Source organism: Corvus moneduloides, chromosome 24, assembly GCF_009650955.1.
Source record: "Corvus moneduloides isolate bCorMon1 chromosome 24, bCorMon1.pri, whole genome shotgun sequence".
Taxonomy (NCBI): Eukaryota; Metazoa; Chordata; class Aves; order Passeriformes; family Corvidae; genus Corvus; species Corvus moneduloides.
The window spans coordinates 4,703,402-4,819,999 of NC_045499.1; the positions used below are offsets into that span (position 1 = coordinate 4,703,402).

At 57.1% G+C, this 116,598-nt stretch overlaps 7 protein-coding genes and 2 long non-coding RNA genes across 14 annotated transcripts in view; 6 read left to right on the plus strand and 3 right to left on the minus strand.

Annotated features, from left to right (window-relative positions):
- Positions 1-214: 214 nt before the first annotated feature.
- LOC116455521 lies at positions 215-12,420 on the minus strand. Its single transcript, XR_004244414.1, has 2 exons — positions 12,332-12,420; positions 215-4,138 (listed from the first exon to the last, which is right to left on the minus strand). It is a non-coding gene; the product is annotated as an uncharacterized LOC116455521 (long non-coding RNA).
- An 828-nt stretch (positions 12,421-13,248) lies between these two features.
- TAF8 (TATA-box binding protein associated factor 8) lies at positions 13,249-21,637 on the plus strand. Of its 2 annotated transcripts, XM_032133466.1 has the most exons (9): positions 13,264-13,323; positions 16,018-16,174; positions 16,743-16,841; positions 17,058-17,120; positions 17,447-17,571; positions 18,152-18,299; positions 18,967-19,109; positions 20,224-20,415; positions 20,464-21,637. In XM_032133466.1, exons 1-8 carry the CDS (start codon positions 13,264-13,266, stop codon positions 20,365-20,367), a joined length of 939 nt encoding a protein of 312 aa, XP_031989357.1. In that variant the 3' UTR covers positions 20,368-20,415; positions 20,464-21,637. The 2 variants fall into 2 exon arrangements, with proteins under 2 accessions (XP_031989356.1, XP_031989357.1); XM_032133465.1 differs by having other exon boundaries at positions 13,249-13,323; positions 20,224-21,637.
- A 3,895-nt stretch (positions 21,638-25,532) lies between these two features.
- Positions 25,533-38,674, minus strand: LOC116455514 (acidic mammalian chitinase-like). Of its 3 annotated transcripts, XM_032133463.1 has the most exons (12): positions 29,553-29,776; positions 29,075-29,104; positions 28,512-28,713; positions 28,248-28,304; positions 27,978-28,143; positions 27,763-27,887; positions 27,481-27,583; positions 27,209-27,394; positions 26,944-27,063; positions 26,707-26,848; positions 25,997-26,562; positions 25,533-25,675 (listed from the first exon to the last, which is right to left on the minus strand). In XM_032133463.1, exons 1-10 carry the CDS (start codon positions 29,575-29,577, stop codon positions 26,714-26,716), a joined length of 1,149 nt encoding a protein of 382 aa, XP_031989354.1. In that variant the 5' UTR covers positions 29,578-29,776; the 3' UTR covers positions 25,533-25,675; positions 25,997-26,562; positions 26,707-26,713. The 3 variants fall into 3 exon arrangements, with proteins under 3 accessions (XP_031989354.1, XP_031989353.1, XP_031989355.1); XM_032133462.1 differs by lacking the exons at positions 29,075-29,104; positions 29,553-29,776 and adding an exon at positions 38,158-38,674; XM_032133464.1 differs by lacking the exon at positions 29,075-29,104 and having other exon boundaries at positions 29,553-29,777.
- On the plus strand, positions 32,833-36,504 carry LOC116455513 (acidic mammalian chitinase-like). 2 transcript variants are annotated; one of them, XM_032133460.1, is made up of 11 exons: positions 32,866-32,920; positions 33,369-33,398; positions 33,760-33,961; positions 34,188-34,244; positions 34,349-34,514; positions 34,605-34,729; positions 34,909-35,032; positions 35,151-35,336; positions 35,561-35,680; positions 35,770-35,911; positions 36,171-36,504. In XM_032133460.1, the coding sequence occupies exons 1-11, from the start codon at positions 32,896-32,898 to the stop codon at positions 36,425-36,427; spliced, it is 1,434 nt and encodes a 477-aa protein (XP_031989351.1). In that variant the 5' UTR covers positions 32,866-32,895; the 3' UTR covers positions 36,428-36,504. The 2 variants fall into 2 exon arrangements, with proteins under 2 accessions (XP_031989352.1, XP_031989351.1); XM_032133461.1 differs by lacking the exon at positions 33,369-33,398 and having other exon boundaries at positions 32,833-32,920.
- A 9,892-nt stretch (positions 38,675-48,566) lies between the features above and the next one.
- Positions 48,567-52,766, plus strand: LOC116455533. Its single transcript, XR_004244417.1, has 3 exons — positions 48,567-49,554; positions 51,321-51,500; positions 52,506-52,766. It is a non-coding gene; the product is annotated as an uncharacterized LOC116455533 (long non-coding RNA).
- A 2,353-nt stretch (positions 52,767-55,119) lies between these two features.
- BTG2 (BTG anti-proliferation factor 2) lies at positions 55,120-59,999 on the plus strand. The gene is made up of 2 exons (XM_032133219.1): positions 55,120-55,331; positions 56,943-59,999. Exons 1-2 carry the CDS (start codon positions 55,172-55,174, stop codon positions 57,281-57,283), a joined length of 501 nt encoding a protein of 166 aa, XP_031989110.1. The 5' UTR covers positions 55,120-55,171; the 3' UTR covers positions 57,284-59,999.
- Positions 60,000-69,472: 9,473 nt separating this feature from the next.
- FMOD (fibromodulin) lies at positions 69,473-77,954 on the minus strand. Its single transcript, XM_032133404.1, has 3 exons — positions 77,650-77,954; positions 73,283-74,293; positions 69,473-70,607 (listed from the first exon to the last, which is right to left on the minus strand). Exons 2-3 carry the CDS (start codon positions 74,277-74,279, stop codon positions 70,456-70,458), a joined length of 1,149 nt encoding a protein of 382 aa, XP_031989295.1. The 5' UTR covers positions 74,280-74,293; positions 77,650-77,954; the 3' UTR covers positions 69,473-70,455.
- A 24,128-nt stretch (positions 77,955-102,082) lies between these two features.
- On the plus strand, positions 102,083-112,575 carry PRELP (proline and arginine rich end leucine rich repeat protein). Its single transcript, XM_032133134.1, has 3 exons — positions 102,083-102,177; positions 108,281-109,232; positions 110,746-112,575. The coding sequence occupies exons 2-3, from the start codon at positions 108,296-108,298 to the stop codon at positions 110,922-110,924; spliced, it is 1,116 nt and encodes a 371-aa protein (XP_031989025.1). The 5' UTR covers positions 102,083-102,177; positions 108,281-108,295; the 3' UTR covers positions 110,925-112,575.
- A 2,596-nt stretch (positions 112,576-115,171) lies between these two features.
- OPTC (opticin) overlaps positions 115,172-116,598 on the plus strand; it is a 5,599-nt gene continuing 4,172 nt past the window's right edge. Inside the window, exons 1-2 of one of the 2 annotated variants that reach the window (XM_032133482.1) lie at positions 115,172-115,253; positions 115,975-116,254. In XM_032133482.1, coding sequence (XP_031989373.1) covers positions 116,033-116,254 — 222 coding nt within the window. In that variant the 5' untranslated portion in view covers positions 115,172-115,253; positions 115,975-116,032. The remainder of the gene's footprint in view (positions 115,254-115,974; positions 116,255-116,598) is intronic. The other variant, XM_032133483.1, reaches the window with a different exon arrangement.

Sequence of the window (116,598 nt, forward strand, 5' to 3'; positions counted from 1 at the left end):
AACAAAGGATCGAATTCCCCCTGAAAATGACATTGTGCAGTGGAATGGCTGGATCAGCCCCTTGGAAAGGCACCTGGTAATTAACTCGGTGTAAATTAATCAGCTTCAGACAGGATTTAGGGACTTTCATAGCCGAGCGCTGCCTTTTGTAGTGACAACTCCCAGGAGGACTTTGAAGTCCTGCCTGCTCCAAGGGGTGGCACAGGCTCCGGGATTTGGGAATATTTTTGCTTTACAAGGGGGATAAAAGCATCCCCAGCCCAAAATCTGAGGGGTTTTTTTTTTTGGGCTCTGTCACACACAGGAGGTGCCAAACTTGAGATAAGGCGGACAAAGGAGCTGCCTGAGAAGCCAGGGAAGCGGGGGGAATGTGGGATCCGATTTCCTGGGAGAAGCTGCCAAAGGGTTTGTCCTGCTTTGTGCTGCCTGCCCTGGCCTGGCTGAGGGAGCTGTGCCAGGGCAGGGACAAGGACAGGACCTGGCTGGCTCTGGAGCGTGGGCACAGGCGACAGGAAAAGGGATTTCGGGAGAATTTGTCTCAAAATCAGGTGGCTCCAGGCAGATGAGAGCTTTGCTGCTTCCACCACCCAGCAAAGGATGTTGTGGTGGTGAAACCATTTCGGTGTGACTGTATTTAAATCAGGAGAAATGTAAAAGAAACGGGGTTGATGTAAAGTGGGACTGGATTTGGGTAAAAGCATCTCGGTGGTAAATAAAGCTCCCCAGCTCAGCAACAGGAGATTCCTGAGCTCCAGAGGTTCCCACACACGGAATAATAACAGGAATAAGGAAATGCTCCTTATTAGAAGAAACACACAAAGTGAGACTCCTGCAATTCATTAAAAACCAGATCAGAGCTGCCTAAATATTGGGTGAGCTAAAAAAAACAAACCGGTGGGGGAAAAAACAAAAGAAGAAGAATCTCCAAAGATAACTATCAGAGACTCCACCCCAGCTGCCCCCGAGGCACCCCAGGACGTGGCACTGGGCAGGGTGGGGCTGCCAGCATCCGTGCTGGGGATCTGTCCTTCGACAGGGAGAGAGGCCTCAGAGAAACCCCAGAGTTCACAGGATGTTTGTCTCCCAAAAGGCTGGGAAAGGGCTTGGTTTTTCTACCTGAAAAGAAATCTGTGATTTTGTGTCTGTGAATCCCTCTCTCCTTGTTTTTCTTCGTGCTTTGTGCAGGAGCAGGGCTGGGCTGTGATGCCATAAAGGGGAATTTGGGGTGAGGCTGCAGGATGTGGAGCCTCCCTGTGGGGCACTGCCTGTGGGTTCCCCACGCTGGAGCTGGGCAGGGAAAATTCCTCCATCCCACAAAAATCTTCCTTGCTGGCCATCAGGATGGACCCAAGGCTTTGCAGAACTTCTGGCCTCGTTTCCTAAAGAAACAATCCAGCTGCCTGGCCTCCCTTTCCCATAAATTCCTCATCCTTTGGCTGATTTCTGCCCAGCCTGACCTGACCACTGAAGGCACCACGGTGGCACAGTCCCACAAGTGTCACACCAACAGGGCACTCAGGAGACACTCAGATCCCACTGAGGAACGGCTGCAGCCCTTCCAGACACGGATAATCCGCTCAGGGGCTGGGGTTTTGTGGGAAAGCAGCTGGGGAGCAGTGCTGGAGAGCTGTGCCACATCTGGTTGTCACCAGAACCCTCGCAGGTGGCACCTCGGTGTCTAATCCTGCCACCCCAGCCCCGGCGTTATCAGGGCCCTGTGACCACCCCTGAGACCAGAAAGGGTCAGAGATAAAGCAAAAAGGCCTTTTTTTTTTCTTTTCTTTTTTGTGCTCCTGCAAGCTCCAAGCCTGGGTTTCTCAGAATCCAGCTGCCCTCAAAGGAGAAATGAGACAAACAAATGTGTGGGGGACAAGGACAGGGAGGCGATAGCGCTGCCAGGAGCCCCTGGCACTGTCCCTGTCCCCAGGGGTGCCCTGAGGTATCACCACCCTGCACATGGAGCAGCTTAAAGGGGGAGGAAGAGCTGCCTGCACCTCCAGAGGCAGCTGTGCAGGGTTTGGAATGGAAATCCCACGGTTTTCCTCCAGGAAATCCATCCTGCTGCAGTCTCTTGCGTGTGAGAGACTGGAAATAACCTCAGATATTGATACTTGCACTTTTCTTGCTCAGGCCCCTGCCAGGGCAAGCTCCTGAGCTGTTGGGAAGTGATGCCAAGTGCTGGAATTGTTTTCAGGACATGGCTTGGGATCTGTCTGAAGGAGGGGGACACATCCAAGTGGCAGCTCTGGCTGGGAACACCCCAAGCAGAGACCCAGAACGTGCCCTGGGAAGGGGTCAGGAGCTGTGCTCAGCTCAATCTGACATCCAGAAAAACTGGAGATCCCTCTTTTTCAGGGATACACTGCTCGAGATTAATCTTATCCTAATTAATAAACTGGAAACAAGAAATAAACTGCATTCTAAGTAATAAAACTATATCCTATTAACTATAAACAGGGACCGTGCATTCGGCCTGAAACCCCCACAGGGCTCTGCTGTGAAATGGGGCTGGGAAATGCTGCAAGACACCCTGAATTCCCAATTTTTGCAGCTCTAACCACCAAAATCCTGGATAATTCCTTCCCTGATGGAGCCAGGAGAGCCCTCAGTGCCTGCCACACCCAGCATGGTGCCCCTGTCACTGATGGTGGCAGGGAGACAACAAGAAATAAAAGGTTTAAAGACAAGGCTGCCTTTGCCCCCACAGATTTCAAGGGGTCCCCACAAAGCTTTCTCAGCCCGTTGAGCCCCACAAATTTATTTTTTACTGCCAAACACATTCAGAGCATTCAAAAGGTGTTTATTTACTTCCTGCCCAGTGAAAGTGGAGCGGGAGAAAATAGATGCTGAGCAACGATCTCTGCTCACCTGCAGGGCCCTGCTGGTTGGGTGCACAGCTGAGAACTCCAGGGGGTGCCCCCAGAGCAGTTTTTGCACCCCCCCCCCCCAAATCTCTGGCAACCCCACACCTGCAGCCCTGGCTGAGGTGCTGAGGATGTGTCTGGGAGGAGCTTTGAGCTCAGCCTGCAAAGCCACGGCGGCTCAGGGAGCAGAGATTCTGCTGAGGGGGGGGAGGGTCCTGAGCTGCCTGTGAGCTCTGGGCTCAACCCCGAGCTTGCAAAGCTCGGCTTCACAGGGTTTAAAGGGTTGCACCAGGTTTGAAAAGCAGCTGCAAGAGAGGCTTGAAAGATGTGGCACAGGATGTTTGAGGAGTGTCACATCCCAGAGCTGGCAGGAGTTTGCTGCCACATTTTCCCAGTCCTGGTGCTGCTCTGAGACTCCTGCAGCTCTTGCACTCGGGGTTTGGAGCATCCCAAATATTGGTATTGCATCTTTCCCTGCCTTGATAAAGCCACGAGGGAGCCACACGTGTCCCTCACCAAATTCAGGCTGGCTCTCTCCTCTGCAGCATATAGGAAACTGCAGAGATAAAGAGAAGATGGAGAATTTGGGGAAATCTCTTCAAAATCTGAGACTTTTTGGGGTATTTCCAATGGTGAGGCTGATCCAGGCTCTGCTTGTCGATGTAATTGAAGCCACCAGACATCAAAAAAAAAGGGCAAAGCTCCCGTTTTTATTGATTTGTTTTCTGGATCAGGCTAGAAATCCAAGCAGGGCTGGTTTGGAAGGTGCTTTCCGTGAGCCTGGAGCCCATCTGAGCCCTGCTCCCACCCAAAACCTGCCACAGAAACCTGAGCTGGGCTGGGGAGCACCAGCCCCTGAACACCTGAGCTTGGAACAGCCTTTTTCCAAGGGAAAAACCCTTGGAAGAGGAAAAAGAAAGACAAAACTGCACAAAAGTGCTGGGTTAGAGCCTGCAGATCCCCATCCACGAAGCAGGGATCTGCTTGAGCCAGGAATGCTTCCCAGGAGAAGGAGAAATGCAGGATGGAACCACTTCCAAGGGATTGTTGCTCCTCACTCTCCTGATGCTGATCCAGGTGGTCTTGGCTCCAAGCCCACAACATTTGGGCCTGATTTTTGGAGTTCTCACCCCCCTGGACATTCCAGGCAGAGGCACAAAGTGTTGTTTTGTTGCTTTCCAGCAGGAATTTGGCACAAGGAATTCAGGCCACGGACACTTTGAGATGAGCCCAGTGAAGCTGCACAAGCAGCAGGGCTGGTTTGGGGGCTGATGCTAAAAAAATAGAACAAAACACTTGACATATTTGAATTTTGAGGTTTTTCCCTCAAAAAGATCCCATTTTTCCAAGCTGTGGCTCCTGCACTGCCACACTCAACCAGCTGCAAGGAGGAGGGAAGGCAGCACCAGGCTCCCTGCACCCATCCAACTTCTGCTCTCGCATAGGAAGTTGATAAAAACCTCACTGGGTTGCAAAAAAGAAAATCAGATTTCAAAACCGCTGCTCAAAGGGCTCCAGAGGCTCTCAGCAGCCCTGGATTAACCCTTTCCACCCTTTCCAGAGGGTCCCTTCCAGCTGGGGATGCCAACAAATCCTTTGGTGTCTTTGCTCAGCTCTTTGGGGGCTTTTTTTGGCCCTTTGTGTTCTATTTTGATGTGGATTTTATCTCGGGGCTTATCATCTGTCCAACCTGCTCTTATCAACGAGCAGGCTGGGGAGAGGAGGGGATGGAGGGAAGGTTTGGAAAAGCTCTGTTAAAATGCTCACCTGCTGCAAAGGGTGAGCAGACAATGGGGAAAAACCAGTGGAAGTTTGGCTGGAAAAAGCCATCAGCCTGTCAGAAAACACTTGATCCAGCTCCTGCTGGGAAGATCCAGCTCCTTGGGGATTCCCAATTCTGGATTCCAACCCCAAAATCCTCATTCTCACGGAAGAACCAAGTTCCCACTCTTTTGTGTATTTTCCACCCGTTCTGGGAATCGTTCCTGCAGCGGTGACGCAAAGATCTGTGTCCTGCCAGCCTGGAATGCACTGATCCACGGGATCCAGCTCCCCAGGGATCCCAGAGGAACGACAGCTGCGGATGGATCAGCATCCCAGAGGATGGATCAGCATCCCAGAGGATGGATCAGCACCGCCGTGGCTCTTGGTGAACAAAGCAAAGACAGATTTGGCCTCACTTCACTTCGGGAAGTCCCAATTTTAGCATCCTTCTCACCAGGCAGGAAAAATGCCACTAAAGAGGGCCATTTTGGGGATTTTTTTCCCCATTTCCTGCACCTTCCCTGCCGTTTTCCCTGGAGCAGAGCCCTAACACCAGCACCACCAGCTCAGCCACCTTTTTTCCATGCCTGCTGCTCCTGGAAGATCTGCTCCCAGCCTGCTGCAACCTGCCAGGCACTTGGGGAACAACCTGGGGGAGGAGATTCCCTGGATTCTGGGATCTGAAATACGGGATTTGTCCCACTTCCCATTCCATGGGCCTGCACCAGCCCTGCCACGTCCCTGTCACAGCAGGACAGCTTTGCACAGCTCCCAGCCGTCGGATTTTCCTGCCAGGAGGCAGCTGGGCACTTCCCTTCCCGCTGCTTTGTGGTTTTCCTGGGATGGAGAGCAGGTGGCCTGGGCTTGTCACCCCCTGCCTGTCACCCCCTGCCTGTCACCCCCTCCTTGTCACCCCCTGCATGTCACCCCATGCCTGTCACCCCATGCCTGTCACCCCCTGCCTGTCACCCCCTCCTTGTCACCCTGCCTGTCACCCCCTGCCTGTCACCCCCTCCTTGTCACCCCCTCCCTGTCACCCCCTGCCTGTCACCCCCTGTGTGTCACCCCCTGCCTGTCACCCCCTCCTTGTCACCCCCTGCCTGTCACCCCTGCCTGTCACCCCCTCCTTGTCACCCCCTGCCTGTCACCCCCTGCGTGTCACCCCCTCCCTGTCACCCCCTGCGTGTCACCCCCTCCCTGTCACCCCCTGCCACCCCCTCCTTGTCACCCTGTCACCCCCATCACCCCCTGCTGATCACCCCCTGCCTGTCACTCCATGCCTGTCACCCCCTCCTTGCCAACCCGTCACCCCCTCCTTGTCACCCCCTGCGTGTCACCCCCTGCTTGTCACCCCATGCCTGTCACCCCCTGTTTGTCACCGTCTCCTTGTCACCCCATCACCCTCTGCCTGTCACCCCTGTCTGTCACCCCTGTCTGTCACCCCCTGTCACCCTCTGCCTGCCCCCCCGTCACCCCCTGCCTGTCACCCCCTGCCTGTCACCCCCTGCCTGTCACCCTCTGCCTGTCACCCCATCTGTCACCCCCTGTCACCCCCTGTCACCCCCTGCCTGTCACCCCTGCCTGTCATCCCGTCTGTCACCCCTGTCTGTCACCCCCTGCCTGTCACCCCTGTCACCCTATGCCTGTCACCCCATCTGTCACCCCCATCACCCCTGTCACCCCCTGCCTGTCACCCCCTGTCAGTCACCCTGCCTGTCACCCTGTCAGTCACCCTGCCTGTCACCCTGCCTGTCACCCTGCCTGTCACCCCCTGCCATCCCCCCTGTCCCCCCGTGCCCTGCTCGCTGTGTGGCTGTGATTAAATCGGGCCTGTTCAACCGCCGCCGCCGCCAGATGTGGGGACCTGCTCTGTCACAGAGGAGAGGCAAACAGCCCCAAGTGACACGGGGTGACAGAGGTGACAGTTGTGTGCACGTGAAGCGTGGCCTGGCCCCCCCCCGGGTGCCCCCAAGCCGCAGGATCTTTGCTGGGCCCGTGGGAAATGATTTTATCAATCTTTAAATATTTCCCCCCAAAACAGACCCTGCTCTGGTGGTGAGGCTGAGGAAGGGCCTGCTCTGTCCCTCAGCCAACTTTCCCTTCTGGAATCTGGGAAAAGCTCAGTATTCCTGAGCTTTTTCCAGCTAAAAACCCCCTGCTCTTCCCCGAATCCATGGGGATATCAGACCTCTTCCCTTTCCTGCCCAGCTGGAGGGTTCCAGAGCATGGAAAACCTGCTCGGATCCGTTTTTGGGGTGCCACCAGCGTCTCCTTGGCCTGATGGAATTCCTCACCTCCAAATCTCACACCAAATGGAATTCCTCACACCAAGGGACACGGCCTGAGGGAAATGTTGTTCAGGGATGTGATCCAGGATCAAGATTTTATCCATAAATATTTTCTCCGCTTACTTTTCCCTCTTCAAAATTGCATTTCCTGGGATAAAGGGATCCTTAGGATGGGGATCCAGGGAGCTGCACAAGAGAGGGACAACGAGTGGAGCCAAGCCAGAAACTTCCAGAGGAAATGATGGAGAATTACAGAGAAATCTGCAGCTGAGAGAGGAAGAGCTGGAGCCGGGAGGGAGGGAGGGACACAATCTCTGTCCCCATGGCCAGGGCAGGGAGGTGACAGCACAGGACCTATCGTGGCCTCCCAGCTGGTGCAGCTCCAGCCTGTGGCTCTCAGGGCTGCCATCCATGGGGACTTTATCGGGGCTGTCCCTCCTCTCCTCCTGTCCCGCTCCTGCCCCTCGATTTCCAAAAAGGGCGGGAGAAGTCCCGGAATCAGCGGCACATCCTGAACAGCTGCTGCCACCCTCTATCTGTGCCCCAGCCCTGGTGTCTCCTTGTGGCTTCTGAAGCCCCCAGAGACACCAAACTGCCCTGCCAGGCTGGTGGGGAGGGGTGACGACCCCAAAAAGGCTGCAGGGGTTTGTGGGTTCAGGTGGGAAGGGGTGAGAGGGACCCCCAAAAAGGCTGCAGAGCTTTGTGGGCTCAGTTCTGGGCGGGAAGAGGTGAGAGGATGATTTTTAGGGACATGGCTCCTTCTGAAGTCAAGAAAAGCCATTAAAAAGCCAATTTTTTTGAGGGAGGAGGGGATTAAAAAGGTCCTTGAAAGAAAACCAACATCATCCAAGTGATTTAACAAACCTCCCTCTCCCCACAGCCTTTTGCAGGATTTCTTCCTGAGAAGCCTTCCCTTTCCCTGAAGATCCTGGGTTTTTTTTTTTTTTTGGAGCACAGATGAATAAACTCCAGGCTTTGTTCTTAGCAAGGATCTTTTATCAGCTCCTTACCCTCATTTCATCTGCAAATGGGGACGGGGAACTGATCTGATCAAACAAGAACCAGTCCTAACCCAAGCTCTAAACTCAGCTTGAGCTGTTGAGAGGGTCCAATGAGTTCACACAACTTCCTGCATTTCATCCATCCCGATTCCTTCTGTACTTCCAGGATCCCACTGGGAAGAAAAAAGGGACTTTTCATCAGCCTCCCAGCTCGGATTTAGGGATTTTCTCAAAGTGCTTTGCTAAGAAGCGACGGCAGCTTAAAATGACAGATTTAATGAGCAAGAGAAGGTGACAACAGTCGCTGTTACCCCCGTTATTGTCACCCATCCTGTCACACCGAGGAGCTGCTCAACTCTGCCACGCAAACCCTGCTGCTGCTTCAGCTCTTTCCCCTCAAACCCTTCCAAAAACCAGCTCATTTTAGGTCCAAAGATCCCCCGAGGCTCCTATTCTGGTCAGGGAATCCCAACAGCAGAGTTTGCCCCATATCCCACTGTGGGAAGCATCTCCAAACCCCCTCGGTCCATCCTGGGAGGATTTTTGCATGGATGAGACTCAGAACCATCTGGATAAGTCCCCTTGTCCGTCAGAAATTGGGAATTGCTCATGAAAGGACCCCAAACCCAGCTGGGATCAGCAAACCCTGGCACACAACCACGGCTCAGAAGAGTTTCCCAAACTTTCCCAGAGTTTCCCAAACTTTCCCGTTGCCCTGCTCTGAAGCAGAGCCAGCCTGGGATCTACTGCAGGAATGGCTCTGAATGCTCCATTCCAGGAGGGAATTTGGGCACAGCTGCCCAGAGCCCATCCCAGCCCCAAGGAGCAGCAGGATTCCTTCCCCCACCCCTGCCCTGAGGAGGCACCACCCTGCCTGTGGTTTCCTGTGGTGACAGTGGGGTTTTGTCACTCAAATGTGGCTGCTCCGGGGCCAGGATGTCACCCCGTGGGGCCACCAACGCCTCGCTCTGCGAGGCACCGAAGGGATGGGTGACACTGCTGTCCCCTGTGAGCTGAGGTGGCTTCCCCTGCCGGCTCCCACCTCTGATCCCTGGAAAAATCCAGGCAGGCACCTGGGATGGGCTCCTGGCCCTGGGCAGAACGGCCAAATGTGGATAAAACCAGGGATAATTCTGGGATTGCTGCAGTTGAATGTGGTATTTGCACCTGCCTGGTCAAGGATGAGTGGGAAGAGGAGGATTCCGGGAGGTTCTGGTGAGGAATCCATGCCAGGAATGAGGCAGAGCTCTCTGTCCCTGCTCCCAGAGTCTCTCCAGGCAGTTTTTTTAGGATCCCTTAAGGGAATCCATGCCAGGAATGAGGCAGAGCTCTCTATCCCTGCTCCCAGAGTCTCTCCAAGCAGTTTTTTTAGGATCCCTTAAGGGACCAGCTCATCACCATCCCCGAATAAAGCAGGAGAGGCTGGGCCAGACAAGGCCTGGCTCTGCTGAACGTGGGGATCTGATGATTCCCAGCATCCCTGATCCCAAGGGATTGCCTTGGGCTGTCCCATCCAGCCTCTGGCACGTCCAAAGTGGCTGCACTTAGCCCAAAGTGACAATGACAATCTGCAGGTGGCATTGGGCAGAGAACTTGTCACCCTCTGCACTTCAGGAAGCAGGTGGGGAGCATTCCCATTGGAAAAATCCAAGGGATTGAGGGGATTGGGGAATGCAGAGAGCTAAACCTGCAGAGCTCCTCTGTTCCCTCAGCAACCCCAAATCTGCTTTTCCACAGAAAATAAAGTTCCCATCTGAGCCACACAAAAATAAAAAAGCAGCTTGGATCCATCTCCTCATCCCTTTGGATCCCAGAACTCCAGGCAGGGGGACAGGAGGGAGCAGAACATTCCCTGAGCCACCAGTGGGGCTGGAGATGGCTGGGGGGAGGTGGGGGTGAAATTCCTGCTGGATTAGAGGTGGCCCTGACTCAGGAGCTGAGGGAATGGGAAGGAACAGATTTGACATAAATAAAAAATAAAAAGCCCAAAGCAAATATCCATCAAATCCTGGAAAAAAAGCAGGAAAGATCTCTGATATTCCAATCTGGCCAGAGACAGCTCCTGGGATCTGCTGCAGGCTCATCCTCATGGAGCAGGACTTCCAGAAGGGGTGTCCACGCCACACAGGATTCCCTGGGAATACCTGGGAAGGGTCTCCTGCCTGCCAGGGGTGGCTGTGAACCCCCCAGCTCATCCTGGGGATGAATTCCAACACTCTCCAAAGAGTTTTGTGGTGGAGCTGGATATCTGGGAGAACGCTGCAGCCCTGAGGAGCCCAGTTCCCTGTTTACTTCCTGCTGCCCTGCATTCCCAGCAGCTGGAATTTTTGGGATCAAAGAGCCCCCAGCGCAGGCAGCTTCTCCCCCATGGTTATTTAGAGGTTTGGATAAACCTCTCCAAGTTTTCCTCTGGAAAAATTCCCCCCTGGAATATCCCAACTCCCACCCTGAGAGGTGTTTGGTATCCTGGAAGCTTTTCCCCACTCTCTGTGCCTGTGGCATCTTTGGAAGAAGTCTCAATTCCAGCTGGGACTACTCAGAGCTCATCCACCTCCCCACACCTCGCTGGGAATTCCTTTCTGGATCAGATTTTCCTCTTCCAAATAACAAATCCAGGGAGAAAACTCCAAGACTTTCACTTCCAGAGTCTTTAATATCCACCAACTGCCAAGAATAACACTTTAGCAAACAAATAAGATTGCTCAAGTACCAAAAAAATGGCTCAAAACTCCAAATAAAATATAAAAACCAACAGTCCCATGGCTTTAAACTCTCCATGTTGGAGTTCTCATTCCTGCAAGGCACAACCCAATGTCCACATGGGGAAAAAAACCCAGACATTCCAGAAATTCCGTTTATTCCCTCCTAGCCCAGCAGCAGCTTCTGGAGCACATCAAGTGTTGTCACTGTCAAACTGCACCCCAAAACCCCTCCGATCTGGTTATCCAAGGAATCTGGGGGGGCTCAGAGGAGTTTTCAGTATCAAGAGGGAGCAGGGTGGGTTTGGGTGGATTTTTTGGGGGATCCTCACAGCTGAGGGGTGAAAATCGGCATTAATTCAGCGCTGGTGATTTGGGTTCTGAAGGAAGCGGCTCAAAAATCAGAATCTCGCGGTCCCAACGTGCCCTCTGCTGGCAGCGGGGCTGGCGCAGCCAGGAAATCCTGGGAAAGAGGGAGGGAACCAACCACAAAAGATCCTTTTCTCCAACCCCATCCAAAGCACATCTCTGGGAAGCCACAGTGGGATTTCAGGGACAGGAGATTAAAACGGCTTTCCTCTGGAAAATTCCCCACTGGAATTTGCACCCTGAGAGGTGTTTGGCATCCTGGAAACTCCTCCCCACTCTCTGTGCCTGTGGGAAAATGGAATCTAAATCCCAGATGGGAGCACTCATGGAACAGGGATGGACACAAGGTGCTAGCAGGGTTTTGCTTCCAAATTCTGTCCCTTTCAAATTGGATTCGTAGAATCATAAAATCATGGCATTGTTGAGGTTGGAAAATCCCTCCGGGATCATCGAGTCCGAGCTGTGCCCGATCCCCACCCTGAGCACTCAGTGCCACGTCCAGGTGGCACCTCCAGGGATGGGCACTCCAAACCTCCCTGGGCAGCCCTTTCCAACCCTTTCCATGAGGAAATTCCTGCTGAAATTCCAACCTGAGCCTCCCCTGGCCCAGCCTGAGGCCGTTCCCTCTCCTCCTGTCCCTGTTCCCTGGGAGAAGATCCCAAATCCCCCTCGGCTGCCCCCTCCTGCCAGGGACCTCTGCAGAGCCAGGAATTCCCCTGGAGCCTCCTTTTCTCCAGGCTGAGCCCCCCTCAGCTCCCTCAGGATTCTCCAAACCCTTCCCCATCTCCCTCTCCTTCCCTGGACATTCTCCAGCCCCTCCATGTCCCTCTTGCCATGAGGGCCCAGAACTGGACACAGCATTCCAGGTGCCTCAGCAGCTCCCAGTGACATTCCTGGACATTCAGCCAAGGCTCCTTTGTGCTGGTCCCCTCTGTCCCAGCTGCTCTCAAAGCCACTGCAGAGCCCCTGGATCCCTGGAAGTGTCCCAGGCCAGGTTGGATGGGGCTTGGAGCCATCTGGGATAGGGGAAGGTGTCCCTGCCCATGGCAGGGGGTGGAATGGGATGAGCTTTAAGTTCCTTTCCCACCCAAACCAGTCTAGGATTGGTTGTTTCCATCTCTCCATGTCCTGAGCCCACTCTGGGGTGACCCTCGTGTCCCCCAGCCCTGGCACGAACAACGCCCACGGGGAATTCCCGCAGGGAATTCCCGCAGGGAAACCACAGCCAGATCCCCAGAAATCCATCCCAAGGGACATTCAACATCCTTGGCACAATCCAGAGCACAAAAGGCAGGAGATTGCCCTCAACAGCACCTTGTCAGCCCACACACCGCTTCTCCTCCTACCTTTGCTGCTCCAGAAGTTTCCTTCGCTTCAGCTTGGAACAATCCAGCTCCACCTCCCCGTGCCTCCTCATTTCCCTGCTTTTTCATGGATTTTGCTGCTCCTGCAGGGGAAACCCAGCAGCGTGAGGGAGCCGTGTTTCCATCCAGCCCCAGGACCTTTAATTCCCGGCGTGGCAGCTGTTGTTTACATCGCTTTTCGCCCCTCTCTGACGCTCAGCAATTGGCTCTCAGAGCGTTCTGGCTGTCCCACACGTGTGCTAGAACAGGAAGCGACGGGTGGGAGCTGCAGCCTGGTGGTTTCCTGTTCTGGCCTCCCCAAACACTTCGGGGACAGCAGAGCTTTGATCTCGGGTACACCGAGGTGCAGCTCAGGGTACACAGGGCTTTCAACAGGAAACCCTCGCTGTTCCCATGGTTACGGGGCTTTCAGAGGGGTTTTAGTGAATCATTTCCAAGTGGGAATGTGGTGCTGTGACAGGAGGTTTGTGGTCCTTGTTGCAAAATAAATCATGGTTATCTCAAGGCAGGATGTTCTTTGAGGTCGGGTCTTTGTGCGCTTTCGAGCCTAATCAGTGAGAAAGGAGAGTTACTCAGTGGAGCAGGCACAGGTACATCCCTGGCTCAAGGACATCCCGGAATTAACGAGCTCTAAGGATGTCATAAATCAGGATGTCCACGGACACTTCGCCGACTTGGCAAAATCCCCGCGGTCCCTGTGCCCTGTGGAACCCCGGAACGGTTTGGGATGGACGGGACCATAAATCTCATCTCGTCCCACCCCCTCGGCATCCACATGTGAGGGGCGGGAGGATCCAGATGTTGCCCCGCCTCCGCACTACAACTCCCACAACGCCCCGCGTTCCGCTCCACCTGCACTACAGCTCCCACAATGCCGCGCGCTCCCGCCTCCCCCGCCCCGCCGCACCTGACGCATGCGCACAGCTCCATATGGCTCCAAGATGGCTGACACAGCGTCCGGAGGCTCCGGCACGGTAACGGCGGCTCATCCCCGGGGCGTGGGGCCGCGGTGGCGAATCCCCGGGCGGGGCCGGGCGGGGCGGCAGCGCCCGATTCCTCCGGGGCTCGGAGGAGCTCTCGGCCCGGCCGCGGAGCGCGGAGGCGGCGGGTGGAGAAAGGGAGGCGCTGATTGGCCGGAGGGCCTGAGGGGAGGCGGGCTTTGATTGGCTGAGGATGGTGCGCTCGGATTGGCTGGCGGGGGCGGGGCGGGGAGTGCAGGGGTGAGTCCTTAAAGGGGCCGCGTCCCAAAAGTGTCTGAGGAGGTTCTATAAGGACATGTGTGTAAAAATATATATATGTGTGTATATCTATATGTGTGTGTGTATATATATGTACAAACATGCCCATGTGTGTGTGTGAATGTACAGGAGTGTGCTCCTGCTCCATTCCCATTATTTGCTCCCAGACCCTTCCCATTACCTGCTCCCAAACCTTTTCCAGTCCCTGCTCCCAGACCCTTCCCAGCATCTGCTTCCCTGACCCTTCCCATGTTCCTTCCCAGTCCCTTCTCCCAGTCCTGTCCCATTACCTTCTCCCAGACCCTTCCCACTCCCTGCTCCATGTCCCTTCCAGCTACTCCTGGACCCTTCCCAGTCCCTTCTTTAGACCCTTCCCAGTCCCTTCTCCCAGCCCCTTCCCAGTCTCTGCTCCATGTCCCTTCCAGCTGCTCCTGGACCCTTCCCAGTCCCTTCTCCCAGTCCTGTCCCATTACCTACTCCCAGACCTTTCCCAGTCTCTGCTCCATGTCCCTTCCAGCTACTCCTGGACCATTCCCAGTCCCTTCTTCAGACCCTTCCCAGTCCCTTCTCCCAGCCCCTTCCCAGTCTCTGCTCCATGTCCCTTCCAGCTGCTCCTGGACCCTTCCCAGTCCCTTCTCCCAGACCCTTCCCACTCCTTGCTCCATGTCCCTTCCAGCTGCTCCTGGACCTTTCCCAGCCCCTTCTCCCAGCCTCTTCCCACTCCTTGCTCCATGTCCCTTCCAGCTGCTCCTGGACCTTTCCCAGCCCCTTCTCCCAGCCTCTTCCCACTCCCTGCTCCATGTCCCTTTCCATTACCTACTCCCAGACCCTTCCCAGGAGCTGCTCTTCCCTGGCCCATCCCAATCCCTGCTCCATGCCCCTTCCCCCTGCTCCCAGACCTTTCCTTTTATCTTCTCCCAGCCCGATCCCATTATTTGCTCCCAGCCCCTTCCCAGCCCCTGCTCCATGTTCCTTCCCCCTGCACTGTGACCCTTCCCAGTCCCTGCTCCCAAGCCCTTCCATTACCTGGAAATGGAACCGTGCCATAAATCAAGTCCCTCCTGATGGGAGAGAATTTGCTGAAAGTCCTTGCAAGGAGTTTCAAAGATAAACCCAGACTTTTCCTTGAGTTTCAATGCTTCCAGATAGTTGTTTATGAAGTCTTATCAGAGGAACAGAGCCACCAGCGTGACCCAGGTACAGCACAGAGCACAGAAAAGCAGGAGTGAGGCCTCCCTATCAAGATTTACCCAGCCTTTTAAAGATATTTTAACCGATAGTTACTAAAAACGTACATTATTTTCACTTTCCTTCCAATTCTTCAGTAACACGGGCAGGAACTGTGGAATTCTCTATCCAATCATCCCAAACTACTTTTACTGCAGAATATGGAGTAGTAGAAGAAGGAGAATTTTGATATTTTTTTGATATTTTTTACTCTTATCTATTTACTACAAAGAGAAGCCCAAAACCTCTAAATTTTTCACCCTGTGCCAATCTCACATCGTAGTCTATCACCTAATTCACACCACTGCATTTTCTAGTTCTTGTCTGACCATTGGTAACTTCTTCCAAGGTTGGAGATTAAAACAGTGTTGTTCGGGGGGGTAAGAACCCTTAAAAACAGGCAGAGAAATATTCTTGGCACTCTGAGTTCCTACACCATCCCATGGATCCCATCACATCCATCCCATCCCATGGATCCCATCCCATCCCATCCCATCCCATCCCATCCATCCCATCCCATGGATCCCATCCCATCCCATCCCATGGATCCCATCCCATCCATCCCATCCCATGGATCCCATCCCATCCCATCCCATTCCATCCCATCCCATCCCCATCCCAATTCCCATGCCATCCCATCCCATCCCATCCCATCCCATCCCATCCCATGTATCTCATCCACTCCAATCCCATCCCATGGATCCCATCCGATCCCATGGATCCCATCCCATCCCATCCCATCCCATCCCATGCATCTCATCCAATCCAATCCCATCCCATGGATCCCATCCCATCCCATGGATCCCATCCCATCCCATGGATCCCATCCCATCCCATCCCCATCCCCATCCCATGGATCCAATCCCATCCCATGGATCCCATCCCATCCCATGGATCCCATCCCATCCCATCCCATCCCCATCCCCATCCCATGGATCCAATCCCATCCCGTGGATCCCATCCCATCCCATCCCATCCCCATCCCCATCCCGTGGATCCCATCCCATCCCGTGGATCCCATCCCATCCCAGTGGATCCCATCCCATCCCATGGATCCCATCCCATCCCATCCCATCCCATCCCATCCCATCCCATCCCATGTCCCTTCCAGCCGCTCTGGGGCCAGCCCTGCTTGCTCGCTTCTCCTGGCGGGTTCCAAGATGCCTTTCCCCATCTCCTAACGCACCATTCCCGAAATTCCAGCGGGCAGGCAGCAAGCAGGCGGGCACCCCTGCGGACAATTACCACCTGGCACGGCGCCGGACGCTGCAGGTGGTGGTCAGCTCGCTGCTCACCGAGGCCGGCTTCGAGAGCGCCGAGAAAGCCGCGGTGGAGACTCTCACCGAGATGATCCAGAGCTGTGAGTGCCCCCAATGGCTCATCCAAGGATTCCCCTGGGATTCCAGAGGGGTTTGATCCCGGTTTTATCGTTGCTGAGGGCGTTGTGAAAAGGAGGAGGTTGGGTTGGTGGCTGGAGCACAGCGCTGGAGGTGCAGATTTCTGTGGATTTCTGTTTATCCCAGCTCAGAAATCTGTATTTTTTTTACTGAGTGGTTGCTCATTAGATACTCCCAGGAGCTCCATGTTGCTGGAATAAACAAAATTCCAGATATTTGGTTCATGAAGGCTCTCGTGGAGCAGCTCTGCTCCTTCCCGTGTGGGTGTTGTTGAAAGCCTCACCTACAGATTGTTCTGAAATCGAGAAATGATCCAATTCTGGGGGTTTTTTTCATCTTTTAGATGCAGACTTGCATTTTGCCCTTGTGGCAAACAGTGATTTTTTCATCTTTAAACACCCAGCCTGCAAAGTGCTCCATTCCAGGGGTTCTTTTTCATTCCTTGCTAAATTTGTTGCAAATTCCCATCCCTGGAGCTGCCACAGATGTGTGATCACTGCAAATTAAACGGGTGGTGGTTTTATCCCGCAGATATTTCGGAAATTGGGAGGAGTGCCAAGTCCTACTGCGAGCACACAGCCAGGACCCAGCCCACACTCTCGGATATCGTGGTGACCCTCGTGGAAATGGGTGAGCAGCTCCCTCTTCCCACTCTTCCCACCTTTTGCATCGGGAAATCTGCCCCTGAATCTGGGATATGGGTGGTGCCCGCTGCTGTGGACACCCACAGCTCGTGGTTTTCCTTCTTGTTTAATTTGGAGCTGTTGGAAAAATTCTGGAGAGAGGGGAATTTGGACAGGAGAAAAACTCCTGGAGTGATTCCTGTTTCTCTCTTCTGTGTTCCAGGGTTCAATGTGGAAACTCTTCCCGCCTATGCCAAGCGTTCCCAGAGGATGGTGATCACTGCCCGTACGTGGGGAGCTGGGAATAGTTTGGAATTCCTCTCTGCTGCCTTCCAGAGAGCTCCTGATGAGCTTTCTGAGGGATGATGCCAGGAATTCAGGGCTCCTGTGGTGACACTGCAGGAGGTGAAGGGACCTCAGTCACTCGGGGGAGCCTTCAGGGTGGTTTTGCTGCAGGACAGAGGGGCCAAGGGATCCTTTTGCCTTCTGGGATGCCAATCCCAAGCTCGTGGGATGTGCTCCATCCCTTGGATGGAGTCTGGGATGGGCTCACAGTGCTTTGGGGTGAGCCTGGGCGGGAGGAACTCCCTGATTCCCTGTTTCCCACTGCAGCTCCAGTGACAAACCAGCCCGTGACTCCCAAGGCCCTGACAGCTGGGCAGAACAAGCCTCATCCGCCCCACATTCCCGGCCATTTCCCGGAATTCCCAGATCCTCACACTTACATCAAGACACCGGTGAGTGAAAACAACATTTCTGTGCTGTTTGAGGTCTGTGTGAAGTCCAGGAGTGGGGTGGTTTTACTGCAGTGCCATTTATCCAAAATATTGCTTTTCCTGGCTTAAAATAGTCCTTCTTTGTGGGTTGTGGGCATCCCTTGGCATTCAGACATCAGGCAGAATCCCAGGATTTCTGCCTGATTTTTGTGCTGGTTGGGATCTGTTTGAAGTCCAGAACTCCAGGAGTGGTGCTTTTTTACTGCAGTGCTGGTGCCATTTATCCAAAATACTGCTTTTCCTGGCTTAGAATATTCCTTGCTTGTGGGTTGTGAACATCCCTTGGGATGGGATCTTTCCCATTACCTGCTCCCAGACCCTTCCCAGTTCAGAATCCCTGGCCCATCCCATTATCCACTCCCTGGTCCATCCCATTACCTTCCCCCAGACCCTTCCCAGTACAAAATCCCTGGATTCCTGTCTGCTGGACCTCTGTAACTCTCCAAAAACCCGTGGATACTGAAGAGCAGAGCCTGCAGCTCCTCCATCCATGTGATATTTGGAAGTGGAGCTGCTCCATCCCTTTCTTTCCCTGCTCCAGACCTACCGGGAGCCGGTGTCTGACTACCAGGTGCTGCGGGAAAAGGCGGCTTCCCAACGGAGGGATGTGGAAAGGGCCCTCACACGGTTCATGGCCAAGACTGGAGAGACCCAGAGCCTCTTCAAGGATGATGTCAGCACATTCCCACGTCAGTGATTCCATCATTTTGCATCCCTGCTTCCCCTCCCCTGTAGGGTTTGGGAATTGTCCTGTGGTGTTTGCCCTGCTGAGGTGCTGGAAGGTCAGGAAAGGAGGGATTTGGGGGTTCAAATGGGGAGGAAAACCAGAAAGCTGCTCCTAAACTCCTCAAAGCTCCCTTTTATCTCCTGGTGAAGGCTGAGAGGGGCTGAATCCAAAGCTCATCCCAATCCTGGCTCCACCTCCTGTAACCTGAACAAGGAATTTCTTCTCTCTGCCATTTTCCTGCTGCTGGAAATTTTCCTGTCTCTCTGCCTGCAGAGCAGTGGTGAGAATTCCCACTTTGCCAAGGCTCTCTGACAGCTTCCCTTAAGGGGAACCCAACTTCCCAGATAATTGGGATTTTATGGTGGAGCTCAGGAAGGAATTTTTGTGTTGGAACACTGCTGTGTCCTTGGCTGGAAACATAAAGAGGCTGCAGAAAATTGGGAAGTAGAGACTGCCATCTTTTAGGGATCAGGATTTCCTTCCTGATCCTTGGGAACAGCAGGAAAAGGAAGCGTGTCCAAACCCAGAAGCAGCGAAATGTTCGATCTCTATAACTTTGTGCTTCATTTTTGAGGGGAGGAATTTTCTCCCAGCTTCCTGACTGTGTGTCCTCTTCTCCCAAATCCCAGTGATTGCTGCCAGGCCTTTCACTGTGCCCTACCTGACAGCTCTGCTCCCCTCCGAGCTGGAAATGCAGCAGATGGAGGAGACGGATTCCTCGGAGCAGGACGAGCAGACGGACACCGAGAACCTCCCGCTGCACATGAGCACGGTAGGGCCACCCTGGGGGGGCTCCTGGGGGCCATTCCTGCAGCTGGGAAACCTGGATGTGCCTCCTGGGAAACGGGAAGTGGAGCTGAACATTGTCAGGGGTCTTGAGCTTGGAATTCTGGCTTTGATTCCTGGGAAATGGGAAGTGGAGCTGAACATTGTCAGGGGTCTTGAGCTTGGAATTCTGGCTCTGATTCCTGGGAAATGGGAAGTGGAGCTGAACATTGTCCTGGTTCTTCGGCTTGGAATTCTGGCTCTGATTCCTGGGAAATGGAGCTGAACATTGTCAGGGGTCTTGAGCTTGGAATTCTGGCTTTGATTCCTGGGAAATGGGAAATGGAGCTGAACATTGTCCTGGTTCTTCAGCTTGGAATTCTGGCTCTGATTCCTGGGAAATGGGAAGTGGAGCTGAACACTGTCAGGGGTCTTGAGCTTGGAATTCTGGCTCTGATTCCTGGGAAATGGGAAGTGGAGCTGAACATTGTCCTGGTTCTTCAGCTTGGAATTCTGGCTCTGATTCCTGGGAAATGGGCAGAGTGGGTGGGAAATGGCAACTAAAATCATTGTGGTTCTTCAGCCTGGAAAACCTGGCTCTGTTTCCTGGGAAATGGGAAATGGATCTAAACACTGTCAGGGTTCTTGAGCTTAGGAAAACCTGGCTTTGTCTCTTGGGAAATGGGAACTGGATCTAAACATTGTCCTGGCTCTTCAGCTCCCTGCAGAGTTCAGTGCAGAACGAGGCTGGAGCAGGAGCTTTCAGTACATCCCAAATTTCAGTGTCAGGGAAGAGGGCTCTCCCTGGATCCCAGCTTCCCAAGGGATTTTCTTGTGTTAGAAACCAGGAGGCCTGGCCTTTAATGCAGCTCCTTGTGTGCTTGGCTGTTGATTATCCCTCCTGCCCACAGGTTCTGGGGCTCGAACTTGGAATCCTGGAATGCTTTGGGATGAGAGGGACCATAAAAATCTTATCCCATGGGCAGGGACACCTTCCCCTATCCCAGGGTGCTCCAGCCTGGCCTCAGACACTTCCAGGGATGGGGCAGCCACAGTTTCTGTGGGCAGAAGGATTTCTAAGCCTGACTTTGGTTTTTTATTCTTGTTTTTGACTGTGCCAGGATGATTCCGGACCCGAGAAGGAGAACACCTCAGTGCTGCAGCAGAACAGCTCCCTGGCAGGCAGCAGGAACGGGGAGGAGAACGTCATCGACAATCCCTACCTGCGGCCCGTGAAGAAACCCAAAATCCGCAGGAAGAAGTGAGGGGGGAGCTGGAATTCCTGTGGCTGCTCAGAGAACCACAGAGGAGGGGTGGGGAGCTGGAATTCCTGTGGCTGCTCAGAGAACCACAGAGGAGGGGTGGGGAGCTGGAATTCCTGTGGTTGCTCAGAGAACCACAGAGGAGGGGTCAGGAGAGGCAATGCAGCTGAGGAGGGATCTCTCTGCATGGTCAGCTCCACTCCCATCCTGCTTCCCAGGGCTCCCTCTTCCCTCTGCTCGCTGGGATGGTCCAGGAAAGCCACCTGGGAATTGTCTGGGGGACTTTGGTTTCCACGGTGGGGAGGATTCATTTTCTGAAGAGCTGGAGGACACAGGGCTTGGATTTGGAGCTGTGGGACACAGGGAATTTTCCTGCTCCCACTTCCCAGCAGAACACAAAGGCATCGTTGGTGTGTCAGTGCCTGGCAGGCTGGAAGAGGAACTTCCATCAACCCTTAAATCCAAGGAATGTGTATTAACAAAGAGAAAACTCCCAGGGAGGTTCTTCCTTTTGCATTCTTGGCCGGTGAAAGCAAACAAATCTTTTCTTTTGTTACCTGAAGGTGTTGGTAAAGGAGTGAAGTGTAAATACAGAGAGCTCCAAGGACATTTTATTCCCACCTTGCAGCTGCCCTGGGGACTGGAAACCTCTCAAGTGTGGTGGTGTTTACCCTGCCCTGCTCTGAGAGCATTTTCCTGTCACAGCTGCTTCGGGCTCCTTTGCAGTTCATTGTTGTTTTCCACACAGCTCAAATCCTTGGAGAGTTCCTGCCTTTCCCCCCTGTTTCTTTGGAAGCTGGAAAATGGAACAAAGCTGCACTGATGGCAGCAGTGATCACACTTCTTGCATTTTGTCAGCTCTCAAATACGTGTTTTTATCAGCAGAAGTTGGGGTTTTTTCCCCCCTGCTTTATTTCACCCTTTTATTTCCTTTATTTTTATGGGAGTGTTGTCATTATTGGCTGGTTCTGGAGGGGTTTGCTTTCATTTTCCTTCAGCATTTTTTTTGGCAAAATATGGGTTAAATATCCTTGAGAAAAGACTCCTGTGGTTTGGTCCAACCTTCCAAGAATCCCAAGTTCACCTCCATGCAGTTAAAAGGATCCTCCCTCTTCCCCCATCACCAAGGGAGGAGGAAAATAAAAAGAAGCTCTTCATTTTCAATGAAAATGGAGATGTTCCTGCCAAAAAATCTGAAATTAAATCTCAGAAAACCCCCTCTGTGTGTGCCATTGTCACTTCTGCTGGTGCCTTGCTTGTACAGAATGACAAATGTACAGACACACCCTGTATATGTTTGTATATATCCAAAAGTTTTATCTTTTTTTAACTTTTTTTTGTTTCTTCAAGGAGAAAAATCCCTCGCTGGGTAGGGGAGGAAAAAAAAAAAAGTGGAATGAAAATTGTAATTTTTATGTTCATAATAAAAGAAATTTTATCTCCTACGAGCAAGGCTGAGTCCTTCATGTTTCAGGAGTGGGAAAGTGCCTCACACATCATTTTTTTTCTGGTTAGAAAGAATTAAGTGGAGATGAACCACGGTGTCCACCAGGAATACAGAAGTGAAGCCTTCAACAGCCTAAAACCCCCAGTTTTTAGGACAAGAAAAATTCCAGGGAGCCTAATGTTGCTTCAAAATCTTGCACCAAAAAGGGACAGCTGTGACTCCAAAAGTCAGGCTGGGAGCAGCTGCGAGAGCTCCTGAAAGTGAGAATTGGAAGAAAAAATGTTGGGTTTATGGCTAAAATTGGGCTGCAGGTGAAATTTGCTACAGAAACAATAAATAAATAGAGGAAATTGGAAGAAGAGTGGAGCTGGAATTACACCCAGAGGGATTTTGCCTCTCCAGGGTCTCTGTGGGATTGGGATCGGACACATCCGTGGGAGGGTTTGGAAACAGAGAATTCTCAAAGGTCTGAGGGGGAAACAGCTGCCCCAACACCAGGAACTTTCTGTTTCAGGCCACATTTATTTTTGTGGCCAGATTCTCAGTTCAAGCATCTTTCTTGTTGGCTTGAGAATATTTTTGTGTCATCAGGGAGGGAACCAAAATGCAAAAATCCACCTGGTGAGGCCTGGTGGGGCCCGTCCCAACGCAGCCTCTTTCCCTCAGAAGTTTTCAGGGTGTTATTTTGGGCACAAAGACATTAAACACCCTCTGAGCGTACCAAAACCACCTCAATATTCCTGATTTTTCCTCAGGTTGTGGGGAAACCCCTTGGGCTGGCCTGGATATGATGAGAAAGTTGGTGGGGGGGAAACAGCAGGAAAAGCTGAGGGGAAGATGGGGATGTTCATTCCTGGCGCTGAGAAAATGGAGCAGCTGCCCTTTGGCTGTGGTTATTTGGCTCCTTTCCTGCCTCAGGAAAAGCTGGATTTTGAGGGAAAAGTGAGGAAATCCATGGAAGGAGGGGGATGAGCTGAGGGGGGGACTTGGGGTCATGGTTTCCAAGCCCCTCGCAGCCGCTCGCTCCCTCTCCAGAGGGATCATGGAGAGGGTTTTTATTTATTTCCAGCAGGATTTGGGAGAGACTTGTGAGGGGAAAAGCTGGAAAACTCGCAGGTTGAGACAAAGGTGATTTAATAGGGCAAGCAAAGGAAAACAAAGAGTTGATTCCCTGCTTCCCACAGGCACCTCCAGGAGAGCAAGGCCTCATCCAAGGCGGTCATGGAATGACTGGAAAAATCATGGAATGGTTTGGAGCCTGTGACTTGTGCAAATATCCCCCAATTCCTCCCCTTTCCCCCCCATTTCATATCCTGAGCAGGATGGAATATCCCTTCATTTGTGTCTCCCTCAAAACTTCCCAACTTCTCCCTCAGGAAAAGCAGGAAAGGCCCCAGTGCTGTGGAAGCAATGACCAAAAAATCCCAATATTAACCAAAATATCCCAATATTATTGACCCTGTGTTCAGCACAAATGCAAACTACAGCCTTATTCCAGACACAAGGAACGAAATCCCTCTGTTTGAAAAGATTTTATTTGGATTTTATTTTATTATTTTACTTTTGTTTATTTGGATTTTATTTCAGTTGATTATTTTCAATTTTTTAAAAAAATCTCTTCAATATATTTAAACCATATTAAAATATTTTAAGACCTCTTTAAACTATTTTAAAACAAATTCTGGAGTTAACTTCCTTCCCAAGTGGCTGGAATGGGGCTGGTTTTGCACTTGTGCTGAGCACGGGGTTGAAAATATTGAGATGTTTTTGTTACAGCTGAGCAGAGCTATTTTAAAACATTTAAAATATTTAAAATATTTGATTTATTAAGCTTGGTGGTGCAGGTGAGAGTTTCCAAAGGAAGGAGGTTGTGGCACAGTTGGAATCCTCAGCTGTGGTACAGCTTCAGGTAAGCTTGTCTGGCCTGATTTTTCCAGAATTTTTTATCCAGGGTCATCTAAAAAACACCAACTTTTCATTAATAACAATGAAAATGTTCCAGAAAAGGAAGGGATGAGACCTCGACCTGTGCTTTAAATAAGATTTTCTTTCCAGCAGAGCCACACGAGGCAGTGGAGGCCTCGCTTTGCTCCCTTCGGGAGTGGAAACTTCCAGAGGAAATTTCTGAATAAAAGGGATTTTTTTGGAAGGATTTTGCAAACAGGCATTTTCTGAGAGAAAATCACTTTGTCTCCTGTGGCCCAGGCAGGAAAGGATAACAAAGAACAGTGAAAATACAAACTGAAAAGGAAATTTCCTCTCTCAGAAGCAGGAGAGGATAACAAAACATGGCGAAAACGGGAAGTGAAAAGGAAATTTCCTTTTTCAGAAGCTTTGAGGCAGGAATATCAGCCCCTTATCCCCATCCTCACCTTCTGGATTTGCAGTTTCACCATCCTCTGGGGTAGTGCTGCCACTGTGGCCCAGTCTGGAGCCCCAAATTTCATCGGCCAAGTGACCCTTCTGGTTAAAGGCTGTTCTATGTTGTAAGTTCCAGGCCTAAAGCAAACAGGCACCAGATATCTCAGTTTTGGAGCTGGTTTTTGCTGGTTTGTAATTCCTGAATTTACCTCCGTGGTCAGCTAAAATACAATTATTCATTCACAGCAACAATAATGCCTCAGAAAAGGAAGATGTGAGGCAGCATCGAGAACCCTGACCTGGGTTTTGAAGCGATTTTTTGTTTTCAGCAGAGCCCCACGGGGCAGATCCATGGGAATTCCATGCTGTGGTGTCCCAGTCATCGTCCTAAGCTAAAGCCTAAAGCAGAGACAGCTTTTTGGAGACAAAAAGCCTTTTTTTGCAGCTAAAAAGCTTTGTTTGGAGATCAAAAGCTTTACTGAGAACTCCATCCCCACCTCCCATTTGTGCATTTCTCCCTGCTAGGATTCCTGCTTATTGTGAGAAAACGAGTTAAATTACCCAGGGTAAAATTCCTGATCTGGAATCCTGGCTGGGAATCGTGGTGTGCTGGAGAAAAAGGGAACACGGGCAGGCTGGCACCTCCTCTCATCCCTCGGGAAGGGCCGGTACGCACCAGGGCCGGGGGTCACCGTCTGCAGGGAAAAAAAAACCCCTCAGGATGGAGGATTTTGTGCCAAACATTCCCAGAGCAGCAGCCAGGTGGATGTCACAGCCTTGCCGGAGAATATTTTGGCTGCTTTCTCCTCCTTTTTTGGCCCTCTCCTTACCCGGGCACTCAGCTGGAAGCGCGGGGCTGTCCTGGCTCCCATCACGTATCCCCGGCTGCTCATGGGTCGGGTGCTCATGGAGGATTTGAGGATGTTCTTCTGCAATTGGAAACCCAAAATAATTTATTGATGTTTTAAAGACACTCTTTGCAGGGCAGAATTACCTCGGCAGCAAATGTTATTCCTATTAAAGTTATTCCTAATAATTCCACTAATTTCTCACTGCTGCAGAGCCTCAAGGACTGGTTGGGAAGAGAGATAATTCCTTTTTCCAGGTGGATGTGGGGACATCCTGCAGTGGGTTTGCAGGGCAGGAGTGCATGAGCAGCAGATGTTATTCCTACTACAATTATTCCTATTAATTCCCCTAATTTCTCATTCCTGCAGAGCCTCAAGGACTGGTTGGGAAGAGAGATAATTCCTTTTTCCAGGTGGATGTGGGGACATCCTGCAGTGGGTTTGCGGGGCAGCTGTGGCCCCCTTGCTCCTGTGCCTTCTGGGAAGGAGCCCAGAATGGAAGAACAACTCACCTCTGGCCCCAGGTAACAGCCCGGCCCCAGGAGAGGGTTTCCCCGCACCGCTGCCACCTCGATTCCCAGCCTGTCTGGGGCGTAGTAGTAGGGGAACATTTTCCGTTCTTGGGTTGTCCCGAAGGAGATGCTCTTCTGCACGGCTGGGGGACGAGCAGAGGAAAATGCCACCAGCGGGATGAACAAAACAGAGAGAGGAAAGAGAGAAAACAGTGACCACTTGCTGCTCCCTGCCTTCATCTCCCACGTGGGAACCTCCCTTGACCCTGGGTATTTGGGAGGGATCTGCCCTTCGGCTCTGCTTGATCCCTCCTGCCACAAGGGGCTGGTTTTCCCCAGCCTGAGCAAGGAATTGGGATCAGCCCCGTGGTGGGGAGGTCGCTGGGGAAGCCGATGCATCCGGGGAGGTGAAGGAGAAGAAAACACAGCCCCCTCTGGGTGCCCCCAGCTCGCCCAGCTCTCACCTTTTGGGTCCTGCCCCGCTGCCATCCTGCCGTGCCTGATCTTTCCGGGATGGGCTCTGCGTGCTCCAGTTGTTATAGCCATGGAGCAGGGGGATGGCAGCCCATGGAGGGAGCAGGAGAAAGCTGAGGATTCACATTTCCCTGTGGAATGTGCTGGGCTGGCTCAGGAGAGCAGCCTGGGATTGTGATGTCACAGCCTTGGGGATGGGACAACAGTTCCTCTCCCGGTTTCCAAGTGGCTGCCAGGGTAGGGCAGAAAAAAACCCCGGGGAAAATGCCAGGCTGGGATTAAATCCAAGCCCTTCCCCAAGCACAAGTGTGAACGTCCTGATAGAATCAGGAAGAACCGAAATATAAAGGATTGAATGAGTTGAAGCGGGAAGTGGTTGCTTTTGCAGAAAGCTTTATTTAATCATTCTTATTGTGTGCAGTTGGATCAGAGGATCAATGGGCTGGAACAACATCGGGATCTCCATGGCCGGTCCCCACCATCGGCACTGCAGCTCCTCCCACACCCTGAGCAGCTGCAGGGCCGTGAGGACAGCGCTGTGCAGAGCTCTTGCAGCCTGAAAAGAAAGCAGGATTTTCCCTGGGGAAGGGATGGTGTTTAAATGCCCCCCCCCTCCCACGGTCCCATGGCGTTCCCAGCCCCGCGGCCTCTGGAGCCGGCAGAAGGGGCACGAGGCCCGGCTCCCTCCCGGCTCACTCACGGTGCGGTCACAGCCCCAGGCCCTTCTTCAGCGTGGAGATCAGGGGGTATTTGCCCTCGTGGCAGAAGGTGCCGGTGAAGTCATCCAGGTCGATGGTCCAGACCATGGCCCCGCCAAAGTTGTTCTTCTTCAGCCAATCCACCTGTGGGATGCCGAGGAGAAATCCCAGTGAGCCCCAGCAACTGATCCCACAGAAGGCTCCGGCCCTGTTCCAGCACAGCCCCGCTGCCCCCAGACCTTGAGGCCGAAGCTCTTGACGTTGTCGTAGCCGATCCATTCGCTGCCCTTGTAGGCGTAGGGCACGTCCTGGGGTTCATCCCAAGCCTGGGTGGCTCCAGAGTTCAGGAAGGTGCAGATCTGGGAAAAAGGGCAGAGCAGGACAATCAGCGAGGGGCTGCGGAAAGGGCAGTGGGAACGTGGGCCGGGTTAGGAGTTCCGTGCTGGGAAGTCCCAGCAGTGTCCGTGCTGCCCTTGCAGCGCCGGGGGCGAGTCCCACACGCACCTCGTAGTAAGCCAAGAGCCCGGCCTCCTTGGTGTAGGGTCCCGCAGGACCAGGGCCGGAGGTTGGGGCCTCGATGCCGGTGTTGGATGGGTTCTGCAGGGTGAAGGTTTTCCCGTAGGTTGGGAATCCCACCAGGAGCTTCTGAGCTGGGGCGCCGTTGTTCTTCCAGTAGTTCATGGCGTATTCCTGCAGAAGCCAGCACGGGTCAGGGCCGGGCCGGGATGGGCTGGCAGGAAGAGGAGCCCTGGGCCAGAGGCCCCAAAGGCACTCACAACACTGAGGGTGCCGCTACTGAACAGGGGGCTGTTCTCGCCCGTGGAGCCGTCCCAGGGCCCGTGGAAGTCATAGGTCATCACGTGGATGTAATCCAGGTACCTGTGGGGAGCAGGGGCTGTGTCCTGACCCGAGGCACCAGAGCTCTGGGTGCCCGGTCACCCCCCAGCCCCGGCCACAGCCCCTCCTGCTGCACACGGGGCTCCCTCAGGGGCTCTCTGGAGCTTTCCCTTGCAGGAACCTACCTCAGTCCCACCCATGAGCCCAGGTTTGCCACTCACTTGCCCAACTCAGCAATCTCGTAGCCAGCTTGGATGGTGGAAAGTCCTCCGGCCACAGCGGCGGTGACCATGAGCCGGGGCCGGTTGGTCTGTTTGGCTTCCTGCTCGAAGGCTGCCAGCAGTTCCTGAGGGATCCCAGGGACAGGAATCACCTGGGGGCTCTGGGATGGGGCTTTGCAGCTGCCCAGGGCTCACAGGGCTGGAGCCAAGCCCACCTTAACCAGGACGGTGAAGAGACCCTTGTCCTGGGCTGGGCTGCCCCTGGAGCCGGGGTATTCCCAGTCCAGGTCCAGCCCATCGAATCCGTACTGGCGCAGGAACCTGACCACGGAGTTGATGAAGGTCTGGCGGTTCTGGGGTGTGGAAACCATGGTGGTGAACCTGGGCAAGCAGAGCGGGACAGAGATGGGGTTGGGTTGGAGCCCCTTCCTCCTCTCCCTCCCTTTCCTGGGAGTCATTATTGGAAAGAGCTGGATTGAACTCACTTCTCTGTGCCGAAATTCCATCCTCCAATGGCCAGCAGGGTCTTCAGGTTCCTGTTCCTGCAAGGAGAGGACAGGAACCGGAGTCACCCCAAGGCTTTGGTGTCACTGTGGCCTTTGCAGGCCGGGTCCTTTTGGTGGGAAAGGCCAAGGGCCAACAGGCAGCGCCCGGAGCCACTGTCCCCGAGCTCAGGGGACGGGTCTGTCCCCCTGCCCTGCCCAGCACCAGAGGGAGCAGCAGCCCTGCCCGAGGCTGCCAGCACTCACTGGTTCTTGAGGCCGTTGAAGGACTTGTACAGGGTCTCATCGTTCCACTCGTAGGTGGTGATCTCGTTGTTGTTCATGCCGGCGAAGGCGTAGATCAGGTGGTTGCACAGGCAGGGGTCGACATTTTCGGGGGTGTACTTGCCCAGGCCAGGCCTGTACTGGGCCCAGTTGGTGAAGTAACAGGTCAGCACATAGGCAGTGCCTGCGGGGAGACACAGGGCATGGAGGGGCCTGCAGCGCCCTGGGCACAGCCCGGCCCCTGCGGGCACAGCGGCCGCACGGAGCCGCGGGCAAGCAGCGGGCACAGGCTCCCTGTGCGGGCCAGGGGCTCAGGGAAAGGGCAGCAGGGCTGGCGATCCCTCGGACGCTGCCGGGCTCCCCGGGACAGCCCCGCAGCGGGCGCCTTCCTCCCCTGGCCCTGGGGACGGCTCGGTCCCGCAGCCTCTGGTGCCCTTCAGCTCCCGGCTCGGGGTCTGTGCCCCCGACGGGCCCTTCCTGCCCGGGAGGCAGCCGGGAGGCAGCCGGGAGCTCCGGGGCAGCTGCTGCAGGGAAGAAGCACCTACCGACGTGGGCGTTCAGCAGCAGGGCCAGGCCTGGCGGGGCACAAGGAAACAACAAAGAGGTCACTGCTTGCTCTTAGAAATGCAAAGGTCTTGTGCAAGACTCTGCTCCCAAGCTGAGGCAGAGGAGGTTTTCTACAGAAGAGGCTAAAATCTGTCAAATCATTTCAGGTAAAAGCAGAGCAAAGGACCCAAACAGGTGCCAAAGCAGCCATTTGACTTTCAGATTTATATTTCAAAGCCCATTTCAGTCCTGGCCTGCGATGGACTCTGCCCATGTTCAAAGCAGAACAGATCCCCAACAGCAGCAGCACTAAAGAACGGAAGTCTCCCTCCCAAAAGAAAATTGTGAAACCTTTGACAGAAAAGAGAGAGCAGCATTTTTATCCCTCCAACCCCCTGTACAGCAGCAGAGTGCCAGTGGCAGAGCCAGCAGCCCTGGGCAGGAAGGCAGAGAGCTGCAGTTTGCAGCGGCACTCACCGGTGAGCAGAGTGAGCTTGGCCATCTTGGACCAGGACTGATGTGCTCGGGCTCTCTCCCACTTTTATACCCTGCTCCTTCCTCTGCCAGTCTTACATCAACAGCGACGGACAAACATGACGAAACTTGGCAAAGATCCCCATCGCCAAATCGGACCCCAGGACAATGGGCCTGAGCACCCCAGCTGGAGGGGTCACTGGTGTGGGGCTGTGCCATGTCCTGGTGCTGCAAGGGCAGATAAAGAGTGGGATTAGATTTCTGTGACTGTCCAAATGCTGTTCTTAACAACAGCTTTGTGTCCCCGCTGGCGACTGCGCAGGGAGCGATGGCTGAAGTGTGAGACCTTGCGCTGTCCTGGAGCCCTTCCAGAGATGGTGGCACTGCCAAAACAAAGGATTTGCGCAAGGGTTGGGTCTCCTTGTGTTGATGGAAACAAAGTGAATCAGAATCAGGCTCTGCTGCGTTGTCCTCCCACTTGTTCTTGTGACCATGGGTGTCAGGAGACTGGAGAAAGAAGATGACAAAACCAATGTTTCTTACAGAAGAACTTTTCTTTATCAGGTGGAGAATGACTCAGTAAAAACTGTTCTGGTTTTCCTTTAGTGATGGGATTCCTCCTGTCTGCTTCCATGATGTGACCCCACCTCAGCTGGGTGGGCAAGAGACAGCTCAGACCACCAAGGTCCCTCTGTCCCAACGCTGCCCACAGCAAGAGAGCCCAGATCCCAGAGCCTCCAGCATTCCCAGTGCTGGGAGCCAGAGCCCCGCTCAGCCCTGCCTTGGGACGGTCCCACCAAGGACGCCCAGCCCTGGCAAAGCCCAGAGCGTGGGTTTGGCACTGCCACCATCTCTGGAAGGGCTCCAGGACAGCGCAAGGTCTCACACTTCAGCCATCGCTCCCTGCGCTGGGATTTGAAGGGTTTCCTGGACGTGCTGAAGTGAAAGAGTTCCCTGAGGGAGCCCCGTGTGCAGCAGGAGGGGCCGTGGCCGGGGCTGGGGGGTGACCGGGCACCCAGAGCTCTGGTGCCTCGGGTCAGGACACAGCCCCTGCTCCCCACAGGTACCTGGATTACATCCACGTGATGACATTTTTGGGATAATTCCCCCCAGGAAAATTCCCAAGAACGCCATTCCACACTAAAAAACTAAATCCATCCTGGGAACAGATTGTCCCTGGGACGGTTGTCACTCCTCTGCCTGCACTGAGGAGCACCAGACCAGCAGCCCAAAGCAGGCCTGGCTTTCCCAAAGTTTTCCTTGGAAAACTCATCCAGCTCCTCACATCCAGACCCAATGGTGCCTTTGCTCCATGTGGGAATCCCAAGCTGGATCTCGGCTACCCCAAGGACCTCCCTGCCATCGGCACAAATCCCTCTGGGAGCTGCCAGCTCCAGTGTCCCTGTTCCAGGAGGCCAGACCTGCATCCCTGCATCCCGATAAGGATCCCAATGATGTCCAAAGGACACAGCGCCATTCCAGGGACCTTCCCGCTTGTCCCTGTGGAGCTTTCCACAGTGACATTCCAAGTGTCTCCAGCAAGGGCAGGGAGAGCCAAACAAACTCCCTGAAGGAATGGCTGAGGCACAGCGAGGTCAGCTGGGCTGGGGTGCCCAAGGTTTTGGGGGAAAACAGCAGATTTTGGGGATTTTTCCTGACAGACACATCTCTGGCTGTGCCGGTGCCATCCCTAAATCTGCCAAACCTCCAGGACAAGAAGGAGGAGAAGGTTTAAGGAATCATCCTGGAAGGAGCACCTGGGCACTGCTGAGCTTGGATACCAGGAAACATCAGGGTCTGCTCTCCGTGAGCTGTCGGGAAAGAGCGGAAGGACAGACGGACTCAATCCCAACAGCCACGGAATCACTGGGATGGCAGTTTCAGAGGGAAGATGCAGCAGGAACAGCCCGGAGTGGTGGAATCTCTCTGCAATCCAGCACTGGGACAGCTGGAAGGTCCCCGTCTGCTCTTTTTAATTGGAATTCTTTCAGCAAGGACCAATTCTTGTGCCCACAGCTAAGCAGCTTTGTCAGAACAGAAAAAAGCAGGAAAAGTCCTGAAGGAAAACTCCAGAATTTGCCTGACTCACATTTGTTACCCCCCCTGTGAGGACAAGAGCCCTTGAGCCTGTCCCAAACGCTCTCCTTTCCACACCAAAACACCTTCCATGGATAACAGCTGAAAAGGCTCCAGAGGTTGCTGAGGGTGGGATTTTCCAGATCTATTCCAGTTGAATTTGTACCTTGTGACTTTATCAAGCAAGAAAAACACTGGAAAAATACCCCTCGAGGATGTTGTCCTGTTATCAGCCGTATCCCACCCCGTGCCTGCACGAAATCCCGAAGGCTCAGGCTGGCACATTTTAATCTGCAGGTTGGCCAGCATCTGATACCAGGCTGTGACCTCCAGGAAAGTCACCTTGGTGTCACCCCAGCAGGAATTAAACAACGTCCCAGTGCAGGGACACGGCCGTGTCCCCGCTGTGTCCCACTCCTGAGTGGGGGAAAGGGAAGAAATTCCCAGTCTCCTCGCACAGGGTGAGAGTGTGGAGTCTCCACCTGGGCAGAAGCTGAAATAAAAATGTGGAAAGGAGATTTTGAGGCATTCAGCTGTCGGAGCTGCACTTAAGGAGAAACAGGAATGAATGGCAACATGGGGGTTTCTCAGATTGGGAAAGAGCTGAGCAGGAAGAGGAGGGGATAAATGTGAGAGGAAAATGAACCTGCCCCATCTTGAGGGGCCTCCTTTGTAGAGTTTGACCCCCAAGAAATAAAGAAACTTCCTCTGCTTCCCTGAGAGACACCACCTCAGTTGGGTGGGCAAGAGACAGCTCAGACCACCAAGGTCCCTCTGTCCCACAGCGAGCGAGCCCAGATCCCAGAGCCTCCAGCATTCCCAGTGCTGGGAGCCAGAGCCCCGCTCAGCCCTGCCTTGGGACGGTCCCACCAAGGACACCCAGCCCTGGCAAAGCCCAGAGCGTGGGTTTGGCACTGCCACCATCTCTGGAAGGGCTCCAGGACAGCGCAAGGTCTCACACTTCAGCCATCGCTCCCTGCGCAGTCGCCAGCGGGGACACAAAGCTGTTGTTAAGAACAGCATTTGGACAGTCACAGAAATCTAATCCCACTCTTTATCTGCCCTTGCAGCACCAGGACATGGCACAGCCCCACACCAGTGACCCCTCCAGCTGGGGTGCTCAGGCCCATTGTCCTGGGGTCCGATTTGGCGATGGGGATCTTTGCCAAGTTTCGTCATGTTTGTCCGTCGCTGTTGATGTAAGACTGGCAGAGGAAGGAGCAGGGTATAAAAGTGGGAGAGAGCCCGAGCACATCAGTCCTGGTCCAAGATGGCCAAGCTCACTCTGCTCACCGGTGAGTGCCGCTGCAAACTGCAGCTCTCTGCCTTCCTGCCCAGGGCTGCTGGCTCTGCCACTGGCACTCTGCTGCTGTACAGGGGGTTGGAGGGATAAAAATGCTGCTCTCTCTTTTCTGTCAAAGGTTTCACAATTTTCTTTTGGGAGGGAGACTTCCGTTCTTTAGTGCTGCTGCTGTTGGGGATCTGTTCTGCTTTGAACATGGGCAGAGTCCATCGCAGGCCAGGACTGAAATGGGCTTTGAAATATAAATCTGAAAGTCAAATGGCTGCTTTGGCACCTGTTTGGGTCCTTTGCTATGCTTTTACCTGAAATGATTTGACAGATTTTAGCCTCTTCTGTAGAAAACCTCCTCTGCCTCAGCTTGGGAGCAGAGTCTTGCACAAGACCTTTGCATTTCTAAGAGCAAGCAGTGACCTCTTTGTTGTTTCCTTGTGCCCCGCCAGGCCTGGCCCTGCTGCTGAACGCCCACGTCGGTAGGTGCTTCTTCCCTGCAGCAGCTGCCCCGGAGCTCCCGGCTGCCTCCCGGCTGCCTCCCGGGCAGGAAGGGCCCGTCGGGGGCACAGACCCCGAGCCGGGAGCTGAAGGGCACCAGAGGCTGCGGGACCGAGCCGTCCCCAGGGCCAGGGGAGGAAGGCGCCCGCTGCGGGGCTGTCCCGGGGAGCCCGGCAGCGTCCGAGGGATCGCCAGCCCTGCTGCCCTTTCCCTGAGCCCCTGGCCCGCACAGGGAGCCTGTGCCCGCTGCTTGCCCGCGGCTCCGTGCGGCCGCTGTGCCCGCAGGGGCCGGGCTGTGCCCAGGGCGCTGCAGGCCCCTCCATGCCCTGTGTCTCCCCGCAGGCACTGCCTATGTGCTGACCTGTTACTTCACCAACTGGGCCCAGTACAGGCCTGGCCTGGGCAAGTACACCCCCGAAAATGTCGACCCCTGCCTGTGCAACCACCTGATCTACGCCTTCGCCGGCATGAACAACAACGAGATCACCACCTACGAGTGGAACGATGAGACCCTGTACAAGTCCTTCAACGGCCTCAAGAACCAGTGAGTGCTGGCAGCCTCGGGCAGGGCTGCTGCTCCCTCCCAGTCCTAACCTGTGCTTCAGGCTCTGCACGGTGGCAGCGGTTCTGGGTGAGGGATGCTGAGAGAAGAGGGACGGAGACACGGACAGGGCGGGGCAGGGTGACAGCCCGGTCCCCTGAGCTCAGGGACAGCAGTTCTGAGCGCTGTGGACTTGCAAGGACTCCTGTTCCTGCCTCTTCCCTTTCAGGAACAAAGACCTGAAGACCCTGCTGGCCATTGGAGGATGGAATTTTGGCACAGCCAAGTGAGTGCAAACCATGTCCTGCCCTAAAAAGCAGCGTGGAAAAGAAAGGAGAGGAGGAAGGGGCTCCAACCCAACCCCATCTCTGTCCCGCTCTGCTTGCCCAGGTTCACCACCATGGTTTCCACACCCCAGAACCGCCAGACCTTCATCAACTCCGTGGTCAGGTTCCTGCGCCAGTACGGATTCGATGGGCTGGACCTGGACTGGGAATACCCCGGCTCCAGGGGCAGCCCAGCCCAGGACAAGGGTCTCTTCACCGTCCTGGTTAAGGTGGGCTTGGCTCCAGCCCTGTGAGCCCTGGGCGGCTGCAAAGCCCCATCCCAGAGCCCCCAGGTGATTCCTGTCCCTGGGATCCCTCAGGAACTGCTGGCAGCCTTCGAGCAGGAAGCCAAACAGACCAACCGGCCCCGGCTCATGGTCACCGCCGCTGTGGCTGCCGGACTTTCCACCATCCAGGCTGGCTACGAGATTGCTGAGATTGGCAAGTAAGTGGCAAACCTGGGCTCACTGGTGGGATTTGAAGGGTTTCCTGAAGTGCTGAAGTGAAAGAGTTCCCTGAGGGAGCCCCATGTGCAGCAGGAGGGGCTGTGGCCGGGGCTGGGGGGTGACCGGGCACCCAGAGCTCTGGTGCCTCGGGTCAGGACACAGCCCCTGCTCCCCACAGGTACCTGGATTACATCCACGTGATGACCTACGACTTCCACGGCTCCTGGGAGAGGAACACTGGTGAGAACAGCCCCCTGTTTGCTGGCCCTGCTGACACTGGGGACTACAAATACTTCAACGTTGTGAGTGTTTTTGTGGGACGCTCACAACTCTCAGACCCTCGTGGCTCCCCCGAGGAGGTTTTGAGGAATTCATCCTCCAAATCCCGGCAAAGACTTGAGCAGGACTGGTTTCTTGCAGGAATATGCCATGAATTATTGGAAGAGCAACGGTGCCCCAGCTGAGAAGCTCCTGGTGGGATTCCCAACCTATGGAAAGAGTTTCACCCTGCAGAACCCATCTGACACCTCCGTTGGAGCTCCAGCGTCCGGCCCTGGCCCAGCTGGGCCCTACACCAGGGAGGCCGGAACCCTGGCTTACTACGAGGTATGGATGTTCCCATCACATTCCTTTCCCAAATCATTTGAAGGAATTTATCAGGAAGTTCCCATGGAGTTTTCAGACACCAAGCTGTCCATAGAATCGCTAGGAAAAAGTTAAATACTCAGGGGCCAGAGAAACGGCACAAAACCAGAGGATAAATCCAAGACAACGGGCAAGCCTGGGCTTTTCCCTTTCTGTGGATAACATTCCTGCTTCCTTCTCCCCAGATCTGCACCTTCCTGAGCTCCGGAGCCACCCAGGCTTGGGATGAACCCCAGGACGTGCCCTACGCCTACAAGGACAGCGAATGGGTCGGCTACGACAACGTCAAGAGCTTCGGCCTCAAGGTCTGGGGGCAGCGGGGCTGTGCTGGGACGGGGCCGGAGCCTTCTGTGGGATCAGTTGCTGGGGCTCACTGGGATTTTCCTCCCCACAGGTGGATTGGCTGAAGAAGAACAACTTTGGCGGGGCCATGGTCTGGGCCCTGGACATGGATGACTTCACCGGCACCTTCTGCCACGAGGGCAAATACCCCCTGATCTCCACGCTGAAGAAGGGCCTGGGGCTGGAGAGCGGCGGTGAGTGGCTCTGGGAGAGCAGGAGCAGCTCCTTGACGGAGACTTCCAAACTCCCTGTGAAGGGATGGGGAGGAATGAAACACTTCCAACCCTTTCCTGCCTGAATTCCAGACTCTGTTCCCCCTTCCTCCCATTTGAGGCTCCCACCACCACCAGCGGGAGCAGCTCCCTCATGGAGATTCCCAAGCTTCCTATGGGAGGGACGAAACACCGGGAGCACGAAAATAAACCTTCTCCTGCTTGAATTCTTGAATTCCAGACTGTGTTCCCCCCGCTGAGCCCCTGCCTCCCATCACCGAGGCTCCCACCACCACCACCACCACCAGCGGTGGCTCCGGCGGCTCCGGCGGCTCCGGCGGCAGCGGCTTCTGCGCCGGGAAACCCAACGGGATCTACGCAGACCCCGACAACAAGAGGAACTTCTACAGCTGCGTGAACGGGCAGACCTTCGTGCAGAGCTGTGAGCAGGGGCTGGTCTTCGACCCCGTCTGCTCCTGCTGCAACTGGCCCCAGTGATCCCAACCCTTTTCCAGCCATCCCTCAGATCCAATTGTTGGCACCGCTGGTGATGAAATAAAGCTTTCTGTAAACAATCCTCCGTGGTTCGACTTCTTTTTTTCTGGCTGGTTTTCACCAGCTCTTGGCTCTCCGGGAATCCTGGAGTGAGTGGCTATTAGAATTCCCGACGGCAGGTGTCAATGTTGCCTGCTCTTCTTCCCAGCCCTGTGGGGCTGGAGGGATTTTCCAGGAGTCTTCCGGCAACATTTGGAGGAGCAAAGTGGTTGCAGGCCAGAAAGCTGAGTTGTTGTTCCTCTTTGTTCAGATCGAGATCTGTGGTGAAGAGGAATTTTTTTTGCAGTTTTGTATAGAAATGGAGCACTTTGGCCTTGCCATAGGTAAAAAAAACCCACGATAAAGGCAGTTGGTTTCTCCAGGGTTTTAAAGCCTGTGTAAGACATGGAATCATGGAATCCAGCCTGGTTTGGGTTAGAAGGGACCTTAAAGTTCATCCCATTCCATCCCCTGCCATGGGCAGGGACACCTTCCACCATCCCAGGTTGCTCCAACCTGGCCTTGGACACTTCCAGGGATCCAGGGGCAGCCACAGCTTCTCTGGGAAATCCATTCCAGGGCCTCCCCACCCTCACAGGGAAGAATTCCTTCCCAATATCCCATCTAACCCTGCCCTCCTTCACCCTAAGGCCATTCCCCCTTTTCCTGTCACTCCAGGCCCTTGTCCAAAGTCCCTCTCCAAGCCATGACTGATTCAGGGTTAATGAGAAATTATTCAACATTTCCATCCCAAACCTCACCCAACCCTGCCAGGACGCCTGCTAAGGCATCCATCCATTTATTTACCCGCCCAGGAATCCCATCCCCTACGGCAGAGCACCCCAGAGCCTTGGCAGAGATAAATCCATCCCTTCTGCCCCTCTCAAATGTCCCATCACGTCATCCCTGCGCGTGTCCGTCCTTCCCTGGGCGCACACGGAGCTGCTGGAAGAGGGGCGAGGAGCTGGCTGGAATGCTGGCAGGGCTGGCATCTGCTCAGCTGCCTCGGTAGAGGGATTTGGGAGCTGGCCTGGTCCAAATTTCTTCCTGTTCTTCCAAGCAGAACATTTGGGGTCGCCGCAGGATGGAGGTCGCAGCTGCCGTGAGATCCATCCTGTGGGAAGCCCTGGATGAAGGCCCAGCATCGTTACCGGAGGTGCAGCACAGAATCCCAGAATCCCTGAGGCTGGAACAGCCTCCCAGGACCATCGAGTCCAAGCTGTGCCTGATCCCCACCTTGTCACCAGCCCAGGAGTGCCTTGGACACCTCCGGGAGTTCCTTGGACACCTCCAGGGATGGGGATTCCACACAGTCTCTCCAGGAGCACAGCAAATATCTGGCAGCTGCTTTGGGTCAGATTCATGGCAAGAAAACTCCTCAAATTCCCTCCTCCCAAAGGTCTTGGTCAGGAGATCCACGAAGTTCCGGGCATTCCTCCTGTTCGGGCCAGCCAGGAACGCTCCTCTCTCCCCGAGTCCCATGAGCTCCGTGGAAAGGGCTCCATTTTCCAGCTCTTTCCCCCAATCCCGACTCCTCATTCCTCTGTTCCCACCTTCCCCTGGCGTTTGATTTCCCTTCTCTCCACAGCTCATGCAAGAGGCGCTGATGTTCAGACACCAGCCCTCCCCTGCTCCCGAGGAGGATTCCTGCCTCCCTTCCTCCCTCATTCCCAGAAATGCCAGCTCTGACTCACCCTGCTTACGAAATCCTGCAGCCATTCCCCCCCGCTGCCGCTTCTCCAGCGTGCTCTGCTCACCTCTCGTCCCCAGGGATGTTTCGGGAGGACTCAGAAGAGTTTTTCCACGAGGATTCCATGCGGCGCTGCCGTCTCCCATTGTCCATCCCTCCCTTCCAGCGCATCTTCCATCGTTCCTCGTCCCCCCCCCGGCGCTCAGCTGCTGCCATCAGGCTCTGTAAACAAATCTCGAGCCTCTGCGATGTTGCGAATCGCCTCCCACTCGATTTCTGACCGTCCTGTTCCCCAAATAACCCTGACTCTGCTCTGCTGGCATCTCCCTGACGTTCCCTGGAGCTCAGCATCGTCTTCCCCTGTGCTGGTGAGCTCCGGGCAGCTCCGTGCGCCTGGGAATGGGCTGCAGATCCTTCCACCTATCCCAAAATCAATCCCGACGTTATTTCCTGCTTTTCCAAGCCTTCAGACACATTCCCAAATCCCTTCCCTGCACATAAACGTATCCACGCTCAGCACAGGTGGGAAAAAGAACTCCAGAAATGCTGGATCCACAGGAACGAGCGGGCTCACGGGTGTTGTTTTGGCTCAGGAAATATCTCATGGATAATTGGAGCTTTGTTTCAGCCACTCTGGATTTTCCTTGATTTTTTTTTTTTTTTAATGGGCCTTATGTGGCATGAATTTGTATTTATTTGTTTATTTGTTTGTTTACTATAGCCTGATCTTTTAAAGATTGGATTTATTAAAGCGTGTAATCTCCCCAAATCCATTTAGGATTGGTAACACATCTCCCGGCCTGAGCTGATATCAGCTGTTATTTAGGGAAAAAAAATATCAGCACCGGGCAGGTCCTGAACTCCTCCCAGCCAGGATTCCAAGTGGCAGCTCCCAGCGTGGAGCAGGACCCGTTTTCCTCATCCATCCCCATCACCAGGGAAGCACCAGATGTTCTGAACTGGGAGCTGAGACAAACTGGGAGAGCTGAGGGTTAATCCATCCCCCAACGCAGGGATGTGGGGACAGCATCCTGCATTTCATCCTGGGGTGTTTTTTTTTGGAGCTTTAGACCTCTCCAGGACCTCAGGAAGCGCCTCCCTTGTCCCCCTGAACCCTTCTGAGGATGCTCTGCCCCCACAGCCCCATCCCAGCTCATCTAATTACGGCCTAAGCCCTCCTGGTGAGGCAACATCTGCCCATTCCCGATTAATCCGTGTTCCCGAGCTCCACAACCGGAGCCATCTGGGCAGGGAAGGCGGATGAGCTTCCCATGAAACATTTACAGCAACATCGAGGCAACTGTTGCTGAGACAACCCAGCCCATCCCGTGTTTCCGACATCCAGGCTGCCAAAAAAAACCCCCCGGGAAAATAAAACAGAGGGGTCTAAAAAATAAAGGGATCATCACATCTCCCCTTCCCGGGGTATGAACTCCTCCCGTTCCCATCCACAAATTCCTGCTGCATTGAAAGAAAGGATTTGGAATCATTTAATGACATTTTGGGCTCTGCCTGAGCAACCAAATAGCCTTTAAATAAAACATTCCCTGCTGGAGCTGGTGCCCTTCAACCTGCTCGGGCTTAAAATAGCTCTGGAGTCAGGCTGAGCCCCCAGTTCAGCTTTCCTGAGCGGGGTTTAATGTGACCTTAATTCTGGGCTGGGGCGTTATCTCCGTCCCCACGCTGCAGCAGCCGCTCGGCCTTGTTTGGAAACAGCAAATTTCCCTTCCGAATCTTGCGGGATGGGGTTTATCTCCCATCCCTTTTTTCCCCACTCAAGGTTTATTTGGGATGGAATATCCCGTTCCCTCCCCAGTGGTGAGGTCAGCAGAGGGGGGAGAGCCTAAAAATCTGAATGAAAATTAAGGAATGAAGCCAGAAATTGGGAATATTTCCAGGAGGAGGGTTGGAGATTATGGCTTTTGAGGGTGTGAGGAGTTTATGGGGCCACGAAATTCCACAGCTGTGCTCAGTGTTGGGCTCCTCAAGACTTTGGGGAGAATGGAGCTGGAGAAGGATCTGGAAAGGATCCAAAGGCTCTTTTGGAAGAGCCTTTCCTCATGGATACAGGAGCTTCCTGTGCCAGGACCTTTGAGTCCCTTCCAACCCAGCCCTGTCTGGGATTCCTGGTGTCACCTGGAGCAGAGTCAGCAAAAAAAAACCTCTGGAATATTGCAGCCAGGAGAGAAAACCCCGGCAGGCCGAGGACTTGAAAGGAATAAAAGCAAAATTCCTCAAAGAAGCTGCCAATTACCCCGGCACTGCGGGCTGTGCTGGGAGCAGCGGGATCGGGGTGTGAATCCGGCTGGGATCAGGGGTTGTGGGAGTGGGGAAGCCGGGGAGAGGGAATTGCCCTGGGTTTTGTCTGTAATTCCTGGTTTTCACTGCTGGGCCTCTCCTGGAGCGTCCAGGGAGGCTCCAAGGGTTTGTAGGGGAGAGGAGGAAGTGGGAGTGGAAATTTTTGTATAATAATTTCTTGGATCAGCCAACATTTTCCCTCATGGATCACACTCAGGGAAGGGGCTTCCTTTCTGTTTCCTGCTCCTTTATTTCACCCACAGGGCAGCGAACTCCCCGTGGTCCCACCCATAACGGGGACACGGAACAGGCCCTGTTTTCCCACCCACAATTCCCATTATCTGCCAGGGAAGACCCAGACTCCCCAGATTGGATCTTTCCCATTCCTTCCTCACTTCCAGGCTGCATTCAGCCCCTTGTTTTCCCTATCCCCCCTTTCCCACCCTGGAATATTGAATGCACAGGCACACATGGGTGTTGTTTTGCAGAACCCCCGGCATTCCCGGGGCTCCACAGGCTCTCCCAGTGCCGGAATCTCGGCGGGATCTCCATCTTTGGAAGCGTGGCTGTGCTCCGGAGCCCCTGGTCCCATCCATAACCGGGATATGGAACAGGCCTTGTGTTCCTACTGACAATTCCCATTATCTGCCAGGGAAGTCCCAGACACCTGGGATTGGATCTCTCCCATTCCTTCCTCACTTCCAGGCTGGATTCAGCTCCCTCTTCCAGGCATCCCTGATGTTCCTGTCCTTTATTTCCTGCTCCTTTATTTCACCCACAGAGCAGCGAACCCCTCCTGGTCCCACCCATGACCAGGACACGGAACAGGCCCTGTGTTCCCACCCACAATTCCCATTATCTGCCAGGAAAATCCCAAACACCTGGCATGGGATCTCTCCCACTCCTTCCTCACTTCCAGGCTGCATTCAGCCCCTTGTTTTCCCTATCCCCCCTTTCCCACCCTGGAATATTGAATGCACAGGCACACATGGGTGTTGTTTTGCAGAACCCCCGGCATTCCCGGGGCTCCAGAGGCTCTCCCAGTGCCGGAATCTCGGCGGGATCTCCATCTTTGGAAGCGTGGCTGTGCTCCAGAGCCCTCGGTGGCAGGGTTTGGCTCCACGTCACTTGTTTTGGAGCGGGCCCTGGCAGCTTCCTGCTGCTCCTCTGACGTCCGTGGGGCCACGTCAGGCAGCGCGAGGGAAGCGCGGCCCTTTTTTGGGAGCAGAGGCTGTGGGATTCGGGATTCGGGAACAGCTGGGCTCTGTCAGTAATTCAGCACTCAGAGCTCCAGGGATAAACACTCCAGGCGTGCCAGAGCTGCCTCTTTTTTTCCCTCTGCTCAGCACAATATTTTCCTTTCTCTTTGGGAAGTGTTTCGCTGCCGAGAGTTAATTTGGGTGGAATTCTTCGCCAGAGTCGCTTTTAAATTTGCTTTTTGCCCCCATTCCAGCCTCTCCAAGGCAGCTGTGGCCCCTTTGGAAATGGGGAAGGATCCTTTGGCTCCTGTAGAATTTGGGAGTTTCGTGTCCTGAGGCAGAACTGGGGCACTTTTAGGGGGTTTTAGGAGGAAAAGAGGTGGAGGAAGGAAGGAGAATTGGGGATTTCAAATGCCTGGGAAAGGGGGATAAAAAAGGAGGGGATTAAAAAAAAGGAGGAGTAAAAAAAAAGGGGGGAAAAGGGGGGATAAAAAAGGGGATAAAAAATGAAGGGGGATTAAAAAAAGGGGAAATAAAGGGGAATAAAAAAGTAAGCAGGATAGAAATAAAGGGGGATAAAAATAAAGGGGGGATAATAAAGGGGGGATAAAAATAAAGGGGAATAAAAATAAAGGGGGAATAAAAATAAAGGGGGAATAAAAATAAAGGGGGAATAAAAATAGAAGGGGATAAAAAATAGAAGGGGATAAAAAATAGAAGGGGATAAAAAATAGAGGGGGATAAAAAGCGGGGATAGAAAAAGAGGATAAAAAGGGGTGTAAAAAAAGGGGGGTAAAAAAGAACAGGGGATTAAAAAAGGGGAATAAAAAAAGGGGAATAAAAAAGAGGGGGACAAAAAAGTGGGATAAAAAATAAAGGGGAGTAAAAATAAAGGGGGATTAAAAAGGAGGGATAAAAAAAGGGGGGATAGAAATAAAAAGGGGGATAGAAATAAAAAGGGGGATAAAATCAGAGCACACTGACAGTGGCGCGTTATCCCAAACAAATCTGGTACAAATGCAGAAATATTTGGAAATCTGAGCAGTTTACAACAAACCTTTCAGGCAGGCTGAAGTAAAATCCTCACCTGACTCCTCCTCAGCTCCCGGGAAAACCCCAAATCCATGACAAAGAAAGGAATCAGTGGGAAAGAAAGAACTCCGTGGGGGAAAAAATCAGATTACAGAGCCACGAGGAGGAGTTGGCTCACCTGGGACAGCCCCAGCTGGGGCACAGTGACACTGGGAGATGCTGCCTGCCTGGAAAATCCCTTTATCCCAACCTGCAGAGATCCAAAAGTGAGGATCACACCCAGGGCTTTCATCTTATCTGGGAGCTGGGAACCTGCTGGGCAGGGGAGGAGCAGGAGTTGGTCCAGCAGGAGCTTCTCACATTGGGCCAGATGTGGTCAGAGCCCGAGTGTCATTAGGGGTAATTAAGGCAATTATGGTGAATTTTAGCAGCCCACAGAGTAATTGGGGGCAATTTTTAGCATCCCCAGGGGCATTTAGGGAGCCCAAGGTGGCCCTGCTGATGATTTTCCTGCTTGAGCCGGGCTCAGGTGACACCTTTGAAGTGGACGTTGTTGTGTGCTGCTGCTGCTGCTGCTGCTGGGATAGGGCTGGAGAAGAAAAATTTCGATTTCTCCCTTCCTTCTTGTTAAAAAAAAAAGGGAATTTTGTCTCTTGTTTCAGCTCTGAAGCAAATGAAACCTGAGGCTCCGGGTGGGAGCGATCCCGGTTCAGGTGGGAGACAACGGAAAAGGGATGGCCTTGGAGCTGTCACCCCCCAGGGCACAATGTGAGGCTCATTTTGTCCTCCCTCCCTCGCTTTGGATGAGAAATTCCAGCCTGGCTCCAAGAAACCTCCCCCAAAAAACCCCAAAAAATGGGAAAAACCTCCTTGAAGTGTTTGGTTTGCAGCGGGAGGATCTGCCCGGTTGTGCAGATCCCTCCCTTAGATCCTGCTCTTGGCAGACAAAAGGCAGCTCCCTGCTTTTTCCCAGCCTTTTCCAGGTTCCTCCAAGGAATTTTATCCCTTCCCTGCCTGAGGAGTGACCTCTGCGACCTTCCTGGGGCCACTCAGATCCTCATCCCAGCTCCAAATCCGGCTCTGGCCTCATCCAGAGAAATCTGAGCCCCTCTCTGGTCGTCAGCACCTGATCCGGAGTCACCTGAGCACCGGGAAGGGCAAAATCCCGAGGGTGGGTTGGGAAAAATTGCATCAGGAGGGAGGAAAAGCCCTCCTGGCTGTGCTTGGAGCAGGGGGAAAAAAAGGGGACCCAGCTCCGGGGTGAGGAAATCCTGAGCATCTCCCTCTGCTCCCCATCCAGGTATCCACAGGGAAAAATCAGGGATTTAATGGCTTCTAAAAATCCTTAAAATCCCAATGGTTTTACTCTGGCTGTGCTTGGAGCAGGAGGAGCAGAAGGAGATGAAATTCTGGAAATTCTGGTGTGAGGAAATTCTGAGAATCACCTGTTCCCTCTGCTCCCCATCCAGGTATCCACAGGGAAAAATCAGGGATTTAATGGCTTCTAAAAATCCTTAAAATCCCAATGGTTTTACTCTGGCTGGGCTTGGAGCAGGGGGAAAAAAAGGGGACCCAGCTCTGGGGTGAGGAAATTCTGAGCAACTCCGTCTGCTCCCCATCCAGGTATCCACAGGGAAAAATCAGGGAATTTAACAGCTTCTAAAATCCCTAAAATCCCGGGGCTTTTTCTCTACCCTCTCCCCACCCCGAAACACCACCAGCCCAAAGGGAACTTCGGGGTTATTCCTCATTCCCTGCTTCCCTCAGCTGACTCCTGTGGATCAGCAGGACCAGTTCCCATTCCCAGCTTTTTCCTCAGCCATAACCATCCCTTAAATTATTAAATTAAAGCCTCACCCCTCACGGGGAGGGCGGGCAAGAAAAGCCTCAAACGGGGCAACGTTTGAGGAGCTCGGCGCTGGAATTCCTGATGCTGGAGCAGAGCCCTTGGAGCACAAGGCGGCCTTGCTGGAAAAAGGGGGGGGAAAATCCCCATTTATGGCTGACAAACGTGGCCAGGGGCCAAGGAAAACCCTCCTGGGCTCTGGATCCGGCAGGGAGAGGGGGTGGGGGTTATTTTTAGCTGGATTTTTTCTGCTCCAGAGGCCTTTCGCTGTTGCCTTGAGCCCTGCGAGAGCTGCTGGGCTCAGTTCTCCTGAGGAGGAGGAGGAGGAGGGAGTGGAAAAGCTGGAATTTGAGACCCTTTTAAGGTCTGTTTACTCTTCCAGCCTCCGCAGGTTCCAAGGGCACGGCCCTGAGGGATCCGGAGCGGGTTAATCTCGGGAAGGGCTGCGGGCACAGGAGGGAAGGGAGAGCCTCGGAGCAATCCTGGGGGATTTTTCCCTGCTCCACCAGGCCATTCCCATCCCAAATGTCCCTGATCCCGGCTGGGAACGGCCCCTCTGGAAGGACCACAGGGAATAAAAAAGCCTGGGATGTGTTTTTCCCACGGTTTGCTGCTCCAAGGAAAATGGATTTTCCCCCTCCCTTCCCCTCTTGTGCAAGGTTTGGCCTTCCCAGGCTCAGCCTCTTTCCAGGCCTTGCCTCACATTCCCAGCGCCTTCTCCTCCTTTGGAAATGCACTTTTCCAGCTTCTCAAATCCCCAGGTGCTTCCAGAGTGGGAAGTGAACCTCCAAGTGCCTCAGGAAATGGAGGATCGCTGAGTTTTAGCAGCCACGGAGCTGGATCAGCCCCGTGGAGCGAGTTTTCCAAGGGAAACGGGAGGAATGGCATTGGGATAAGGGATTTCAGCCTGGCTGCACGCCTTGGGATGGGCAGCAAGGATCCAGGTGGCTTTTGAGGCTCCACAGGGTGGAAAACCTGGATGGATATCCCCAAAATCCTGTGCTGGGAGCTGTAATTCCTGATTTATCCTGTCCCTGGGAGCTGTAATTCCTGGTTTATCCCGCCACAGTATCCCCAGTGCTGAGATCCAGGTTTCCCAAATGCTGCTGGTCCAAGACGCTGCAGTTTAACCCCAAACAGTGACTTCCCAAATCATGGATTATCCGAGATTCCACATCCAGGCCCGAACCTGCCCAGGGGGAGCAGACCCAGGGGCTCTGGATTTACTGGGAATGCGTGAGCTGGTGGTTGGGAATCTGAATTTTGGGGGAATATCTCACTCCAACCCCTGGCTCCTCCCCTGGGACTCAGTTCACGTCCTGGGAAACGGGGACAAGTAATTCCCTAATTTTCAGGCTGATTTTTGGGGGGGAGCTGGGTCACAGACACTGCAGGTTTCCCGGGAATTCGGGGTGAGCAGAATGGGGCTGGAACGGAGGGAAGCAGCAGGACCCATCCTGCTGGGACAGAGGGGCTCCATCGCCGCCTCCGCCCCCGTTCCCTGCCCTGCTGGGGGAAGGTTTTTCCAGAGTGCAATTCCCTCAGCCCAGGGAACAGCGATTTCTTGTTGGGCGCTGGTTTTCCAAACCTCCCTTTGTTTCCTAAGGAATGTGGCTGTAAATCCTGGCTGCCAGAGCCTCTGGAGGGTCCTGCTCTGACTCCAGGGGCTGCTGTGTCCAACAGGGATCCGTGTGAGTCGTTTTTCTGACACCCAGGGAGCTTTTCCCCTCGGGAGAATCCCACCCCTCCAAGTTTTCCCACATTTCCTCCTCACAGCTTTTCCTCTGCCCATGCTCTGGATCTCCAGTTGTCCTTGGCCTGCCTGAGCCACCTCGTTTGTTTCCTGGTGCCTGCTCAAATTCCAGAGGTGCCAGGAGATCCCAGGCTTTGGGAGACAGGGACAGAGCTGGAATGGGACTCTCCCTGCCATTCCTGGTGGCTGGGGGGCAACTGGGGGACAACTGGGGGACAACTGGAGGACAACTGGGGGACAACTGGGCTCCCCAAAATGTCAATTATTGCGTGAGCTGATGGTGGGGGATGATCACTCCCAGGAAATTTTGGTGGATGAAGCATCCTGGGATGGTCCCTCAGGGTCACCTCTGTCCTGGTAGTGTCCAGGTTTTTGGCCAGCACATCCCTGGAGGAGGCTATTCCCACGATATTGAGGCTGTTCCCAGGATATTGAAGCTATTCCCAGGATATTGAGGCTATTCCCGGGATATCGAGGCCGTTCCCAAGATATTGAAGCTATTCCCGGGATATAGAGGCCTTTCCCAGGATATCAAAGCTATTCCCAGAATATTGAGGCTATTCCCAGGATATCAAGGCTGTTCCCAGGATATCGAGGCTGTTCCCAGGATATCGAGGCTATTCCCGGGATATCGAGGCCGTTCCCAAGATATTGAAGCTATTCCCGGGATATCGAGGCCTTTCCCAGGATATCGAAGCTATTCCCAGAATATTGAGGCTATTCCCAGGATATCAAGGCTGTTCCCAGGATATCGAGGCCTTTCCCAGGATATCGAGGCCGTTCCCAGGATATTGAGGCCTTTCCCAGGATATGAAAGCTGTTCCCGGGATATCGAGGCCTTTCCCAGGATATTGAGGCTCTTCCCAGGATATCAAAGCTGTTCCCAGGATATCAAGGTTCTGTTTAGCTCCAGCAGGTTTAGGTGTTCCTGGTTCATTCCCACCCCGCTCCCACACGGCCTTTTGGGTTTTCATGGAGCGAGACTCAAGCTCGGAGCAGAAGTTGAGCGATGGATCCAAACCTGGAACAGGCCCCAAGGCCTGACCCGAAAGCGGCTCAGGAATCCGGCCCCACCTCCCTCCCCAGCTGCACACTGATAAAAATCACGACTCCCTGAATTTCCTGAGTGGAAAAAATGCCCCCGGAGCCTCTGCCAAAGCCTTGGAAACGCTGAAATTCGAACAGGGAGCGGCTCCTGGGAGGGATCCCTGTGGCTCTGACCTGAAATTTGGGCTCCAAACCCAGAGGATTGCGTGTGATCCAACCCCAGATCTGTGAGGAGATGGCCCCTTCTTTAACAACTCCACAACTCCCTCCCTGGCCGCTCACACCCAGCTCCAGCTCCCGTTCCTGCTCCGGCCTCCCGGATTTTCTGGAGTGACAGAACTTTTCTGTGGGATTTTGGGGCCAAAAGCACATTTGCTTCCTCCTCGGAGCCTTCAAGAGAGACAGAAACACTTGGAGGGTGATGCTCAGCCCGTCCTTGCTCCGGTGCTCATCCAGCTCTCGGAATTCCCTGCGGAGCAGATTTGGGCGAACGTGGTGGAGCTGCGGATTTTTCCAAGGAGTTTTCCAAAGCTCTGGAGGGCGAACCCATGTGGTTCACCCTGCCCATGCATCACTCCAACAAACCCAACCCTCCCCCTTTGCCAGGGAAGGGCGAGGACTTCTTGGGAACAGCCCGGAGCCATCCCACAGAGTCCCCCTGTACCACCCAGGAGGGATCTCCCCGAGCAAGGATCAGCTTGGGAAGAAGCACCACCCGGATTTAAGCCCGGCCTGGGTGTTGCCCGGCTTTATCTGGGCCTCCTTTGTGCCCTAATTGCTGCTTGCAGGGCCTGGGAGCCCGGCTGGGCCCTGGGAAGCCGAGGCCTCTTTCATATTTTGTGGGTGTAGCCTGAGAAGAACCCCCAGGACCTTCTCCCGGTGTCCCTTCCCTCCCACGCTGTCCCCCCAGGACAAAAGTCCACCATGGATTTGGAGGCTTGGGCAGAGGGGATGGACTGGGCAGAGCTTTATTATTCAGATAATTCAGATTATTCAGATTTATTAAATCAGATTAATCCAGGCTGTGGAGGAAGAAGGGGCTGGTGAGCAGGGAGAGGAGGGGAAGGTGGATCCGTCTGGGAGCCTGTGGAGGGAATGAGGTCTGGAATCAGCCCTGGATGGGTCAGTTTGCCATGAACTGGCCCAAATCTGCAGTCTGGAGCCTTCTCTTCTTCTTATCAGCACCTGGGACTGATTTGATCCCTTCAGCCTTGTGGGAAAGCACAGAACATCCCAGAAAAATCCCATCCGGACACCGTGCATCCCACAAAACCCCGCAGCACAGCACAGGCCTGTGGCGGCAGCTCAGGCCTGAGCTGCTCAATAAAAATCCCTTTAACCTGTGACCGTCTCCCCCTCCAAAATGGGCAGAATAAACTGCTTTTCACAGCCTTTTAAAAACCACATTCAAGCCCAGCCGAGGCTGCAGGCAGCTCTGAGCAGGGTCAGGAAATTCCCTTCCCAGCTGCTCCAGCCACGGAGGCTTTGGTGCTCTTGGCCTTGTTTTTGTGCTGGTGATTGGGGTTACCATGGAGCTGCACCACACGTTCCCCTCTCTTGGTGCTCCCCGAGCAAAGAAACGAGCAAAAAAACGCAGATTTCAGGCAATGTGCTGCCTTGGCAGCTCCTCCCAGCCTGGTTGAGCTGCACTTTGGCAGCCCGGTCACATTCTCAGTGTCTTTAAAAAAAAAAAAATATCAAAAATTCCTGTCTTGTGGTTTCAGCCAAAGAGGTTTTGGGGTTTTTTTTGTATAAACTTCTCGTTTCTAAGAAAAGCAAAATCCCTTTTTCGTAGCTGCGTGTCAGCAGGGAAGGGGGAAATCCTTAAATCCATCCCTGCAGCCTGCCTGCCTTAGAAGGAAAGGTGTGGATAGACTCGAGGAGGAGGGAGGGAAGTTTGGCCTGAAAAATTCAGGGAGATGGGAGGAATTTGGCCTCTTATCCCACCGGTGCCATGTCCTGCCTGTGTTTTGTGGCTTGGGACAGGACGTGGCATCTCCCAGGCTCCGTTTTCTCCATTCTGAGCCCACGTTGGCCCCGAATTCCTCTGCCAAAGCCTTGGAAACGCTGAAATCCAAACAGGGAGCTGCTCCTGGGAGGGATCCCTGTGGCTCTGACCCGAAATTTGGGGCTCCAAACCCAGAGGATTGCGTGCGATCCTGTCCGCGGGTGTGAGGATTTTGTGCCATCCCCAGCGGAGTCGGCGGTGGCTTCACCTGTCCCCAGGTGTGTGGGGGAGGGAGCGGCTGTTTTGACTGGAGCTCGTGTTTATCCTGGGAGTTTCCAGAGGGGAAAGAGCAAGGCCTGGCTCGGCAGCCACACCCCGATAAAGGGGAATTACCGAGGGGCAATTTGCTTGTGCCCAGCTGTGCCCCCACGTGCTGTTTACCCTGGGCTGGGGGAGATTTTATCACCGAGGCCACAGGGTTTGGGGTGGGGCAGCACCCAGGGCACGTCTCACCTCCGTCCCTTCCCCCTGCTCCGTTTCCAGGGCTCTGGAGTCCCTTTTATCTCCTGGTTTCCCAGCTGCCAGCTTTCCCTGGAGCTGCCTGTGCAAACACCTCCGTCCCCAGCGCTGCTCGCTGGCCCCTCTGTCCCCCCGTGACAAGGACACGGGTGGGTGGAGGCGGTGGCGTCGTGCAGAGAGGATGTGGAAAATGAACAATGAACCGAGCGCAAAGAACAGGAAACCATCTCTGAGCTCATCTCCACACCTTCCCCGCCGAGGCGGCTTCAGGAGGAACCCAAGGCTGAGGCTTCCTCTCCGAAAATGCCGAGCTCTCAAACAAATTCTTCTTGCCCAACACGACGTCAGCAGGGCCTCAGCAGGAAGCTGAGACTGAGGAGAAACCCTCCCATAGCGCCCTGGGAGCTCGGCAGCGGCGGAAAACCAGGTCCAAAGTCCTCGGGAGGGTGAAAAAAAGAGTGATATTTACTTCCCAAAACACTCCAGAGCCGATGGGATGTTGGCAGTGGGGCAGACAGGTTGTTTTCCATAAGGGAATGGGGCACGGAGGAGGAAAAGCGGAGCAGAGGTCGTTGTGTGAGAGGTGGCTCTGAGGGACTGCTGCCGTCCCTGCCATGGGCTCCAGAAGCTCCTGGCTGTGTGGAAATCCAGCTCCCAGCCACACAAATCCACCCAGGAGCCCAGGGGAATATTTAAAGCTCCTTTATAGGACGAGGGAAGCTGCCTGGACATGCCCCGAGTGTGTCCTGGCATGTCCCGTCCGCACATCCCAAAGTCCCCAGGGCTCCTCTTACAGGCGACAAACAAAGGACGGAGCTGACAAAAGCCTCCAAAATCGGCCTGGAGGAGCAGAACTGGGGGCTGAGAAGTTCCTGGAATTGCCTGGAGTGCTGGGAATCCAGACGTGCTGCGGGCCACGGAGCAGCCCCGGGTTTGGTCGGGTTGGGTTGGGTTTGGTGGCCCTGTCGTGCCTTCTTCCCCCCGTTTCACACGGTTCCCTCATTTCACAACCCTGTTTGCAAAGGCCTCATGAGCCCTAAGTGTAGGCTGGGCTTGAAGCCCTGCCTTATTGTTTACTCTGCCTGCCAGGCCCGTTCCTGGGGTCAGAGCCGGGTTACCAATTACAGCCGCGATTAAACATCTTAAGCCCGGCTTACCCCTGGGCTTCTTTCCCCTCAAATTCCCACTGACTGTGCTCAACTGGTGTCACCGACCAGGTGGCTGCTGGCACTGCTGGCACTGTTGTCTGTCCCTCCTCCGGCACAGCCACATAATGAGATTTAAACCGGGCCAATACATCCATTATTTTTATAGTTCTGGACCGTTCCCAGCGATTTCCACTCCCCAAACTTAAAGAAAAGCAGCCCTTGGCTGCTCCAATCGACAGAGAGAACCTTCAAACCCTTCCCAAAGGTTGGGGTGGCTGCAGGGGAGGTGGCAGCTGATTTAGCAAGTGGGGCACGGCTGATGAGCAGGATTTGAACGTTAATTCTTCATTCTGGGGCTGTTTTCCTGCCGGTGACAGGCGGTGCAGAGTCCCCGTGTGGCCCCGTGACAGGCAGCTGGCTCTGCTGGGATTCCAGGACAGCTGGGAATTGGGGTTTTGTGCCTCATGCCCTATAAACTTCAGACTCAAGGGTGTCGTCACCCCAAAAAAAACCCCCACAACGAGTCCGAGTGCGGCGTGGGAACTGCTGCCTTTTAGGTGAGCATGAAACACCCCGAGCTGCTGACTTGCAAAGCCTCAGTCCCTGCGAGCAGCTCGGGTTTTAACCCTTGATTGAAAGCCAAATATTCCCCCTTTTTTTTTTTTTTTAATTGTAAAATTTCCAGCTCAACTGGTTTGCAGCCTCATTTGGATAAGCAGGAGTGTTTGGGAGCCTATCTGAACTCCTGGTTCCTGTCAGACCAGTTCCAGCCCCAGCCTGGCCAATCCCTGGGCAGAAATTTATTGAGTTTGGGTCGTTCTTTTGGTTTGGTTTTTTTTTTTTTTCCAAATTGAAATCGAAATGCTCTCAGCGAAACGCAGAGTGGAAAACTCGCCCAGCCAGAACTGCCTCAAACTCAGCTCTCTTTTTTAAACCGAATTTTATTTTCTGATGGTTTGTTTGCTCTGTAACTCCTCCGAGCGCTTTCTGAGGGTGCATTAAGCCTCATGCTCTGCCTGAAAAACCCCAGCCTTGTAACAGGGCCAGAAATTAGGGGCACATAACCCGCTTAGAGGGCCTTGAGCTCCACAGGAAATCTCCTATTGGAAGGACTTAACGGGGCCAAGCTGATTTGGGAGCGCTGTGTCCCACCGGGAATCCGGAGCGAAGGGGGCGACTGGGAATAAATGGAAGCTGAGAATTTGGGGAATGGTGCCACCATTTCCCTCCCCATCCTGGGGAGACCAGGGGAACCCGCTGGGTCAGGTTGGCTCATCCTAAACGAGCACAGTTAGCCCCTAATGGCCAATTAATAGCCCTGGCTATTAGAGCTATTCCGGGCAGGCTGCAAGAGACCTCCTGCTCCAATCCAGTGACTCAGGGCTGCAGGATTCCATCCCAATATTCCTTCGGCTGGCAGAAGCCAGCTCTTCTCCTGGCTGCCAGCTTGGATGAAAAAAACCCACCCAAGCTCAGCTCAGTGAAAAAAAACCCAAAAAAACTCGAGGAATTTTTAATTTTTTATATTTTTAATTTTGGTTTTTCCGGCTGTTTTCACACAGGGATGTCTCCCACCTTTGCTGGATTCCCACTTTTCCCGCTGATCCACGCGCCCTGAGCGTGGCTGCCCGGCAGCACAGGTGTGTTCAAAGCTCTGGAGCCGTGCATGGACACGCTGGATGTTTATCCAGCCTCTTCCAGGGGCCTCTGGAATAACCAACCCCACTCCGGCTCTCCCAGGCCTCTTTCATGTGCGGTGCTGACTTTAAAAGAAAAAAAAAGAGGAAAAAAAAAAACAACCTCCTTAGACTTTAATCTTTGGGTTTATTTCAAAGCTTACAAAGGCAAATCTGGTTTATGGCAAGAGATTTGCTCGATTTCTTCTGCTCTGGGGATGAATGGGGTGGCAGATGGAGCGGGGAGGGGAGGATTTGGGGGCCCCTCGGCGCTGTCTCCTCGCAAACCTGACCCTACCCAGGGCCTGCTGCACTTTGGGGCTGCCCAGGGCACGAAATGGGGTCAGTGCAGAGCCCTGCTTGGGCAGGAGATGTTCTATCCCGCTCTTCCACGGCTTCCAAAGCCGTTTTCCCTTCCCCTGATTCCCGTCTCATTCCTGATTCCTGTTCCAGTCGCTGCACAGCCCTCGGCTCGTGCTTGGGGTGGGAAATCCCGTGTGCAGAGTGGGAATAAAACCAGCTGCAGACTGGAGGGAAAAGGCCTCAAAAGATCCTATTACACCCCAGAATCCTGGGAAATAATCGGGAATTTGAGAGCTGCAAAAAGGAGGTGCTGGAGAACCTCGATGCCATCCCCACTTTTGGGGTGGGCACGGGTGGGGGGGATGCTCTCAGCGAGTCCATAACAATTTTCCAGTGGGACAGGACCCCGAGGGGCTTGGGAAGAGCCCTGGAGAAGTGGGATGTGCTGGCAAACCCCATGCCAGCAGCCACAGCTCCTCCTGCTCCGGGAATGCTGCGCCAGCGCCGGGAACGGCACTGTGGGAACAGCCACGGGGCAGCTCCGCGGGCACGGCGAAGCCTCCGGAGCTCCTTCCCTGCCCCAGCTCATTCCAGCTGCTCCCAGCGCTTGTGGAGATGCCAAATGAGGCCCCAGCCGCGGGAGGAGAGGGCGTTTTCCTGGGGATCACAGCAGAGCTGTGGCTTCAGGTCCTCCCCCGGTGCAGGAGGAGGATGCCAGACATCGGCTTGGAACAATCCCGGTTCTCGGGCAGGGAATATTCATCCAGGATCCCGTCCTGCGTTGATAGGAACTCTCTCATGGTTGATCAAAGCAAAGAGCTCGGCCTCCCACTGCTCTTTAGCTCGGGGCCAGTTTCAGCAGGAGCTCTCTGGGCAGCGTGGCTGGGCCAGCTGGGCCAGCTCCCGGGCTTGTGGTGGCTTCCAGGTGCTCCTTCATCTCCCACAGGATCAGAGCTTCTCCTCTCCCTCCTGCTGGGCTGGATGGAAGCACCTGGAGACTCCGTGTCCTGCTCCAGCCGTGCCTGCCTTGGCTTGTCCTCCCTGATTCCCCGGGATGGGACACGTCCTCGGCGCTGCAGCCGCCTCCTCCTGCATCCCGCTCTTCCTCCAGCCTGGATTGGGGCTGGAAGCTCTCAGCCCTCACTTCAGGCGCTCCTCAGGCAGGGAGATGAGGGTGGTTGTGGCAGTGTCACCCCTCATCTCCTCCGTGGGACACTTGGAAAGTTCTCCCTTCTTCAGGCATCTCTGGGAAGGGGTTGGCCTTGTCCAAGGGACACAGATCCATGGACGTGTCTCGAGGAGGGAAATTTGGTGGTGGAAACACAGCTGGGAAGGGACTCCCCGCTGTGCAGGGGGGTTTCAGTGGGGTGGCAAAGGGCAGCTGGGCTGATCGGGCATCTGCAGGAGGTTTCTGGATGGGAGAGCTTGGAGCCTCTTCCAGGGGGCATTGAGGTTTTCCAGCACCTCCTTTTCCCGGTCTCAAACTCCCAATTATTTCCCAGGATTCTGGGGTCTGACAGGAGTTGGAGAGGGACCTGGTACACAGGATGGAGTGACAGGACAAGGGGGAACGGCTTCAGACTGGAAGAGGGAAGGTTTAGGTTGGATATTGGGAGGGAATTGTTCCCTGTGAGGGTGGGGAGGCCCTGGCACAGGGTGATCCCTAGAAGTGCCCAAGGCCAGCTTGGAGCACCCTGGGACGGTGAAAGATGTCCCTGGCACGGACAGGGGGTGGCACTGGATCAGCTTTAAGGTCCCTTCCCCACCTCCGCCATGACTCGATGGTTCCATGCCCAGCACGGCTCTGCCCCCGCCCGCCCCCGGAGGGGACTTTGAGTACCGGCAGCTGCCCAGGAGCCCCAACCCCTCCGCAGGGGCCTTGCCGAGGGGCCCTGACGGGCTGTGTCCCTGTGTCCCTGTGTCCCTGTCCTGTCCCTGTGTCCCTGTCCCGGTGTCCCTGTGTCCGTGTCCCCGTCCCCGTCCCGGTCACCCCCAACCTCCCCCGGTAACCCCCCCCCCCCCCCCCCCCGCCGCCGCTGTGACGTCACCGCGCTGAGCTCAGGCGCTATTAGCATACCGCGATTTGCATTCCCTCATTTGCATGCGGCGCGGCGGCCAATGGAACGCCGCGGCCGCGCCGTGACGTCACATAGCCGCCCTATATAAGGCGTGCGCGCAGCCGGCGGCTCACACCGAGCGCCGTGGAGCCGCCGAGAGGTCGCGGGTGTTTCCCCCCCGTCCCCGCCGGGATGAGCCATCGCCACAGCCACCGCCGCGGCCCCCGGGCCGACATGGTGCCCGAGATCGCCGCCGCCGTGGGCTTCGTGTCCGGCCTGCTGCGGACGCGGGGCTGCGTCAGCGAGCAGCAGCTACAGGTCTTCAGCGGGGCGCTGCGGGAGGCGCTCACAGGTGAGGTTTGGGGAAGGAGAAGCGCGGCGACGGAAGCCCCGCTCGTGGCAGGGCTCTTCCCGGAGCCCTCGGGACCAGGCGCCCACTGGGGTCCCTCTCGAGTGCCCCCCGTGTGGCTTCCAGGACCTGGTGTCCCTTGGAGTGCCCCCCGTGTTGCTCCGAGGACCTGGTGTCCCTTCGAGTGTCCTCTGTGTTCCTTCCAGGACCTGGTGTCCCTCCCGAGTGCCCCCCATGTTTCTCTCAGGACCTGATATCCCTCCTGAGTGCCCCCCGTGTGTCTTCCAGGACCTGGTGTCCCCTCTCGTGTCTCTCCCGGGACCTGGTGTCCCTCCCGAGTGCACACTGTGTTCCTTCCGGGACCTGGTGTCCCCTCCCGGGGTGCTCCTCAGTGTCCCCTCGCCTCGGGCACCCACGGGGCTGGCCGCTGCCACCCGGCTGTGCCACTCCCGGTGCCGGCTCCCTTTCTGTGCCTTTGCTTGCCCGGGTGCCCACCCGAGTGCCCCTGAGGACCCCCCCGGTGTCCCAGTGGGGTCCTGGATGAAGCTGCCTCACTATGGGACCACGCAGACCCCACAGATGATCCCAATGATGACACCGATGATCCCAAGTCCCTCCTGTGGGCACCGGAGCCTGGCACTCCCTCCCCACGGGCACGGCAGGATCTGGGTGGTTCAGGGGCTCCTCCCAGCCCGGCACAGCCCGGGGCTGTTATCAGCTCCAGGGAGGGATGGCTGGTTTGTGATAAGGGGTAGCAAAGTGCTCCTGAGCTCGGGGAAGGGCCTGGCTGGCGCTGTGGGATGGGGGTGCTTTGGGGTGGGCGATACCGTATCTGCCCCGGCCACCCCAGTCCGGTCCCCGCAGCCCCTGGCATTGTCCTGCCGGGGAATTTTGGGATTAACGAGCTGCACTTTGGGACAGGCAGCGGCTGAACATGGAGCACTCGGCTTGGGAGCGGGCCGTGGGATGGCAGCGGGCTGTGAGCGCCGCAGCACTTCCCTGCCCCCCTTGGGAAAGGGATTTGGGTCCCACCTCTTTGGTACAAAACTTTTTGCACAATTCAATTCCTGCTCCTGCCCGTTTCCTTGGGCACTCCCAGCGTTCAGGGAGGCTCTGCCAAGGCGTTGTTTGGGATTTGCCCTTTAAACCCCAAACTTGGTGGGAGCTGAAGGCCCTAAACTCCACCTGCCAGCTGGGAAGGAGCCTTTTTCTGGGCTATTCCTGGGATATTCCTGCTCGCCGCTCTTCCCTGTCCCCTCGCAGAGCGCTACAAACACCACTGGTTCCCCGAGAAACCCTTCCAAGGGTGAATCAAGCCCTCCTGAATTCCATAAAAAGGGAGTTTTGACCCTAAAATCATCCCAGGCTGATTGAGCCACGGTCCTTGAAGGAGATCTGGTGGCAAAAGGGGGGTGCCCAGCCTGGGGAGGGGTCAGAGCTCCGAGTTCTTCACCCCCACCAAACAGGAGCTGCCGTGACTCGGCCCCGGCTGATGATTTACCCTTTAAACCCCAAACTCAGTGAGAGCTGAAGGCCCTAAACTCCACCTGCCAGCTGGGAAGGAGCCTTTCTTTGGGATATTGCTGCTCACCGCTCTTCCCCTTCCCCTCGCAGAGCACTACAAGCACCACTGGTTCCCCGAGAAACCCTTCAAAGGCTCCGGGTACCGCTGCATCCGCATCAACCACAAAATGGACCCCATAATCAGCAAGGCCGCGAGCCAGATCGGACTGAGCCTCCCACAGCTCTACCAGCTCCTGCCCAGCGAGCTCACGCTCTGGGTGGATCCCTACGAGGTCTCCTACCGCATCGGAGAGGACGGATCCATCTGCGTCTTGTACGAGGCGGCGGCCGCCAAACCCCCCAGCTCCTACGGGATGCTCACCTGCAAGAACCAGATGATGCTGGGCCGTACCAGCCCTTCCAAAAACTACATCATGACTGTCTCCAGCTAAAGAAAAAAACCACAAAAAAAAAAACCAAACCCAAAACAACAACAAAAAAGCCAACAAAAAAACCAACAAAACAAAAAACCACCAAAAAAAAAAACCAAACCAAAACCAACAAAGAAATCTCCTCTTTGTCCTTACACTGCCAAGACACAGGCTACTGTAATACCTCCAGCTGAGGATCTATTTTTAAGATGAAGAGCTATTTATATATTTTTAAAAAAAAGAAACAAAACAAAAAACCTCCAGAAAATCCAAAATTAAAATACCAGGCGCCGCTCTGAGCTGAGGTGGTGCCCCAGGTGCCTTTTCTAAAGCTGTTGCAAGCTTGTGAGTTCGTTTTTATTTTACTTTTTTTGTTGTTGCTTTTCCTTTTTTATCGTGAAGCCGAGATCTACCTAATTTAGTGTCGGATGGCAATTTTGGGGCTGGCTTTGCTCCCCTGAGCGCCTCGGAATGGGGGGTGAGGGGGCAAAGCCAGGCTGGGCAGCGTGGCTGAGGTGTCACCTGGTGCTGCTGTTGCTGCATCTCCAGGTGTTGCAGCAGTGCTGGAGAAAGGAGGGGAGGTGCTGCTTTTCCCCTCCCCAGCTGCTCTGACCTCGCTGGGGCCTGGATTTGGTGCTGCCTCGGGGCTGGGTGATTGTGGGGACGCTGTGATCCCTCTCCTGGAGCCACTCTGGGAGCGCTGCAGCTCTGCCCCGCTCCCAGCCTGTCCCCAACCCCTGGCATTGTTGGGGAAGGGATGTGGAGCACGGCAGGGATGCGCTGGGAATGCCCCCAGGGTGACTCGTGGTGGCACTGGAGGGGTGTTCCTGGTGCTGCCAGTCCCCTGCTGTCACCCACCCGGAGCAGGGTGCTCCAGACCCCGGACCAGCTGTGAATTCCAAAGCTTTTCTGCTCCGTGGGGCTCAGACACCAGCCCTGGTGCCCTGGTGGCCTCTCCCCAGGGGCTGCTGCCGCCTCCTCTCCGTGTCCCTTCTCCCGAAGATCCGAAGCCACTCCTTGTCCTGCCGAGGTTGGTGTGTGACACCCCCTTTTTGCTGCCCTTTCTCCTCAAATTGGGGATTTTTTTCGGGAGGAGGGGGATTTTCTGTGTGGGATTTTCAGATGTTTTGGTGCCCTGATGTTGCTTTTGAAGCCGCAGCACTTCCCTGTCCCCCTCCCCTGCCCCCTTGGGAAAGGGATTTGGGTCCCACCTCTTTGGTACAAAACTTTTTGCACAATTCAATTCCTGCTCCTGCCCGTTTCCTTGGGCACTCCCAGCGTTCAGGGAGGCTCTGCCCAGGCGTTGTTTGGGATTTACCCTTTAAACCCCAAACTTGGTGGGAGCTGAAGGCCTTAAACTCCACCTGCCAGCTGGGAAGGAGCCTTTTTCTGGGATATTGCCTTTTTCCCAATCCCCTGGTGCTCCCCCAGGATCCTGGGAGAAGACTGGGGCACGGACGTGCTCGGTTGTAGCAAAACTTCCCGGATTTTTCTCTCAGCGCGCTTTGAACCTTCCCCTTTTCCTGACCTGGCAAAACCGGAGTTGTTCTCACCCAGCCCACGATGATTCAAGTTCTCAGACATTTGTGCAATAGATTTCCAAATCCTGGGTGCTCTGGGAGAGGAAGGAAGCTCCCATTATTTAATAAATTAAAGAATCCAGCCCCACAACCCAGCCCTGACTTCGAAAATTCAGATTTTTTTTTTTTTTTCCCCTCTGCAAGCTCCAAACCCTCAAGTCCAGAACTGGAAAATCAGCTTCAATCCTCAAATCCTTTTTTTTCCCCTAAACATCAGGCTGTTGTTTGTGCCAGAGGAGATCAGAGCAGAGTCTGGAGTTGCATCACTTCCTCCTTCACTCGAGTTTCTCACGTCAGCAAAGCAGAAACGAAGCACTGGGGGCTTTTCCCGGGGTGAACTTGTGCAATAAAGGTGACCTCACCCACAGGGCAGCGCCTGGCAACGGCCAGAAAAGCAAATTCATTCCCTTTTCCAGGAAAAGACACCTCAGTGCTGCTTTTTTTGCTTTTTTTTTTTTTTTTTTTTCTTTTTTTGGTTTGTTTTTGGCTGGGGGGAATCCTCCCTTTGCCTGCCTGACGTGGAGAAGCTCGGGACGGAGGAGCTTTGGGCTGGCACTTCCCTGGCTCGGAATTTGGGCAGGATCAAAGCAGCCCTGAAGATTGCCATCCCCCCCCCCCTCCTCTTTATTCCTCCCCTCTTCCCAAACTTTTCCAGGACTTTCCCACCAAAGGAACATCCCAGAACCAAAACAGCCTCATTTCTCCTCAAGGTGTCCTTTTTTTCTTTTTTTTTTTTAAGCCTCAAAACCAACCAAATTTGGGTAGAATCCACTTCTCTCTCGTAGCTGGTGACACAAAAAGCTGTGAATTCCTGTGCTCTGTTGCCTTTTGCCTCCAAGCCTGATGCGATGTGGACTTTGAGACAGCGTCTTTTTCAAGGGGGTTTCTGTCATTATTATTATTATTATTATTTTATTTGAATTTTTTTTTCAACCAAGCTGGACTGTTGAACGGGACCTGCTTTTTTTTTTGAGGGAGGGGGGGGTTTTCCTTTCCTTTTTTTTTTTTGTTTTTGTCGTTTATTTGGTGAAAATGGTCGGAATTCTGCGAGGGATCGCAGCAGGGAGTGGCTGGTTCCTGATGTACAGTAGTGTTTTATACCCACCGTGTACAGATCCGGATGCTTTTTGTTACTTTAATAAAAATGTAGCGTTGGAGCCCGGCCTGCCTCGTTCCTGGGAGCTGCTCCGGGCTCACAGAGAAAGTTTGGGATTTGGGATTTCAGCCCAAACCCCCCCCGTGGTGGGGGTGACAGCGAATTTCCGGCTGCGTCAGCGAGGAGGGGCAGCAAAAAGCTGCTGACTCAGCGTGCTGACTCTGAGCCTGGCCTCCTGAACTCCAGGAATTCCAGCTGGGAATGACTCAGGGAAGGCTGTGGGTCTCCTTCCCGGGACTCTGGGTGGTTCCGTGTGGAAATCCTGTGTCCTGCCAGGCTGTGAGGGCGTTAAAAACCTTGCTGGAACTCCCCGTCCCAATCCCGGGAATAGCTGAAGGGAATGTTGGAAAGCGGGAATTGAGGACAGGGCCTGGTGAAGCCTCCCTGCCCTCTGTGTCCTTCCAGGGGTGAGGGAGGTGGGGCACGGGGGGGAGGATGCTGGGCTCTGTCACCACCTGAGTCACGGCAGCTCCTGTTTGGTGGGGGGTGAAGAACTCGGAGCTCTGACCCCTCCCCAGGCTGGGCACCCCCCTTTTGCCACCAGATCTCCTTCAAGGACCGTGGCTCAATCAGCCTGGGATGATTTTGGGGCCGAAACTCCCGTTTTATGGAATTCGGGAGGGCTTGATTCACCCTTGGAAGGGTTTCTTAGGGAACCAGTGGTGTTTGTAGCGCTCTGCGAGGGGAAGGGGAAGAGCGGCGAGCAGGAATATCCCAGGAATAGCCCAGGAAAGGCTCCTTCCCAGCTGGCAGGTGGAGTTTAGGGCCTTCAGCTCTCACTGAGTTTGGGGTTTAAAGGGTAAATCATCAGCCGGGGCCGAGTCACGGCAGCTCCTGTTTGGTGGGGGGTGAAGAACTCGGAGCTCTGACCCCTCCCCAGGCTGGGCACCCCCCTTTGCCACCAGACCTCCTTCGAGGACCGTGGCTCAATCAGCCTGGGATGATTTGAGGGTCCAAACTCCCTTTTTTATGGAATCCAGGAGGCTTTAATCCCCCTGCCAGGCTCCCTGCGGTGAGTGGCGATGCCCGAGGGGGGCCCAGCCCTGCTCCCCCTTTTTCCCTGGAAGCCACCAAGCAGCTCCGACCCTGACACCACCTCCGAGGCCAGGAAAACAAATCCGTGGGCGGATTCGGGTGCTGGCTCAGAGCCGCTCCTCTTTTTCGAGCTCAGCCCTTCATTAGCTCCCGTAACCACACCCCAATTATCGCTGCTGGGGCCCGACCAGGCGCTTCAGGAGCCCATTACCTGCCGAGTCACCCGGCTTCAAAGGCTCCGCCGCTCAGGTGATGGAGCCTTTTCCTCCTTCTGCCTTCCCAGCTCCAGCCCGGACCTGCATTCCGGGCTCCCAGCCCATTCCCAGGCTGCCGTGGCCAGCCCGGCGTGTCCTGAGCCGTGGCTGGCATTTGGGGCATCTGAATTCCGAAATTTGGGGTTGTTGCCAGCGCAGATAAAAATATGGCTCTGACAGCAGGGGCAGGGTGAGGAGTCAGCAGAGCCCGAGCCCTCCCCGCCTCTGGAGCGCTGACGGAGCTGCTATTTTTAATTTCTCCGTCATTTTTGTCCTGGTAGGATCGCGATACCTGCGCTGGCAGCTGGGTGAGCTGAGGGCTCCATCTCTTTTAGCCCCCCCCAATCCCTTTCCAGGCTGGCTGAGATCCACAGGATTCCCCCCCTCAGGGAATGTGGGGGACGTAGATACCCCTGGAGCTCTTGGAGCGGCTCTGGAAAAGACCGAAAGCAGCAAAATCCTCATCCCCAGTCGCTCCCGGTGTTCCCATCCCCACCTCAAAACGCTTTCCCTGGAGCTGGGAACAGATCCCGGCCCCTTCCAAGTGGCTCGGAAGGGAGGAAAATGAGTGGGGACGGCGATGCACCTGCTGAAATCTGGGATTGTTCCCCGCTGCTGGGTTCCTGTTGGGATTTTTTTTCCCAATCCAGGCGGGGCAGGGAAGTGTCTGGTTCCAGGAGCTGGGGCAGGGCTGGGATCGGAGATCCGGGAGTTGCATCAAGGAGCCTTTGCCTTTGATGTGTCCTTGCTGAGAGCTCGGCCCTGAGCTGCCTGGGTTTCCAGCTCCTTCCCGGGATCCCTCTGGAGACAGGAACCCAGGGAATCCAGGATTTCTATCCAGAGTTAATCCCTCTCTGTGTGAATCCTGCCTAAAACCGGGATCCCCTGGCTCTGGGAGGGGGTGTTTTCCTCAATTCATGACACATTTCTTTGATTTTGGAGGTTTTTCCTCCATTCATGCCACATTTCTTTGATTTTGGGGTGTTTTCCTCGATTCATGCCACATTTCTTTGATTTTTGGGGTTTTTTTCCTCGATTCATGCCACATTTCTTTGATTTTTTGGGTGTTTTCCTCCATTCATGCCACATTTCTTTGATTTTTGGGGAGGTTTTCCTCGATTCATGCCACATTTCTTTGATTTTTGGGGAGGTTTTCCTCGATTCATGCCACATTTCTTTGATTTTTGGGGGGTTTTCCTCGATTCATGCCACATTTCTTTGATTTTTGGGGGTTTGTGCCCCCCTTTTGGGGTCCCCCGCACAGAAATTGGGCGTGCCTCCCTTCTGAGCTCCCCCAGCAGCAGCAGCAGCAGCGCTCAGGATGTGAAAGCGATTTCGTTTGGGCTGATTCCTGCCCTTCCCACCCCAATCCGTCCCGGTGTCCCCATCCCCGCCTCAAAACGCTTTCCCTGGAGCTGCGAACAGATCCCGGTCCCTTCCAAGCGGCTCAGGAGGGAGGAAAATGAGTGGGGACAGCGATGGCACCGCGCTTTTGGGGCTCCCCTCGCTGCAGCTGGAGAAGCGAAACCGGGCACCCTGAGCCTCCTCCCCGCAGCCCCGGGCTCGGGGCTCCTCCAGGTGCTTCCTGCCCTCGTTTTTTGCCCGCGGGGCCGTGGGAAGTGACGGCGTTTTGGGGCCAATCCGGCCGTGCCGGGGGTGCGGCCGCAGCTCCTGTATCTGGGGAGAGCAGCCCAGCCCCATCCCCGGGGTGCTCCAGAGCCGGGAGGAGAATCCCAGGATCTGCCAGAGCTTCGGGAACTCTGTAAACCCTTCAGGAACTCTGCAAAAAAAAAACCCCAAACCACGTGGCCCGGCAACGGGGAGGTGGTTTGTGGGTTTTGGACCCTCTTGGGGCCGTACCGAGCCCGCGGCGCTTGGGGCTGGAGCTCTCCGGCATCGCTGCTGCTGGGCTGCAAAAATTCCAGAGTTCCCAGTTTGCTGCCGGTGTGGAGCCCACAGGGATGAGTCGAGCCCTTCCCGAGCCCCGCCAAGGCTGAGCCGAGCTCTTCCCGAGCTCCCCGGGCACCGGGATGGGCTCTGGGTTGGCACCTGGGCTCCTGTTGGACGTGTCCTGGGATGGCGGAGCGATTCCCGGCTTCCGCTGGACATTCCTCTCCCTCCTCGTTCCCGATCCAGCTCTCTGCCCTCCATCTGCACCTGGACAAAGGGCCTGGCCACACCTTGACCCCTCCCCTCTCCCACCTCCCAGCGCACCCCAACCTCCTCACACCCCCCCCGCCCCCAGCACCCCCAAAAACCCACACCGAGGGGAAAGCACCGCCGCGCCTTCCCCATCCTCGCTAAAAACCGAGCCACCTGATGGAAAAAAAAAAAAACCCTTTTTCCTCCCCAAAAGGTCACGGGCAGAGACAGCCGCAGCCGCCGCTCGCCCACTCGCCTCCCCCGCAGGGACCGGCGCGGCGGCGGCGCTTGGAGAGGCTCCAGCGGCAGATGGGGCAGCGGCTGTGCCCAGCGCCGGCTGGAAAGGGGAAAAATTCCCCCTTCGGATCATCCCAGGAGCCGCCGGCAGCTCCAGATCCAGCCCCGGCTCGGGGCTCGGGCGGGAGCAGCCGCGGGGTGGGCGCTGTGTGGGGTTACGGGTGTTTAAAATGGAATAGAGAGGGGGAAAGGGTCACCAAGGGGTCCCCAGAGGGGAGTGGGGGTCCTCAAAGGGGAGTGAGGGTCCCCAAAGGACAGTGGAGGTCCCCAAAGGGGAGTGAGGGTCCCCAAAGGGGAATGGGGGTCCTCAAAGGGGAGTGGGGGTCCCCAAAGGACACTGGGGGTCCCCAAAGGACACCGGGGGTCGGCTGCTGCTGCCTCCCAGCCCTGGGCGCGGTTGGGATCGGGGGCACCCTGGGAGAGGTCATCCCCCAGCTCGAACGGGACAAATTGGGGTCCGGACAGGGACACCCCACCCTGGCCCTGCGGTGAGCCCCACATCTCCCCACTCCTGCGGTGTCACCTCAGGGGTTGTCCCCATCACCGCCCTGCCACGATGGGCGGGGGGACAGGAGCTGCTTCAGCTGCGGGTTTGTGTCCCACTGAGCGTCCCATGGGAACAGCCGGCCCCATCCCGGCCCCATCCCAGCCCCATCCCCACCCCGGCTGCTCCCGGGCTGGGGCCGGCTCCAGCAGCTCCCATTTATGACCCGGAGGGGATAAAAGGGGTTTGTTGGCGACAGCGAGCAACTGGTGTGCGGGGACAACTGTTGCCATCTGTCTGCTGGGGCGGGGGGAGCGCGGCGGGGCCGGGGCCGCGGTTTTGTTTCTCCTTTCATGCACCACTAAACTTTGCACCTTTTGTTTCCCCGGGGAAGGGCCGGGAGCCGGGGGAAAGAGGCCTCAGCGCCGCACGGGTCAGGGCAGAGCCCGCCCGGCCCCCCGGGGGGGGTTTGGAGGGGTTTTATTCTTTATTAAAATGGGAATTTTGTTGGTGTTTGAAGGGGGCTCTGGATGCTGAGCCCCTCATCCCACCCAGCTCACCCGCAGGGAGGTGCCCGGACGTGTCCCTGTCACAGCTGCCCGTGCTGTGTCCCTTGGAGGGACAGCGGTGCCCTGCCAGCCCTGAGGGTGCTGTGCCCTTGTCCCCAAGGGACATTGGGGCTCTGTCCCCAAGGGATGCTGTGCCCCAGTCTCCAGGAGACATCATGTCCCTTGTCCCCAGGGGATGCTGTTTTTCCATTTCCAAGGACATCGTGTCCCCCGTGTCCCAGGGATGCTGTGCTCTTGTCCCCAAGCGAGACTCTGCCCCCGTCCCCAAGGGACATCCTGTCCCCAAGGGATGCTGTGTCCCCATCCCCAAGGAATTCTCTGCCCCCATCCCCAAGGAACCTCCTGTCCCCATCCCCAAGGAATTCTCTGCCCCCATCCCCAAGGAACCTCCTGTCCCCATCCCCAAGGAATTCTCTGCCCCCATTCCCAAGGGACATCCTGTCCCTGTCCCCAAGGGATGCTGTGTCCCCATCCCCAAGGGACATCCTGTCCCTGTCCCCAAGGAATTCTCTGCCCCCATCCCCAAGGAATTCTCTGCCCCCATCCCCAAGGAACCTCCTGTCCCCATCCCCAAGGAATTCTCTGCCCCCATCCCCAAGGAACCTCCTGTCCCCATCCCCAAGGAATTCTCTGCCCCCATCCCCAAGGAACCTCCTGTCCCCATCCCCAAGGAATTCTCTGCCTCCATCCCCAAGGAACCTCCTGTCCCCATCCCCAAGGAATTCTCTGCCCCCATTCCCAAGGGACATCCTGTCCCTGTCCCCAAGGGATGCTGTGTCCCCATCCCCAAGGAATTCTCTGCCCCCATCCCCAAGGAACCTCCTGTCCCCATCCCCAAGGAATTCTCTGCCCCCATTCCCAAGGGACATCCTGTCCCTGTCCCAAGGGATGCTGTGTCCCCATCCCCAAGGGACATCCTGTCCCTGTCCCCAAGGAATTCTCTGCCCCCATCCCCAAGGAATTCTCTGCCCCCATCCCCAAGGAACCTCCTGTCCCCATCCCCAAGGAATTCTCTGGCCCCATCCCCAAGGGACCTCCTGTCCCCATCCCCAAGGGATTCCGTGCCTGGAACAGCAGGAATGGGGCAGCTCCCGGTGTCGCTGCTGCGGGGACACAGTGTCACTGCCACACCCGCTCCTGTTGGGGACATCCAGGAAATGTCACCGGGAATGGGCTGAAGGGAACAATATCCCTGAGCCCGCGGTGTTCCCAGCTGCCAGACGGAGGGCGAGGCTCCTTTCCCCTCGGACAATGCCCTTGGAGCGGGGAGTTTGTTCCCATTATGGCACGGGATAAAACAGGGAAGGGCAAGGCCGCGGCTGGAGCGGAGCAGCTGCCCCACCTGGCTCGGCCGCTGCTTTGTTGGGATTAAAAAAGGCTGGATTGGGATGAGGCGCGCCTGTGGGGCTCCCTCAAAACTCATCCCCCCTTCCCAGAGATTGTCCCTCTGGGTGCCAATCCTGCTTAAAAACCGGGATGCCCTGGCTCTGGGAGGGCGTTTTCCTCGATTTATGGTGCATTTCTTTGATTTTTAGGGGGTTGTACCCCACAAATTCCCCTCTGAGTGCTCAGCACAGATTTTGAGGTGCAACCACGGAGCTCCGCCCCAACGTTCCGGCTAAAAATTCCCATTTCTCCCTTTTTTTTCCCACTTGGTGACGGGGTTCAGCCCCATCCCAAGGCCTTGCTCATGGATCCCATGGATGGTTGTGGCGTCAGAGCAATTCCCCTCTCAGCACCACCCCAAAACCTCCTGGGGCAGCAGGAGAGGGCAGAAGGGCGATGCTGAGCCCGTGTCCCCCAAACCAGAGACCCCTCAGTGCCCCGTGGCCGTGCCAGCCCCCAGCAGCTTTAGGGGGGCCTTTAGGGGCCTTTTGGGGCAGAGACAAAGCCCGGCTTGATATTTATGGCACGCGCAGAGGGAGCGTGGGGCGAGCGGGGCCGCGGGACAGATGGCCGGGGAACAAAAGGGGCGGCAAGAATGGGAGCTGAACGGATCGGGAATTTCCTGCCCAAACCTCCCCCTCCCCGATGCCCAAAACGCTGCTGGCGGGGGGGTTTGGGGAGCAGGATATTCCCCATGGACCCCACAAAGTGTTGGGGATGTCAGAGGGGGCAGCGTCTTCCCAAGGTGGATGGAGACACCCGGAATCCCAGCTCGGTTTTACTCCTGATGTGGAGCTGCACAGATCGGGAATTTCCTGCCTAAATCTCCCTCCTCCCAAACCCAAAACGCTGCTGGAAGGGGTTGTGGGGAGCACGACACTCCCAATGGTCCCGACAAAGTGTTCGGGATCTCAGAGGGGGGAACTACGCATCTTCCTAGACTGGAGACCCCCCCAAATCCCAAAATCCCGCCCCAATTTTGGAGCTGTGGGAGCAGGACCCACCCCCCCCATCCCTTCAATCCTCAGCCTCTTCCAGGAGTGGGGTCCCCCCTCCCGGGATCCTTATCACCTCCCAGCTGCCGCGGCCGGATCCCGGCAGTTGATAATTAATTATCAACTTTAATTACCGTCCCCACCCACCCCCGGCCCAGAGGCGGCGGCGGGACCTGCCCCACCCCGTGTCCCTTTGTCCCCGGCCAGGAGAGGTTTTGGGTTCAATCCGGGAAGAATCGAGCAAAGGGGGCAACAGAGGATGCGACAGCGGTGACACTTCCCTGCCTGCCAGCACCGCTTTGGGGCACGTCCTGAGCTCCTGTCCCCATTCCTGGGGGGGTTTTCCATCCTGGATCCCCCTGGAAGCGCTGAGATGATCCCATATCCCGCTGCCTCGCTGCCTGGGTTTTTTTTGGGTTTTGGTTTTTTTGTGCTTCTCCAAAAAGGAAATATTTGGAGGGGTTGTTTTCCAACAGAAATTGGCGCTTCCTGAGGAAACATCCTCCAGGGAATGTTTACAAACAGTCTGGGAAGTGTCGGAGCTGAGGGAGGGAGGCTGCAAAGGGGAGGGGGAAAAAAAAGCGAGGGGAGGAGGAGAATTGGGGGGGGGGGAAGGTGGAAAGGAGTAGAGGTGGAATTTGTGGGTTTTAGGGAAAAATCTGGGGGGTTTTAGGGAAAAATCGGGGGGGTTCTGGAGAAATCCTGCTGGTCCCCATGGGTTGCTGGGTTTTGACATCCCCCACCCCAGGAGGGTCCTTGGCAGAACCCCACAGCCCAGATGGGATTTCGGGGGGGCTGCAGCTGCCGGTCCCCGCAGCAGCGCCCCAAAACCCCCTCCAGGGGGGTTGTTTGGGTTGGTTTGGGGATTTTTTTCCTGCTCTGTGGGTCTGGACAAAGCCCTGAACTCCCCCCTCCTCCTCCTCCTTCCCGGTGGGATCCAGGGGCCCCCCGGACCCCGCAGCTCCTCCCGGCAACAGGAGGAGGAGGAAGGGGATGAGGAGGGGGATCCAAGCCCCCGTTCCCTGCTGTTCCCACCACAACAAGGCACAGATTGGGCGCCCGTGGGACCAATGGGGGCTGTCCCTGGATTTTGGGGCGGGGGTGGGGGGGGAAGCAGGGCAGGGGGGGGTCCTGATCCTCTGCCCCCTCCCCTTCCCCCCAGCTGGTGGGAATCAGGAATTCCCAGCCCTGCCTGGATCCAGCGGCTGCTGGAGGAGCTTTGGAGCTCCTGGGTTTTGTTCGTTCCCTTCCCAGATCCCCCTGAAATGATCGGGGCTCCCTAAAACTTCCCCAACCCCTTTGGGTCCTGCAGGCCGGCATTTGGGAAGGAGTTGCTGGATTTCTGGGGCACAAACCTGAGTCGGGAATGAGGGGAGATGGGATCCCCAGATGTTCCCCCGAAAACCCCAAATTTCACCTCTACTTCTTTCCACGTTTTTCCACCCCATAATTCTCCTGACTGTACTGGGCACCCCTGGGAGCAGATCCCAAACCTTGGCGCTGCTCCCTTGGGGCAGGGACACCCAGGGCCACCCTTCCAGCCGGGAGAGGAGCCTCTGTGACATTCCCGGGGTCCTGGGGTGTGGCGGGATCCCAAATGAGGGCTCCTGGTGCCTCCAGGAGGGTTTGGATCTCTCTTTGGGATGGGGTTTGGGAGGTTGGGATGAGGATGCGAATGTCCTTGTGGCACCCTGGGATGGGGAAGGGGTGTCCCAAAGGATTTGGAGCAGGATCTTCCTGCCTCTCCTGCCTGGCTTCCCAAGGAGTCTTGGGGCGAGTTTTGGGGCTGCTCCCATCCAGGGATTTGGGGTTTTTGGAAGTCCAGCTCCTGCATCCCACAGAATCCTGCGGGCTCTGCCTCCCTGGCTGCTCCCATCCAGGGATTTGGGGTTTTTGGAAGTCCAGCTCCTGCATCCCACAGAATCCTGCGGGCTCTGCCTCCCTGGCTGCTCCCAGCCTGGGCAATGGCACTTTTTGCTCCCGTCCATGTGAAATTCCTAATTTTTCCCCCCTATTTTTTAAACATCCCCCAGCTCAGCTGTTAAAAATCCTCAGGCACGAATCCTGAGGGACCAGGAAAACACCTGGAAAAAGCCCCCCTCGGTGGTGCCTCCCTCCCTCCCTGCCTCCCTGTCCCCGCTGACCCTTTCCCGGGGTATTTTCCCCGGAATTTCACCGGGATGCGGGTGCTCCTCGGGAATGCTCCTTGCCATGCCCGGGACAGCCGCTAGACGGCAATTCCAGCCTGGATTTATGCCTGGAAAACCCTCTGGAGCAGAGGAGAGGCTGCAGAGCTCCCGGGACGCGCTGGGTGCAGGTGCGGGAAGGGTTTTATTGATGGGTTTGGGGTTTACGGTTCATGCTGGTGAAATTATAGGATTTTGGGGGGTTTTTTATTTTTAATGCTCTTTGCATGCAGGAACAACGCGGAGGGGCCACCTGGGCAGGTCACCCCCAAAGCTCAGCTGCCCCTTCGGTCCTCAAACTCAGCCGGCCGAGGGTCCGAGTTGGGGAATTCGGGGTTTTTAGGGAATTCCAACGTGGATCTGTGATTATTTGGGGGGTTTTAATTGGGATATCCCGGGGGCCTGGGCAGGGAGGGAGCTCAGGGAGGGGTGCCCAGGCAGCCGGGGGTGACAGCACCAGGAATTTCCCCATCCTGCCCTGATCCAGGGGTTTGGGAGGAAGATTTGGGACCCCTTCCATGGCCAGGCTGTTCCTCAGGGGGTTTCCCTCTGACCCCAGGGAAGGTTTCTCTCTTTTAGGGTTTCTCTCCATTAATTCCGGAGCAGGAGGCTGATGGAAAAGGGGGAAAAAGGAAGAGAAGGGGTGGATTTGCCCCTCCTCGTCCCACTCTGAGGGATCCTCCAGCCTGGAGATCTTTAACCCTTCACTCCTGCAGCTCCCAACCCCTTGGATGCTCCTTCCAGGGATTGCTGGCCCAGGGGGTTCAGATCCGGTTTTGGGGTCGGGATTGGGATCAGATGCTCAGGGCTGGATTCCCAAGGTGGGACGAGCCCCATCCCTGCTGTGCCCCACCCCGATCTGGGGGAGGAGGTGACAGTGGGCACGGGGCTTTGTGGGGTGGCTGTGGCGGGGTCAGAGAGGGCTCAGAGCCGGGATCTGCCCCACCCTGCATGGGAAGAGGGAGAATTTAGGGCAAATTGGGCGCAGATCGGAGCACCCTGTGATTGCACTGCTGCGAAGCCGAGTCGGATGGGAAATGAGGGATTCCCTGGGAATGAGGGATTCCCTGGGAATGAGGGACACAAGTCCTGAGGGCGGCGGGGCCGGCTCAGATCTCGATGACGGTGGCCCGGCGCAGGCACAGCGGCGCGTCCGGGGGCACCGCGTTGCGCTTGATCTCGTTCCCGTCGAGCCGCAGCACCTGGAGCCGGGAGTAGTTCATGACATCCACCACGGAGCAGAAGCTGCTGATGGAGAACTCTGGGAAGGAGAGGAGATGGAGCTGAACTCCCTACAACCTTCCCCACAGGGCTGATTTTAGGGGATCAGCGTGGGAAATGCTCTGTCTGCGGGATCGACCTCCGAGAGCTGCTTTGGGTGGAGGCAGGCAGGGGAAAAAAAAAATGGGAGCAGCCCAAATTCACTGATTTTTCCCATGGATTTGGACTCAGCGCCTCAAACTCCAAGGGCTCCTGGTGCTCCTGGCCGCAGCCAGAAGGAGCAGGAGGGTTTGTGCCTATCCAAGGCTTTGGAAGCAGCGCCCTTGGCTCCCCTGGATGGAGCGCTCGGAGGGTGGAGTCGGATGGAAAACGTCGCTTTCCATCAGGATTTGCCTTCCCAGCCTCTTTTGGAGGCTCCCTGTGCTGCAGCCTCCATCCCCTGACCCCCCTGGCCACCGTGGGACCCCCGGGCAGCGTGTCCGGGAGCAGGGATGTCCCTGTCCCCATCCCAGCCGTCCCCTCTCTGCCCCTCTGCTGCCGGCGCCAGGCAGGGAAATTCCAGCGCAGCCCAGGCCGGCTTTGGAAGCGGGAGATGGAACAAACTCCAAAATATATTTAATTTGTTTTTTTTCTCGCAGGATCTGGGCCTAGAGGGCAGCAGAGCTCCAGGCCGGGATGCTGCTGGAAAAGGCAGCGGGATGCTGGGGGAGCCACGCTGGGATTTGGGAGGGGGCTGCACCCCCAGAGGGGACCCTCGGTGGGGCGGAAGGGCACGACCGCGGTCTGGATGCTCCGGAGGGTTTGGAATCGCGCTCCTGGAGCCGCATCCCTGATCTGGGGGTGCTGTGGGGGTCAGCGGGACCCGCAGCGGGAGGAGGAGGAGCCGGCGTTTGTGGGCAGACGGCGGCAGCTCCGGCTTTGGAAAGCAAACATTTGGGAATCTGTTCCCGTGTCTGTGCTGCTGGCAGCTCCGCGCTGCGGGGTTCTGTGTTTTCCCTGCAACAGCTGATGGCTGCACTGACATCTCCCCATCCCCATCCCCATCCCCATCCCCATCCCCATCCCCATCCTCAACCTCCCGATTCCAACTCCTGCCCTCAGGGCCTGGCAGGTGAAAGGAGCAAGGCCGGGTTTTTCCGGGAGGTTTTGCTCGGGGGTTTATTTTTCCAGCCCGTTTTTATAAATAGCAGCCCCAGAACAATCTGTTCCCTTTATTTATTTGTGTATCGAGGGGAGGGAGCGGCAGGCCTGGCAGGAGATCGGGATCGCAGCGCTGAGAGCTCCTGCGGGAAGGACGGACCCCTCAGCTGCAGGGGGACGCTTGGGGGGGGGGTTTGGGGACGTGAATGGGGCTGGGGAGAGGACAGAGGAGCTGTGCTGGCCCCGAGCACTGGGGAATGTCCTTGTGCCCTGTGCTGGCCCCTGGGCACTGGGGAATGTCCCTGTGCCCTGTGCTGGCACTGCCCAGGGTGTTCTGTGTCCCCAGAGTGGCTCTGCCCACCGCTGTGACCCCGGGAGCCACAGACTGGGGTCGTGGGAGGGACTGAGGGGGCTGTGCTGGCACTGGGCACTGGGGAATGTCCCTGTGCTGGCACTGAGGAATGTCCCTGTGCCCTGTGCTGGCCCTGGGCACTGAGGAATGTCCCTGTGCCCTGTGCTGGCACTGGGGAATGTCCCTGTGCCCTGTGCTGGCCCTGGGCACTGAGGAATGTCCCTGTGCCCTGTGCTGGCTTTGGGCACTGGGGAATGTCCCTGTGCCCTGTGCTGGCACTGGGGAATGTCCTTGTGCCCTGTGCTGGCTTTGGGCACTGGGGAATGTCCCTGAGCCCTGTGCTGGCCCCTGGGCACTGGGGAATGTCCCTGAGCCCTGTGCTGGCACTGGGGAATGTCCTTGTGCCCTGTGCTGGCCCCTGGGCACTGGGGAATGTCCCTGTGCCCTGTGCTGGCACTGGGGAATGTCCTTGTGCCCTGTGCTGGCCCCTGGGCACTGGGGAATGTCCCTGAGCCCTGTGCTGGCCCCTGGGCACTGGGGAATGTCCCTGAGCCCTGTGCTGGCACTGGGGAATGTCCTTGTGCCCTGTGCTGGCTTTGGGCACTGGGGAATGTCCCTGAGCCCTGTGCTGGCACTGGGGAATGTCCTTGTGCCCTGTGCTGGCCCCTGGGCACTGGGGAATGTCCCTGAGCCCTGTGCTGGCACTGGGGAATGTCCCTGTGCCCTGTGCTGGCACTGAGGAATGTCCTTGTGCCCTGTGCTGGCACTGGGGAATGTCCTTGTGCCCCGTGCTGGCTTTGGGCACTGGGGAATGTCCCTGTGCCCTGTGCTGGCACTGGGGAATGTCCTTGTGCCCTGTGCTGGCACTGGGGAATGTCCCTGAGCCCTGTTCTGGTGCTGCCCAGGCCGTTCTGTGTCCCCAGCGTGGCTGTGGGGACCCCCCAGCTCTGCCCAGTGCCGTGACCCCTCCTGACCCCACAGACCCCTCCCCAGCTGGTTCATCTCCCACTTTCTGCCATCTCCAACCCCAGGAGATGCTCAGGCTCCTGAGAAACACCCCAAAAACCAGTGCAGCGATCCCACAGGACTGGGACGCAACATCTCCCACCTGTGCCTTGCCCAGGACCGCTTGGAATCCTCACAAATCCCAAATTCCTGCTCAAACCACCACCCCAGGCAGCTTCCTGGGGGTTTTTCACCCCCATTCTCCCGGCCCTGCTCACCATTGATCTGGTTGCCCTGCAGGTAGAGGTTCTCCAGGTTGGTGTTGACCCGCGGGATCTTCTGGAGCCGGTTGTAGGACAGGTCCAGCTCCAGGATGCTGCTGCTGTTGAAGGTGTTGCTGGAGAGCCCTTGGTTGGTCAGGCTGTTGTGGGACATCCTCACGTAGAGCAGCCGGGGGGACACCTGGAAATAATCGTCGGGGATGGCGTTGATGTAGTTGTACTCCAGGTACAGCTGCTCCAGGGACACCGGGAGCCCGTCCGGGACCTTCCTGAGGTTGTTGTAGCTCAGGTCAGCGAGGATCAACGACTTGAGCCCTTTGAGGGACGCGCCCATCTCGAAGATGAAGTTGTGGCTGAGGTACAGCGCCGTGAGGTTCTCCAGCCCCTCCAGAGCGTTGGAAGGCACCTTGGAGATGTGGTTGTAGGAGAGGTGGAGCTCGCGCAGCGAGCGCGGCAGCGGGCTGGGCAGCCGCGTCAGGTTGTTGTTGTTCATGTAGAGCCTCTCCAGGCGCTGCAGCTTCCCAAAAACCCTTTTCCCCATCTTTTCGCTGCTGATCTGGTTGTTGTGCAGCGCCAGCCACTCCAGCTCCGTGGCGTTGTCGAAGGCTCCCTCCTGGATGGAGGTGATGAGGTTGTTCTGGAAGTAGACGTATTTCATCCGCGACGGCACGAACGGCAGGTACCGCAGGTTGCGGGTGTCACAATACATGGCTGACGAGAAGTTGGGGGGACAGTCACACTCTTGGGGACACCGCCAGGGCGTGGCTTGCTGCGGCTCCGGCTCCGGCTCGGGCTCCGTGTCGGTGGCAGAGGGGTAGGAGTAAGCGTACGCGGGGCTCTCCTCCTCGTAGTAGGGCACGTAGTTGTAGGAGGAGACGCGGGACTGCCTCAGGTAGTACTGGAGCCACGCCAGGTCCTCCTCCTCATTGTACTGGCCCAGGGAGGACCCGCAGAGCCCGGCCAGGATGAGGATGAGGGTGGTGGCCCGAGGCATGGTGCTGGAGGGACCTGCGAGGGGACAAAGCCGTGGGAGGATGAGCTGGGGAGCGGCAGAGCTGGAGGATTGGGAGATGAGGGAATCCGACCCAAAAATCCCCGGCTGTGGACACTTCCCCTGTGAGCAGTTACCTGATCTTCCCCCTTTTCACCTCGGGGAAACCTCCAGCCCGTTGGAGATTTGGGAGAGAACTCCCTGACAGTGGAATTTTGGGAGAAACCAGTGGAGATTTGGGAGAAACCTCCATCCCCAGTGGAGATTTGGGAAAAACCTCCATCCCCAGTGGAGATTTGGGAAAAACCTCCATCCCCAGTGGAGATTTGGGAAAAACCAGCAGAGATTTGAGAGAAATCTTCATCCCCGCTGGAGATTTTGGAGGAAATTCCACTCCTGGTGGAGATTTGGGAGAAACCGCTGGAGATCTGGGAGGAACCTCTGTCCCCAGTGGAAATTTGGGAGAAACCTCCACCTGGGTGGAGATTTGCTTGTGAAATCCTGATTTTTGGGGTATTCCTGGTGCGATTTCTGGGTGGAGGATGGGGATTTGGGAGCCACGGGTTTGTGCGAAGTCACACGAGCCCTGATCCGAGGGGTTGGCTCTGCATGGGAAGGAGGAGAAGGAACTTGGATTCCCTTGGAGAAGGGATTTCAGTCCTGTGGCGGAGAGGGGAAGCTGCCAGCTCAGGGTGATTCTGGGAGCTCGAGGCATCGTTTGAAAGAGCTCGAGGCGTCTTTTGAAGGAGCTATTTATGCTCCGCTGGCTGGTGACAGGAATCGCTGTGGGTTTCATCCAGCTCTCCCTTCCCCCACGGAAAAGCAGGATGCAGATCCCGGTAAACAAATCCTGCCTCATTTTGGAGCTGAAACCTCTTCCTACCCTCGATTTCCCCAGACACGAGAAGGGGCAGCACCCTCCGGCCCCTCGGTGTGGCCGGGGAGAGGGGACATCTCCTGGTGACGGATCCAGAGGAGAGCAGGGAATGAGGCAAACCCTGACCCCCGCGGCCGCCTCCTGCCGTGCCCAGGTGGGGCCGCAGCGGGAGGGTTCCAGCTCTGGAGTCATCCCGACTCCTCATCCCGGGATAAATGAGCGCACGGGGTGTTCCTGCAGCCAGGCAGCTTGAAATCCCTCCAGGAATTCCGCTGCTGGGAGCGGGAGAGGATCCTACGTGGCTGGGAGGGTGTCACTGCCAGCTCTGCTCTGGCAGGGACAGCACGGACCAGTAAGGACCAGTGAGGACCAGTGAGGACCAGTGTCCCCCTTTTGCTGCACCAGGGGTGGCCCTGAGGTCACCTGCTGACCGCTGGCCGTGTCCCCAGCCCGCAGCAGGGAGGGGACACCCGGCCTGGCACGCACAGAAGGCACAGAGTGCCCTGCCCTGCCACCGGGACAGCCTGGCACGGGGAAAAAGAGGGATAGGGGTGGTGGCAGCCAGGCCTGGCTGCCTGGATTTCTCCCTTTTTTCCCTGCTTTTCCCGCTCTGTGTGCTCGGGATGGGGTTCTGCGGGATGCTGAGTGCCACGGGGAGCTTGGCAGGGGCAGAGGAGTTTCTCCTCCTCCTCCTGCTGCTGCTCCAGGGCTCTGTGCCTGCTCTCATACCAGAGCCGCCGGCTTCTCCACCCTCTTGGCAGCCTTTGCCCGGGGGCCCCTCTGGGGCAAAACCCCATCCCTGGGGGGGAAAAACTCCATCCTTGGGGGGAAAACCCCATCCCTGGGGGGAAAAACTCCATCCTTGGGGGGAAAACCCCATCCCTGGGGGGAAAACCCCATCCCTGGGGGAAAAACTCCATCCTTAGGGGGAAAAAGTCCATCCTTAGGGGGGAAAAAGTCCATCCCTGGGGGAAAATCCCCATCCTTAAGGGGGAAAAAGCTCCATCCCTGGGGGAAAAAACTCCATCCCTGGGGGAAAAAGTCCATCCCTGGGGGAAAAAGTCCATCCCTGGGGGAAAATGTCCATCCTTGGGGAAAAAAGTCCATCCCGGGGTGGAAAACTCCATCCCTGGGGGGAAAAGCTCCATCCCTGGGGGGAAAAGCTCCATCCCTGGGGGGAATGTCCATTCCTAGAGGGGAAAACTCCATCCTTAGGGGGGAAAAACTCCATCCCTGGGGGAAAACGTCCATCCCTGGGGAAAAAAACTCCATCCCTGGGGGGGAAACTCCATCCTTGGGGGAAAAAACCCCATCCCTGGAGGGATCAACTCCATCCCTGGGGGGAAAACTCCATCCTTGGGGGAAAAAACCCCATCCCTGGAGGGATCAACTCCATCCCTGGGGGAAAAAGTCCATCCCTGGAGGGAAAAAGTCCATTCTTGGAGGGGAAAACTCCATCCCTGGGGGGAAAATCTCCATCCCTGGGGTCCCCCCACCTTTCCCAGTGCCCCCCTTCAACCTGCTGGTGACTCCAAAACCTGTTCCCAGCAGACCCCACTGTCCCCTCGTTGTTTGTGGGGTTCACCCCCGGCTTTGGGGTGGGACTGAGGTCCCTGACCCCTCCTGGTGTCCCTGCACTGTGCCAGGAGCTGCTGGGACAACGGGGGCAGCTCCTCATTCCAAGGATTTGGGGCGAGGGACTTCCCGGACTGTGGCCATCCATGGGGTCATCCTGGTGCTGCTGTTCCCATTTCCCAGGGGATGGGATGGGATGGGATGGGGGGCACTGCCCAGCCTGGATGGACATCGGGGAAGGTGTCCAGATCCCAGATAAGTGGGCATGGAGATGGCAGAGGGGCGGGAGGGGAGATGGGCATGAGGAGAAGTGGGGACGAGGGGAGGTGGGATGGGGAGATGGGTGGGAAAGGAGATGGGCATCAGGAGAAGTGGATGGGAAGGGAGATGGGCATCAGGAGAAGTGGATGGAAAGGAGAGGGGCATCAGGAGAAGTGGATGGGAAGGGAGAGGGGCATCAGGAGAAGTGGATGGGAAGGAGAGGGGCATCAGGAGAAGTGGGTGGGAAAGGAGATGGGCAGCAGGAGAAGTGGATGGGAAGGGAGATGGGCAGCAGGAGAAGCGGGTGGGAAGGGAGGTGGGCATCGGGAGAAGTGGATGGGAAGGGAGGTGGGCATCGGGAGAAGTGGATGGGAAGGGAGGTGGGCATCGGGAGAAGTGGATGGGAAGGGAGGTGGGCATCGGGAGAAGTGGGCAGGAGAGATGAGCAGCAGCAGAACTGGGCATCAGGAGAAGTGGGCAGGAGGGAAGTGCTTCCCTGGCAGCGCGGCAGCTCCGTCTCTCCAAGCTGTGCCACCCCTGGCGCTGCCAGGCGCTTCCCGGGGCGCGGGAATGGAAATCAGCTTTTTTAAAAAAAAAAACACCAACCAAATAAGAATAAAAACTCCCACAAAAAACCCAACCCCGCCGAGCTGGACTTACCGAGGTGAGCTCCTCCTGTGCAAAGGCTGCTCGGGGCTGTGCCGCGGCACCGGCAGCATGGGAGGGTGGCTCCCGAGCCGCAGCGCCGGGTGCCCGCCCCAGATCCCAGATCCCGGATCCCAGAGCAAATATTGAGCTGGCAGAGCACGGGCTCGGCCGGGATTTTCGGGAGTGACCTCCCAGCTGCTGCAGCTTCGCAGGAGAGACTGGAGAGCCCCTGGTGCTGCCTGTTATAAATAACCTGCGATTTCTTTCCTCCCTCTCTCTCTCTCTCTCTCTCTCCCGTCTTTTCTCTCAGGAGTGTTGGCACTTTCCAGGCTCCCTCTGTTTAACGACTTAGCGGGATCGGGATGTTGTTTTCCAGGGCTCTCCTGCGTTTCTCATCAGGGAGCCGTGAGGAGGCCGCTGGCCAGATTAGGGAATATCGGATTTTGGAGGTGTTGAGGATGAGATTTTGGGGGAAAATGGGGAATTATCCTTAATTTTTACACTATCAAGATATCGGATTTTGGAGGTGTTGAGGATGAGATTTTGAGGAAAAATAGGGAATTATCCTTAATTTTTACACTATCAGGATACCGGATTTTGGAGGTGTTGAGGATGGGAATTTTGGGGAAAATGGGGAATTATCCTTAATTTTTACACTATCAGGATATCGGATTTTGGAGGTGTTGAGGATGAGATTTTGAGGAAAAATAGGGAATTATCCTTAATTTTTACACTATCAGGATACCGGATTTTGGAGGTGTTGAGGATGGGAATTTTGGGGAAAATGGGGAATTATCCTTAATTTTTACACTATCAGGATATCGGATTTTGGAGGTGTTGAGGATGAGATTTTGAGGAAAAATGGGGAATTATCCTTAATTTTTACACTATCAGGATACCGGATTTTGGAGGTGTTGAGGATGGGAATTTTGGGGAAAATGGGGAATTATCCTTAATTTTTACACTACCAGGATATAGGATTTTGGAGGTGTTGAGGATGGGAATTTTGGGAAAAATGGGGAATTATCCTTAATTTTTGCACTACCAGGATATAGGATTTTGGAGGTGTTGAGGATGGGAATTTTGGGGAAAATGGGGAATTATCCTTAATTTTTACACTACCAGGAGGGGAGAGGTCGGTCCTGCTCCGACTGCTCCCCAGGAAGCCTCAGTTTGTGCAGTGCTGCCGTTAAATATTTGGGATAAACATTTCCATGAACGATAAGGCGGCAGCATCCAAGGTAAATAAATTCCCGACCAAAGGGGCCACTGTGACAGCGGGAATTTGTCTTGGGCTTGGCAGCACGGGGATGCCAGGCTGGCATTTCTGCAGGCTGGGAAAATCCACCGTGGACTGAGGGGGAGTCTCATCCATCCCCCTGGAACTGGGGGGTCTCATCCATCCCCCCACGGCTGAGCCAGGGTGGGAATGTGGGGATAGGGAAGAGGAGCATGTCCTGAGGGTGGTCCATGGTTGGGAAGAGGGTTTGGGGCTCATCCCGGTGTCCCAGAGCTCATCCCGGTGTCCCAGGGCTCATCCCAGTGAGCAAATCTGTCACAGCTCCCCCATCCCTGTCCCCTCATCCCCATCCTGGCTCCCTGAGCACTTTGGAGCCGGCTCTTCCCGGCTTCTCCAAGCATTTCCTCCCGCAAGGAAAGGAAAGGAGGAGCCCCGAGCGTCCCTTGCCCAGCTCCAGCCGCGCTCCCGGATCCTCCCAGGAGCCTGGAATTGCTTAGCGGAGCTCAGCAGGTGCCAGCTCCCCCCTCTGGGCTCCGTTTCTCCTTGTTTTCCATAGAAAATTCCCAGCCAAAACATCCTCCCCGGGGGAGCCCTGCAGGGATCCCGATCGATCCCGAGCAGGAGGAGGAGGAGGAGCAGGGATGTGAGGGGAGTTCGGTAGCCCGGCTTGGAGGGACATGCTGTACACCGGGGACTTGGCCAGAAATCCCGAATATTTGGGAAGGGAAATGTGCCTGGAAAGCACAGCCCGTCTGCAGGGCGGGAGGATGTGGAAAAAGTGGAAAAAGAGGACAAGGGAAGGGAGGAAAACCCCCGGGAAAGGAGCTGGGGGGAATTTTTTTGCCCCCTCCGAGCGTTGCGGTGGCAGCTGGAGAAGGGATCCCACATGGAAGGGAAGGGCTGGAGGCTTTGGGATGATGGAGAGGATGGAGGGGTTGGATCCTGCTCCCAGGGAGCTGAATTCCCGGGAAATTGGTGTGAGGGCAGTGGCAGCCAGGACCATCTGCTGCGCCCTGCTCCGATGGCGTCGGAGCATCTCCGTCCAACAGCTCCAAGGATTTCAGGGCCTGGAGGTTTTTCTGGAAAAGCAGACAGTGCCAAGCTAGGTGAACGAAGGAATTCCAGCCTCTCCAGCTTCTGGAAGTATCCACGATCCGGGATATGCTCCCTTTGGAGGAGGAACCTGCCCTGGTGGCTTCCAGTGGTGCCCTGGGAATGCTGAGGAGCCCTCCCTGCAGGAGATGGCTCCGAGTGGTGCCATTCCCTACGGCCACATCCCCTTTCCCAGCCTAAACCAGGGAATTTCGGCGTGCTGGAGCTCAGTCCGTGTGTTCCACACTGAATCCAGGACTTTCTGTCTGATCTCATCCCAACCAGAACCGGGATTATCTCAGGGAAGGGAAAATTTTCCATCTGAAGAAGCCCATGTGGCTTCTCCCTTTTCTTCCCCATCCAACCCTGGAATCTCATGCTCCAGCCATCCCTCGTGTCCCAAAGTTCCTGGCAGGGCTCCCTTGGCACGAGCTGGCTGTTGATAAGACCTCGTTGCTCCCACTCCTTTCATCCCAGCTCCTCGCGCTTCCCGAGTGAGTTCCATGAAATTTTTCTACATTTTTCCCCCAAAAAACACCAATTCCCCGTTTCTGGCTGCTCAAAGGAAGCCTGGAGCTGGTGACGGGAGCTGGGAATGTGCTGCCCTGGCTTCCTGGAGTCCCACGGTCCTTTATCAGTGCTCAGTCCCATCCGGAGTGGTTATTCCAGGATCCCAGGCTGCATCTCATCCGTGCCTGCTTTGCTTTGGTTTTTCAGCCCAAACTGAGCAAGGATTGTTTTGGATGGATTTTTTCCAGCTGTTTTGATCAAATCCTTTGGAGCTTCGTATCTGGAAGGACCGAACCTGGCCCGGCTTTGCCTTTAATCCGCCAGGCCCGGGAGCTGGGAGCTTCCCCATGGATGGACACGGATTTATCGGGATGTGGGGACTGGATGCTTCCCAACAAAACAAAGCAACAAAACATTTCCCTGCTGCTCCCGCCTGGATGGAGGGAGGACTAAACCCCACCGGAGCATCCAGTGACAGCCGCTGTCAGCCTCGGCTCCTCCGGCAGCTTCCCTGGTTTTCACTCATGGAAATTTCTGCTCCTTCCACGCTTCCAAGGCGTTTCAGCCTTGCTGTTCTGTCCTCCCGCTCCTGCTGGTTTTCCCTGGTGTCCCTATCCCAGGAGGGAGTCACCAATCCCAGGAGTTGAACATTTGTGTCCTGCGGGTTCCCTGCCAGGCGTTGTCCTTAAATCCCTGAGGATTTCAAGGTCCCAACCACTTTTTTAGGAGATTTCAGTGCTGAGATTCCCAAGTAGGAGCCAGGGAATCCATGGGCACCTCCAGCCTTGCTCAGGCAGGGTGTGGGGAAGGTTTTGGGATCACCTGAGTGGGGCAGGAGCGGTGAAACCACAACCCTGGGCCCCTTCTGTGCTCCAAGGTTTGGGCCACGGCCAAAGGCTCCCGAACTTCCAGTGCCTGGAGCTGGTGGCTCCCAGGTTGTCCTGGTTCTCCTGAACTTTAGCAACCTAAAATTCCTTTTCCTGCTAGTCCTGGCTCTTTCCAGACCATGTAAAATGCATCTTCTGGGGCTCTTCATCACTCCATCCGTGCAGGGAACCCTCTTCTTCCTCTTCTTCCTCTTCTTCCTCTTCTTCCTCTTCTTCCTCTTCTTCCTCTTCTTCCTCTTCTTCCTCTTCTTCCTCCTCTCCAGATACCTCTAGATCACTCCATCCTAGGGAATCCTCCTCTTCCTCTCTCCAGGTGCCTCTGGATCGCTCCATCCACAATGGAAATCCTCCTCTTCCTCCTCTTCCTCCTCTTCCTCCTCTTCCTCCTCTTCCTCCTGCCCTTCCCTGGAGAGCAAGATCTGGTCTCTGCAGGGCCCCTTGGAATTCTCTGTGCCTCAGGAACATCCCGATGGATTTACCTCACCTCGGACGTCCCCCCCAGGGCTCTGCCGAGGGCAATCCCACCTGGAACCCCCCCAGGGACACAACACGAGCAGGCAGCGGGAAGAGGGGCAGGGAAAGGGAATCCTGAGGGGATTCAGGGACCATGGGATCCCTTTGGGGTGGAGGGACCCGGCCTCGCATCTGGCCAACCACTGCAGGGCGGGAAGGTCAGCGGGAAGAGCCGAGCCAAGCCTCCCTCGACCTCCCCGCTCACCCCGAGCCTCCCTGTTCCCTTCCTTCCTTCCCAGCCACGCATTCTTCAGCCCAAACAACATTCTTGGATCGAGATTTGAGGGAATCTGGAGGGAGTCGGTCACTCGGAGACGGAGCAACAGCCGAGCGAGCGCTGGAGCACTGCTGGAAACTCTGACCGGGGCTGCTCCGGCCCCGCGTCCCGTCTGGCAGCCCCGGATGCTCCCGGAGCTCCTGGAATCACCAGATTTCCATGGGAGGTGCTCCACAGCTTCCCTGGCATGGGGCGAGCTGCCCGTGCTGAGGGAGGGACGGCGAATCCCGCATTGTCCCTTCCCGTTCCTGGCTGGGAAAGGCTGGGGCAGCGTTTTCCCCGTCCTGCTGTAATTCCAGGCGTGGAATCTCGTGTGATTCCTGCCTGGTGTCTTGGGGTCTGTGGGTTGGTTGTGGGGTGGGCTCGGTGCTGGCAGTGCCCAGTCCCACGGAATGTCCTTGGAGCCCTATTCCCTGTTCCCAGCCCCATGGAATATCCTCACAGCCCATCCCAAACTCCCAGCCCCATGGAATGTCCTCACAGCTCATTCCCTGTTCCCAGCCCCATGGAATGTCCTCACAGCCCATCCCAAACTCCCAGCCCCATGGAATGTCCTCACAGCCCATCCCAAACTCCCAGCCCCATGGAATGTCCTCACAGCTCATCCCAAGTTCCCAGCCCCATGGAATGTCCTCACAGCCCATTCCCTGTTCCCAGCCCCATGGAATGTCCTCACAGCTCATCCCAAGTTCCCAGCCCCATGGAATGTCCTCACAGCTCATCCCAAGTTCCCAGCCCCATGGAATGTCCTCACAGCCCATTCCCTGTTCCCAGCCCCATGGAATATCCTCACAGCCCATTCCGTGTCCCCAGCCCCATGGAAGTGCCTCTGGATCCCCGCTGGCCTCAGCGCGTGAGCTCCATCCCCTTCCCTGCAAATCCAAGGCGCTGGATTCCCTAAATCCCCACCTCCAGGCCGCTCAGGGAGAGGCTGGCTCGGCACGCAGAGGGTCAGAGCTTCGTGCAGCCACTGGAAAAAAGGGCTTGGAAAAGGTTAAGGGATTAATTTGGAGCAGAGCTGGAAACTCTGAAGCGTTTCCTCATCCCGATGTTCCCTCCTGTCCCTGGACTGCGCTGACACCTCCATGGATACGCAGCCAAACACATCTGGGCTTTCCAGAGGAGCCTGCCGGGATTATCCAGGGGCAAATCCCGCCGGGAGGACGGGAGGGAGCTGCAGAGGCCGCCAAGTCCCATCTGAGCTCACAGTTCCCTTCCCTGTGCCCGCGGCTGGGACGTGGATGTTCCCAGGGCTCTGTGGGCTCTCCAGGGCTGCCAGGAGCTGCCAGGACCGATCCCAGCAGGATGCTGATCCCATTCCAGCCCCATTTGTGGGCACCCTGGTATGGATGTCCCAGCCCTGAGCTCCATCCCCAGATGGGACGTGGAACCACCTCCCTGGCCCTCGCTGGACACCAGGAGGACACAGGAAGCTCCGGGATGTTTTCCAGGGGGGGTTGCTCCGGGATTTCAGGTCACGGCTGCCTCTTCCCTCTGGGACATCGAGGCTCCGAAGGTCTCCAGGTGCTGCCTGCAGCTGTGCCGGGAGCAGCAGGAAAACTGTGGCATTTCCATGCCCAGAGCCCCCAATCCCTGTTTTCCAAGTCCCGCAGTGTTTCCGTGCTCAGAGCCCCCAATCCCTGTTTCCCAAGGCCTGTGGTGTTTCCACGCTTGGAGCCCCCAATCCCTGTTTTCCGAGGTCTGTGGCATTTCCATGCCCAGAGCCCCCAATCCCTGTTTTCCAAGGCCTGCAGTGTTTCCACGCCCGGAGCCCCCAATCCCTGTTTTCCGAGGCCTTTGGAATGCCCGGCTCTGCTCTGCAGCCTCTCCTGGACAAACAGCAGGAGGGAGCAGGGTCATTCCAGCCAGGAATGAAGGCAGGAATGAGGCTCTGGATGGGGAAAATCCCGCATCGTGTTCCCTCCAGGCAGGGAGCCCCGGAGCCCTCCTGCCAAGGGCTGTCCCCAAACGTGTCCCCAGCCCCGTTCCCAAACTTTGGAGCTCTCCTCTTCCTCCTCCTGGATGAGTTTGGTACCCAAAGCTCCCAGAAACCAGGGCTGGAGACAAACTGGGAATCAAATAAATCCATATAGGACAAATAAAATCCTTATAGGACAAATAAGTTCATATAGGAGACACATAAATCCATATAGGGCAAATAATTCCTATAGGACAAATAAAATCCCTATAAAACAAATATAAATCCATACGGGACAAATGTAAATCCATATGGGACAAATAAATCCCTACAGGACAAATAAATCCCTATAGGACAAATTTAAATCCCTAAAGGACAAATAAAGTCCATATAGGAAAAATTTAAATCCATATACAATGAATAAAATCGGTATAGGACAAATACAATCCATATAGGAGAAATATAAATCCATATAGGGCAAATAAATCCCTATAGGACAAATAAAACCCCTATAGGAGAGCTAAAATCCTTATAGGATAAATAAATCCCTATGGGGCAAATAGAAATCCCTATAGGACAAATAAAATCCCTATAGGAAAAATAAATCCATACAGGACAAATAAATCCATATGGGACAAAAAAAAATCCTTGTAGGGCAAATAAAATCCATATAGGAGAAATATAAACCCATATAGGACAAATAAAATCCATATAGGAGAAATATAAACCCATATAGGACAAATAAAATCCCTATAGAACAAATTTAATTCTCTGTAGGACAAATAAATCCATATAGGACAAATGTAAATCCCTATAGGACAGATAAATAAATCCCTATAGGACAAATAAAATCCCTATAAGACAGATCTAAATCCCTACGGGACAAACAAAAATCCATGTAGGATAAATTAATTCCATTTAGAGGTTAATTAATTAAGAACTGCCCTTCCTGGATCCCCCCGGCTCCGGGGAGGTCACGGCCCCGAGCTGCCCTCCCGAACGGGCTGTTTGTGTCTGCAAAGCATCTCAAATATGAACCAAAAACCCCAAAAATTCCAAAGCAAATAAAGGGAAAAGAGAAACATCGGCTGCCTGGGAAAGCCATCAGCATTCCTGCCTGCTCCTGCCACCCGGCATCCCAAAAATTCCCAATCCCGGAGCCTCTCCGAGGCACAGCTGAGCCCTGCCCGGGCACCGCAGCCACCTCTGCCCTCCGTGCCCCGCTGCGGCTTCTCCCGAGCTGCGAAACTCCTCTGGGAGAAAGGGAGAAGGATTTGGGGGGATTTTTTGAAGAGAAAAAAAACCCGATATAAAACTCCTTGGAGATAAACAGGAGGAAGGAGCGGGGCGTGGGCGGGCGCTGCCGCCGCCGCCGCTGCTGCGAGGCTGAACTGGGAAGGCTGGGGGGAACTGGGGGGGTCCTGGCAGAGATTTTGGGGATAAAAGGAGCATCTGGGAGGAGGTGGCACAGGGTGGATGTATCCCCTGGGGTTTGGGGTCCCTCTGTGCCGCGCCGCGGGTTCTGGGGCGCATCCCTGCTGCCCCTTGGAGAGCGGGTGCTGGGATTTGTGGGATCATTCCCATGAGGTTGGGAGAGGCTGGAGCAGCCGGGCTGGGAGTGGGCTCTGGGGTGTGCGGGATCATTCCCTCATTCCCTGGAACCCATGGAACTGGGAGAGGTTGGACTGGGGGTCCGTGGGCAGCCGCAGCCGGGCTGGGAGTGGGGTCTGGGATATGTGGGATCATTCCCTCATTCCCTGGCCCCCATGGAATTGGGATGGGCTGGAGCAGCCGCGCTGGGGGTGGGCTCTGGGATATGTGGGATGGTTCCCTGGAGCCCATGGGGTTGGGAAAGGCTGGAGCGGGGTCCGTGGGCAGCCGCAGCCGGGCTGGGGGCGGCCCGGGTGCCGCAGCGCTCGGGCGGGGGCTGTCAGCCCGTGAGCGATAATTAGCGATGATCAAAGCGGCTCCTTCCCGACAGCCCTGGATGCGGATGCTTGGAAATCTCCCGGCTGCTGGCGCGGGGGGGAGAACAACCCCCGCTGCCGCCTGAGCTGCTCCCAGGATTTCCAGCTCCAGCAATGGGATTTTGGGGGGCTGGGAGGGGCTGTCACTATGGACACAGCTCTGGGATGTCCAGGGTTCCATCGGCTCATCCCTGCCGAGACAAAAACGAGGGGAATGAGGAGCCTGGGAGCTGCTCGGGACATGGAGCAGGCGAGGAGGGGGCGATGGGGCAGCGGCCAGGCCGGGCCAGCCCCGGCTTCGGCCCCTCCTGCACTGTCCAGGGCTGTCCCCGCGGCCGGGTCACCTCTGTCCCCATCACAGGGCGGGGTTATCCCAGCTGGACATTGCACTGCCCCGGAGCCAGAGGCCGGCAGAGCTCTGCTCCCTCATCCCGGCCTGGTTCCTCGGGATGAGCCGTGCCCCGGTCACGCCCCGTGGGTTTTGATAAATTCCCGTCTTGTTTTCGCTGGATTTCCGCCTCTCCCAGGGTTGTGGGTGTTTGATCGGAGCCGGGATGGCTCCAACGAGGCACTGCCGGCTCCTCCTGCCCTCGGGGGGCTGAGAAAAGCTGTTTATGGGGTTCAGCTCCTTCTGCTGCCCCGCTGGCCCCCGTGTGGGAGCAGAGCTGTCCCCACGCTCTGCTCCAAGGGAACACGCAGGAATCCATGGCAGGCCCCTGCCTGCAGCCTCTTCCCGGCCTCATCCCACTGGCAGAAGCATCTGGAAAAGCCCTTTTTTTCCCCCAAAAACGGTTCCAACAACTCGGCTTTGACCCCTCCACGTGCTCAGCGTTTGTGCCTCGGCTCCATCCCAGCCCGCAGAGCCCCCCCGGGGGTTGTCTCCCCCCTTTTTCCCCTCTCCATCCTTCCCTCTGGAATTGCACAAAGGAGCACGTTGTGCCTGGAAGCCTCTCCCTGGCTCCTGGGCTCGGTTTTATCTCTCCCTTCAAAGCCGGAGGGAACCCTCCGAGCCAGACACGCGGCCCCAGCTGTGCCGGGAATGAGGGAAGGCCTGAACCCGGGCCATGCGTCTGGATTTGGGATGCTCTGCGCGCTCCCTTTGCTGTCCCTCCGCTGTCACAGGGACACGGGACAGCCCCGGGGTGTGAAAACGCCGGAAATATTCCTAAAATTCCCAGGAAAGGCCACCCTGGCTGCCTTTGCTCCCTCTGGAAACACAAGGAAAGGGAAGGGGGTGCCCAAAACAAACACGGGGCTCAGAGGTGGGTGGGCTGCGAGCCCCCAGGAATAACGTCCTGGAAAACCGCTCCTGCTCCCGGGATTTCCTTGCTTTCCCATTTAATTTGGGAGCTCCCGCTGCTCCCTGCCGGCGCTGCAGGGAGGGAACCGCTTCCCTGCTGATGTGGAAGCGCTGGGTCTGCTCGGCTCCCCAGGTTCTCCTGCTGGGAGGAGGCAGCCGGCGGCCGCCCCTGCCTCCCTCTCCCTCTCTCCACGCTCCGATATTCCCAAATTTCCGCAGCAGGAACGTGCGGCTCCGCGATGATTTGCGCTGCAAGGAACAGCGCAGCTCCCACCGCCTCGTCCCTGTCCCCGCCGCCCGCTCCAGCAGCGAATCCTCCCATCCCAAAGCGATTTTTTTTTCCCCAACGATTCTTCTCCGCTTCCAGGGAGTCTGACCTTTTCATTAATAACTCAGCCGCGTTACTGGAGGGATGAATAATTCAGGATCACACCCAGCCCCGCGCTAAGCGCCGGCTGTAAAATTTAATTAATCCTCTCACGGAACGCCCCCGAGGGCTGCGGAGGGCTGGGGATGGATGGGGATGGATGGGGATGGATGGGGACGATGCCAGAGGCTCCCGGCGATGCTCCAAGAGCATCCCAGCCCCGCTGATGGCTCCGGGATATTCCAGCAACGCATCCCGGTCATTCCCTCCGGCAATATTTTATTTCTCCGGGTGTTTTAAAGGGGGAAAATTCCCCTTCGCTGTGGAGCCGCCGCAGGAAACCCCCGCAGGATCCTCTCCCCGAGCTTTTCCTCTGGGAAATAACAGCGGCTTCTTGCTTTTCCCGACCTTTTCCTGCGGCAGCTGTTAAATATCGGGAGATCCTGGGTAAATGTCTCCATCCAGGTGTGTCGAACAGGGAGCCAGGAGCTGGAGCCATCCCCGGGAGCCCCCCAGGTGTTGGATTGGGAATCACCCCCCAAAATCCTGGCAGGCTCCTTCCCTCCCGCTGCTACTCGGGACGGGTGGGAAGGGTTTTTCCTTGGTTTTGGATTCCATAAAAGTTGCACCCCTGGATGGAGCCGGGGACAGCGTTGGGTTGATCCCGGGGGGGCTCCTCTCACTCCCTGGGGGCGCTTTCCAGCATCTTCCTTGGCTCTGCCCCCGAAATCCATGAGCGGGGGTGGGTGGAGGCCTGGCAGGGAAAGCCGCGGAGGCGCGGGGTTAATTAGACAGCAGCCTAATGAGGTCTGGTACTAATTAGGTGCCCCCTCGGCCAGGAAGCAGCTGCGGAGTGACGTGGCCGGTGCGGGGGGGTGGCTCAGCACCCATGGGTGCGAGGGGAGCCCAATTCCAGCTCTGCCAGGGCCCTGCAGGGTTTGGGAAGCAGCTCCCACACTCTCCTTTTAGTGGACACCGGGATGGGGACCCCCACTCGTGCCCCCACTCTCCCGGCAGGGATCTTCCGTGGGATTTTTGGGGCTGTCCCGCAGCCGGCAGAAAGAATCCCAGGATGATTTCGCTTGGGAAACACCTCCAAGATCATCAGCGAGGGATGCGGGGTGGCTTTCCGGGCTGGCACTGATGCCACTGATCCAGGGAAAGCTTTTTTGTCCCGGTCCCAGCAGCCCCGGAGGCTCCCTGGTCGCTGCCTCTCCCCCCTCCCCGAGCGGGGCAGGGAATGTGCTGGAAAATCAGCGCGTTTCCTGCAGCTCCAGAGGCGCAAATGTTGCCCTTGGCCGCGGCCGCTCGCGCGTGGCTGAAGGGGCTTTTTTGTTGGGAAAACGGCTGCGGGAATTATTTGGAATCTCCTTCCAGGTTTCTCTTCCTGCCCTGCTTCACCCAACCTTTCCCAAACACGACCCCGGGGGATTCGCGGCACTGGAGCATTACTGGGGCAACCCAAAAGCCCAAATCCCTGCACTTCCAGCTCTTTCCCAGCTCTTTTCCAGCTTTCTCCCCCGCTTTGCCCGGCTCCCTCCTCACTCCTTCCCAACCCTCCCAATTAAACGCTTCCGAGCGAGGTTGTCTGGAAGCTCCGCAGCTCCAGAAATCCCAGCAGGTCGCCTCTGAGGAGAACTTTCAAAGGCTTTATCCGCTCTCAGAGCCGCTGCTGGAGCTCCAGAGTGGATGCAGGAATGCGGGAATGGGCACAGGGATAACAAAGGCGCGGCACAGCCCAGGGTTTTAGGGAATTCCAGGCCGAGATTCCAGCTCGCAACCCCTCCCGCGTCGCTGGAGCCCGGGGTGCAGCTCCCTGGTGAGCCTGGACAGGGCTGGAGCATGGAAACACCCCATGATTGCATCCCTCGCTCCGGCTTCGGCTCCCACGGCTCCGTGAGGAGTTTAGATCCTGCCCCAGGAGCGCTCGGACACGTCCGGCTTTCCCTGCTGGGCTGTATCCATGCTCATTCCCAATCCTGCGGGAAACCCACGGAACCCTGCGGGGTTTTCCAAGAGCCGGTGCTCCAGGTGGGTATGGAATTGTTCCTCTCTGGGAATGTCAGGGAAGTTGGGTGTGGAGCGTCAGTGATTTTCCTTGGAGCTGGATCTGCTGATGTGGTCACGTGTCCATCCATCCCTCCATCCCTCCATCCATCCCTCCATCCATCCACCGACCCATCCATCCCTCCATCCATCCCTCCATCCATCCCTCCCTCCATCCATCCCTCCATCCCTCCCTCCATCCATCCCTCCCTCCATCCATCCCTCCATCCCTCCCTCCATCCATCCATCCATCCATCCATCCGTCCATCTATCCCTCCATCCCTCCATCCATCCCTCCCTCCATCCATCTATCCATCCATCCCTCCATCCATCCATCCGTCCATCCCTCCATCCATCCCTCCCTCCATCCATCTATCCATCCATCCCTCCATCCATCCATCCGTCCATCCCTCCATCCATCCCTCCATCCATCCACCGACCCATCCATCCCTCCCTCCATCCATCCCTCCATCCCTCCCTCCATCCATCCCTCCCTCCATCCATCCATCCATCCATCCCTCCATCCCTCCATCCATCCATCCCTCCATCCCTCCATCCATCCATCCCTCCATCCCTCCATCCATCCATCCATCCATCCCTCCATTCCTCCATCCATCCATCCCTCCGTCCATCCATCCCTCCATCCATCCCTCCATCCATCCCTCCATCCATCCATCCATCCGTCCCTCCATTCCTCCATCCATCCATCCCTCCGTCCATCCCTCCCTCCGTCCATCCCTCCGTCCATCCCTCCGTCCATCCCTCCATCCCTCCATCCCTCCATCCCTCCATCCCTCCATCCCTCCGTCCATCCCTCCATCCCTCCATCCATCCCTCCATCCATCCCTCCATCCCTCCATCCATCCATCCCTCCGTCCATCCCTCCATCCCTCCATCCCTCCCTCCCTCCCCAGCAGCCCCTGCCACCCCACACGAGCAGAAGGGGAGCACAGGGGCAGGGAGGGAGGGAGGTGAATCCATATGGAGACCTTCGGGATATTCCCATTGGGATCTGGGCACGGCCGAGGGCACCGTGGCCGCGCAGCCGCCGGAGCCCCTGGCAGTGTCGGGGCTGCTGGCGAGACACATCTGGACAGCTCCGCTTTTTTCCAGGCCTGTCTCGCTTTATTTGATGTGTTTTGATTTCCTATTAAAGCAGCGCTGTCTCATTTCCTCCGAGAAAAACAAGGCTCTTCCAGCGGGATGGATTCCTGCAGCTCCGGCAAAGAGCTGGAAAACAAACAGGGGGCACCTGCCACCTTCTCCCCTCTCCTCTCCTTTCCCTGCCCCTCTCCTTCCCTCTCCCATCCCCACAACCCTTCTGGGGGATGCTGGATCCTCTTTCCAGAGGGAGATGGATGCAGATTTCCATCCATGCATCCAGCACCGGCTGCCGGTGCCTCCCCTTCCCTCCTGGAACCTTCCTTGTTCCGGGCAGGCTTTGGTGCTTTTTCAAGGAACGGGAACCCGCGATCCTTTCCCAGCTGCTCCATCCCTTTTCCCGCTCTGGGGGCTGCGGGAAAGGGCCTGGAGCATGCCCAGGCAGGAGGGATGGATCCTGGGAGGCCTCGGGAGCAGCTCCCGGAGCATCTGGAAGCAGCGGCGCGGATGCCTCGGGGATGAAAACACTTCCTGCGCCTCCACCTCCACCTGACATTTGGGAACAGCGGAGCCGCGGCTCCCGGGAGCTTTCCAGATTCCTTTCACTGGAGCCGTCACGGGGAGAGGGAGGGAGGAGGTGTCGGGGCAGCGGCGGCTCCGGGACAGCCTGGAAGGGATCCGGGCCCGGCCGTCGTCCCGGGAACCGGGGTTTATCCCGGGTCAGAGCGGGGTTTATCCCGGGAGCCGAGGAGTTTATCCTGGGAACCGGGGTGTTTATCCCGGGCACCGGGGTGTTTATCCCTGGCCAGAGCGGGGCGGGTTGGCCGCAGCCCAGGGCCGGCTCCAGGGCTGGGTGGGTGCTCAGCTCCCACTCCCGATGTCCCTGATGCCACCACGGGCTGCGCCACCCGCGGGAGGGTCCCTGCGAGGGGTCCCCGGGCGAGAGGGGAAGGGTTTGTGCTCCTCTGTCCCCGTCCCGCCCTCCGTCCCTGTCCCCAAACGCCCCAGGTGACACCAGCGGGGCTGTTCCCTCCCGGGCTGCAGCGTGTCCCCGTTTTGGGGTCAATCCCCTTTTTGGCCCCACTGCAATTTGGCATCCCCGCATTGGGAACAGAATTTGGGATGGTGCCGCTGCAGCAGAGCGTGCTGGGGATCCCGGGATTTGCTCTGGATCTGCTCCAGCCTCTGGAAAACACGGGATGGGCATGGCTGGAGGACAGCAGCTCCCGGGAAGGCTCCTGACAGCTGATTTTATGGGATTGGCAGCTCCGCTTCTCCCTCAGTCAAAGGGATTGTGCAGCACTGAAGGATGAGCCGGACTCCCCGGGCAGAGGGAAGCAGGAAGATGCTCCTTTTCCAGCCTGGAGCTCTGGATTTGGGATGAAATGTTGGAGTGGAAGGGCTGGCAGGGCTCTGAGGCTGCCGCTCCCTGGGGGACACAGCAGGACAGGGAAAGAGCATCCAGAAAATTCCTGCCTGATCCCGGTTCCTGGGGGTGGGACGAGGTGAGGGATGCTGCTGGGATTGTTCCTTGGGAAGGGGAAAAGGACAGGAAGACGTGGGATGAGGCAGGTGGATGTGGCTTTGACTCCTTGCCAAGGTTTCCTTGGAGCCTGAGGGCCACAGGAGCGAATTCCCAAGGGATGGGGCTCGGGGATGCAGGGAGCTGGGAAAGGGGATGTGGCTGAGGTTGGGGACATCCAACATCACCTCAAACACGTGAGCCCGGAATTCCCAGGTGTGGGATGAGCAGCAGCTGAGGGACAGCGATGGCGTTGGCCGGGGAGTGACCAAACGCCCTGAGCTGCTCCAGCTCTGCTCCTTCGGGATGGAAATTTGCACCTCCAGCCAGAAATTCCAGCTGTTCTCCAAGTCTGATGACCCAGGGAAGGTCTTCACCCCAGGTTGGAGCTTTCCTGGGATTTGGGGACACCTGGGACAGCAGGGAGCGGCACCGGGTGAGGTTGGAGTCTTGTCCGGAGGATTTTTAGTCATGCCCGCAGTCGATGGGCTGGGATTTGTTGTGGAAATCTTTGCGTGTCCATCCGAGGATTTTCAGGGCTCTGAAATCCCGGGAAGACGGAAAGTGCAGGACCGGAGGTGGCCTGTGGGACCGGCTGTTTACTGGGCCTGGGGAAGGAGGGAGGAAATGACACAAAACCCTCCAAGGATGCCGGGCTGGGAGGATTTGCAAATTCCAGAGAGGACAGAGGGGTTAGAAAAATCCACAGGAAGCACAAAAGGCCCAGAGGTTCGGAAAATGCGAAGCAAATCCATCTGGAAGAGACCCCGGAATAGCAGAGAGCTGCGAGAGCTCCCCGTTTTTGTTTTTTTTTGTTTTTGTTTTTGTTTTTTTGTTTTTTTGGGAAGGGGTTCTGTCAGCTCTAATCCCAGCTTTTCCAAGGATTTTGGCAGTGCCTGTGGTTTAGGGAGGGCTGAGCTCAGCCCAAACGCGGCGCTGGCAGGAGCCCCTCGAGCTGACCCCGCTCTCTGGCCGCAGCCCCGTTATCCCGCGGGTGCCAGCTGGGATTGCAATTCCCTGGATAAAAAAAACTTCCCTCGGCCCTGGCGAGACAGTCCCGGGGCTCCCAGCCCAGCCCCGGGGCCACCTCGGGGGTGGCGAGTGGGTCACAGTCCCCGCTCCTGAGTTGTTGTCACTGTCCTGAGGTGAAAAGCGGGTGGGAAACGGGGATAAAAGTCATGGAATGAAACGGCTCCAGCTCCCGGCGGAACCTGGAAGCCGGAACCTGCCCCCTCCCCGGGCAAACCCCGATTAATTTGGGGGTTTTTGGCATGAGGAGCCTTTCCCCTGCTCCCCTGCTCCTTTTCCTGTGCCTCCCAAAGCCGGCGGGGCTCAGCACTTCCCTCCTCCATCCCTGTGGGATCAGCTGCGGGAATTCCCTGGAATGGGAGAGCCGGGGGATGCTCCGAGGGGGTGCCTGGACCACCCCCACCCCTTCTGGCACCTCCAGGGAAGAGTCCCCTGGCCTGGGGTGGCCGAGGGTCGGTCACCAGGGCCAGCGGGGAAGGTTTAAAGGGGGAAGTGGGGAAGGTTTAAGGAGGCTCCCGATGATTATACTCGGATTAATTGGGCCTTAATGGCTCTGCCACAAATTCCTTCCGGGAGAGCTCCCAGAGCTCCCCTGCTAATTAAACAACCTAATGAAGGGATTTGATTAAAGGCAGCGAAGTCGTTGTGGCTGCCCTGGTGCCTTGTAGGAACCTGGGAATAAAACCTGGGAATACAACCTGGGAATGCCGATTCCTCGGGAGCTGAAGTGCTTTAAACGCGGATTTTGCCGGGATTATTTGCCCTGCTCCCTGTTTGGCACCTGTGGGGACACCCTGGCACCTGCCTGGATGCCGAGGGCTCGGGATCAGAGGGACAGCCACCAAACTCAGGGATTCCGTGGATTTGTGGGGAAGAAATCCAAATAAATCCAGGTTTTTTTTTCCTCTGGGAATGCCATGATCTGGGGGCTCGAGCTGGGAGCAGGGAGCGATGGATGTCCTGGGAAGGGCAGGGAACGAGGATTGTGGAAGCTCCCTTGGATGGGAGCTGGAGGCCGGTGGGACGGGCAGCCACCGCCAGGAGCTGCGGTAATTACCGGCAGTAATTAAAACAATTAAAATAATTAAGATAATGAGTAGCCAGGGTGTTCAAACGAGGAAAGGGAGGCGAGGAGGGTCCGGGCTTGCGCAGGGAGAGTGGGAAGGAGCCGCGTGAGTGAGGCAGGAGGAGAGGAGGAGGCGCGGTGACCTCCGCGGAGACGGGAATTACTCAGCTCCTGCGGCTGCGGCCGAACGCTCTGAGTCACCAGCGCCGGGAGTTAACCCCCGGAGGCCGGGATGGGCCGGGATGCGGGAATGCGGGGAGGCAGGGAGGCAGGGATGAAGCTGCTCCGGCTCCTGGAGGGTGGCAGGGGCTGCCAGGTGTCCCCCAGGCTTTGGGTTTGGAGTGAGTGAAGAGGTGGAGGGACGAGGGATGAATCCAGACCCTCCCAGCTGCCTCCAGGGCCAGATCCCAAATCCTGCGGAGGTTCCTTCCTCCCTCCCTTCCTCCCTCCCTCATCTGCATACCCAGATTCTCCAGGAAAGCCCCAAAAAATCCCGTTTTATCCCAGTCCCAGCTTCCCCATCCCTGCCCCTGTTGAGGGTGGGGATGAGGGATGAAGGATCCCAAATCCTGCGGAGGTGTCTCCCTAATCCCTTCCTTCCTTCCCTGATCCCTGGGAGCCGCCTCGGTGCAGGGCTTGACCAAGAGGGATCCGAATTCCCAGATTCTCCATGAAAACTCCCAAAAAAATCCCGTTTTATCCCATCCTTCACACATCCCCATCCCTGCTGCTCCGTCATCCCCATCCGTAACTCTCCCAGGCTCGGGGTTGTTCCTGCACCCATCCGAGGGAATAACTGGGAATAATTGGGAATAATTGGAAGCTGCTCGCTTGGAGAACCTGAGCTGCTCTCCCCTCACTGAACCTGGCCTGGAATTCCAGGCAAGAGCCCAAAATTCTCCTGGATATGGGATCTGGCAGTCCCTGTTCCCAGGGCACATCCCGAGGGACACCAGCTGCCCCCTCTCACCCCGGATCACCTGGAAAAACAGGAAAGAGGGGAAAGATATTCCAGCGGAGAGGAAAAGTGGGAATCGGGAGGCTGTGGCTGGGAAGGGCTGGGATGGATGGAGCAAAACGAGCTGGGAAAAACGGGAGGAGCTCCATTTCTTCACCTTCATTCCCTTCCCTTTTCCAGGGAAGAGTTCACAGCCAGAGCTGGAAACAAAACCATTCCCAGTAAAACAAACCTGGATCCCGACCCGGGATGGATCCATGAACCGTTGGGGCCTCTGGAATTTGGACCAAGCCGGGATTTTCAACTCCCAGCTGTGATTTCGGGCTCTACCATCCCGAAATCCCCATCCCGGCAGCTTCCGTGTCCCACCTTTGCCATTCCCAGCTGATCCCATTGGAAAAGCAGAGGGAGAGCAGCGGAGCTGGACAAGCCCCGGGGTTTCATTTTCACTGGAAAGGGCTCACATTCCGCTTTCTTTTTCTGCTCCAAAATAATACAAAAACAGGGAAACAGAACCTTTGGAAAAATCTCCCTTCAGAGCTGAAGGAAACATCGGATCCATCCAATTTTAGGGTTTTTTTTTTTTTTTTAAATACAATCAAAACATTTCCCTCCTATTTTTACCTTCAGCAAAGCCCTTGGTGGGAAATGGAGGCTGTTTTTAGGGATGAGATTTCACTGGAATTTTTAGGGATGAGATTTCATCTGCAGCACTCGATTCCCTGCAGCAGGAGCTGAGGGATTTCGGGATATTTGGCCAAATTCTGTTCCCCCCCCCGAAGGTGCTGCCCCATTTTCAGGCAAAGCCTGGGGCTGGATAAAGGGAATTCCAGGATTTACCCCCACTTTTTCAGTGGTGATTCCCGGTTTCCCCACTCCTGGTGCTGCTGCTCCCACACAGGAGGTGCTGGGCCAAATTCTGTGGGATTCATCCCATTCATCCAGTGGGAATTCCGGTGCCCCTTTCCCCTCTGGAACGGCTGAACTTATTCCTGCCCCATTTTCAGGCAAAGCCTGAGGCTAAATAAAGGGAATTTAGGGATTTTTCCCCCTCTCCACTTTATGAGTGATAATTCCCAGTTTCCCAGCTCTTGGTGGAAAAAAAAATCGGGATTCTGGACTTGTCTCCCTGGGAGAAAGGAGCGGGATGATTTCATCCGCCAGAAATGCGAGGTTTGGTGTGGCCGGGATCCCTCCCTGCGCTTAAAGCGGCCGCGGGGCAGCGGGGAGGGGGCCGGGGGTGGGATTTGGGGGTTCGGGAAGGGTTTGAGGGCTCAGGGAAGGTTTGGGGGGCGCAGGGAGGGTTTGGGGGTTCTGGGGGGGGTTGGGGTGCTCAGGGGGCTTGGGGGGTGCAGGGAGGGTTTGGAGTTCTGGGGCATTTGGGGGTTCAGGGAGGGTTTGGGGGTTCAGGCAGCTCAGGGAAGGTTTGGGGGCTCAGAGGGTGTTTGGGGGTTCAAGGAGGGCAGTTTCGGGGGGGTTTGGAGCGCTCTGGGCGGGCTTGGGGTTCTGGGGGGTGTTTGGGGTGCTCAGGGGGTTTGGGGCACTCAGGGAGGGTTTGGGGGTTCAGGGAGGGTTTGGGGGATTGGGGAAAGTTGGGGGTGCTCAGGGAAGGTTTGGAGGGCTCAGGGAGGGTTTGGGGTGTGCAGGGTGGGGTTGGGGGCTCAGGGAGGGTTTGGGGGCTCAGGGGGGTTTTAAGGGGTGCAGGGAGGGTTTGGGGTGCAGGGAGGGTTTGGGACCTCAGGGAGCGTTTGGGGTTCGGGGGAGATTGGGGAATGCAGGGACGGTTTGGGGTTCAGGGAGGGTTTGGGGACTCAGGGGGGTTTTAGGGGGTGCAGGGAGGGTTTGGGCCCTCAGGGAGCCTTTGGGGTTCAGGAAGCGTTCGGGGGGCTCAGGGAGGATTTGGGGGCTCGGTGGGGCCGGGGCCACCCCGCAGGCAGCGCCGGTGCCGGGGTGCGGTGCCCCCACGGCCGGTCCCGGTCGCAGGGAGCTCGCCGGGGCTGTCCCGGTGTGTGGGGTCTCGGCCCAGTGCTCCCAGTTCAGCCCTTCCCTCCCCACACTGGGGGGGATGGAGCGGCTGCTGCTGTGGGGGGCGCAGGGAACCCTTGGGAATGGGATGGGAATTCTCCCAGGCTGGGACTCAGACTGGGGGATGTGGGGGTGTGAGCCTGAGTTTTCCATCCCAAACCTTTCCTCCCCATTCCCAAACCCTTCCCGTCTTCATTTCCTGACCCTCCCTTTCCATTCCCAAACCTTTCCATGCTCAAACCTTTCCCTCCCATTCCCAATCCTTCCCCTCCATTCCCAACCTCATCCCTCCCATTCCCAAACCCTTCACCTTTCCCCTCATTCCCAAACCCTCCCATTCCCAACCCCATCCCTTCCATTCCCAAACCCTCCCATTCCCAACCCTTCCCCTCCATTCCCAACCCCATCCCTCCCATTCCCAAACCCTTCACCTTTCCCTTCATTCCCAAACCCTCCCATTCCCAAATCCTCCCATTCCCAACCCCATCTCTCCCATTCCCAAACCTTTCCCCTCATTCCCAACCCTCCCCTGTCCCTGCAGCTCCCAGCTCGGACACCCGGCCTCTTCTCCAGGGATCTTTTCCCATGGATTTCACCACCAGAGCAGCAGCCAAGCTCCATCCAGGGCTATTCCTTGTTTTCCCTCTTTCCTTTAAACACCTGACCGGGACCGGGATCAGCTCCTTTGGCTGCTTTTCCCACTTGGAATGAGGAAAACTTGTCCTGTCCAGCCTGGCCCGGCCTGTGGCCAGCTGGGCTGGGAAGCTGCACGTCCTGGGATCCTCAGGGATCCTGCTCCAGGCTCAGGGATGCTCAGGGATGGATGGAGAGGCCTGGGAAGAAGGGATGGGTTTTTGGGATGGCTGGAATCTGCACAGAATTCCTGCTTCTCCTCCTCCCTGCCCGTGCTGGGATAACCAAAGTCACACCGAGCCCGAGCTGAATTCCCAAATCCCTCTGGAGTGCTCTGGGACCGGGCCAGCTTTGCTCCAGCACCTTCCACACTACATTCCCGGCTGTTTTTAGGGATGGGAAGGTGGGCAGGGATCTGTTCCCCCTCCCCACGCGCAGCCGGAGCGGGGGAAGCTCCGCACGGATCCATCCCGGCCGCGTGAGTCGGGATCCGCGCGTTGCAGCCCGGAATTCTTTTCCCCTTCGCTCACTTCCCACTCCAGAGCTTTTCCCGGAGCCAAGAGCTTCTCCCGGGCTCCCGGTGACGCCGTCCCGGCCCTCTGGACGTGCGGGGGCTGCCGGAGCTCCCGAAGGGGCCGCGGGGCTGGGCAGGAGCGGGATTTGGGGGGAAGCTGACCGGGATTTTCCAGCCTGGCACCACCGGGAACGCCCCGGGAAGGGCGGCACGGCCCCTCCCCACCGCATCCTGCGGGGATGGGGCCATCCCAAACTTCCAGGCATCCTTTTGGGGGGATCCCTGCGCTCCCCTTGCGTTCTCTTCCCGTGGAGAGCTCCGAGGCTCGGAGGTTTTGCTGACAAACACCCCAAAATTGCCATTTTCCAGCTTTTCCTCCTGGTTTTTTTTTCTCTTTCCCGTTCTGAAATTGGATTTTTTTAGCTCTCCGAAGGGAATTTTGAAGATCTGGCCCTCAAAAAGATCCAGAAATGCCCTGGTTGTGTGGCACCGAGTGAGACAGGGATAACACCAGGAATCATCATCTCCCTGGGGCCAAATCAACGTTTTTAAGCCAATATTCCTGAGGAATTGTCCGGCTTTCCTAAGTTTGGGATGGCCGGAGTGACCAGGGCATGTCCAGAGTGACCAGGGAATGGCCAAAATGACCAGGGAATGGCCAGAGTGGCCAGAACATGGCCAGAGTGACCAGGGCATGTCCAGAGTGATCAGGGAATCGCCAAAATTACCAGAACATGGCCAGAGTGGCCAGGGAATGGCTGAAATGACCAGGGCATGGCCAGAGTAGCCAGAACATGGCCAGAGTGACCAGGGAATGCCCAAAACGGCCAGGGCATGGCCAGAGTGGCCAGGGCATGGCCAGAGTGACCAGGGAATGCCCAAAATGGCCAGGGCATGGCCAGAGTGGCCAGAACATGGCCAGAGTGACCAGGGAATGCCCAAAATGGCCAGGGCATGGCCAGAGTGGCCAGAACATGGCCAGAGTGGCCAGGGAATGGCTGAAATGACCAGGGCATGGCCAGAGTAGCCAGAGCATGGCCAGAGTGACCATGGAATGGCCAAAATGATGAGGGAATGGCCAGAGTGACCAGGGAATGCCCAAAATGGTCAGGGCATGGCCAGAGCGGCCAGGGCATGGCCAGAGTGACCAGTGAATGGCCAAAATGACCAGGGCATGGCCAGAGTGGCCAGAGCATGGCCAGAGTGACCAGGGAATGCCCAAAATGGCCAGGGCATGGCCAGAGTGGCCAGGGCATGGCCAGAGTGACCAGTGAATGGCCAAAATGACCAGGGCATGGCCAGAGTGGCCAGAGCATGGCCAGAGTGACCAGGGAATGCCCAAAATGGCCAGGGCATGGCCAGAGTGGCCAGGGCATGGCCAGAGTGACCAGTGAATGTCTGAAATGACCAGGGCATGGCCAGAGTGACCAGAACATGGCCAGAGTGACCATGGAATGGCCAAAATGACCAGGGAATGGCCAGAGTGGCCAGAACATGGCCGGAGGGACCAGAACATGGCCGGAGGGACCAGTGGCCAGAAAAAGAGGACCAACCACCGGGATGTGGCACCGGGGACGGCTGAAAATCCTCATGGGGGCCACCAGAACCGCGCTGTCCCCGAGGCTGGGGCCACCCCGGGCACCCCGGGCACCCCCTTTCCCTGCAAGAACAGGGCTGGAATTTGCTCCAGACACGGAAAAATCGGTGCCCGGAGCCACGTCCGAGGTTTGAAAAATGTAAAAGGGCGCCTTTGAAGGTGGATCCGAAACTTGGACGCGGCGGGGAAGGAATTCCTGCAGGGAGCAAATTCAACAAACCAAGTGCCCTGGCTGGCAGCAGAAGCGCCGGGAGGGTTCGGTGCCTCCCAAATTTGGAGCTTTCCCGGGATGGGAGCGGCTCCATGGGTCGGGCAGAGCATGGAAAAGGTCTGGGATGTGACACCTTTCCGTGCCTGGCGTCGCTTTTGTGCAGGAACGGCCCCGTTTGGTGCCTCAATTTCTCCCAATTTCCATGCCCGGGGAGCAGCTGGAAACCAGCAGGGAAAGAAAAACTCCCATGGAACATGTCCCCATGGATTCGGGGACTTTTGGAGCGGTTTTTAAAGGAATTAGCATCAAATTCCAGCAGCACATCATTCCAAACAGCGTCTCCTTTCCTTATTGATCCTGGTCCTTTTCCAGCCGGCAAACTCCAGGCTCCATCCCGAGTTTTTGTTTAAACAGCCTGAAATTCCTCCGTGGGTCCCCTTGATCCCGTTTTCCTGGCTCCCACTCCAGCTACCTTCTGGATTTCAGGATCCAGGAGAAGCCGTGCCCTGGGATCATCCTGCTCCAGGCACTCAGCAAGGAGCAATCCCTCGGTTTTGGAGGACCAGGAAAAGCCCCATGTTGGGAATAAATCAATCTAAGGCAAAACGGGGCAGTCCAGGGAGTGGGAATTTTGGTAAAAGCTCCGGTTTCGGCTGCCAGCCCCGTGTGGAAGGGCAGGAGCAGCCCCTCCTGGGCGGCTGCCAGCCCCTGGCAGGGTCGGGATTGGGATTTCGAGGAGCCAAAGCAGCTCAGGTTTCCCGGCCCCCGCTGCAGATGGAGAGAGGGGGATGGTGGGGAGGGAGGGAAGGGACCCCTGGATCTCACATCCCAGGGATTCCGGGATCGGGATGGCTGTGGGGCAGCCGTTCCCAGAGCTGGGGAGCTGCTGTGCCCCCCTGGATCCCACATCCCAGGGATTCCGGGATCGGGATGGCTGTGGGGGAGCCGTTCCCAGGGTTGTGTCCCCCAGAGCTCTGAACACGCAACAGGTCCCGGGTTCTTCTGAGCCCCTGGGGGACAAAACCCCGTCCCTTCTGGAGCAGAAATGTCCCCTCTGAGCTTTCCTGGCCGTGTCCCGGGTGCGAAACCCGGTGCCCCCTGGGCAGGGACACTCCTCTCATGCCACCACTGTGTCACCCTCCCTGTCGTCATGAAGCGCCACCAGGATTTCAATTAAAGCTCATCACAGCTGGCAGCAAAGCAACCCCTGCATCCCATTTTCCAGCTTCCATCTGCCAGGCGGCCCCGGGAGCCGGGGAAATCGGGATGTGGGGACAGCTGGGAGTCCCTCTGGGTGGTGACAGGGGACAGCCACCCGCTGGAAAACTCCATCCCCAACTCCCGCTCCTGGGAAAGCGAGGGCAGGGCTTATTGCAGTGATTAATTAGCTTTGTTTTGAAACAAGGAGCAGCGGGAGGAGGAGGAGGAGGAGGAGGAGGAGGGGGAGGAATTGTTGCCGAGCGCCAGAGCCGCGTGTGCGCCGAGCCCGCCGTGCTCGGCTGCCAGAGAAAGACGTGATTGTTGTCACCGTGCCTCGCTCGCAGCCCTCCCAGTGCTCCCAGCCCTCCCAGTGCTCCCAGCCCTCCCAGCCCTCCGCCCCCCGCGCTCCCACCGCTCCCAGCAACAAAACCCCCGCGCCCCGACCGGGCTCGCTCGAGGAGGAGGAGGTGGAGGAGGAGGTGGAGGAGGAGGAGGAGGGAGAGAGAAGCCAGAGAGAAACTTGTGCTGGGGATTAAGAGAGGCAGGAGGAGGGAGAGGTGCGCACAGGTAAGCTCTGGGCAGGTGTTTCCCCCCCGGGCTCTTCTCACCTCGCCTGAGCTTCCCACCCAGGACGCCGCCACGCTCCTGCCCTCTCCAGCCTCCCTTCCATCCCAAAAAACATCTGTTCTCCCTCTTTTCCCCCCTCTCCTCTTGGTTCTTCTGTCCTGCAGCGCTCGGGAGTCTTTGTTCTCTCCCTCTGCCCCGGTTGCAGGAGTTTCTCTCGGCGTGGGGTGGAGAACGGGGGGGTTTTGGGGGCTGTGGGGTCACAGGGAAGTCCCGGGGGTGTGACAGCGCTGCGGCCACTGCCAGGCGCTTTTTGGGGGGACCCTTTGTGTGTCCCCCACTCCACCTGTGCTCCCCCACACCCCAAACCTCAGCACGTTTCGCTCAGCAGCCAAAGTGGGAGGGTCGGGGGGGCTGCAAAGCCCAAACTGGGGGCGTCGGGGGCCAGAACTGGGGGAGCCCTGGGAGCTGCACAGCCCCAGCCATGCCCGGGGCAATCCCCAGCCTTGGGAAGAAGGAGGGAAAACAAGCAAGGAAAGGGAGAGGCTGAGAGGGGAAAGGACTCCTCCGGAGCCAGGAATGCCACCAGGAATGTCACCTCCGGGGACATCGGGGCACCTCGTCCTGCCTGGGGCAGGGGCTGCGGAGACGGACGGGGCTTGAAGGGGCTCTGGGGGGCTGCTCCCGTCTCCCCGCACCGGACTGGGAACAGGGAATTTCGGAGAGGACCGGAGCGAGGTGGGAGCGAGCAGCCCGACAGCTCCAGGGCCACTTCCAGCGGGCTGCGTTTCAGCCCAAAATGTAGCTGGTAAAGCCCTTCTTTCCTGCCTGCACCGCACCGAGCATTCCCAGGGAATTCAATCCCACTTTTCCTGCCCGGAGCCAGCTCAGCTCCAGGTGGGCGGGGAGGTGCAGCCCCCTCCCCGCGCCCCCCAAAGTGAGGGTCCCGTTTGGAGCCCGCTCTTTGTCCCCGCTCGGGCAGGAGACGATGGGAGGAACAACCGGGAAATGATCGCCGAAATCCTGGGAAAAGGCTTTTTGTTGCTTGGAAGAGGCACATCCCAAACCTGCCCTTCCCCGCCGGCTGGAGAGGTTTAGGGAAAAGCAGCTCCAAAGTGAAACATGGGAATTCATCCCCCCGGCGCTGCGGGCGAAGCGCGCGGCACGTGAGGGCTCGGGAACTTCCCTGGGATCCCGCGATCCCGGCCCTGCCTCGTGTGGCCCCCGTGGCATCCCAGAGCTGCCACCCGGGAAGCGCAGCGCCCTTTCCCGGGACAGGCAGAATGCGGGAATGCTGTCGCTGCTCCCGGGGGAGCGAGGGATCAGCGCTTCCAGCCGGGGAGAGATAAAAGCGCAGCCGTGGGAGGTTTCCTCTGCCCTTGGAAGGGGCTGGAGAGGAGGGAACGAGGCGTCGGAGCCGCTTCCCACCCTGAGGGAAAAGCGGAGTGGGGCGAGGCTGCTGCGTGGGGTGGGAGGAGGGAGCGGGGCGCGTGTGGGGCCCGGGCCGGCGGCGCTTTGGCAGCGGCTCCTGCCGGGATTCGCTTTTGTCCCTGTCCAGCCATTCCCGCTGCGTGTGGCAGCGGGATCCGAGCCGGGAGCGGCGCTGGGAAGGGTCGGGACACGCAGGGAGGGGAGGAATTGCTGCCAGGGAGAAGGCAGCGGGAAGGTGCTCCCTGCCAGGGCCGCCTTCCCACGGGCGCTGCTGCCGGAGGAGGGGGCAGAGGGCGGGATGAGCCTTTGGGCAGGATCCCGGGGACTGTGGCCTCGCTCCTGGCACGCAGGAGCCCGGCGGGTGTCACCCAGCCCCGCATGGACACAGCGCCTTCCCAGCGGGAATGCGGCGGGACCAAGTCCCGGCTCCAGCCCGGCTCCGCTGCTCACTGGGAAAGGGCTGGGAAAGGGCTGGGAAAGGGCGAGAACCGCGGGGTTGTTGCATCAGGGCTGTGCCTCCCAGGGGACCCCTGGGTGACAGCCTGGCTGCCCGCTCTCTTTTCCACGATTCCCAGTGCTCCAGAGCCGCTGGAGAACGAGCTCTGCGTTGGGCCAGGCTCTTGCAGAGCCACGAGCGGTGTTGGACGCGAGGGAAGCCAAGGAAGGAGCTTTGCCGGATCCTTGTGGTTATTTTTATCTCGCTCTCCTTGTTCTCCTCCAACACTCCCGTTCCCAGGCGGGGAGGGGGCTTTTCCCCCACCAGGAATGACGGGAATTGAGGGACGGTGTGAGAGGAGCTAACAGCGAGCTGGAAAGGGGCTCTGCTCCAGCCATCCGGGCTTTTCCTGCCTCTCCCAAGGCTAAAATTCCCTTTATCCCTCCGCGGGAGCAGATCTTGGACAAATATCCGGATCCAGCTGCTCCCTGCTCCCCTCACTGCTGCAGGAAGCACCCGAGGGGCAGCGCGGGGACCTCTGATGGTGACAAATCCCCCCCGGTGACCTTTGCACGGCTCCTTCTCGCCCTGGGCTGGCGGCTTCTCCCTGCCCTTGGCGCCCATCCCGGGGCTGGCAGCCGGCGCTGCTGGGAGCTGGGGGTTACTGGGATGCAGGGAAGAGAAACTATGTGCAAAGCAAACCCCAGCGGCATTCGGGGCTGGAATTTCCAGCTGTTGCGCCGGGGGGGTTTTTTGTCCATTGTAAAGGGGGATGGCTGAGGAAGCAGCTGCCTCCTTCTGGGAAAAACCCCGGCTTCTGTTGGGTGCCTCGGCCTTGCAGCCAGGCCAAGCTCAGCGGCTCGGGAGGTGTCAGGACTGGTTTTATCCATGAATTGAGCCTTTTTTCCACGCCAGGCCCTCGGTTTCCTGAATTCCTGCGTTGCTCCATGACTTAACTTTGTTCCAGTGGCTCGGATTCCTTGTGGGCAGCTGGAATCGGAGCTGTGCCGTCCGTCGGGAGCAACGGCAAAGCTCGGGAGGGGAGGTTGGCTGTGCTGGGGCTCTGGTCGCTGTTCCTGCAGGATCAGGGGGTGGGATTTGGGAATTTGGCTCCTGGCACTCACGCCAGTAAATCCAACTGGATGGAGAACAGACTTCCAAATGTTCCAGGTCCGGGGAGAGCTGGCTTGGAATCTTCCAGAGAGTTGGAGACGATTGTGATGCTTGTGGTGGCCTCGGGCTCGTTGCATCCGTTTTTTTGGGAATGTCACTGGTTTCCTGCAGTTTGCTTAGAAGTGGGTCCTGCTTTCCCCAGGCAGGCTGGGGACCGGCATCAGAGGAGGGCGGTGGCAGTGCCACGGAGCTGGGACAGTCCCCGCGGGGATGTGGGGTGGATAAAAGGGGCCGCGTCCGCCTCCCGCCACTTCCCATCTGTGCCGACAAAACCCACAGGATGCCGTCACTCTCCAGCCGGGATTCCTGGCTCTGGTGGCTGTTCCCGCTCTGTGCCGAGTCCCCGAACATCTGGGATGTCAAATCCTCGTGCGGAGGGGACGGGGCAGCCTCAGGCAGCTCCTGCTGCCAGCGGGGTGACAGCGCTGTCCTGTGCCCTGCCCTGCTGGGACATTGCTGGGTGGCCTGAGCGGGTCCAACACCTGGATCACAGCGTGTCCTGGCTGGAATATTGTGTCCTGGATGGAATAGCAGCTCCCATCTGGGATATCACCTCCCAGCTGGAATATCATGTCCCAGCTGCTTCCTCCCCTCCTCACCAGGCCAAACTCAGCCCTCAGCCCCCGCCGCTCCCTCAGGAGTTTGTGGGGATTAAAATTCAGGTTCTGGAGCAGAGGAAAAACCCCATGGAAATCTCTAGGACCTCATGGAAAGCTCTGGGACAACGTGGAGCAAGATCCATGTGCTGTGGCTGGGAAAGGAGCAGGATGCTGACGGAATGGGATGCTGGAGGAATAGGAAGGGCACTGCACAAACACATCCCTGTCACGGATTTTCCCGTTCTCCGGACACCGAATCCGGAATGCGGGGACAGGAGCGCGTCCATCCCCAACCAGGACCTGCCGCAGGATCAGGATCCGGCAGCTTTGGGCTCCGCTGGCTCCTTCCCTGCTCCTCCCTTCCCCCAGCAAGATGCCAGAGCCCTGATGGAAAGCAGCCGGCTCGGGAGGCGTGCGGGGTTAACCAGAGCCAGATGGGAGCCCGGAGGAGCAGGCTGGGCCCGCAGGGGGGAGCGAGAACGGGATCTTTTCCTGGAGAAAGTCAATTCCTTGGAGCCTCAGGAAAGCACGCGATGGCTTCAAAGGGAGCCGGGTTGGCAGAGGCGGCCCTGGAAGCGGGTGGCCCGTCCAGGGTGGGATGCAGATCCCGCCGGGAAGCAACAGGGGGTTGGGGCGGCCCCGTCCCTGTGGTTCCCAGGTCGGGTGGGGGCTTTTCCCCCTCCAGGGATGATGGAAATTGGGGGCTCCAGATGTGGGGAGAGATGGAAATGGTCAGGCAAGGGAAGATGGGCAGCGAATCCCACTCTGCTGTGCTGGGTGGGAGAGCTGGAAGTGCCTGATTTCCCTCTAAAATTGGCACCAGCAGCTCCGGCACCACCGAAGGCTTCTCCCATCCCGGCAGCACTTTCCCATCCATTTCCCCTTCTTCCTCTGGTTTTCCTCATTTTCCTCCCTCTCCTCTGTCTCCACTCCCCTTCCCACTCTCCCTCTGCCTTGCCCTGCATCCAGCTCAGCTCTGATCCCTCCGGGGTGATGAATCCCACCGGGAAAAGCCTGGAGAGCCCCCCGAGGTCTGTGCCCAGGAATCCCACCCCGATCCAGGCCTGCTCCAGCTGGGGAATGTGGGAGCATCCAAACACCTCCTGCATGGGGAGCTCCTCTGCTGGATCCCTCCATCCTCCAAGGCAGCAGCCGGAGAATTCCCAGAAAATCTGGCCAGGATGATCAAGGAACTGCTGTTCCAGGGAGGAGCAGGGATGGGACAGGAGGATAAGGACCCAGAGAAGAGGGAGAGGTGACCAGGGATGATGTCCAGGAGAAACTCCCTGACTTGGGGCACACAGACCTCGCCTGATCCCTCCCAATCTCCCACTGTGTCTCTTCCCAAATAATCAATGGGACTTGAGGGGCTGGACGGGTTCTGACGGCAGCACAGGGAGCTGTGGATCCCAACCCCTCCGGTGTTCCGACTTCGGAATGCCCTTTTCATCCCAGGGGCTGTTCTTCCTCCTGGGGCCATCCACCTCTCCTGCCCCGTTAACCGCTGCCGGATTCCCGACGCTTTTCCGCAGCCAGTTTCCTGCGGAATCACTGATTCGCTGGCTCGAGTGCCAAATGAAGCCCAATCCCTCAAGGTGTCCGGAGGGCTGATCCATCCTTCGGGAAGAGAGGATGGAAGAGTTCTCCAGGGAGGGACGGTGGAAAAACGGAATAAAACCCCAGATTGAACCAAAACCAACATTCCCCATGGATAACGGTGAGGCAGAGGGAGGATCCCGGGGATAACGGTGAATGAGAGAGGGATCTCATGGATATTGGTGAGCCTGAGAGAGGAATTCCATGGATAATGGTGAGCCAGGAAGAGGAATTTAATGGATAATGGTGAATGAGAGAGAGGGATCCCATGGATAGTGGTGAGGCAGGGAGGGATCCCATGGATAATGGTGAGCCAGAGGAATTCCATGGATAATGGTGAGGCAGGGAGAGGAATTCCATGGATAATGGTGAGGCAGGGAGAGGGATCCCATGGATACTGGTGAATGAGAGAGAGGGATCCCATGGATAATGGTTGAGGTAGGGGGGGCATCCCACGGATAACAATGAGCAAGGGAGAGAAATTCCATGGATAATGGTGAGCCAGGGATAGGAATTTAATGGATAATGGTGAATGAGAGAGAGGGATCCCATGGATAATGGTGAGCCAGAGGAATTCCATGGATAATGGTGAATGAGAGAGAGGGATCCCATGGATAATGGTTGAGGTAGGGGGGGGATCCCACAGATAACAATAAGCAAGGGAGAGGAATTCCATGGATAATGGTGAGCCAGGGATAGGGACCTCAGGGACTCCTGCGCTGGGGAGGGGTTGGATTTGAGGACGACTTCCAAAGGGAAGGAGAGCGGAAGGGAGGTGACAAAGGGACAAATCCCTGCACGCCAGCAGCGAGGAGGCAACAATTCCTCAACCAGCCCCTTCCCAACCCCCCCTCTCCTTCCCTCCCTTCAGGAAAACTCCTGGACCATGAAGGTGGCCCTGGCGTTGCTTCTCCCACTCGTGCTCGCCCTGGTGCCGCCGGCGAGCGGGCAGCGGCGCAAACCCCCCCGCAGACCCACCCGGCCGCCCGCGCCCTTCGAGGAGCCCGTGGAGCCCACGGAGCTGCCGCCTCCCCTCCCTCCGGGCCCTCCATCCGTGTTCCCCGACTGCCCTCGGGAATGCTACTGCCCGCCGGACTTCCCGTCGGCGCTGTACTGCGACAGCCGCAACCTGCGCACGGTGCCGGTGATCCCGCCCCGCATCCACTACCTGTACCTGCAGAACAACTTCATCGCCGACCTGCCCGAGGAGTCCTTCCGCAACGCCACCGGCCTCAAATGGGTCAACCTGGACAACAACCGCATCCGCAAGGTGGACAGGAGGGTGCTGGAGAAGCTGGAAAACCTCATCTTCCTCTACATGGAGAGGAACCAGCTGAAGGAGGTGCCCGCCTTCCTGCCGCCCAACCTGGAGCAGCTGCGGCTCAGCAGGAACCAGATCTCCAAGATCCCCGCCGGCGTCTTCAACAAGCTGGAGAACCTGGTGCTGCTGGACCTGCACCACAACAAGCTGAGCGACGGCGTCTTCAACAAGAACACCTTCAAGGGGCTCAAGAACCTCATGCAGCTCAACCTGGCCCACAACATCCTGAGGAAGATGCCCCCCGGTGTGCCCAGCGCCATCCACCAGCTCTTCCTGGACAGGAACAACATTGAGGACATCCCCAGCGATTATTTCAAGGAGTTTCCCAACCTGGCCTTCATCCGGCTCAACTACAACCAGATCTCGGATAAGGGGCTGCCCAAAAATTCCTTCAACCTCACCAACCTGCTGGTGCTGCACCTGGCCCACAACAAGCTCACCAACGTGCCCTTCATCAGCGCCAAGCTGGAGCACCTCTACCTGAACAACAACTCCATCGAGAGTGAGTCCCGCTGCTTGGGTGGGGTCTCTGGGGTGGTTTTTGGGGAGAAAAACCTTGGAAAGGTCGTTTCTCACCCGGTGGGATGTGATCCCTTCAGCGGTGGTGGGATGAGGCGGGAGCTACAAGGGTGGAGGAAGGATCTGGGTGGAAGGGGAGGAGCAGAGTGGAATCCCCCCGGTGCTGCAGGACTTGTCCCGGTTGTCTTCTTCGGGGCCACCTGCTCTGGGAAGGGCTCTTTCCCTGGCAAAAATCGGGATATTTAAGAAGAGTCTGGGCACGTATTTTAGGAACAGATGCCAAACACACGGCTCGGGATGGTGAGGAAATCACCCGGCTCTGCTCCCGAGCGGAGCCGTGCGGGGAAGGAGCGGGGAGAACGAGGCTGCCATGGAGGCAGAGCAGCCAGGGCCATTCCAGGGAAATCCAGTTGCAATTCCATGGGAGAGGAGCCTGGGATGCATGGAAGCACAGCGAGCACAGAGGAGGAGACAGAATCCCACTGACTTCCAGTTCAGATTTCCGGGGCCTAAAGGGGCTCCAGGAGAGCTGGAGACAGACTTGGGATGAGGGATGGAGGGACAGGATGCAGGGAATGGCTTCTCACTGCCAGAGGGCAGGGATGGATGGGATATTGGGAAGGAATTCTGCTCTGGGAGAGAGGTGAGGGACTGGGATGGAATTCCCAGAGGAGCGGTGGCTGCCCCATCCCTGGGAGTATCCAAGGCTGGGTTGGAGCACCCTGGGATGGTGGAAGGTGTCCCTGCCCATGGCGGGGGTGGCACTGGGTGAGCTTTACGGTCCCTTCCAACCCAAACCATTCCAGGATTCCAGGATTCCTGGTCTCCCCAGATGTTACCGCTGTTAGAGCTCCAGGACCCTGCTGTGATCACATCTGCCTCCAACCCTCATTAATCTGAATTTCAATCAAACACCATCAAATTTGAGCCGGGGGGGGACCTTGGGATGCAGGTGGTGACTCCTGCTGGCTTCCCACATCCCCAGCATCCCGATCTTGCCGGCGTTTCCCATGGAGGGAAATCCCACACACGCCCTGGCCCAGCTTTTCCTCGCCTGTTTTCCCCAGTTTTCAGAAGGTTTCCATCCCCGGAGCCGGGTGCTGACATCAGAATCCCGCTGTTTATGTCCCATACCGTGGAATTCCAGAGGCGAGCAACGAGCCGGGTGCTGACGTTATCTCCGGCAAGACAGGGCTGGAGTGGGATTCCTTGATGTTTTTTTGGGAAGCTCGGGGCTGGCTCGGCAGGTTCCGGGAGAGGGATTGATCCCTTTTCTCTCCGGAACGCCACCGCATCCGGAGGAACGTGACCTACTTCGCTCCTGATCAAAAGCCAGATCTTTCCTCTCGCTGGGGCTTCGGGAACAGCCTGGGATTGACCCTTTTGGTAGCAAAACAACCCCAATTTGGGGTTCAACAACAGCGGGGGGCTCAAGAATCCCTCTCCACATTCCCTTTTCCCTAACGGGCATCCCGCCGTTCCTCTCCTCTCCACAGAAATCAACGGCACGCAGATCTGCCCCACCTCGCTGGTGTCCATCCAGGATTTCTCGCCCTCCGACCTGGACAGTGTCCCCCGGCTCCGCTACCTGCGGCTGGACGGGAACCTCCTGAAGCCGCCAATCCCGCTGGACCTGATGCTGTGTTTCCGCCTCCTGCAGTCCGTGGTGTTTTAGCCCAGCCCTGCCTCTCCCAGGCCCGGCTTTGCTCGGACATTTCCCCCCAGCCCCGGCGGCGTTGGACACGCAGGACCCTCTCTCCTCCCTCTCCCCCCGCTCACTCCCCGCCTCCATCCCTCTCCCCTTTTCCCCCTTTTCCCCCCCTGCAGGGACACTCGTGGCTCCTTGGGGACCGCTCTCTGCAGGACAGCGCCGTGTCCCAGCTGCCACCCCAGGTCACAGCTGCCGGTCCTTGTCCCCCAGGCTGAGCCCGGAACCGCCTCCGCCTCTCCCGTCCCCAGCCAGCGGAGTTCCGGAGGGCTGGATTCGGTTCGGATGGAGCTGCCGGGCTCGGGGCGTGTCCCTGCTCCCTGAGGGTGTCCCTGAGGACGATTCCCGGTGGGCTGGGGAGCGGGGATGGGCGGTGCCGCGCGGGTGGGATCCGTGGAAGCGGAGGGAGGACGGATCCGGAGGATGGATCTGGGAATGAGGCAGCCGCGGATCGTGGCCAGAGCGGCACCCCAGGGGATGGGGACATGCTCCTGTCCCCGGGGCCCTTCTGGAGGGCTTTGGCTCCACGTTTTTCTGGAGGAGGATCTAAATCCCTCCTGGAGCTGGGCGTTTGCCGGGATGGAGCAGGGAAGGTGTCCTGCCCCTGGATCCTGCGCCCGGTGTGGGCCACGCCTTCCCGCATCCCCCTCGGCCCCTGACCGGCTTCAAATCCCCCATCCCAGCACCGATCCATGGGGCCTCAGCCGCATCCCAGCATTCTGCGTCCACATCCATGGGATCACAGCCCCATCCTGAATCCTTCCCTCTGACCTGGGGGGATGCAGGGCCCACAGCCCCATCCCAAAATCCTGCGCACTTCCCTGTAAAATCTGGGATCAAGGGCACATCCGTGGGCTCACAGCTTCATCCCAAAATCCTGCATCCTTCCCACTGAGCTCTGAGGATTCAGGGCCACATCCACGGCTCAGTTTCTCTCCGGAGCCAATCCCACATGACCGGGTTTTGCCTTTTTTTTTTATTAGAAATAAAAGGAAGGGAGAAGAAAAGGGAAGAATTACCCTTTAGAAGAGCTATTTTTATCCCTTCTCTTCCTCACATGTATCGCTTCCCCCTTTGATAGCTGTACCTGCATTTATAGGGTGTCCGGGTTTTGGGGGGATTATTCTCTTCTTTTCTTCCCGAGTCTCAGGATTTGGATTTAAAGGCCGAGCATTAGAGGGAGAAAAAAGGAAAAAAAAGAGAAAAAAAAAAAAAAGATTCAAAATCCAACTGCAACGAGCATTAAATAAACCAAAGAAAGCTCCTTTCAGCAGAACTGACCCTTCCCGGGACGGCCACGGACGGGCACCGTGTCCTTCTCCCCGGGGATGGCACAGGGATGCTCCCCCCTTTTTCCATTCATTAAAACCCCGTGCTAATTAAGGAGGTTTTTTCCTGACGATAAAATCTCCTTTCGGGCTCTCCCTGCAGTTGGGTGGGACAGGATCCAGCCCTGAACCCGGATGGAACCCCCCTGGATGTATTTATATGATGTGTATATAGACTGGTAGAATGTACAGATATTCCTAGAGCCACGTGTACCTCCCGACCCAGCAACTTCATGGGATTTTCACTCCCACTCCCCGCAGCAGTGGAAATAAAATCATTCACAAGGGACCCCGAGCCTCTCCCCGATCCATCCTCGCCTTCCTCAGGCGCTGCCGCATCCAGGAGCAAAATTTCCTCGCCTGGAAGCAACTTCCCCAACGTTTTGGGGTGTTGGGGGTGTTTGGGGTTTAGTGGTGCTGGATTTGGGGAGGAATTCTTGGCTGGGAGGGTGGGGAGGGGTTGGGCTGGAATTCCCGGAGAATCTGTGGCCGCCCCATCCCTGGAAGTGTCCAAGGCCAGATTGGAGCAACCTGGGATCATGGGAAGCATCCCTGCCCATGGGATGGGATGGGATTTAAGGTCCCTTGACCCCAAACCAGGGTTTTGACGGGTTGGGCTCACAGCTCGGGTGTCAAAGCTGGTGTCACACCTGTTGCTAGCCAGGTTCATGCCCTAACGAGCATCCCTGCTAATTAGGAGAGCCTCATCTTGGCTGCAGCCCCCGGGGCCCTGAGCGTCACTGACAACCACGAGCTGCCCCCATGGCACCGGGGGAAGCCCTACAAACCTCCCCGGGGTGATTTTCCCAACGGGAGCAGCCGGGAGGATCCTCAGGGAACGCACGGGGAGGGGGATCCGTGGCGGGGCTCGGGCTGCGCGTGTTCCCGCACGAGTGGGGTGGGCGGCGGCAGCGGCTGCTCCTTCTGCCCGTCCCCAAAACCCGCTCCTGCTGCTGCTCTCCCCACGTGAATCCCGAGCGGAGAGGGAGGACGGGTGTGGGAGAAGGTGTGAGGATGTGGGATGAGGCGGGGGGCCGCTCCCGGCAGGGTTTGTGTGCGTTCGTGGTGTGCAGAGCAGGCGCAGGCACCCACCCGCCCCCCAAAATCCCGCTGTTTCATAACCAGCGCGTGAATCCCCCGCTCCCAGGGGTGTTTTCCCTCCCTGGGGAAGTCAGATCCGTCTCCCACAGGGAGACGAGCACCCCAAACCGGTTCTTGCTCCCTACAAAGCCTCGGTGTCCCCATGGGAGCGGGAGTGGGGCTCTGAGAGTGGGATGCTGCTCCTGTGGGGTCACGGGGAAGGCTGGGACCCCTTCGTTAGTGGGGCCAAGAGGGGTGGGGGCTCCTCAGCTGCTGTTCCCAGTGCTGGGAAGGGGCTGGATCGCCCAGGGATTGGGAACAGGGGGAATTCTGGCTCCCATCAATCCCCCTTGCAGCTGGTGGTCCCCCAGCCCCATTTGTGGGTGCTGAGCAGGGCCCTCCCGCGCTGAGAGGGTTGGCACCGACCCTTTGGGGTTTGCTGGGCACTCAGAGAGCTTTGGGACGGTCCTGGGGGAGCAGGAACCCTTCAGGTGACACCGTCAGTGCAGGCAATGCTGAGGGGGGACAAGGGGAGGCTGCTGCCTGTGGGGGACAGGACATCATCGACTGGGCCAGGACAGCAAAGCAAAGACCCCAAAGACCCCACTGTCCTGGGGACCCTTCACCCTCGGGGATCCCACTGTCCTGGGGACCCCCTCACCCTCAGGGACCCTTCACCCTCAGGGATCCCACTATCCTGGGGACCCTTCACCCTCGAGGACCCCACTGCCCTGGGGACCCTGGGCCAGTCCAGCCTTTGCCATCTCAGCAGCCGCCCCCCGGCAGCGCTGACGCCCCCCCAGCTGCCACATCGCCTCCGTCACGGTGGCCACCGAGCCGCCTAATGAGGGGCTTAACGAAGCTTAGCGGCAGCTCCGTGCTGAGCGGGGCCGGGGGTGGGGAGGGGGGACTCGCCGTGGGCTGGGGGCTGTGGATGCCCACGGGGGGCTGGGGGGCTGCGGGGGTGTCCCCGCTCGCCCCGCTCGCAGATGGGTGCTCCGGGAGGGTGGGTGCGTGGGGGGCGATGCGCCGGTGGCGACGGGAACGTTTTCGCGGCCGTGGGTGGGCACGAGGCTGCCCAGGAGGGGCTGCCGTGCCCACCCTGCCCGTCCCGGAGTGTCCCAGCCCTGGCGGTGACATCCCTCAGGAGGGTCGTGACCCCCCGAGCTGAGCCCTGTGTGGGGGCATCAAGGGGTCGCCCCTGCCCCCCACCCCCCCCGGGGTGCGTCCCACCCGACCCCAATGAGGGGAGCAGTGCTGACCTCCCCCTGCACCCACACTGCCGCCCCCTTCCCAAAAAATCCCCAGAGTGCGAAGGTTTGGGGTGCTGAGCCCCTCCGGGAGGGGAATTGGGATGCGTGAGCTGAATGTCCCCATCCATCGGCTGGGGGGGGAATGGTCTGTGCAGCCCCCCCCAAACCCTGGGCTGGGCTGGTCACTGAGGTGACCACCCCTGGTGCTTTGGGGCACCCCTGGGGCTGGACACAGGCGGGAATCCCTCTCCGGTGGCACCGCCCGGGGCAGGGATGGCGCTGGCTCTGTCCCACCGCCCGTGGGGACACCAGGGCAGGGGGCACCGCTCGCTCCCCGTCCGATCCCGCCCCATCCCGCCCCTCTCAGCTCCAGCTCGGCCTGTTGGAGCAGAGCCACCACCGGGGCCGGCTCGCCGTGGGGACAATATAAAGTCCCAGCGGGGCACCGCCGGTTTGATTGGCCGCATCCCGCCTGTCCCCGCCAGACCCCCGAGAGCAGCCCCCTCCTCCTCCTCCTCCTCCTCCTCCTCCTCTCCGTGCATTAAAAGCCCTCCAGCGCTTCCCCACTGCTTCCCCAGCCCCTGGAGCCGAGCGGGGCTCTGCACGCCGAGGAGGAGGAGGAGGAGGGACAGGGGGTACGTCCGTGCCGGCTTCGTTTGACTCCTCCAGAGCCCCCCGGAGCTGGGGGATGGGAGGGTCTGGGGGGCTCAGAGTATTGGGAAAGGGCTGATCTGAGGGAAACCAGCAGGAATTCGGGAGCAGTATCCTCAGGACGGGGTGAAAAAACTCTGGGCTGGGTGGTGGAATTGGGATTTGGATTGGGAGAGGATGGAGGGGGCCGGGACCCTCCCTTTGCTCTGCCCTGGGTGTCCCATGGGGGTGCAGCCCGGAGGGAGGGAATTCTCCTGCGGGAATGGGCCCTGGAGGGTTTGGATGTGCCGCTGCCAGGACTGGGGGTGCTGGTGGCCGCTGATCCCCCCAAGGATGTTGGAAAAGCAGCATCCCGGGATTTAGACCTGGATGTGGGAGCACAGGCGGGGAGCAGCAGTTCCGGGGCTCCTGGGGCTGGTTCTCCTCGGCTGCTGAGGTTGTTGGGCCACTGACCAGTTCCACCCATCGCCACAAGCGGGATCCTGACCCCCTCCCCACCTCCTGACCCCCTCATCACCTCCCGACCCCTCCCCACTTCCCGACCCCCTCCCCACACCGGCGAGGCCTCTCCTGCACAGCCGAGCGTGAAATGGGCTGAAAGAAAAGGGCCACCGAGCGTCCCCGGGGCCGGGGGCTCCCTGTCCCCCCCACCGGGGCTGGCTCCGCCACATCCCGGCCCCGCATCCCTTCCCTCGCTGCTTCCAGCGCTTGGTGACCATTCCAGGCCCCATCCCTCGGCGCTGTGACCCTGGCCAGGCGCAGGATGTGTCCCCTGGGCTGGCTGGGCGTGGCCAGCATGTGCCTGGGGACACTTTGGGCTGTCCCAGCCCAGGAGAGGAGGAAGGCGGAGAAGCCCAAAGCTGATCTGACCCTCTATGAAAACCTGGATTTGGACAACTACGACCTGACCTTGGATAACTACGGCGAGATCCTGGACCTGAGCAACTACGAGGAGCTCTACGACTACGGGGACGTTGCCCCGAAGGTGAGGGGGACGCAGGAGAGCCCCTGGGTGCATCCCGGGACAGGGATTTGGTGCCAGGGACGGACGCGGCACCGCAGGAGGAGCAGCCTTGGCACCGGCAGCCCTGGCAGCTCTCCCAGTGCTGGGAAAGGTTTTGCCCGAGCCAAACCTCTGCCAGCTCTTTGTCCCCTGCCAGCGCTGGACGTGAGGATTCCTTCATCCCTCTGGGCAAAGAGGACGGGGGATTTTCCTGGAGAGCTTGGAGAGCTTTCCAAGAAGGGATTAATAACGCAAACCCAGCGCCTGAAGCCCCGGACCGGTGCCACCCACCCCGGAGGGGGACAAGCCGCCCACCCTCACACCCC

Coding starts and splice junctions, on each gene's coding strand:
- TAF8 (XM_032133465.1), top strand. CDS start 13,264: ATGCGCACAGCTCCATATGGCTCCAAGATGGCTGACACAGCGTCCGGA. Junction 17,572..18,151: donor ACACTTACATCAAGACACCG/GTGAGTGAAAAC, acceptor TCCCTGCTCCAG/ACCTACCGGGAGCCGGTGTC. Junction 18,300..18,966: donor TGATGTCAGCACATTCCCAC/GTCAGTGATTCC, acceptor CCCAAATCCCAG/TGATTGCTGCCAGGCCTTTC.
- LOC116455513 (XM_032133460.1), top strand. CDS start 32,896: ATGGCCAAGCTCACTCTGCTCACCG. Junction 35,033..35,150: donor ACTACAAATACTTCAACGTT/GTGAGTGTTTTT, acceptor GGTTTCTTGCAG/GAATATGCCATGAATTATTG. Junction 35,337..35,560: donor GAACCCTGGCTTACTACGAG/GTATGGATGTTC, acceptor CCTTCTCCCCAG/ATCTGCACCTTCCTGAGCTC.
- LOC116455514 (XM_032133462.1), bottom strand. CDS start 38,299: ATGGGAGACGGCAGCGCCGCATGGAATCCTCGTGGAAAAACTCTTCTG. Junction 27,395..27,480: donor GTAGCGGCACCCTCAGTGTT/GTGAGTGCCTTT, acceptor TGGCTTCTGCAG/GAATACGCCATGAACTACTG. Junction 26,849..26,943: donor TCAAGAGCTTCGGCCTCAAG/GTCTGGGGGCAG, acceptor GGCATCCCACAG/GTGGATTGGCTGAAGAAGAA.
- BTG2 (XM_032133219.1), top strand. CDS start 55,172: ATGAGCCATCGCCACAGCCACCGCCGCGGCCCCCGGGCCGACATGGTG. Junction 55,332..56,942: donor GCTGCGGGAGGCGCTCACAG/GTGAGGTTTGGG, acceptor TTCCCCTCGCAG/AGCACTACAAGCACCACTGG.
- FMOD (XM_032133404.1), bottom strand. CDS start 74,279: ATGCCTCGGGCCACCACCCTCATCCTCATCCTGGCCGGGCTCTGCGGG. Junction 70,608..73,282: donor GCAGGGCAACCAGATCAATG/GTGAGCAGGGCC, acceptor TCTCCTTCCCAG/AGTTCTCCATCAGCAGCTTC.
- PRELP (XM_032133134.1), top strand. CDS start 108,296: ATGAAGGTGGCCCTGGCGTTGCTTCTCCCACTCGTGCTCGCCCTGGTG. Junction 109,233..110,745: donor GAACAACAACTCCATCGAGA/GTGAGTCCCGCT, acceptor TCCTCTCCACAG/AAATCAACGGCACGCAGATC.